Below are 108,519 nucleotides of genomic sequence, written 5' to 3' on the forward strand. Positions count from 1 at the left end.
TCCCACCCCCACGGAGCCCAGCAAGATAAGATCAAATGGCTTGAAATTCTTGCTGCCAGCACAGCAGTCTAATGTCGACCTGGGACACTTGAGCTTGGTGGGGGGAGGGGCATCCCCCATGGCTGAGGCTTGAGTAGGCAGTTTTACCCTCACAGTGTAAACAAAGCTGCCAGGAAGTTTGAACAGGGCAGAGCCCACCGCAGCTCAGCAAGGCCACTGTGGCCAGACTGCCTCTCTAGATTCCTACTCTCTGGGCAGGACATCTCTGAAAAAAAAGGCAGCAGCCCTAGTCAGAGGCTTACAGATAAAACCCCCATCTCCCTGGGACAGAGCACCAGAGGGAAGGGGTGGCTGTGGGTGCAGCTTCAGCAGACTAAAACGTCCCTTCCTGACGGCTCTGAAGAGAGCAGCAGATCTCCCAGCACAGCATTTGAACTCTGATAAGGGTCAGACTGTCTCCCCAAGTGGGTCCCTGACCTCCGTGTATCCTGACTGAGAGACACCTCCCAGTAGGAACTGACAGACACTTCATACAGGAGAGCTCTGGCTGGCATCTGGCAGGTGCCCCTCTAGGACGAAGATTCCAGAGGAAATAACAGGAAACAATAATTTCTGTTCTGCAGCTTCCGCTGATGACACCCAGACAAACAGAGTCTGGAGTGGACCTCCAGCAAACTCCAGCAGACCTGCAGCAGAGGGGCCTGACTGTTAGAAATACAACTAACCAACAGAAAGGAATAGCACATCCACACAGAGTCCCCATCTGAAGGTCACCAACATCAAAGACCAAAGGTAGATAAATACAAGAAGATGGTGAGAAACCAGTGCAAAAAGGCTGAAAATTTCAAAAACAAGAACGCCTCTTCTCCTCCAAAGGATCACAACTTTTCACCAGTAAGAGAACAAAACTGGATGGAGAATGAGTTTGACGAATTGACAGAAGTAGGATCCAGAAGGTGGGTAATAACAAACTCCTCCAGGCTAAAGGAGCATGTTCTAACCCAATGCAAGGAAGCTAAGAAACTAGATAAAAGGTTACAGGAACTACTAACTAGATTAAACTGTTTAGAGAAGCATATAAATGACCTGATGGAGCTGAAAAAACAGCACAGGAACTTTATGAAGCATATAAAAGTGCCAATAGCCAAATAGATAAAGCAGAAGAAAAGATATCAGAGATTGAAGATCAACTCAATGAAATAAATCAAGAAGACAAGATCAGAGAATAAAGAGTAACAAGAAATGAACAAAGCCTCCAAGAAATATGAGGCTATGTGAAAAGACCAAATCTACATTGGATTGGTGTACCTGAAAGTGATGGGGAGAATGGAACCAAGTTTGAAGACACTCTTCAGGATATCATCCAAGAGAACTTCCTCAACCTAGCAAGGCGGGCCCACATTCATCCCTTTACCACAATGGTAAAGGGATCAATGCAACAAGAAGGGCTAACTATCCTAAACATATATGCAGAAATACAGAAGCACTCAGATTCATAAAGCAAGTTCTTACCGACTTACAAAGAGACTTAGACTCCCACACAATAATAGTGGGAGACTTTTACAGCCCACTGTCAATATTAGACAGATAAATGAGACAGAAAATTAACAAGGATATTCAAAACTTGAACTCAGCTCTGGACCAAGTGGACCTAATAGACATCTACAGAACTCTCCACTCCAAATCAACAGAATATACATTCTTCTAAGCACCATATCACACTTATTCTAAAATTGACCACATAATTGGAAGTAAACCACTCCTCAGCAAATGCAAAAGAATGGAAATAGTAACAGTCTTTCAGACCACAGTGCAATCAAATTACAACTAATTACAACTCAAGATTAAGAAACTCACTCAAAACTGGACAACAACATGGAAACTGAAAAACCGGTTCCTGCATGACTACTGGGTAAATAACAAAATTAATGCAGAAATAAAAATATTCTTGAACCAGTGAGAGCAAAGAGACAAGGTACCAAAATCTCTGGGACATATTTAAAGGAGTGTAAAGAGGGGAATTGATAGCACTAGATGCCCACAAGCAAAAACAGGAAAAATCTAAAATCAGCACCCTAACATCAAAATTAAAAGAACTACTGAAGCCAGAGTAAACAAATTCAAAAGCCAGCAGAAGACAAAAAAAAACTAAGATCAGAGCAGAACTGAGGGAGATGGACACATGAAAAACCATTCAGTAAATCAATGAATGCAGGACCTGATTTTCTGAAAAGGTGAAAAACCATTCAATAAATCAATGAATCCAGGACCTGGCTTCTGAAAAGGTAGAGAAGAATCAAAAAGATGCAATAAAATTGATAGAAGGGATATCACCAGTGATCTCACAGAAATACAAACTACCGTCAGAGAATACTATAAACCCCCTACACAAATAAACTTGAAAATCTAGAAGAAATTGATAAATTCTCAGAAATACACACCCTCCCAAGTCTAAACCAGGAAGACATCAAATCACTGAATAGACCAATAAGAAGTTCTGAAACTGAGGAAGTAATTAATAGCCTACCAACCAAAAAAAGTCCAAGAACAGACACATTCACAGCAGAATTCTAGATGAGGTACAAAGAGGAGCTGGAATCATTTCTTCTAAAACCATTCCAAACAATAGAAAAAGAAGGAATCCTCCCTAACTCATTTCATAAGGCCAGCAATATCCTGATATCAAAACCTGGAAGAGACACAATAAAAAAAGAAAATTTCAGGCTAATATCCCTGATGAACATCAATGTGAAAATCCACAGTGAAATAGTGACAAACCAAATCCAGCAGCACATCAAAAATCTTATCCACCAGTATCAAGTTGGCTTCATCCCTGGGATGCAAAGCTGGTTCGACATATACAAATCGATAAATGTAATCCATCACATAAACAGAACCAATGAAAAAAACCACTTGATTATCTTAATAGATGCAGAAAAGGCCTTCAACAAAATTCAACAGCCTTCATGCTAAAAATTCTCAATAAACTAGATATTGATGGAACGTATCTCAAAATAATAAGAGCTATTTATGACAAACCCACAGCCAATATCATACTGAATGGGAAAAAACTGGAAGCATTTCCTTTAAAAACTGGCACAAGACAAGGAGGCCCTGTCTCACCACTCCTATTCAACATAGTATTGGAAGTTCTGGCCAGGGCAATCAGGCAAGAGAAAGAAAGGGTTTTCAAATAGGAAGAGAGAAAGTCAAATTGTCTCTGTTGCAGATGACATGATTTTACATTTAGAAAACCCCATCATCATTTTTTATGGCTGCACAGTATTCCATGGTGTATATGTGCCACATTTTCTTAATCCAGTCTATCGTTGTTGGACATTTGCGTTGGTTCCAAGTCTTTGCTATGGTGCAGCACACCAACATGGCACATGTATACATATGTAACAAACCTGCACATTGTGCACACGTATCCTAAAACTTAAAGTATAATAATAATAATAAATAAATAAATAAATAAAAAGAAAACCCCGTCATCTCAGCCCAAAATCTCCTTAAGCTGATAAGCAACTTCAGCAAAGTCTCAGGATACAAAATCAATGTGCAAAAATCACAAGCATTCCTATACACCAATAATAGATAAACAGAGAGCCAAACCATGAGTGAACTCTCATTCACAATTGCTACTAAGAGAATAAAATACCTAGAAATCCAACTTACAAGGGATGTGAAGGACCTCTTCAAGGAGAACTACAAACCACTGCTCAAGGAAATAAAAGGGGACACAACCAAATGAAAGAACATTCCATACTCATGGATAGAAAGAATCAATATAGTAAAAATGGCCTTACTGCCCAAAGTAATTTATAGATTCAATGCTATCCCCACTGAGCTACCAATGACTTTCTTCACAGATTTGGAAAAAATACATTAAACTTCATATGGAATGAAAAAACAGCTCCCATAGCCAAGACAATTCTAAGCAAAAAGAACAAAGCTGGAGGCATCACACTACCTGAATTCACACTGCACTACAAGGCTACAGTAACCAAAACAGCATGGTACCAAAACAGATATATAGACCAAGGGAACAGAATGGAGGCCTCAGAAATAACACCACACGTCTACAACCATCTGATCTTTGACAAATCTGAGAAAAACTAGCAATGGGGAAAGGATTTCCTATTTAATAAACAGTGTTGGGAAAACTGGCTAGCCATATGCAGAAAACTGAAACTGGACCCTTTCCTTACACTTTATACAAAAATTAACTCAAGATGGATTAAAGACTTAAACATAAGACCTAAAACCATAAAAATCCTAGAAGAAAACCTAGGCAATACCATTCAGGACATAGGCATGGGCAAAGACTTACATCTAAAACACCAAAAGGTATGGCAACAAAAGCCAAAATTGACAAATGGGATCTAATTAAATGAAAAAGCTTCTACACAGCAAAAGAAACTATCATCAGAGTGAACAGGCAACCTATAGAATGGGAGAACGTTTTTGCAATCCATCCATCTGACAAAAGGGCTAATATCCAGAATATACAAAGATCTTAAACAAATTTACAAGAAAAATCAAACTATGCCATCAAATAGTGGGCAAAGGATATGAACAGACACTTCTCAAAAGAAGACATTTATGCAACAAACAAACATATGAAAAAAAGCTCATCATCACTGGTCATTAGAGAAATGCAAATGAAAACCACAATGAGATACCATCTTACACCAGTTGGAATGGTGATCATTAAAAAGTCAGAAAACAACAGATACTAGAGAAGATGTGGAGAAATAGGAATGCTTTTACACTGTTGGTGGGAGTGTCAATTAGTTCAGCCATTGTGGAAGACAGTGTGGCAATTCCTCAAGGATCTAGATCCAGAAATACATTTGACCCAGCAATCCAAATACTGGGTATATTCCCAAAGGATTATAAATCATTTTACTATAAAGACATGCACACGTATGCTGATTGTGGCACTATTCACAATAGCAAAGACTTGGAACCAACCCAAATGCCCATCGATGATAGACTGGATAAAGAAAATGCGGCACATATGTGCCATGGAATACTCTGCAGCCATAAAAAAGGATGAGTTCATGTCCTTTGCAGGGACATGGATGAAACTGGAAACCATAATTCTCAGCAAACTAAAACAAGAGCAGAAAACCAAACACCACATTTTCTCACTTATAAATGGGAGTTGAACAATGAAAACACATGGATACAGGGAGGGGAACATCACACATTGGGCCCTTTCGGGGTGTGGGGGGCTAGGAAAGGGATAGAATTAGGAGAAATACCTAATGTAGGTGACGGGTTGATGGGTGCAGCAAACCACCATGGCATGTGTATACCTATGTAACAAAACTGCACATTCTGCACATGTACCCCAGAACTTAAAGTATAATTTTAAAAAATAACTATTTAATAATTACTTAATTGATCACTTAATTTAATCCTTATTAACAGTCTGTTACCATTATTCTTTCATTTTACTGCATAATAACTTTATTGGTCACTTAATTTAATCCTGACTAAGTCTATGACTACTATTGTCCCATTTTACTGCATAACAGTCTACTAAAAGTAGTATTTTTTAAAATTAATCATCAGATAATTATTTCATGATTGTATTGCATTATCTATATTAAAGTCTCTCTCTGGGAGTTTCCTCAAGTATGATCTTCATACCTTTGATACCTTTTCTCTTTTAATAACACCTCATCTAAATTTTAGACTCACATACCTAATAAAACAGCTTGTAGTTTTTCCTTCCCTACATTGCTCGCTCCTATTTCTTGAGCTGTCATTGCTCTTAAAGCCTATACCACACAGATACAGTCTCTGCTGTTTTTTAACTCTTTCATTTATGCAAGTTCTCGAATTATGGGCTGAATAAATTCATATTTAAAGTGAAAAAGACGGCCAATTATGAGTGACTTGGAAATACCCAAACACCCTTGGTTTAATGGAGAAGAAGAAATTGACAGGATTAGGGAGATTAAAATACTAGAGTAGATTTGTCTTTTAAGGCTTAGTCATCAACACTGGAAGAGTCTAGAAAGTGTAACTTTCACCAGTGCTTTGGGAAATAGATTTGTGAGGGGATCCCCAGCATCCTTGAAGAGCTCCATGATTGCTTTTCTCTGTAGGACAGATCTTATGGTGAAACCTGCAATCACTCAATTGGAAAACTTAAATGCAATAGGTATAATTGGATCTTGAGATAGCAAGGGTGCAGTTGTGGCACACAATCATTAAAAGAAAGGTGAGTATAATTACTGTAATGGACAGCAGTGTAAAAGCCCCAATCAGAATAATCTGACTCACACAGAACTATGGTGTTGGCTAGTTAATTGTTGTGTTTCCATAAGTGAAATAGATGAGAAAGCTACTAAATCTTTACTTGATCTGTATAAGCAGAAAATGTCCAGGTCAAATAAACAAAAGTCTAATTTGAATCATAAAAGCAAAAAAAAAAAAAAAAAACAAAACCACAACACTCAATTAATTTTCAGGCTTCATCCAGTTTACAAACCCAGAAACCCTTGAATGAAGGGGAGGCTCTCTACTCAGGGTAAAGGCTATGGAGGTCAGGTGATCAATGAAGTCTTTGCTGAGGTCTGTCTTGAGGTGAGTCCAGTAGGCCCCTGAACTCATTCTGTGGTTATTTCTCTAGTTGCAGAATGCATCATTAGAATAGAAATAATTAGCAGCTAGAAGAACCTCAACACTGGTTTTCTAACCAGAAGAGTGAAGGCTATTATAGTGAGAAAGGCCAAATAGAAGCAATTAGAGTTGTGTATACCAAGGAAAATAGTAAATCAAAAGCAATACTGCATCTCTGGAAGGATTGTAGACATTAACGCCACCATCAAAGACTTGAAAGATTCAAAGATGTTGATTCCTACCACATTCCCCATTCAACTCTTCTATTTTACCTGTGCAGAAGAGAGATGGGTCTTGGAAAATTACAGTGGAGTATCATAGAATTAAACAAGTGGTGATTCCAATGGAAGCTCCTCCACTACATGTGGATTCACTGCTTGAGCAAATGAACACATCTCCTAGTACCTGCTAGGCAGTTAATAATCTGGCAAACACCTTTTCTCCAAATTTGTCCATAATGTCCACCAGAAGCAGTTTTCTGTCAGTTGCAAAGACCAGTAATAATCTTTATTGTACTATTTCAAGAGTATCTTAACTCTCTAGCACTACATCATAATTTAGTTTAAAGGGATCTTGATTGCTTTTCTCTTCCACAAGATATTTCACAGACCAACTACATTGAAGACATTTACTAATTGGACTTAATGAGCAAAAAGTAACAAATACTTTACACTTATTGCTAAGACATCTGCATTTCAAAAGGTAGAAAATAAATCCAACTAAAATTCAGGAGACTTCAACTTCTTTAAAATTTCTAGGGGTTATGTGGTGTGGGGCATGCCAAGATGTCCTTCCTAAGGCAAATAAGTTGTTGCATCTGATTCCACTTGCAACCAAGAAAGCAGCAAATTGCCTGGTGGACCTATGTAATTGGTCCAAACTACCAAGGAGAAGGTGGACTACTGTACGCCAGTGGAGGTAAGAAAGAGTATTTATGGAATACAGAAGATCTTCTAGGGAGTCTGTTAATATTACCACACCCTATGATTAAGGGTCAATGGAAAACTACAATGACCCAGTCCAGGCAGAACAACAAATGGCCCAAACTCTTCAGGAATGAAGGTTTGGATCACAACAGCGGGTAAGGAACTACAATCGGCTGAGGTGCTTGCTGCAAGCAAAGAGAATAGAGAATGGGTTGTAGAAATAGGTTGTTCAAAATACCAGCTATGACCACATGACCAGTAAAGGAGAAAAAGACCATAATTGTCATGAGTATTTCTTTTCTATGTGTTAAAATTAAGATTATATATATGTGTATGCGTATTATGTATAATATACATATATTAAGCAAATATCTTTGTTTCATTTCCTTTCTTATTCCTTTATAATGTAACAAAAGACACATTGACTTTATATCAGTATGTAAGCTTTTTTTTATTATTATTCTACTTTAAGTTCTAGGGTACATGTGCACAATGTGCAGGTTTGTTACATATGTATACATGTGCCATGTTGGTTTGCTGCACCCATTAACTCATGATTTACATTAGATATTTCTCCTAATGCTATCCCTCCTCCATGCCCCCACCCCACAACAGGCCCTGGTGTGTGATGTTCCCCACCCTGTGTCCAAGTGTTCTCATTGTTCAATTCCCACCTATGAGGGAGAACATGCGGTTTTCTGTCCCTGTGATAGTTTGCTCAGAATGATGGTTTCCAGTTTCATCCATGTTGCTACAAAGGACATGAACTCATCCTTTTTTATGGCTGCATAGTATTCCATGGTGTGTATGTGCCACATTTTCTTAAGCACTCATCTAATAATTTTGCATTCTCTTTAACCTGCTTAATAGGGAAAGTGGGGTGTTTTCTGCTCAACAAACATATCTGACCTGTATGATAATGGAATTTCTCATTGTAAGTCAATAAACTTTTGTTCTCTTTCTGTGTCTTTCAGTCTTATGTAATCAGCGTGATTTACATTATAGTATATAAGTTAGAGGATATCAGAAGAAAAGTAAACACTCAGCAGTGAGTTTATCTCTCTTTATGGGGAAGGGATTAATATGTTTATATTTTCATATGTTTTTGTGTTAATAATTGGCATATATTTCTTTCAGATTGAAGAACTCCCTTTAGCATTTCTTGTAAGATAGATCTGGTGGTAATGAACTCCTTAAGCTTTGTTAATCTGAGAATGTCTTTATCTCTTCTTTATTTCCAAAGGACAGCTTTGCTGGTTAAAATATTCTTGGTTATGTTTTGTTTTTAGTACTTGGCATATATCTTCCCACTCTCTCCTGGCCTGTAAAGCCTCTGCTGAAAGATCCATTTCTAGCCTTATTGAAACTCCCTTCTGTGTTATTCATTTCTTCCTCTTGCTGCTTCCAACATCCTGTCTTTGTCCATAATTTGTAACAGATTGAATATAATATGAATTAGTCTTCTTTAGATTGAATCTCATTGGAGACTTTTCACCTTCTTGTTCTTGGATACTTATTTCTTTTCACAGACTTGAAAAGCTTTCACTATTATTTATTTAAATAAAATTTCTACTCCTTTGTCCTTCTCTGCTCCTTTAAATCATATCACATGAAGACTTCTTCTTTTGATGTTGCCCTATAAAATCTGTAATCTTTCTTAATTTCTTTTTATTTTTTTCTGACTGTATATTTTCAAATAACCTCTCATCTAAATTCCTAGATTCTTTCTTCTGCTTCATAAATTCTGCTGTTCATGCTCTTTATTGCATCTTTCACTTAATTCATTGTATTTTTCAGCCACAGAATTTGTGGGCTTTTAAAAATAATTTCAATCTCTCTGTTAAATTTCTCATTCTGATCATTTATCTTCTGATTTTATTGAATTATTTATCTGTAGTTTTTTGAAATGTGCTGAGCTTCCTTAAAATTAATTATTTTGAACTCTTTGTCATGCCGTTCACATATCTCTATTTTTTTTGTTTGTTTCAGCTAATGGGAGATTGTATTATTGTGGTGATGTTATGTCTCCCTGGCTTTTCCTATTTCTTACTGCCATATGTTTATTTCTACACATCTGAAGTAAGGGCTTATTCCAGTCCTTGCAGACTGGCTTTATCAGGTAAAACTCTTCAGCAGTCAGCCTATCCAGGGATTCTGAGTAGGCCATCTGGCAAGGTTTGAGGGTGAGCATGCTTGCAGAGTCCTCAGGCATGTAGGTCTGGTATCTGGGTCAGCAGGCAGCTGAGTACAGTGTCTGCATCTGTGGTATTGGGCCTGACACCTGGATCCAATGGAGTAGACTTCAACAAGGGTGAGGTTTTCAGGGATGAATCTGAAGCCTGGGTCCATGAGGGCAGGCCTAGAGCCTGTATCTATGATGGCCAACCTCAAGCCTAAGTCCACAGGGGCTGACCTGGAGCTAGGATGAGACTTGACCCTGAGTCTGCAGGAGCTAGCCAGGCACTTTGGCATCTGTTTCCACTAGGATGAGTCTGAAGTCTTAGTCCACAGAAACTGGACTGACACTGGGCCAGCCAGGAACCTAAGGATGCAGGAGTGGCTCTGGATCTTGGATCCACAGAAGCTGACCTGGATTTCTGGATTCTGAGTCTACAGGGGTGTTCCTGGAACTTCAGTCCAAGGGGTATGGTCTGACACCAGAGTATACAGGAATAAGCCTGAACACTGGGTCTGCTGAAACAGACCTGGACTCTGAGTTCTCTGAAGTGTAAGCCCACAGGGACCAGCCTGGAGCCTGAGGCTGGCCTACTGCTAAGTCTAGTGTGGAGCCTGGGTCTGCAGGGGCTAGTCTGGAGCCTGGAGTCCACTTGCTGGCCTGAAGCCTGGGAATATGGGGACAAGCTTGCAGTCGTGTTCACTGATGTCAGCCTTGAGGCTGAGTATACAGTTGCTGGCCTAGATTCTGAGACAACAAAGTCTGGCCTAGGTCCTGGGGCCTTGGATACTGGCCTGGTATATGGGTACACAGGGACAACTCTGGAGTCTAAGTCTATGAGGGCCTGCCCAGCACTGAGGTCTATTTGGGAGGGCCTAGACCCTGGGTTAGCTGAAAGGTGGGACCATGAGACCAGCCTGGCACTGGGAAGGCATTGAGCATATCTTCATGGGTCCCCACCTGGTGTTTGATGCCAGTGTGTTAATCTGGCACTGGGACAGGCCTGAAGTCTGGTGCTGGTACCAGTTTGAAGCCTGGGGCCACTGGAGCCAACCTGGTGCTGGGCAGTTTTGGAGTTCAAGTCTATTGTGCAGGCCTACAGCCTGGGTCTGCAGGATCCTACCTAGTGCTGGAACCTGGGGCTAAGGGGGCCTCTCTGGTGCAAGGTTTTACTGGAATGGGCCCAGTTTGGGGGTTTGAGGCAATCCAGTACTAAGTTTTTTCTTCTTCCCCTCATAGATGGGTATCTTTCTCCATGCTGTGCTACTTAGAGTTGGGGGAGGGGTGATGTGCATAATGTAAAACTGTCCTTTTTCCACTCTATTTTTTTCTCCTTTGGAAACAGAGTCTTGCTTTGTCGCTCAGGCTGGAGTGTGTGGCACAATCTTGGCTCACTGCAAACTCTGCCTCCCAGATTCAAGCAAATCTCCTGCCTCAGCCTCCCGAGTAGCTGGGATTACAAGTGCCTGCCACCACACCCGGATAATTTTTGTATTTTTAGTAGAAACAGGGTTTCGTCATGTTGGCCAGGCTGGTCCCAAACTCCTGACCTCAAATGATCTGCCCTTTCTCCACTCTTAAATGCATCTTTCTTTATTTGCTACACCCAGGTGCTATAATCTCTCACTTCGTTTCTTTAGGCCTTGTAAAGGTAATTTTGTGCATAAATAGTTGTTCAAATGGATACTTCTGCAAGGTTATGAGTGCTGAAGAGTTCCATTTTGCCATCTTGTGGCATAGAAATTTAATAAGTTGGGAGAGGCTGGCCGGGCGTGGTGGCTCACCCCTGTAATCCCAGCACTTTGAGAGACTGATGGGCGGGCGGATCACCTGAGGTCAGGAGTTTGAGACCAGCCTCAACATGGAGAAACCCTGTCTCTACTAAAAATACAAAATTAGCTGGGTGTGACGGTGCATGCCTGTAATCCCAGCTACTCGGGAGGCTGAGGCAGGAGAATTCCTTGAACCTGGGAGGCGGAGGTTACAGCGAGCCGAGATCGTGCCATTGCACTCCAGCCTGGGCAACAGCAGTGAAACTCTGTCTCAAAAAAATAAAATAAAATAAAATAAGTTTGGAGAGACTGCCTTGGGAGGTGCTAGCCAGACATCTATTGTTTTAAACAACTTGAGATATGCACATATAATACAATCCATGATTTAAAGCGTACAATTCAATGGTTTTGGATATTTATAGATAAGCATAGATATGTGTAAATGTCACTACAGTCAATTCTTATGCATTTTCATTAACCCTGAATAAAATCACACAGTCCTTAGACTTCTCAATCATAACTTAAGGGAAACTCCATCCTTAAGCAAATAACATTTTCTCTGAACCTATAGACTTGCCTCATGTGGACATTTTATTTATATGAAATTATATAAGGTATGGTACTGTGTGGCTGGCTTTTTTCACATAACATAATGCTTTTGCTTTTCCCGGACCACCAGGCAAGAATTATTTTCCTTTTTTTTTTGGCATAATGCTTTCAAGGTTTATTCTGGCAGTATTTATACTTATTTCCTGTATATGACCAAATTAATATTCCATTGTGTGAATATACATTTTGTTTTCCATTCACCAGTTGGTGGGCATTTGAGTTGTTTCCACATTTTCCTAGTACAAATATTTCTGCTGTAAACGGTCCTGTACAATTTTTGTTTGAACACCTGTTTTTTAGTTATTTTGGCTATTTATCAGGAGTAAAATTGCTGGGTAGCATGTTATTCCTTTTTTTTTTTCTTTTTTTTTGAGATGGAGTCTTGCTCTGTCATGCCCAGGCTGGAGTGCTGTGGCGCGATCTCGGTTCACTGCAACCTCTGCCTCCCAGGTTCAAGGGATTCTCCTGCCTCAGCCTTCTGAGTAGCTGGGCTAATTTTTTGTATTTTTTAAGAGATGGGGTTTCACCATGTTGGTCAGGCTGGTCTCAAATTCCTGACCTCAGGTGATCCATCCACCTCAGCCTCCCAAAGTGCTGGGATTACAGGTGTGAGCCACCATGCCGAGCCATTATTTCTATGTTTAACTTAGAGAGGAACCACAAAATTGTTTGCCCAGTGGCTGAACCATTTATCATTACCAGCAACAATGCTGCATGTTCCTGTTTTCCCACGTTCTCTCTAACATTTATTATTTTGCTATTTAAAAAAAATAATAGTAAGTATCCTACTGGGTATAAATTGGTATCTCTTTGTGATTTCGATTTGCATTTCCCTGATGACTAATAGTGTTGAGCATCTTCTCATGTGTAATTTGTGATTTGTATGTCTTTTTTACAGAAGAATCTATTCAGATCCTTTCATTATAAAATTGGTTTATTGTTTGTTTTATTATTCAGCTGTAATTACTGTTTATTTTATTTTATTATTTTATTTTATTTTTTGAGATGGCGTCTTGTCCTGTTGCCTAGGTTGGAGTGTGCATTGGTGCAATTTCGGCTCACTGCAACCTCTGCCTCCCGGGTTCAAGCGATCCTCCCACCTCAGCCTCCTGAGTAGCTAAGATTACAGGCATGCACCACTACACCCTGTTAATTTTTTTTTTTTTTTGTATTTTTAGTAAAGATGGGGTTTCAGCATGTTGGCCAGGCTGGTCTGAAACTTCTGACCTCAAGTGATCACCTGCTTTGGCCTCCCAAAGTGCTGGGATTACAGGATGAGCCACCATGCCCAGCCTTATATATTTTAGATAGAAGTAATTTATGAGACATATTATTTGCAAAAATATTCTTGCAATGTGGCTGTCTTTCAAATTTCTTGACTGTGTTCACTGAAGCAAAATTTTTTTTAATTTTAATTATGTCCAGTTTATCTGTTTTTTCCTTTATTAACTTGTGCTTTGGTGTAAGAATTAAAAATCCAATGCTTAATTCAAGGTCACAAAAATTTATTCTATATTTCCTCCCAAGAGTTTTATAGTGTAACCCTTATATTTGAATCTTTGGCCTATTTTGAGTTAATTTTTGTATTTTGCATGAGGTAGGGGTAGAAGTTTCTCTTTTTATTTTTTTTGCATGTAGATACCAAGTTGTCCCAGTACCATTTGTTGAAAATAGTTATTTCCCCTTTTGTCTTGCCTCCCTTGTCAGAAGTTAATTGGCTGCAAATTAGCTTTCATGAGGGCTTACGTCTGGACTTTGGATTCTATTTCATTGATCAATATTTATATCCTATGCCAGTACCACATAGACTTGTTTATTGTAGCTTTGTAATAAGTTTTAAAATTTGGAAATATGACTCTTCAAACTTTGTATACTTCAAGATTGTTTTGGCTGTTCTGGGTCCATTACATTTTCATATGAACTTTAGAATCAGGTTATAAATTCCTTCAAAGTAGGCAACCTTAATTTTGATAAGGGTTGCATTGACTATTTTGAAGAGTGTTGTCATCTTTATAATACTGTGCCTTCTGATGCATAAAATGCCTTTCACCAGATGTCATTTTAAAGAAGTCTGTGTTTACTGTTTGTGATGTTCAGGCTGGCTCAGAAGTTTTAAAACTCTAATGTGTGATTAGTAATATTATACAATCTTTAAAATAACTGTCTATAATTTTTTAGTGTGCATAACATAACTCTAGAATATACATAAATGTCACCTCCATTTGTGATTTTTCAGATTCTTTCATTCTGACACTAGGGACTAATTTCAGAGGATTGGGTAAAATACTCAGGTTTCACAATCTCTCTAAATATTCATTTTACAATGTCAGCTTTAATTACTTATTTGAACAAATTGTATTATTATTTTATATTTTAATTTATAAGCCAAGTTTATCTGACATTTTCAGATATAATATATGCTTTCAAATCTGTTTATCTTTTATTACAATTTGGAGGTAGAAGCTTTATTTTTTATATCCCTGGAAATTATTATAGTCTATAAATGTTTTTCTGTAACTAATTCCTGAAAAATTTATGAACTATATGAAATATTGAAAGCTGCTATCTAATGTTTTCCCATTTTACTTGTATTTTTTCACCATAATATTTATTACTGTTTTTAATTAGGATATTCTATTTGTTCAATACTAAGCATTTTAGAAGGAAAGTAGAAAATTACAAAAAACAAGCACATCAACCATTTTAGTCAGAAAAAAAAGTTAAGATGTAAAATAATATGATGAGGATTAGCATAAAAAGATGTAGATTCCATGCAAAAATTGACAGCAAAGTAAAGAAAGTGTATTGGAAACTTAATTCTTTTTTGGATTTAACCTTCCTCCCCTTTCCTTATATTTTTCACTAAAATAAATGAATAAATAGACATAAATAAATGAATAAATGTAAGAAGAAGGTCATATTTCAACACTAATTTTAGTAATGCTTTATATATGGAGTTCTTATAAAATATTTACTTAAAATTCACAATTTACTAGATGTAGTCATATAGATCTAACACAGCACTTAGAGACAAACTTTATTGGGGCCTTAATGGATTTATAGGAATATAAAGTTATACAACAAGAACTGGATGTCACCAAAAGAGCGCACTGGTTGGCTGCTGCAGGACCATCTCACAGGCATTATTTGCTTTGGTAAGTTCACCATGATCCAGGCCATGGCCTTAAATCTCAGAGGTCTTACAACCCGATCTTGCCCATGTCTTAGAATTCATCGAAATTCAGGAAGTGAAATCACGCTGATTACATCATAAGACTGAAAGATACAGAAAGAGAACAAAAGTTTATTGACTTATAATGAGAAATTCCATTATCATACAGGTCAGATATGTCTGTTGAGCAGAAAACACCCCACTTTCCCTATTAAGCAAGTTAAAGAGAATGCAAAATTATTAGATGAGTGCTTAATAAATATTAAATCAAAGGCATACAATGCTGATAACCTGCATCTTGTTGGTATCTAATGTATTTGAATGCAAAATAATTTATCTGTTAGGTGGACCAGATGTTTCTATTATCCTAGGCATGTTTCTCCCCCAAAAAGTACAGGGATGTCTACCGCTGTTACTCTTGTTTTATTAGGCTTCCAAAACTGATCAGTCTCATTGTTCCCTCATAGCCCCTTGACAAACTCCTGTATTCCTTGGAAATTTTATATTTATTTATTTATTTACACAAATAATACATGAATAAATACATGAAAAAATCTAACTGTATATAATTCAAACAACATAGACAGAATTCTTCTTACTGCTAAACTTTTACCATTCCTCAGTCTTTCTCCTATTTCCAGAAGAAAACATAGTTATCACATCTGTCTAGACCTTTTTATTTCTATTTAAATGTACACATACATAGTATTTATAATAATATAATAATTTAGATTTGGAGTTTATAATATAAATCAGATCATCCTAGCATACATTTTTGCAATTTGTTTTTATTCACTTATAAATGTCTTAATAATTTTTAATATAAAAATAGACCAGTCTCAATATTTCAATGGCTTCAAAATACTGCGTTGTATTACAGTATAATTTTAAAATCATTCTGTTGAAAGATATTTAATATGCTTACAACATTTTTACTGCAAACAAGCCAATTTGTTGATATGTAGAATTATTTCCATATATTCTACAAATAAAACACAAGTCAAAACTTGCAAACATTAAAATTATGATACAGATAAAATACTTTAGAAACATATAATTTTATAGACAGTAGATATTTAACCAAATCCTTTCTAAAACTGAGAATTCTGGAGACATTTTTGATTGTGGCAAATATGATGACCTAATATTAAAGTCAACTATATTTGTTATTATTATTGGCCATATATTTTTGTCTCCTATGATTCCTGGTCTTTGACTATATTTCTATCAGGCTTTCTATATTAATATAAAGAAATGTATTATATATTCTATGAATTAATGACATCCATTATCTATCTTTTAAATGGAACCACATTGTATATAAATACTCTTTAAGTTTACTTATGATGTTTTTCTTCATATAAAGTTTCCATGTTTTATAAAAGAATATTGTATTTAGAAATATAATACAAAGGCATTAAAATGAGGAAAACAATATAAAATGTATAAAAGAGAAGATTAACAATTTCTTCCAGAAAAACAATTCTAAATCTGTGGAGGTTAAAAGATGTTAAAAGTATGGAATAAATGCCTAATAATTTTTTCCATAACCAATCAAAGACACATATACTTACCAACATGTAACTCTTTCTCTTTGCTGTTACAAAAAATAAGTTTGTATTATACACATTACTCCAGACATGTTTTATTTATTTAATAATATCTCATAGTAACCACATAAACTTAAATATTTTAAAAATATCTGCACAAAATTCCAGCAAATGTGTCCACCAAAACATAGTAATTCTCAAAATGAACAGAACTGAGAGTTTCCAATTGTTTTCACAAATATGCAAATATATTCTCAGCTGGTATAATAAAAAAGCTAAATAATTTGTGGATTACCATTTCAAATGTTGCAGTAAACAATTCTCCAAACACCAATGTATGAGAGACAAGCTAATCACCTCAACAAGAAATACCTGTTATCATACTTTCAATTTCTATAAATGATAAAGAAAACATGGTATATGTTTGATTTATTGTACCTTAATAGAATTATAAAAGTGGACAACTTTTTAAGAATTTAGTAAACCAAAATTTCTTAGTCATGATAATCTCCTCATTCTGATGCAGAAAAATAAATTTTAATTTAAATGAATCTCTACAAAGGGTCATTGCATATGAATGATTTTAATCATCTTTGCAACATGGGTTTAAATCTCTTTACCAGATACCATACTATATTTTGGTTTAAAATTAAGTGTTTTTAGCATTTTTATTAAAATATTTTCATTATCAAAGAGTAAATAATTTATTGATGCCTTTCAAATTTTCCTGATTTCTCAGAAAGATCTATTTAAGCCAAGTCATATAGTCTATAAAATCATGAATTTATATTAAAATGAGTTGATTTATCACTACTTTAAGAATAAATTTCTCAATGTAGTAAAATTGTGTATAAGATATGACAGAAATGTAAAAAGCATTATAGAATGAGGTAAAGGTTAAATATATAATACAAAAATATATTTTCTATTAGCTATTAATGACACATAAAATATGACATTTCTTACTATCACATTTGATCAAATTAAAAAAAAAAGAAATACCTCAAAATATGATCAAGAGTCTAAGGTGAACAGCAAAAGAAAAGATGTGGTTCACCGGGTGCGGTGGCTTAGGCCTGTAATCCCAGCACTTTGGGAGGCCAAGGTGAGCAGATCACGAGGTCAAGAGATGGAGGCCATCCTGGCCAACATGGTGAAACCCCATCTCTACTAAAAGTACAAAAAAATCAGCTGGGCATGGTGGCATGCACCTGTAGTCCCAGCTGCTCAGGAGCCTGAGGCAGGAGAATCGGTTGAACCTGGGAGGTGGAGGTTGCAATGAGTTGAGGTCACACGACTGCACACCAGCCTAGGCAACACAGTGAGATTCCCTCTCAAAAAAAAAAAAAAATGTGGTTCATAACTTGGGTCACTGAAACAATAAGCAAAAGAAAATTAAAACATATGATGCAAAAGAGAAATGATCTTCCCAAAATAACAACTTAATAATCCCTAATTGATATATAATCAACTTTAATAAAACTTAGTTTCTTAAATGCCCTGATAAGCCACGAAAAAAAAGTTACAGAGTAAAATAAATGGAGAAAAAATATTTCATATAACACTCAATAAAGCCATTCAATAACCACTCAAAAACAACTCAATAAAAAAAGACTCAAAAATCATGAAATTAAAAGAAGATAAAATATCACTATGAATCCACCACTGGGAAGAAGAAAAATTCACCACCTAAAATGACTACCTTTGGTCCAGAAAAAATGACAGAAAGAAAATGCAAAAATCAATTACAATCTGAAAGTACTAAATAAAAAAGTAAAAGAACAAATTGAAAAACACAAAAGAAAAAACTGAAACTGATACCAATTATGTTAAAAATAATGTAAAGCAGTGAAAATAAAAAATGAAAAACAACAAAAAAAAAGACAAAAGAATCAGACTGAGAAGAAGCAATGACAATGAACAGGAGTGGCAAAGAGACACCAGTGACATCCCCGTGAAAAAACACACAACCAAGAAGCTTTGTGAGGATGGGATCCTTTCTGAATGTAAGTTTTTAAGCAGTTTGACCAAGGAAGCTTCAGTTTCACACCCACTGCTGGGGCCTATCTGATAACAGACTTCCTCCACTCATTCTCAGAGGAAGGCCCAAGTTACCCAATCAATGGCATGACGACCCAGGCCTGGAGACAGAAAAGCATGCCCATCGCAAGTGGTGATTCAGAGCCTGTATGGGAGAGTTTGTGGGCAGTGTTATGCCTGTGGGGGTGCGTGTGCGTGCATGTCTGTGTGGGGGAACACTTGAGCCCACACCCTTGTGCCCGTTTCAGGTTTCTTGTGTGTTTCTCTGCTTGTGGGTTTGTGATTACGTTTTGGGGTGTGGAGTCCCTTCTGAGTGTGTGTGTGGGTGTGTCTGTGTCTGCGGTCTGTGGGCATCTGCCTGTGTGAGTGAGAGTGAGCAAATGGGCAAGTGGCAGAGACAGCCTGCCTGTGCATACTGAAATGTGGATCGTTGTTGTGTTCACATGGCTGGGCTGGAAAGAAAGACAACAGGATACAACTTGCCAAGGCTCTCACTGGCTCAGGATTGGACATTTACAGAGTCCACAAAAAGAATGGGGACAAACAGCGAGCCAAGAGGTACTGAAAAATCCATGAATTCACGATGACATTTCACTTAAAAGTAACACCTGGGTGGCTTTTATATATATATATATATATATATACTTTAAGTTCTAGGGTACATGTGCACAATGTGCAGGTTTGTTACATATGCATACATGTGCCATGTTGGTGTTCTGCACCCATTAACTCGTCATTTACATTAGGTATATCTCTAATGCTATCCCTCCCCCCTCCCCCCACCCCAAGACAGGCCCCGGTGTGTGATGTTCCCCACCCTGTGTCCAAGTGTTCTCATTGCTCACCAGATAAACTGAACTGGTGACTTTCATCTCTGCTCCTTTAAAAATGAAAGTGAAGCCTCTCTCCAGGCCTGGTGCTGCAAGGAGACACACCCATCACCAAAGAGCAGAAGAAGAAGCAGTCTCGATAGAACATTTGTCCCGCAGAGAGCTGAAAGTGAAAGGAAAAAGGAAGAAGAAGAAGAAAGAAAGAGGAGAAAAAGAACAACAAGAAGTGGCAGCTTCATGCCACCCAAGCTGTCCTGAAGGATCTAGTTCAGGGGTGTATCACTGCGTGGTGACATACACAACAAGTGACAAAGAGGCACGAGTGACGTCCGGGTGAAAGGACACACCACTGAAAAGCTTCTCATTGATGGGGTCCTCTCTGAGTAGGATCAAGGGCTCTGATCCACAAGTAGCCCTGCAGGAGCAAAAGAGAACAAAGGTGCAGGCAAAATCTTGCCCTCTGAATACATCAGCACACTTCAAGGGGCCACCAAGTCCCTAGTACATAAGGCCAAGGGAGGGAAGGACCCTGGAAATGGGAGGAGAGATGAAAAATGGGGAGAAGCCGGACACCAAGAAAAAGAGGTAATCAGCCACCTATGGCAATAGGGAGGGCAGAAAGAGGAGGGGGATTCTGATTATGCACTTCAGGGGTCAGCCAGGGTCCATCTAATTTTCTTAGGAAAAGTAAGCATGTTCTCCCTAATGATGTGCCCGTGCCCACCCGACCCTCCCGAAACTACAAGTGGACTAAAAGTAAAGACAGTGAAGATAAAAAAAGTGGGAGGCTGGCAAGATGGCGGAATAGGAACAGCTCCAGTCTGCAGCTCCCAGCAAGATCGACGCAGAAGATGGGTGATTTCTGCATTTCAAACTAAGGTACCAGGTTCATCTCACTGGGACTGGTTGGACAGTGAGTGAGCCAAAGCATGGTAGGGGTGTCACCTCACCAAGGAAGTGCAAGGTGTCAGGGAACTCCCTCTCCTAGCCAAGGGAAGCCATTAGGGACTATACCATGCACTCCAGCACAGATACTGCACTTTTCCCATGGTCTTCACAACCCGCAGACCAGGAGATTCACTCCAGTGCCCATGCCACCAGGGCCCTGGGTTTCTAGCACAAAACTGGGTGACCATTTGGGCAGACACCAAGCTAGCCACAGAAGTTTTTTTTTTTTTTTTTTCATGCCCCAGTGGCACCCAAAAGTCCAGCCAGACAAAACCATTCACTCCCCTAGAAAGGAGGCTGAAGCCAGGGGGCCAACTGGTCTGGCTCGGTGGGTCCCAACCCCATGGAGCCCAGCAAGCTAAGATCTATTGGCTTGAAATTCTCCACCACTCTGAGCTTGACCTGGGACCCTGGAGCTTGGTGGGGGTGGGGCATCTGCCACTGCTGAGGCTTTAGTAGGCCGTTTTACCCTTACAGTGTAAACAAAGCTGCTGGAAAGTTCGAACTGGGTGGAGCCTACCGCAGCTCAGCAAGGCCACTGTGGCCAACCTGCCTCTCCAGATCCCCTCCTCTCTGCACAGGGCATCTCTGAAAAAAAGGCAGCAGTTCCAGACAGGGACTTATAGATAAAACCCCCACCTCCTTGTGACAGAGCACCTGGGGGAAGGGGCAGTTGGGGGGGCAGCTTCAGCAGATTTAAACGTCCCTGCCTGGTACCTCTGAATAGAGCAGCAGATCTCCCACCACAGCATTCAAACTCTGATAAGGGACAGACTGCCTCCTCAAATGAGTCCCTGACACTCATGTATCCTGACTGGGAGACACCTCCCAGTAGGAAGTGACAGATACCTCATACAGAAGAGCTCTGGCTGGCATCTGGCAGGTGTCCCTCTGGGACAAAGGTTCCAGAGGAAAGAACAGGCAGCAATCTTTGCTGGTCTGCAGCCTCCACTACTGATACCCAGGCAAACAGGGTCTGGAGTGGACCTCCAGCAGACCTACAGCAGAGGGGCCAGACTGTTAGAAGAAAAAATAACAAACAGAAAGGAATAGTATCAACATCAACAGAAAGGACATCCAATCAGAGACCTCAGCTGATGGTCACCAACTTCAAAGACCAAAGGTAGATAAATCCATGAAGATGGGGAGAAACCAGCACAAAAAGGCTGAAAATTCCAAAAACCAGAACACTTTTTCTCCTCCAAAGGATCACAACTCCTCGCCAGCAAAGGAACAAAACTGGACAGAGAATGAGTTGGAAAAATTAACAGAAGTAGGCTTGAAAAGGTGAGTAATAACAAACTCCTCCAAGCTAAAGGAACATGTTCTAACCTATGCAAGGAAGCTAAGAACCTTGAAAAAACGTTAGATGAATTGCTAACTAGAATAACCAGTTTAGAGACGAAGATAAATGACCTGATGGAGCTGAAAAACACAGCATGAGAACTTCGTGAAGCATACACAGGTATCAACAGCTGAATGGATCAAGCAGAAAAAGGATATCAGAGATTGAAGATCAACTCAATAAAATAAGGCAAGAAGACAAGATTAGAGAAAAAAAGAGTCAAAAGAAATGAGCAAAGCCTCCAAGAAATATGGGACTATGTGAAAAGACCAAAACTGCATTTGATTGGTGTACCTGAAAGTGACAGGGAGAATGGAAGCAAGTTGGAAAAGACTCTTCACGATATTATCCAGGAGAACTTCCCCAATCTAGCAAGGCAGGCCAACATTCAAATTCAGGAAAAACAGAAAACACCACAAAGATACTCCTTGAGAAGAGCAACCCCAAGACACACAATCGTCAGATTCACCAAGGTCGAAATGAAGGAAAAAATATTAAGGGAAGACAGAGAGAAAGGTTGGGTTACAAGGGAAGCCAATCAGACTAACAGCAGGTCTCTCGGGAGAAACCCTACAAGCCAGAAAAGAGTTGGGGCCAATATTCAACCTTCTTAAAGAAAAGAATCTTCAACCCAGAATTTCATATTCAGCCAAACTAAGTTTCATAAGTGAAGGAGAAATAAAATCCTTTACAGACAAGCAAATGCTGAGAGGTTTTGTCACCACCAGGCCTGCCTTATAAGAGCTCCTGAAGGAAGCACTAAACATGGAAGGATCAACCAGTACCAGCCACTGCAAAAACATACTAATTGTAAAGACTATCAACACAATGAAGAAACTGCATCAACTAACAGGCCAAAAAACCTGCTAGCATCATAATGACAGGATTAAATGCACACATAACAATATTAACCTTAAATGTAAATGGGCTAAATGCCCCAATTAAAAGACACAGACTGGCAAATTGGATAAAGAGTCAGGACCCGTTGGTGTGCTGTATTCAGGAGACCCATCCCACATGCAAAGACACACATAGGCTCAACAAAAGGGATGGAGGAATACTTACCAAACAAATGGAAAGCAAAAAAAAGCAGGGGTTGCAATCCTAGTCTCTGATAAAATAGAGTTTACATGAACAAAGATCAAAAGAGACAAAGAAGGACATTACATAATGGTAAATAAATCAATGCAACAAGAAGAGCTAACTATCCTCAATATACATGCACCCAATACAGGAGCATACAGATTCATAAAGCAAGTTCTTAGAGACCTACAAAGAGACTTACATTCCCACGCAAAAACAGTGGGAGACTTTAAAACCCCACTGTCAATATTAGATCAACGAGAAAGAAAATTAACAAGGATATCCAGGACTTGAACTCAGCTCTGGACCAAGTGAACCTAATAGACATCTACAGAACTCTCCACCCCAAATCAACAAAATACACATTCTTCTCAGCAACACATCACACTTATTCTAAAACTGACCAAATAATTGGAAGTAAAACACTCCTCAGCAAATGCAAAACAATGGAAATTATAACAAACAGTCTCTAAGACCACAGTGCAATCAAATTACAACTCAGGATTAAGAATCTCACTCAAAACTGCACAACTACATGAAAACTGAACAGCCTGCATCTGAATGACTACCGGGTAAATAACGAAATGAAGGCAGAAATAAATATATTCTTTGAATGAATGAGAAAAAAGACACAATGTAGCAGAATCTCAGGGACATGTTTAAAGCAGTGTGGAGAGGGAAATTTATAGCACCGAATGCCCACTAGAGAAAGCAGGAGAGATCTAAAATCAACAACCTAACATCACATTTAAAAGAAATAGAGAAGCAGAAGCAAACAAACTCAAAAATCTAGCAGAGGGCAAGAAATAACTAGAATCAGATCAGAACTGAAGAATACAGAGACAAGAAAAAACCATCAAAAAAATCAATGAGTCCAGGAGCTCGTTTTTTGGAAAGATCAACAAAACAGACAGACCGCTAGCCAGCCTAATAAAGAAGAAAAGAGAGAAGAATCAAATAGATGCGATGAAAAATGATAAAGGGGATATCACCACCGATCCCACAGAAATACAAACTACCATCAGAGAATACTATAAATACCTCTATGCAAATAAACTAGAAAATCTTGAAGAAATGGATAAGTTCCTGGACACGTACATTCTCCCAAGACAAAACCAGGAAGAAGTCAAATCCCTGAATAGACCAATAACAGGCTCTGAAACTGAGGCAACAATTAATAGCCTACTTACCAAAAAAGAGTACAGGACCAGACGGATTCACAGACGAATTCTACCAGAGGTACAAAGAGGAGCTGGTACCATTCCTTCTGAAACTATTCCAAACAATAGAAAAAGAGGGAGTCCTCCCTAACTCCCTAACTTTTATGAGGCTAGCATCATCCTGATACCAAAGGCTGGCAGAGACACAACAAAAAAAGAGGATTTTAGGCAGCATTTGAAAAAGCTTGTCCACCACGATCAGGTCGGCTTCATCCCTGGGATGCAAGGCTGGTTCAACATATGCAAATTAATAAACTTAATCCATCACATAAGCAGAACCAATGACAAAAACCACAGGCTTATCTCAACAGATGCAGAAAAGGCCTTTGACAAAATTCAACAGCCGTCATGCTAAAACCTTTCAATAGACTAGGTATTGATGGAATGTATCTCAAAACAGTAAGAGCTATTCATGACAAACCCACAGCCAATATCATACTGAATGGGAAAAACCTGGAAGTATTCCCTTTGAAAACTGGCACAAGACAAGAATGCCCTCTCTCACCACTCCTATTCAACACAGTATTGGAAGTTCTGGCCAGGGCAATCAGGCAAGAGAAAGAAATAAAGCGTATTCAATTAGAAAAAGAGGAAGTCAAATTGTCCCTGTTTGCAGATAACATGATTGTATATTTAGAAAACCCCATTGTCTCGGCCCAAAATCCCTTAGGCTGATAAGCTACTTCAGCAAAGTCTCAGGATACAAAGTCAATGTCCAAAAATCACAAGCATTCCTGTACACCAAGAACAAACACAGAGCCAAATCATGAGTGAACTCCCATTCACAATTACTACAAAGAGAATAAAATACCTAGGAATCCAACTTATAAGGGATGTGAAGGACCTCTTTGAGGATAACTAAAAACTACTGCTCAATGAAATAAAAGAGGACACAAACAAATGGAAGGACATTCCATGCTCATGGATGGGAAGAATCAATATCATGAAAATGGCCATACTGCCCAAGGTAATTTATAGATTCAATGCTATCCCCATCAAGCTACCCCTGACTCTCTTCACAGAATTAGAAAAAAACTACTTTAAAGTTCAAATGAAACCAAAAAAGAGCCCAAATAGCCAAGACAATCCTAAGCAAAAAGAACAAAGCTGGAGGCATCACGCTGCCTGGCTTCAAACTATACTACAAGGCTACTGTAACCAAAACAGCATGGTACTGCTACCAAAACAGATATATAAACCAATAGAACAGAATGGAGGCCTCCAAAATAACATCACACATCTACAGCATCTTTGACAAACCTGGCAATAACAAGCCATGGGGAAAAGATTTTCTATTTAATAAATGGTGCTGGGAAAACTGGCTAGCCATATGCAGAAAGCTGAAACTGGAACCCTTCCTTACACTTTATAAAAAATTAACTCAAGATGGATTAAAGACTTAAAACTAAGACCTAAAACCATAAAAACCCTAGAAGAAAACCTAGGCAATACCATTCAGAACATAGGCGTGGGCAAAGACTTCATGACTAAAACACCAACATCAGAGTGAAAAGGCAACCTACAGAATAGGAGCAACTCTTTGCAATCTACCCATCTGACAAAAGGCTAATATCCAGAATCTACAAAGAATTTAAACCAATTTACAAGAAAAAAACAAACAACCCCATCTAAAAGTGGGTGAAGGATATGAGTAGAGACTTCTCAAGAGAAGACATTTATGCAGCCAATGAACATATGAAAAAAGCTCATCATCACTGGGCATTAGAGAAATGCAAATCAAAACCACAATGAGATACCATTTCATGCCCGTTACAATGGTGATCTTTAAAAAGTCAGAAAATAATAGATGCTGAAGAGGATGTGGAGAAATAGGAATGCTTTTACACTGTTGGTGGGAGTGTCAATTAGTTCAACCATTCTGGAAGACAGTGTGGCAATTCCTCAAGCATCTAGAACTAGAAATACCATTTGACTCAGCAATCCTATTACTGGACATATACCCAAAGGATTATAAATCATTCTATGATAAAAACACTTGTACACGTATGTTTATTGTGGCACTGTTTACAATAGCAAAGAGTTGGAACCAACCCAAATGCCCATCAATGATAAGCTGGATAAAGATAATGTGGCCCATATATATCATGGAATACTATGCAGCCATAAAAAGGATGAGTTCATGTCCTTTGCAGAGACATGGATGAAGCTGGATACCATAATTCTCAGCAAACTAACAGAAAACCAAACACCACATGTTCTCACTCATAAGTGGGAGTTGAACAATGAGAACACATAGACACAGGGAGGGGAACATCACACACCAGGGCCTGTCATGGGGTGGGGAGCTAGGGGAGGGATAGCATTAAGAGAAATATCTAATGTAGGTGACGGGTTGATGGGTGCAGCAAACCACCATGGCACGTCTATATCTACGTAACAAACCTGCATGTTCTGCATGCAGAACTAGCACAGATAAAGACAGGAAAAAGGTGAGATGTAATGGGAGTTAAATGTTAAAAATGAGGACCTCTGACATTCAGACTCCCAATGCCACCCCGAAGAACTCTGTCCAGATCTTCCTGCATTCCTTTCTTCCTGCATTTTCCCTATGCAGGCACTGGAGGTGCCCCCATGGTGATTACTACACATGAGAAAAGGATCCACATTAGTTTGACAAGTGACAGAAAGGGAGTGATTCCTGTTCCATGGTAATGCTGTCCTTCTTCCTGGAATGCCCTGAGAGTGCAAGCCCATGCATGAAACTGACGTTCGTGAGAGTCGGTCATACACCTCTGAGTGTGGGAATCATAACCCATGGGGTGAATTTTCTCTCCTCTGAAGCTCTGCACATTCCCAGTGCGGCCTACACATCCAGGAAGACTTGTAACAAGCAAAGAAAGAAAACATTTGCAATATTCTGAGAGGGTCGTGTTCCATGCTGCTCTCCAGTCACTGAGAGGCATGGGTAAGACATGCAACCTTTAGAGCAATGAGGCCACAGCTTTGCATCTCAACAAGTGTTCTGTATGAAGGACCCATGCCCGGCTTTCCCATTTCTGCCTGGAGACCCAAAAGGGGTGGCACAATTTGTCCTCCACTGTCTCATCCATTTTCCAGGCTGAATAATCTGACAAGCAATAGAATTCAGCTTGAGGAGCCCAGAGAGCTCTGTATCAAACCAAGGAACAGCCACCTCCCCACCTGCAAAGGCACGCCAGCCTCAACCTTCACTTCCATGCCCAGCACAGGAACACAGAGGAGGCCCAGGCAAAAGTGAGCATGGCTGGGGCCTGGCTACCCATGTATTTGGCAGAATGACCAAGATGCCCGGGGAATTAACTGGTGAACCACCATATTCAGTGAGCACGCATGCTCCATCAGCTATGCCAAGTGGCTGTCTCTAGGAGAGCCGCCTGTGGAAGCCACCCAGAATACCCCTCCTACTCCTGGGCATGGATGAGTGCCTGGGCTCCAGTGAGAAAGGTAGCTGAAGGCCTGGGACAGGTGTCCAATCTGTCAAGTCTCATCCTGACAGATACCTGGCCCGACCTTCTTCTGCTAGAAGGGTCAACAATCTATGGACGCCTGTTGGATCTGGCTGCTTTTGAACCAAGCTTTTGTCCCTTCCCCAAGAAACAGTGTGTTGCCTATTTACGAGCATAGTGCGCACAAGCAGGCAGCCTGGTCTCCTTAGCAGGCTTGTGCAAATTCAGAGAAGTAATCAGCAGCGGCCCACAAGCAGGCCCACGCACTCACACACCCCTCCCCCTGTACCCCTTCACATTGCCCCCAGTGCAACCTATCCCCACCATGCCACAGCCCCAAGGGTGGGATTTTTTGAGGATAGGCTCCTCTGGCTCACTGGGACTCCTGCCCAGAGAGGAATCCAGAGGGAAGGAGGGAGGCAGAGAGACCTTCGATTGTTGTAGGTTTCCCCAAAGAGACCATGTAGGTGGGGAGTCCTGCTGTAGGTGAGGTGAGTGCTCCATGGCTGATTTCTTTTCTTTTTGTTTTGTTTTGTTTTATTGTTGTTTGTTTTGTTTTGTTGGAAGCAAAAGGAGAAAGAGAAAGGCAAGGGAAATAAGTGACTGCCATTTCTGGAGCCACACTGCCATCCAGCGGCAGTTGTTTCTGAACACGACAGGCTGCAGGGACACTTGCCTTCTGACAGGCACAGACTTCAGCGAGAATATGTCGGGCTGGGTGGACTCTGACTTAGCCAGGGTTTCCCCCATCGCGGTTTTAAGCCTTTGAAGGAAGTGTGCCTGCCATTTGGACCCCACGGAGAAGCAGCTAATCTAGAGGCCCAGGGACAGAGCAGCCAGGCAGCCCCAAAACCAGTCAGCCCAGAGGGCGGAGGTGCCCTGGCAGCCATCTTGAGGTGGGCTTAAGGGAAGCCACTGACTACTGACTGCAGAGACTGGGGTTGTTTACACTGGTCTCTTTTGTGGGGAGTTCTGGGGTGCCCTTGCCTGGAATCACGGTGGGGCTAGAGGTCCCCTATCCTCCCAGTGAACCAAGGAGCTTTGGGGTACTGTGGGCGGGACGACTCCTGCCCGGCAATTCGTGGAGATGGCCAGGGGAACCCATGGAAGGCTGCCCCTTCCTGCCCTTTTTTCGGAGAGGGCTGTGGAGCCCGGGTGCCATCCTGGTAATGAGCAAAGGCAAAGGGCCAGCCAGGAGTTCCTCTCTCGTTCAGCTTCAGCCTGGGGGCCCCACACCGCCACCATCTCTTTCGTGCTCCTGGGATTTCTCCAGCACTCGTGCCCAGCTGCTTCCAGTTTCCGGAAACAGATTCCGCTCGAGGGCACTATGGCTCTACAAACGCCAATTACAAGCTTAACCCTGCCCCTCCAATCCGACGGCTTCCACCCTTTCCAATGTGAAAAAAAAGAAAAGGGAAAGAGAAAGAAAAAAAGACAGGGAGGATAAAAAGGAACCAGCCACCTGGTCTCAGGTTGACCACCAAACTTAAGGGACCCTACGACCTAAGACCAGTAGGCGTAGGCGGGAGACACTGCGGAAATCCTCTTTATGCAGCCAGCCTTTGCTTTTCCTTTGGCCCTCTCCAGGTTTCATGGCTCATGCTCATGCAGAAAAATAGAAGACAAATGATACGTAATCATGGCCACTGGGAAACCACAGGAAGACTGGGATCATGGGGCTGCCGCCCCAGGACAAGGTGCTGGTCACCCAGCTGAATTACACAAGGTTTTGCTGCAGGACTGGTGGTTCTCCCAAAGCCTGGAGCTCCAGATAGAGTTTACCACCTTGGGCTGGCACATGGAGGTCACCAAAATGAGCGATCGGCTCAACAGGCAGTCACACGGCGTGTGGCAGGAGTCTCCCTCAGAGGGAATACTCAGCAACTGACTGAAGTCTGACCCTGTGCAGGCTGTCCTGGCTTTCACATGGGAAGTGGGGGGTGGGGGAGGGGTGACATGAGGGTGGCTTAGGGGAACTGGGGAAGGCCACCATGCAACAGAGATTCCCATGGCATCACAGAGGGCCAAGGGTCCCAAGGGGACTCTCTGCCTCTACCCAAAGTGTGGTCCCTTTTTAAGCAGGTTGACCCAGGAGGCTCCAGTTTCACACTGGCTGCTGGGGCTTATCTGATAACAGACTTCCCACATTCATTCTCAGGAGAAGGCCTTAGTTGTCCAATCAACAGCATAATGACCCAGGCCTGGAGCCAGGAATCCTCACCCATAGCCCATTGCCTGTGGCTGACTGAGAGCCTTTATGGGAGAGTTCGTGGGCAGTCTGGTGGCTGTGATGACGCATTGTGTGTGCGTCTGTGTGAGTGAATGCTTGGGCCCGCAACCCTGGGACCGTGTGAGGATTTGCGTGTGTGTGTGTGTGCGTGTGTGTGTCTATGAGCTTGTGCATGTGCATGTGTTAGTGTATGTGTTTGTGTCTGTGTGTGTGTATCTCCCTGTGCATGTGTGTTTGTGATTATATTTGTGGTTGTCGGGGTTTCCCTGTGAGTGCATGCAGTTGTGTCTGTGTCTGTGGTCTCTGGGTGCCTGCCTGTGTGAGTGAGAGTGGGCAAATGGACACGTGGGAGAGACAGCCTGCCTATACACACTGAAATCTGGATCGTTGTGTTCACATGGCTGGATTGAAAGAAAAGGCAAAGGGGGACAACTTGTCAAGGCTCTTACTGGCTCAGGATTACACATTTAGAGCATCCACAAAGAGAATGGGAAAGAACGGTGAGCCATGAGGAACAGGTTAAGGGATGGGTTCATGGTGACATTTCATGAAAAGTAACACATGGGCTCCTCTGTGGAGCACCAGAGGGACTGAAATGGTGACCTTCATATCTGCTCCTTTAAGAACAAATGAGGCCTTTCTCACTTTTGTTCTGCAAAGGGGCATCCTGCATCACCAGGAGCAGAGGAAGAAGCAGTCTCAGTGTAATGCTTGACCCGCCAAGAGCCAAAAGTGAAAGGAAAAAGAGAAGAAAGAGGAGAAAAATGAGAAGGAGAATGACAAAGAGAAGGAGAAGGAGAAGAAAAAGAAGAAGAAAAAAGAGGAGGAGGAGGAAGAGGAAGAAGAACCAGAAAGACAACGAGAACAAGAAGTGGCAGCTTCACGCCACAGCAGCTGTCCTGAAGGACCTAGTTCAGGGGTGCCTCACTGCATGGTGACATACACAACAAGTGGCAAGGAGAAACCAGTGATGTCCCGGTGAAAGGACACAACACCAAGAAGCTTCTTGTTGATGGGTTCTTTTCTGAGTGGTATCAAGGGCTTTGATCTACAAGTAGGCCTAGAGAAGCTACAGAGGACTGAGGTGCAGGCTGAGCCATGCCCTCCAGATGTCATCAGCGCACTGCAAGGGGCCATGAGCTTCTAATCTACAAGGCCTGGGCAGGGAAGTACCCCAGAAATGGGTGGCAGGAGAGATGTAAAACGAGGAGGAAATGTATACCAGAGAAAGGAGGTAATAAGCCACCTATGGCAATACTGAGAGAAGGCAGATAGGGGAGGGGGATGCTGCTTACACCCCCAGGGGTCAGCCAGGGTCCTTCTGATTTCCTTAGGAAAAGTAGGCATACTTTCTCTAAGGACATTCCTGTGCCCACCCGACCTGCTTCTGCAGGCTGATCCTGAACTCCCCAAACCAGAAATTGATGAAAAGTAAAGAGTGAAGAAGAAAAAAGTGAAGGAAGAAAAACTCCAAAGTACACAAAGAATCAGGGTGAGCAATGAGGATGAGAGTGAACTGAAATGCAGGATATCCCAGGTGGAAAGGTGGCTGCCCGAATGGCCTCTTGTGCCTTCGTACAAGAAGAGTCACCTGCCAGAAAAAAGCATCAGACCCTTAGGCCAGGGTTTGTACTGGCTCCACACAGAGGCCAGTGGAGCCAAGAGACTGCCCTGCTCCCCACTGTCCCCACCCCCACACCATCCCACACACTCCACCAGCAAATATTGGGAAGCCAGACAGAAAGGGAGAACAAAAATGAATAAGAGAAAACTGGGAAGCTGAAGAACCCTGCCCATTGAGAGTTACCTAGACGTGGGGATCTGAGTGTGAGTGGAGCCGCCTGGGCAGACACCTTTTAGTGAGTATTGGTGGGGATACATGTATGTGCCTGAGAACATATAGAAGCACAGATGAAGACAGGAAAAAAGTTAGATGAGATGGGAGTTAAATGTTACAAATGAGGATTTCTGACACTCAAAGTCACCTTGCCACCCCTAAGGACACAGTCCAGATCTTCCCGCATTCTTTTCTTCCTATGTTTTCCATAGGCAGGCACCGGTCTCCTTCTGAGGAGGCCTGTGCAGATTCATAGAAGAATCTGCAGTGGCCCACACAGAGGCCTAAACACCCACACCCCCCCCCCTTTACCCCCTCACACTGCCCCCAGTGCTACAAATCCACAGCAAAAGCATAGCATTTCTTGAGGATAGGCTCCTTTGGATTACTGGGACCCCCTGCCCAGAGAAGAATCCAGAGGGTAGGAGTGGCAGAGATCACTCCTACTGTTGCAAGTTTCCCCAAAGTAACCACATAGGTGGGGAGCCCTGCTGAAGATGAGGTGGGTGCTCCTTGGGCAGTTTCTTTGTTTCTTTGTTTTTTTGTGTTTCTTTTGTTTGGTTGGCAGCAAAAAGAAGAAGAGAAAGGCAAAGTGGAGGAAGGAAAAGGGGTGATTGCCATTTGTGGAGCCACAGTGCCATCCAGCTGAAGGTGTTTCTTAACATGACAACAGGCTTCAAGGACACTTGCCTTCTTCCAGGCACAGGTATCAGTGAGGATGTGCCAGGCTGGGTAGACTAGGCCCAAGCCAGGGTTTCCCCCACCGGGGTTCAGAGCCCTTAAGGAAGTGTACTTGCCATTGGAACTCTATGAAGAAGCAGCTAATCTAGAGGCCCGGGGACAGAACAGTCTGGCAGCCCCAAGACCAGTCAGCCCAGTGGGCAGAGCTTCCCCATCTTGAAATGGGTTTAAAAGAAACCACTGTTCACTGATGGCTGAGTCTGGGGCCATTTGCTCTGGTCTCTTGTGGAGAGTTCAGGGGTGCCCTTGGCTGGGGCCACACAGGGGCAGGGGCACCCTATCCTCCCTGGGAACAAAGAAGTTTTGGGATGCTGGGGTGGGGCAACTCATGCCAAGCAGTCTCTGGGGGCTGCCAGGGGAACCCATGGTGGGCCGCCTCTGCCTGTCCATTCTTACAAAGAGAGCTGTGGAGCCAGGGCGCTATCCTGGGAATGAGCATAGACCATGGGCCAGACAGGAGTTCCTCTCTCAGATTCAGCCTGGGGGCCCCACACCACCATCTGTCTAGTGCTCCTGAGCTTTCCTCAGCACATGAGCTCAGGTGCCTCCCATTTCCAGAAACAATTTCCACTTGATGGCAGTATGGCTCCACAAACGCCAACTACAGTTGTAACCCTGCTCCTCCACCCTGAGGGCCTCTGCCTTTTCCAATGTGAAAAAAGTAAATAGGAAGGAGAAAGAGAAAAAGACAGGAGGGAGAGAAAGGAACCAGCCAACTGGTCCCAGGTTGACCACCAAAACTCACAGGTCCCAATGACCAAGGACCAGTAGGCTGGAGACCCTGCAGGAATACCGTTTACGTAGCCAGTCTTTGCCCTTCCTTTGGCCTTCTCCCAGTTTCACGTCTCCTGCTCCTGCAGAAAGTAAAAGACAAATGACACATAATCATGGGCACTGGGACACAAGAGACTTGGGATTAAAGGGCTGCCGTTCCAGGACAAGGTGCTGGTCACTCGGCTGGCTTACACAAGGTTTTACTGCAGGACTAGGAGTCCTCTCAAAGGCTCCAGGTAGTTTACCGCCTTGGGCTGGCAGATGGAGGTCACCAGAACGGGCAGACTGCTCAACCGGGAGCCACACGACCTGAGGCAGGTGTATCCCTTAGAGAGCACACTCAGCAACTAGCGCAAGTCTCACTCTACACAGGCTGTCCTGGCTTTCACACAGGCAGGGGTGGGAGGATGGTGGCTTAGGGGGACTCAAATAGGCCACCACACGCCACAGATTCCCATGACATCACAAAGGGCTAAGGCTCCCAACAGGCCTCTCTCTGCCTCTATCTGAAAGGGGAGTCCGTTTTTAAGCAGGTTGACCCAGGAAGCTCCAGTTTCACATCCGCTGCTGTGGCCTTTCTGATAAAAGACTGCCCACATTCATTTTCGGGAGAAAGCCAAGTTGCCCAATCAATGGCATGAGGACCCAGGCCTGAAGCCAGGAATGCTTGCCCATAGCCCATTGCTTGTCAGCGATTGAGAGCCCGTATGAGCGAGTGTGGGCAGTCTCATGCCTGTGGCTTTGTGTGTTTGTTTACCTCTAAGTGTGGGAATGCTTGAGCCCCAATCCCTGTGCTCATGTGAGGTTACCTGTTTATTGGTCTGGTTGCGTATGTGTGACTTTATGTGTCAGTGTGCCTGTGTGTGTGTGCCTGCATGTGTGTTTGTGTCTGCATCTGCATGTATCTCCATGTGTGTATGGGTTTTGTAATTTCATTTCTAGTTGTGGGGTTTCTTGTGAGTGTGTGCATGTGTTCTGTGTCTGTGGTCTGTGGGTTCCTGCTTGTGTGAGTGAGAGTGGGCAAATTGGCACGTGGCAGAGACAGCCTGACTGTACACACTGAAATCCGTATCATTTTGTTCACCTGGCTTGACTAGAAGGAAAGGCAATAGGGGAACAACATAACATTGCTGAGGCTCCTACTGACTCAGGATTACACATTTAGAGAGTCCACAAGGGGAACAGGAAAGAATGGTGGGCTATAAGGTACTAGGTACAGGGTGTGTTTACCATGACATTTCACTTAAAAGTAACACGAGGACAGCTTTTTGGTGGAAAAGAAGGACTGAACTGGTGACCTTCATCGCTGTTCTTTTAAGAAGAAAAGTGAGGCATTTCTTGAGGCCTAGAGCTGCAGAGGGACATCCCCCATCACAAGGAGCAGAAGCAATCTGCTAGAACAGTTGCATGCAGAAATCCGAAAGTGAAAAAAAAAAAGAAAGAAAGAAGAACAAGTAGAAGAAGGAGAAGAAAAGTAGAAAAAAAGATGTAGAAGGAGAAATAGAAAGGAAGGAGAGAAAGAAAAAGAAGGCAAAAAAAGAAATCAAAGAAGAAAAGAAGAGAAGGAGGAGGAAAAGGAAACAAGAAGGAGAGAAGAAGAGGAAGAGGAAGAAGAAGGAGAAGGAGGAGAAGGAGAAGGAGAGGAAGGGGAAGGGGAAGAAGAGGAAGAAGAAGAAGAAAGAAGAAGAAGAGGGAAAGAAAAAGAAGAAGAAGGAGAGGGAGTTGGAGGAGGAGGAGGAGGAAAGGAGAAAAAGAACAATAAAGAAGAGGAGCAGGAGTAGGAAGAGGAAGAAGAACCAGAAGGAGAAAAAGAATAGGAAGTGGGAGGTCCATGCCATTGTAGCTCTCCTGAATGATCTAGTTCAGGGGGACCTGAATGTGTGATGACATACACAACAGGTGGCAGGGAGCCACCGGTCATGTCCCACTTAAAGGACACACAACTGAGAAGCTTCTTGTCAATGAGATCTTTCCCGAGTGGGATCTAAAGCTTTGATCCACAAATAGTCCTGCAGGAGCTACAGAAGACACAGGTGCAGGCTGAACAGTGCCCTGAGGATGTCATCAGCAGACTGCAAGGAACCACTGAGCCCCAAGCCTACAAGGCCAAGGCAGGGAAGGACCCCCAAAAAGAGAGGAAGATGAAAAACAGGGAGGAAATGTATATCAGGGAAAAGAGATAATCAGCCACAAATGGCAATATGGAGAGAAGGCAGAAAGGAGAGGGAAATGCCAATCACTCCTTGCAGGGATCAGCTGGGGTCCTTCTAATTTCCTTAGGAAAAATAAGTTTGTTTTCCCTAAGGGTGTTCCCTAGCCCAGTTGACCCAGAGTTCCAGGCTGATCCTGACCTCCCCAAACAAAAGTGGATGAAAAGTAAAGGGAGTAAAGAAGAAAAAAGTAAAGGGAGAAAACCTCCAAAAGTGCACAAAGAATCAGAGTGAGCAATGAAGTTGAGAGTGAACTGGAATGTAGAGTGCTCCAGGTGGACACCTGGCAGCCCAAGTGGCCTCCTGTGGGCTCACAGAGAGGGAGCCATCAGCCAGGAAAAAGAGTCAGTCCCATAATCCCAGATCTCCACCGCGTCCGCACAGAGGCCTGTTAGGCCAGGGGGCTGCCCTGTTCCCCGCTGCCCCTATCCCAACCCCATCCGAAACATTATGCCAACAAATACTGGGAAGTCAGACAGAAAGGGACAAGAAAGATGAAGAGGGAACCGGAAACCTGAAAAATCCCACTGAGAGCAGCCTAGACGACCAGACACAGGTGTGAATGAAGGTGTCTGGGCAGACACTTGTGAGTATGGGTGGGGATACATGGATGTGCCTGAGGACCTATGCAAGCACAGATGAAGACAGGAAAAAGTTGAGATGTGATGAGGGTTAAAAGTTAAAAACGAGAATCTCTGAAACTCAGAGTCGCAATGCCACCCCTAAAGACACAGTCCAGATCTTCCTGCATTCTTTTATACTCTCATTTTCCCTAGGCAGAGCCGGAGGTGCCCCGTGGTGGATGCTACCTACATATGAAAAAAGGACCCGCATTTGTTGACAATTAAAAGAAACAGGGTGACGCCTGTTCCATGGTCATGTGGGTCTTCTCCATGGAATGCCCAGAGAGTGCAGGCCCACACACGAGATTGACGTTCCTCTTGTGAGAGTGGTTCATGCACCCCTGACTGTGGGAATCATTACCTGTGGGGTAAATTTTCTGTCCTGTGAAACTCTGCCTGTTCCCAGTGCAGCCTACACATCCAGAAAGACTTGTAACAAGCAAAGACAGAGAACAGTTGCAATATTCAGAGAGCATTGTGTTCCAAGCTGCTGCCCAGGCACTGAACAGCATGGGTAGCATATATAACCTTTAGAGCAACACGGTCACGGCTTCGCATCCCAACATGGGCTTTGTATGATGGCCCACATCAGGCTTTCTTATGTCTGCCTGGAGACGCTAAAGGGCCGGCATAATTTGTCCTCGACCGTCTCATTCATTTTCCGGGATGAATATCCAGCAAGCACCAGAGTTTACCTTGAGGAGCCCAGAGAGCTCTGTATCAAACCAAGGCACAATCGCCCAACCACAAATTAAAACACTCCACATAAAATCTCTCCTTCCACACGCAGCACAGCAACACAGACAGGGCCCAGGTGAAAGCGAGCTACCCATGCACTTTGGCAGAATGACCAAGATGCCGGAACAACTAACTGGTGAACCACCACATTCCAGTAAGCATGCATGCTCTATCAGACATGCCAAGTGGCTCTCTCTCCAGAAGAGCCAACTGTGAAATTCACCCTGAAATACCCCTCCCACTTCTGGGCACGAATGAGTGCCTGGGCTCCAGTGAGAGAGGTCGCTGAAGGTCTCAGACAAGAGTCCGTCCATCCAGTCCCATCGCAAGAAATATCTGGCCCGAATCCCTGTGGTTGGATGGGTCAACAATGTACGGATACCTGTTTGAACTGGCTGCTTTCCATCCAAGCTTTTATCCCTTCCACAAGAGAAAGACCGCTGCCTAGAGACAAGTGTGCTGCGCACCAGCATTCGGCCTGGTCTCTTCGTAGCAGACCTGTGCAGATTCGTAGAGGAATTGGCAGGGGCCCACACGCAGGCCCACTCACTCACACACCCCTCCCCCTGTACCCCCTCACACTGCCCCCAGTGCGACCTACCCCCACCATGCCACCGCCTAAGGGTGGGATGTATTGAGGATAGGATCCTCTAATTCACTGGGACCCCTGCCCAGAGAAGAATCTAGAGGGAAGGGGGGAGGCAGAGAACCCTCCTACTGTTGCAGGTTTCTGCAAAGTGACCTTGTAGGTGGGGAGACCTGCTGTAGGTGAGGTGGGTACTCCTTGGACAGTTTCTTTCTTTGTTTCTTCGCTTTTGGTTTTCTGTGTTGGTTTTGTTCAGTTGGCAGGAAATGGAGAAAGATGAAAGCAAGGTGGGGGAAGAAGAAGACATGACTGCCATTTGTGGAGCCACAGTGCCATCCAGCAGAAGGTGTTTCTGAACATGACAACAGGCTGCAGAAACACTTGCCTTCTGCTAGGCACCAAGATCAGCGAAAATGTGCGGGGCTGGGTGGACTCTGCCTAAGCCAGGGTTTCCCTGATCGAGGTTTAGAGCCCTAGAACAAAGTGTACCTGCCGTTGGGACCCCTTGGAGAAGCAGCTACCCTAGAGGCCCAGAGACAGAGCAGCCAGGCAACCTGCAGACCAGTCAGCCCACAGGGTGGAGCTGCTCCAGCAGCCATTTTGAGATGTGCATAAGGGAAGCCACTGGCAACTGACGGATGAGAATGGGGCTGTTTACCCTGGTCTCTTTTGTGGGCAGCTCCGAGGTGCCCTTGGGGGGCCACAGGGGGGATAGGGAGCCCCTACCCTCCCGGGAGGAAAAGGAGCTTCAGGATGCTGAGTGTGGGGTGATTCACGCCTGGCAGTTCCTGAAGACTGCCGGGGAAGCCATTTTCTGTCCTATGAAGCTCTGCTTGCTCACAGCCTACCTGACTGCCCTTTCTTAAAGACAGCTGTGGAGCCAGGGTGCCATCCTAAGAATGAGCCCAGGCGAAGGGCCAGCGAGGGGTTCCTCTCTCGTCCGGCTTCAGTCTGGGGACCAAACGCCACCATCTCTTTTGTGCCCCTGGGATATCCCCAACACTTGTGCCCAGCTGCCTCTTGTTTCCAGAACTAGTTTCCGCTTGATGGCAGTATGGCTTCACAAATGCCAACTACGACCGTAACTGCCCCTCCAAGCCAAGGCCCTCCATGCTTTCCCATGTGAAAAAAAGTAAAGAGGAAGGAGAAAAAAAAGACAAGGAGAAGACAAAGGAACCAGCCACCTGGTCCCAGGTTGACCACCAAATTTAGGGGACCCTAGGACCAAGGACCTGTAGGCTGGAGACCCTGCAGAATGCTGTTGAGGCAGCCAGCCTTTGCCCTTCCTTTGGTTCTCTCCAGGTATTATGGCTCCCACCAGTGCAGGATGTAAAAGACAAAAGACATATAATCATGGCCTCTGGGAAACCACAGGAAGACTGGGATCATAGGGCTGCCGCCCCAGGACAAGGCACTGGCCACTCAGCTGGATTACAAAAGAATTTTCCCCAGAACTGAGGGTCCTCCAAAGCCTGGAGCTGCAGGTAGAGTTTACCACCTTGGGATGGCACATGGAGGTCACCAGAATGGGATGGCTCCACAGGTAGCCACAGGGCCTGAGGCCGGAGTCTCCCTCACAGGGGACACTCAGCAACTCACTCAAGTCTGACTCTGCTCAGGCTGTCTTGGCTTTCACACAGGCGGGGTGGGAGGATGGTGGCTCAGGGAGGCTGGGGAAGGCCACCACGTGCCACAGATTCTCATGGCATTCCATAGGGACAAGGCTCCCAAGGGGACTTTCTCTGCCCTTACCCTGGTTGCAGGGTCCCTTTTTAAGCAGCTTGCCCCAGGATGCTCCAGTTTCACACCTGCCACTTGGGCCTATCTGATAACAGACTTCCCACATTCATTCTCAGGAGAAGGCCCTAGTTGCCCAATAAATGGCATGATGACCCAGGCCTGGAGCCAGGAATGCTCGCCTATCTCCCGTTCTGCTTTGCACATTTAGAGCCAGTGTGGAAGAGATTGTGGGCAGTTTGGGGCCTGTGGTGGGGTGTGTGTGTCTGTGTCCAATAATGCTTGCGCTCACACCCCTTTGCTAGTGTGAGCTAACGTGTGTGTGTGTGTATGTCTGTGTGTGTGTGTGTGTGTGTATGTCTGGGCATGTTTGACACGAGTGTTTGTGTCTGCATGAGCATGTGTCTCTGTGTGTGCATGTGTTTGTGATTTTACTTCTGGTTGCAGGGTCCCTTGTGAGTGAGTGCATTGTGTCTGTGGTTTGTGGGTGCCTGCCTGTGTGAGTGAGAGTGGGCAAATGAACATGTGGCAGAGACACTCTGCCTGCACACCCTGATATCCAGATCAATGTGTTCACACGGCTTGACTGGAAAAAAAGGAGACAGAGGACAAGTTGCCAAAGCTCCTAATGGCTCAGGATTACACACTTCCAACATCCTTAAGGAGAATGGGAAATAATGGCGGCCCATAGGGTACGAGGTAAGGGTGCATTCACCATGACATTTTACTTAAATATAACACGTGGGCAGCTTTTTGATGGACCAGAGGGACTAAACTGATGACCTTCATCTGTGCTCCTTTAAGAAAGAAAGTGAAGCTTTCTCCAGGCCTAGTGCTGCAGACGGACATCCAGCACAACCAAGGGGCAAAAGAAGAAGCAGTATCCTAGAACACTTGCCCGCCCAAATCCAAAAGTGAAGTGAAAAGGAAAAGCATAAGTAGAGGCAAAAGCAAAGAAAAAAAAGAGAGACAGAGGAGGAGGAGGATGAAGAAGGAGAAGGAGAAGGAGAAAGAAAGGAAGAGGAAGAAGAAGAACAACAACAACAAGAAGAAGAAGGAGGAGGAGGAAAAATAGGAGTAGAAGAAGATGGAGGAGAAGAGGAAGTTGGAAGAGGAGAGGCAAGAGGATAAAAAAAGGAGAATAATTTAAGAAGAACAGTAGGAGGAGGAAGAGGAAGAAGAATCAGAAGGAGAACAAGAACAGAAAGGTCCATGCCACCGTAGTAGTCCTGAAGTATCCAGTTCAGGAAGACGTCAATGCATGGTGACATACATAATGAGGAACAAGGAGCCACTGGTCACGTTCCGCTTAAAGGATAAATAATCAGGAAGCTTCTTTTCGATGGGATCTTTCCTGAGTGGAATCAAAACTTTGATCCACAAATAGGCCTACAGAAGCTACAGAGGACACAGGTGCAGGTTGAACATTGCCCTGAGAATGTCATCAGCCGACAGCAAGGAGCTACCCGGCCCCAAGTCTACAAGGCCAAGGCAGGGAAGGACCCCCCAAAAAAGAGGAAGTTAATAAACGGGGATGAATTGGACACCAGGGAAAAGAGGTAATCACCCACCAATGGCAATACGGAGACAGAGCAGAAATGGGAGGGAAATGCCAATTTCTCCTCGCAGGGGTCAGCTAGAGTTATCCTAATTTCCTTAAGAAAAGTAAGCCTGTTTTCCCTAAGGGTGTCCCCTCCCCCGGTCGATCATGACTTCCAGGCTGCTCCTGACCTTGCCAAACAAAAGTGGACAAAACCTAAAGACAGTGAAGAAGAAAAAAGTGGAGGGAGGAAAACTCCAAATGTACACGAAGAAACAGAGTGAGCAATGAGGTTGAGAGCAAACGGGAATGCAGAGTGCCCCAGATGGACAGCTGGCAGCCTTGTGAGTGGCCTCCTGTGGCTTCACAAAAGAAGAGCTACCAGCCAGGAGAAAGCATCAGCCCCTTAAGACTGGGTTCGCACTGCATCTGCACAGAGGCCTGTTGGGCCAGGAGGCTGCCGTGCTCCACACTGCACCCACCCCAACCCCACCTGCACACTCTGCCAGCAAATATTGGGAAACCAGGCAGAAAGCAACAAGAAAGGTGAACAAGAGGGAACCTGAAAGCTGAGAAACTGCCCCTTGAGAGTTGCCTAGACAACCAGATCAGGGAGTGAATGGTGTCTGGGCAGGTGCTTTTTAGTATGCATGGTGAGATGTGTATGTGCCTAAGGACCTATGGAAGCACAGATGAAGACAGGAAAATGTTGAGATGTAATGGGAGTTAAAAGTTAAAAACGAGGACCTCTGAAACTCAGAGTTGCCCTGTCACTCCTAAAGACACAGTCAGATCTTCCTGCAGTCTTTTCTTCTCCCATTGTCCCTAGGCAGGGCCGGAGGTGCCCATGGTGCCTGCTACCTACTTATGAGAAAAGAATCTGCATTTGTTGACAAGTGACTGAAAGGGTGTGACTCCTGTTCCATAGTCATGTCGGTCTTCTTCCCAGAATGCCCTGAGAGTAGAGGCCCACATACGAGATTGACATTCCTCTTGTGATGTGAGAGTGGTTCACACACCTGAGTGTGGGAATCAATACCAATGGGGTGAATTTTCTGTCCTATGAAGCTCTGCTTGTTCACACTGCAGTCTACACATCCAGGAAGATTTGTAACAAGTAAAGAAAGAAAACATTTGCAATATTCGAAGAGCTGTGTGTTCCATACTGCTGCCCAGGCACCAAGAGGCATGGGTAGCATATGTAACCTTTAGAGGAACGCGGTCATGGCTTCGCATCCCAAAATGGGCTCTATATGATGGCCCAAGTGAGGCTTTCTTATGTCTTCCTGGAGATCCTAAAGGGGCAGCATAATTTGTCCTCGAATGTCTCATTCATTTTTCTGGATGCATATCCTGCAAGCACCAGAGTTTAGCTTGAGGACCCCAGAGAGCTCTGTAACAAACAAAGGCACAGACACGCCACTACACCCCCCACTCACACACTCCAGACTCAACCTCCATTTCGACACGCAGAACAAGAAAAAAGATAGGGCCCAGGAGAAGGCAAGCACTGTCTGGACCCTGGCGACCCATGCACATGGGAAGAATGGCCAAGAGGCCAAGGCAAATAGCTGGTGAACCACAACATTCCAGTGAGCACACAGGCTCAGTCATACCTGCCAAGTGGCTCTCTCTCCAGGAGAGCCACCTGTGAAAAAACCTGGAAAATACCTCCAACCCCTGGACCCCTATGAGTGCCTGGGTTCGAGACAGAGAGGTAGCTGAAGGCCTCAGACAGGAAGGAGTCCGTCCGGTCCAGTCCCATCATCCCAAGAAACATCCGGCCCGACTCCCTGCAGCTCCATGGGTCAACAAGGTGCGGATGCCTGCTGGACCTGGCTGCTTTCCATCCAACGTTGATCCCTTCCCCGAGAGGAAGACTGCTACCTAAGGGTGGAATTTCTTGACGTTCTCTGGTTCACTGGGAACCCTGCCCAGAGAAGAATCCAGAGGGAAGGAGGGAGGCAGAGAACCCCCCACCGTTGCAGGTTTCCCCAAAGTGACCACGTAGGTGGGGAGCCCTGCTGTAGGTGAGGTGGGTGCTCCTTGGCCGGTTTCTTTCGTTGTTTCTTTGCTTTTTGTTTTTGGCGTTTGTTTTATTCTGTTGGCAGCAGATGGAGAAAGACGAAGGCAAGGTGGGGGAAGGAAAAGACGTGACCGCCATTTGCGGAGCCACAGTGCCATCCAGCGGAATGTGTTTCTGAACATGACAACAGGCTGCAGGGACAGGGACACTTGCCTTCTGCCAGGCACGGAGAAGAGTGAGGATGGGCGGGGCGGGGTGGACTCTGCCTAAGCCAGGGTTTCCCCGACCGGGGCGTAGAGCCCTAGAACAAAGCGGACCTGCCATTGGGACCCCTTGGAGAAGCAGCTACTCTAGAGGCCCCGAGACAGATCAGCCAGGCATCCCGAAGACCAGTCAGCCCACAGGGTGCAGCTGCCCCGGCAGCCATTTTGAGATGCGCATAAGGGAAGCCACTGGCCACTGACAGCCAGACAATGGGGCCGTTTACTGTGGTCTCTTTTGTGGGCAGTTCCGCGATGCCCTTGGCTGGGGCCACAGTGGGGCCAGAAAGCCTCTATCTTGCCGGGAAATAAAAAGGTTTCGGAGTGCTGAGTGTGGGGCGACCCATGCCTGGCAGTTCCTGGAGACTGCCAGGGGAAGCCATGGCGGGCCGCCCCGCCTGCCCTTTCTTACATACAGCTGTGGAGCCAGGGCGCCATCCTGGGAATGAGCCCAGGCCAAGGGCCAGCGAGGAGTTCCTCTCTCGTCTCGCTTCAGTCTGGGGTCCCACACCACCCTCCCTTTTGCGCTCCTGGTCTTTCCCCAGTACTTGTGCCCTACAGCCTCCGGTTTCCAGAAACAGTTTCCGCTTGATGGCAGTATGGCACCACAAATGCCGAGTACAACCATAACCCTGCCCCCTCCAATCCGAGGGCCTCCGCCCTTTCTCGTGTGAAAAAAGGAAAGAGGAAGGAGAAAACATCATAATAAAAGAAAGACACGGAGAAGACGAAGGAACCAGCCACCTGGTCCCAGGTTGACCACCAAACTTAGGGGACCCTAGGGCCAACGACCAGCAGGCTGCAGAACCTGCGGGAATGCTGTGGAGGCAGCCAACCTCTGCCTTGCCTTTGGCCCTCTTCGGGGATTTTGGCTCCCGCTGGTGCAGAAAGTAAAAGACAAAGGACACATAATCGTGGCCTCTGGGAAACCACAGGAGGACTGGGATCATAGGGCTTCCGCCCCAGGACAAGGCACTGGCCACCCAGCTGGCTTACACAAGGATTGGCCCCAGGACTGGGGATCCTCCCAAGGCCTGGAGCTGCAGGTAGTGTTTACCACCTTGGCATGGCACACGGAGGTCGCTAGAACGGGGCCGAAGCCTCAACAGGCAGCCACAGGGCTGAGGCAGGAGTCTCCCTCACAGGAGACACTCAGCAACACGCTCAAGTCTGACTCGGCTCAGGCTGTCCTGGCTTTCACACAGGAGAGGGTGGGAGGAGGGCGGCTCAGGGAGGCCTGGGAAGGCCACCCCGCGCCACAGATACTCATAGCATACACACAGAGCCAAGACTCCAATGGGGACTTTCTCTGCCCCTCCTCCAAAGTGGGGTCCCTTTTTAAGCAGCGTAACCCAGGATGATCCAGTTTCATACCTGCTGCTTGGGCCTATCTGATGACAGACTTCCCGCATTCATTCTCAGGAGAAGACCCTCGTTGCCCAGTAAACGGCATGACGGCCCAGGACTGGAGCCAGGAATGCTCGCCTGTCTCCCGTTCTGCCTGGCACATTTAGAGCCAGTGTGGAAGAGGTTGTGGGCACTTTCGAGGCAGTGGCGGTGTCTGTGAGTCTGTGTCCCATAATGCTTGAGCTCACGCCCCTTTGCTAGTGTGAGCTTACGTGTGTGCGCAAGTGCGTGTGTTTGTGTATGTATGTGTGTGTCTACTTGGGCGTGTTTAACGTGTGTGTGTGTGTCTGCGTGTGCATGTGTCTCTGTGTGCGCGTGTATTTCAGTGTGGGTTGCGGGATCCCTTATGATTGCGTGCATGTGTATCTGGCTCTGTGGGTGCCTGCCTGTGTGAGTGACAGTGGGCAAATGAACACGTAGCAGAGACACCCTGCCTGCACACATCTGGATCGATGTGTTCACATGGCTTGACTGGAAAAACAGGAGACAGGGGACAACTTGCCAAAGCTCCTAATGGCTCAGAAAGGCACACTTAGAGCATCCACAAGGACAACGGCGAATAACGGTGAGACATGAGGTACTGGGTGAACGGTGGGTTCACCACGACATTTCACTTAACAGTAACACGTGGGCAGCTTTTTGCTGGACCAGAGGGACTAAACTGGTGACCTTCATCAGTGCTCCTTTGAGAACAAAAGTGACGCTTCCTCTAGGCCTAGTGCTGCAGAGGGACATGTCGAATCACCAAAAAGCAAAAGAAGAAGCAGTCTCCTAGAACACTTGCCCGAACAGATCTGAATGCGAAGGGAAAAAGGGAAGCAAAAGCAGAAGCAAACCCAGAAAAAGAAGAAGAGGAAAAGGAGGTGGAGGAGGAGGAGGTGGAGGAGGAGGAGGTGGAGGAGGAGGAGGTGGAGGAGGAGGAGGTGGAGGAGGAGGAGGAGGAGGTGGAGGAGGAGGAGGGAGGAGGAGGAGGAGGAGGAGGAGGAGGAGGAGGAGGAGGCAGAAAAAGATTAAGAAGAAGAAGAAAAATGAGAAGAAAAGGAAGAAGAAGGAGAAGGGGAAGAAGGAGGAGGAGGTGCAGGAGGAGGAGGGGCAGGAGGAGGGGGAGTAGGAAGACAAAAAGGAGGAGCATGAGGAGGAGGAGAGGAAGTTGGAGGAGGAAGAGCAAGAGGTAAAATAGAGGAGAAAGGGAAGAATAAAAGTAGAGGAGAAGAAGGAGGAAGAGGAAGAAGAATCAGAAGGAGAACAAGAAAGAGAGAGGTCCATGCCACTGTAGCTGTCCTGGAGGACCTGGTTCAGGAGGACCTCAATGCGTGGTGACATACACAACGAGGGACAAGGAACCACCAGTCACGTCCCGCTTAAAGGGCAAACAACCAGGAAGCTTCTGGTCGATGGGATCTTTCCTGAGTGGGATCGCAACTTTGATCCACAAATAGGCCTACAGAAGCTACAGAGGACACAGGGGCAGGCTGAACCTCGCCCTGAGGATGTCATCAGCCGACTGCAGGGGTCACCGAGCCCCAAGTCTACAAGGCCAAGGCAGGAAAGAACCCCCCCAAAAAGAGGAAGGTAATAAACGGGGAGGAGTCAGACACCAGGGAAAAGAGGTAAACGGCCACCCACGGCAATATAGAGACAGGGCAGAGAGGGGAGGGAAATGCCACTTTCTCCTCGCAGGGGTCAGCTAGAGTCCTCCAAATTCCCTTAGGAATAGTAAGCCTGTTTTCCCTAAGGGTGTGCCCGCGCCCGGTCGACCCTGCCTTCCAGGCTGCTTCTCACCTCCCCAAACAGAAGTGGACGAAAAGTAAAGAAACTGAAGAAGAAAAAAGCGAGGGGAGGAAAACTCGGAAAGTACACAAAGAATCAGAGTGAGCAACGAGGTTGAGAGCCAAGCGGAATGCAGAGTGCCCCAGGTGGACAGCCGGCAGCGCTGTGAGTGGCCTGACAGAAAAATGAGCCACCAGCAAAGAGAACGCGTCAGCCCCTTAAGCCCGGGTCTGCACCGCGTCCGCCCAGAGGCCTGTTGGGCCAGGAGGCTGCTCTGCACCGTGCTGCCCACACCGCAACCCCATCCCGCACACTCCGTCAGCAAATATTGGGAAGCCAGGCAGAAAGGGACAAGAAAGGCGAACAAGAGGGAACACGACAGCTGAAAAGCTGTCCCCCTGAGAGTTGCCTAGATGACCGGCCCCGGGTGTGAATGAAGGTGTCTGGACAGACACTTGTGAGTATGGGTGGGGATACGTGTATGTGCCTGCCTGAGGACCTATGGAAGCACAGATGAAGACAGGAAACAGTTGAGACGTGATGGGAGTTAAAAGTTAAAACCGAGGACCTCTGACACTCACAGTCCCAGTGCCAACCCTAAAGACGCAGTCCAGATCTTCCTGCATTCTTTTCTTCTCGCGTTCTCCCTAGGCACCGCCAGAGGCGCACCCTGGTGCATGCTATCTACATATGAGGAAAAAAAAAAAAATCCGCATTTGTTGACAAGTGACAGAAAGGGGGTGACTCCTGTTCCATGGTCATGTGGGTCTTCTTCCCGGAATGCCGTGAGAGTGCAGGCCCACTCACGAGATTGACATTCCTCTTGTGAGAGTGGTTCACACACCCCTGAGTGTGGGAATCACTACCGGTGGGATGAATTTTCTGTCCTGTGAAGGGCTGCTGGTTCCCACTGTGGCCTACACATCCAGGAAGATTTGGAACAAGCCAAGACAGAAAACATGTGCAATATTCGGAGAGCGTTGTGTTCCATACTGCTGCCCAGGCACACAGCGGCATGGGTAGCATATGTAACCTTTAGAGGAACGCGGTCGCGGCTTCGCATCCCAGCATAGGCGCTGTATGATGTCCCGCGTCAGGCTTTCTTACGTCTGCCTGGAGACCCTAAAGGGGCGGCATAATTCGTCCTTGACGGTCTCATGCATTTTCCGGGCTGAATATCCGGCAGGCACCAGACTTTAGCTTGAGAGCCCAGTGAGCCCTCTATCAAACCAAAACACAGCCCCCCACCGACCAGCCCCCTCTCCCCCAAAATACGCAAGGCTCAACCTCCACCTCCACAGGCAGCACAGGAAATCAGACGGGGCCCAGGCGAAAGGGGGCAGTCTGGGCCCTGGCTACCCACGCACTGGGGTAGAATGACCAAGATGCCTGGCAACTAAGTGGTGAACCACCACGTTCCACTGAGCACGCATGCCCTGTCAGACATGCCAAGAGGCTCTCTCTCCAGGAGAGCCACCCGTGAAACCCACCCGGAATGCTCCTCCCACCACTGTGCACGGATGAGTGCCTGGGCTCCAGAGAGAGAGGCAGCTGAAGGCCTCAGACAGGAAGGAGTCCGTCCGGTCCAGTCCCATCATCCCAAGAAACATCCGGCCCGACTCCCTGCAGCTCCATGGGTCAACAAGGTGCGGATGCCTGCTGGACCTGGCTGCTTTCCATCCAACGTTGATCCCTTCCCCGAGAGGAAGACTGCTACCTAAGGGTGGAATTTCTTGACGTTCTCTGGTTCACTGGGAACCCTGCCCAGAGAAGAATCCAGAGGGAAGGAGGGAGGCAGAGAACCCCCCACCGTTGCAGGTTTCCCCAAAGTGACCACGTAGGTGGGGAGCCCTGCTGTAGGTGAGGTGGGTGCTCCTTGGCCGGTTTCTTTCGTTGTTTCTTTGCTTTTTGTTTTTGGCGTTTGTTTTATTCTGTTGGCAGCAGATGGAGAAAGACGAAGGCAAGGTGGGGGAAGGAAAAGACGTGACCGCCATTTGCGGAGCCACAGTGCCATCCAGCGGAATGTGTTTCTGAACATGACAACAGGCTGCAGGGACAGGGACACTTGCCTTCTGCCAGGCACGGAGAAGAGTGAGGATGGGCGGGGCGGGGTGGACTCTGCCTAAGCCAGGGTTTCCCCGACCGGGGCGTAGAGCCCTAGAACAAAGCGGACCTGCCATTGGGACCCCTTGGAGAAGCAGCTACTCTAGAGGCCCCGAGACAGATCAGCCAGGCATCCTGAAGACCAGTCAGCCCACAGGGTGCAGCTGCCCCGGCAGCCATTTTGAGATGCGCATAAGGGAAGCCACTGGCCACTGACAGCCAGACAATGGGGCCGTTTACTGTGGTCTCTTTTGTGGGCAGTTCCGCGATGCCCTTGGCTGGGGCCACAGTGGGGCCAGAAAGCCTCTATCTTGCCGGGAAATAAAAAGGTTTCGGAGTGCTGAGTGTGGGGCGACCCATGCCTGGCAGTTCCTGGAGACTGCCAGGGGAAGCCATGGCGGGCCGCCCCGCCTGCCCTTTCTTACATACAGCTGTGGAGCCAGGGCGCCATCCTGGGAATGAGCCCAGGCCAAGGGCCAGCGAGGAGTTCCTCTCTCGTCTCGCTTCAGTCTGGGGTCCCACACCACCCTCCCTTTTGCGCTCCTGGTCTTTCCCCAGTACTTGTGCCCTACAGCCTCCGGTTTCCAGAAACAGTTTCCGCTTGATGGCAGTATGGCACCACAAATGCCGAGTACAACCATAACCCTGCCCCCTCCAATCCGAGGGCCTCCGCCCTTTCTCGCGTGAAAAAAGGAAAGAGGAAGGAGAAAACATCATAATAAAAGAAAGACACGGAGAAGAGGAAGGAACCAGCCACCTGGTCCCAGGTTGACCACCAAACTTAGGGGACCCTAGGGCCAACGACCAGCAGGCTGCAGAACCTGCGGGAATGCTGTGGAGGCAGCCAACCTCTGCCTTGCCTTTGGCCCTCTTCGGGGATTTTGGCTCCCGCTGGTGCAGAAAGTAAAAGACAAAGGACACATAATCGTGGCCTCTGGGAAACCACAGGAGGACTGGGATCATAGGGCTTCCGCCCCAGGACAAGGCACTGGCCACCCAGCTGGCTTACACAAGGATTGGCCCCAGGACTGGGGATCCTCCCAAGGCCTGGAGCTGCAGGTAGTGTTTACCACCTTGGCATGGCACACGGAGGTCGCTAGAACGGGGCCGAAGCCTCAACAGGCAGCCACAGGGCTGAGGCAGGAGTCTCCCTCACAGGAGACACTCAGCAACACGCTCAAGTCTGACTCGGCTCAGGCTGTCCTGGCTTTCACACAGGAGAGGGTGGGAGGAGGGCGGCTCAGGGAGGCCTGGGAAGGCCACCCCGCGCCACAGATACTCATAGCATACACACAGAGCCAAGACTCCAATGGGGACTTTCTCTGCCCCTCCTCCAAAGTGGGGTCCCTTTTTAAGCAGCGTAACCCAGGATGATCCAGTTTCATACCTGCTGCTTGGGCCTATCTGATGACAGACTTCCCGCATTCATTCTCAGGAGAAGACCCTCGTTGCCCAGTAAACGGCATGACGGCCCAGGACTGGAGCCAGGAATGCTCGCCTGTCTCCCGTTCTGCCTGGCACATTTAGAGCCAGTGTGGAAGAGGTTGTGGGCACTTTCGAGGCAGTGGCGGTGTCTGTGAGTCTGTGTCCCATAATGCTTGAGCTCACGCCCCTTTGCTAGTGTGAGCTTACGTGTGTGCGCAAGTGCGTGTGTTTGTGTATGTATGTGTGTGTCTACTTGGGCGTGTTTAACGTGTGTGTGTGTGTCTGCGTGTGCATGTGTCTCTGTGTGCGCGTGTATTTCAGTGTGGGTTGCGGGATCCCTTATGATTGCGTGCATGTGTATCTGGCTCTGTGGGTGCCTGCCTGTGTGAGTGACAGTGGGCAAATGAACACGTAGCAGAGACACCCTGCCTGCACACATCTGGATCGATGTGTTCACATGGCTTGACTGGAAAAACAGGAGACAGGGGACAACTTGCCAAAGCTCCTAATGGCTCAGAAAGGCACACTTAGAGCATCCACAAGGACAACGGCGAATAACGGTGAGACATGAGGTACTGGGTGAACGGTGGGTTCACCACGACATTTCACTTAACAGTAACACGTGGGCAGCTTTTTGCTGGACCAGAGGGACTAAACTGGTGACCTTCATCAGTGCTCCTTTGAGAACAAAAGTGACGCTTCCTCTAGGCCTAGTGCTGCAGAGGGACATGTCGAATCACCAAAAAGCAAAAGAAGAAGCAGTCTCCTAGAACACTTGCCCGAACAGATCTGAATGCGAAGGGAAAAAGGGAAGCAAAAGCAGAAGCAAACCCAGAAAAAGAAGAAGAGGAAAAGGAGGTGGAGGAGGAGGAGGTGGAGGAGGAGGAGGTGGAGGAGGAGGAGGTGGAGGAGGAGGAGGAGGAGGTGGAGGAGGAGGAGGAGGAGGAGGAGGAGGAGGAGGGGAGGAGGAGGAGGAGGAGGAGGAGGAGGCAGAAAAAGATTAAGAAGAAGAAGAAAAATGAGAAGAAAAGGAAGAAGAAGGAGAAGGGGAAGAAGGAGGAGGAGGTGCAGGAGGAGGAGGGGCAGGAGGAGGGGGAGTAGGAAGACAAAAAGGAGGAGCATGAGGAGGAGGAGAGGAAGTTGGAGGAGGAAGAGCAAGAGGTAAAATAGAGGAGAAAGGGAAGAATAAAAGTAGAGGAGAAGAAGGAGGAAGAGGAAGAAGAATCAGAAGGAGAACAAGAAAGAGAGAGGTCCATGCCACTGTAGCTGTCCTGGAGGACCTGGTTCAGGAGGACCTCAATGCGTGGTGACATACACAACGAGGGACAAGGAACCACCAGTCACGTCCCGCTTAAAGGGCAAACAACCAGGAAGCTTCTGGTCGATGGGATCTTTCCTGAGTGGGATCGCAACTTTGATCCACAAATAGGCCTACAGAAGCTACAGAGGACACAGGGGCAGGCTGAACCTCGCCCTGAGGATGTCATCAGCCGACTGCAGGGGTCACCGAGCCCCAAGTCTACAAGGCCAAGGCAGGAAAGAACCCCCCCAAAAAGAGGAAGGTAATAAACGGGGAGGAGTCAGACACCAGGGAAAAGAGGTAAACGGCCACCCACGGCAATATAGAGACAGGGCAGAGAGGGGAGGGAAATGCCACTTTCTCCTCGCAGGGGTCAGCTAGAGTCCTCCAAATTCCCTTAGGAATAGTAAGCCTGTTTTCCCTAAGGGTGTGCCCGCGCCCGGTCGACCCTGCCTTCCAGGCTGCTTCTCACCTCCCCAAACAGAAGTGGACGAAAAGTAAAGAAACTGAAGAAGAAAAAAGCGAGGGGAGGAAAACTCGGAAAGTACACAAAGAATCAGAGTGAGCAACGAGGTTGAGAGCCAAGCGGAATGCAGAGTGCCCCAGGTGGACAGCCGGCAGCGCTGTGAGTGGCCTGACAGAAAAATGAGCCACCAGCAAAGAGAACGCGTCAGCCCCTTAAGCCCGGGTCTGCACCGCGTCCGCCCAGAGGCCTGTTGGGCCAGGAGGCTGCTCTGCACCGTGCTGCCCACACCGCAACCCCATCCCGCACACTCCGTCAGCAAATATTGGGAAGCCAGGCAGAAAGGGACAAGAAAGGCGAACAAGAGGGAACACGACAGCTGAAAAGCTGTCCCCCTGAGAGTTGCCTAGATGACCGGCCCCGGGTGTGAATGAAGGTGTCTGGACAGACACTTGTGAGTATGGGTGGGGATACGTGTATGTGCCTGCCTGAGGACCTATGGAAGCACAGATGAAGACAGGAAACAGTTGAGACGTGATGGGAGTTAAAAGTTAAAACCGAGGACCTCTGACACTCACAGTCCCAGTGCCAACCCTAAAGACGCAGTCCAGATCTTCCTGCATTCTTTTCTTCTCGCGTTCTCCCTAGGCACCGCCAGAGGCGCACCCTGGTGCATGCTATCTACATATGAGGAAAAAAAAAAAAATCCGCATTTGTTGACAAGTGACAGAAAGGGGGTGACTCCTGTTCCATGGTCATGTGGGTCTTCTTCCCGGAATGCCGTGAGAGTGCAGGCCCACTCACGAGATTGACATTCCTCTTGTGAGAGTGGTTCACACACCCCTGAGTGTGGGAATCACTACCGGTGGGATGAATTTTCTGTCCTGTGAAGGGCTGCTGGTTCCCACTGTGGCCTACACATCCAGGAAGATTTGGAACAAGCCAAGACAGAAAACATGTGCAATATTCGGAGAGCGTTGTGTTCCATACTGCTGCCCAGGCACACAGCGGCATGGGTAGCATATGTAACCTTTAGAGGAACGCGGTCGCGGCTTCGCATCCCAGCATAGGCGCTGTATGATGTCCCGCGTCAGGCTTTCTTACGTCTGCCTGGAGACCCTAAAGGGGCGGCATAATTCGTCCTTGACGGTCTCATGCATTTTCCGGGCTGAATATCCGGCAGGCACCAGACTTTAGCTTGAGAGCCCAGTGAGCCCTCTATCAAACCAAAACACAGCCCCCCACCGACCAGCCCCCTCTCCCCCAAAATACGCAAGGCTCAACCTCCACCTCCACAGGCAGCACAGGAAATCAGACGGGGCCCAGGCGAAAGGGGGCAGTCTGGGCCCTGGCTACCCACGCACTGGGGTAGAATGACCAAGATGCCTGGCAACTAAGTGGTGAACCACCACGTTCCACTGAGCACGCATGCCCTGTCAGACATGCCAAGAGGCTCTCTCTCCAGGAGAGCCACCCGTGAAACCCACCCGGAATGCTCCTCCCACCACTGTGCACGGATGAGTGCCTGGGCTCCAGAGAGAGAGGCAGCTGAAGGCCTCAGACAGGAAGGAGTCCGTCCGGTCCAGTCCCATCATCCCAAGAAACATCCGGCCCGACTCCCTGCAGCTCCATGGGTCAACAAGGTGCGGATGCCTGCTGGACCTGGCTGCTTTCCATCCAACGTTGATCCCTTCCCCGAGAGGAAGACTGCTACCTAAGGGTGGAATTTCTTGACGTTCTCTGGTTCACTGGGAACCCTGCCCAGAGAAGAATCCAGAGGGAAGGAGGGAGGCAGAGAACCCCCCACCGTTGCAGGTTTCCCCAAAGTGACCACGTAGGTGGGGAGCCCTGCTGTAGGTGAGGTGGGTGCTCCTTGGCCGGTTTCTTTCGTTGTTTCTTTGCTTTTTGTTTTTGGCGTTTGTTTTATTCTGTTGGCAGCAGATGGAGAAAGACGAAGGCAAGGTGGGGGAAGGAAAAGACGTGACCGCCATTTGCGGAGCCACAGTGCCATCCAGCGGAATGTGTTTCTGAACATGACAACAGGCTGCAGGGACAGGGACACTTGCCTTCTGCCAGGCACGGAGAAGAGTGAGGATGGGCGGGGCGGGGTGGACTCTGCCTAAGCCAGGGTTTCCCCGACCGGGGCGTAGAGCCCTAGAACAAAGCGGACCTGCCATTGGGACCCCTTGGAGAAGCAGCTACTCTAGAGGCCCCGAGACAGATCAGCCAGGCATCCTGAAGACCAGTCAGCCCACAGGGTGCAGCTGCCCCGGCAGCCATTTTGAGATGCGCATAAGGGAAGCCACTGGCCACTGACAGCCAGACAATGGGGCCGTTTACTGTGGTCTCTTTTGTGGGCAGTTCCGCGATGCCCTTGGCTGGGGCCACAGTGGGGCCAGAAAGCCTCTATCTTGCCGGGAAATAAAAAGGTTTCGGAGTGCTGAGTGTGGGGCGACCCATGCCTGGCAGTTCCTGGAGACTGCCAGGGGAAGCCATGGCGGGCCGCCCCGCCTGCCCTTTCTTACATACAGCTGTGGAGCCAGGGCGCCATCCTGGGAATGAGCCCAGGCCAAGGGCCAGCGAGGAGTTCCTCTCTCGTCTCGCTTCAGTCTGGGGTCCCACACCACCCTCCCTTTTGCGCTCCTGGTCTTTCCCCAGTACTTGTGCCCTACAGCCTCCGGTTTCCAGAAACAGTTTCCGCTTGATGGCAGTATGGCACCACAAATGCCGAGTACAACCATAACCCTGCCCCCTCCAATCCGAGGGCCTCCGCCCTTTCTCGCGTGAAAAAAGGAAAGAGGAAGGAGAAAACATCATAATAAAAGAAAGACACGGAGAAGAGGAAGGAACCAGCCACCTGGTCCCAGGTTGACCACCAAACTTAGGGGACCCTAGGGCCAACGACCAGCAGGCTGCAGAACCTGCGGGAATGCTGTGGAGGCAGCCAACCTCTGCCTTGCCTTTGGCCCTCTTCGGGGATTTTGGCTCCCGCTGGTGCAGAAAGTAAAAGACAAAGGACACATAATCGTGGCCTCTGGGAAACCACAGGAGGACTGGGATCATAGGGCTTCCGCCCCAGGACAAGGCACTGGCCACCCAGCTGGCTTACACAAGGATTGGCCCCAGGACTGGGGATCCTCCCAAGGCCTGGAGCTGCAGGTAGTGTTTACCACCTTGGCATGGCACACGGAGGTCGCTAGAACGGGGCCGAAGCCTCAACAGGCAGCCACAGGGCTGAGGCAGGAGTCTCCCTCACAGGAGACACTCAGCAACACGCTCAAGTCTGACTCGGCTCAGGCTGTCCTGGCTTTCACACAGGAGAGGGTGGGAGGAGGGCGGCTCAGGGAGGCCTGGGAAGGCCACCCCGCGCCACAGATACTCATAGCATACACACAGAGCCAAGACTCCAATGGGGACTTTCTCTGCCCCTCCTCCAAAGTGGGGTCCCTTTTTAAGCAGCGTAACCCAGGATGATCCAGTTTCATACCTGCTGCTTGGGCCTATCTGATGACAGACTTCCCGCATTCATTCTCAGGAGAAGACCCTCGTTGCCCAGTAAACGGCATGACGGCCCAGGACTGGAGCCAGGAATGCTCGCCTGTCTCCCGTTCTGCCTGGCACATTTAGAGCCAGTGTGGAAGAGGTTGTGGGCACTTTCGAGGCAGTGGCGGTGTCTGTGAGTCTGTGTCCCATAATGCTTGAGCTCACGCCCCTTTGCTAGTGTGAGCTTACGTGTGTGCGCAAGTGCGTGTGTTTGTGTATGTATGTGTGTGTCTACTTGGGCGTGTTTAACGTGTGTGTGTGTGTCTGCGTGTGCATGTGTCTCTGTGTGCGCGTGTATTTCAGTGTGGGTTGCGGGATCCCTTATGATTGCGTGCATGTGTATCTGGCTCTGTGGGTGCCTGCCTGTGTGAGTGACAGTGGGCAAATGAACACGTAGCAGAGACACCCTGCCTGCACACATCTGGATCGATGTGTTCACATGGCTTGACTGGAAAAACAGGAGACAGGGGACAACTTGCCAAAGCTCCTAATGGCTCAGAAAGGCACACTTAGAGCATCCACAAGGACAACGGCGAATAACGGTGAGACATGAGGTACTGGGTGAACGGTGGGTTCACCACGACATTTCACTTAACAGTAACACGTGGGCAGCTTTTTGCTGGACCAGAGGGACTAAACTGGTGACCTTCATCAGTGCTCCTTTGAGAACAAAAGTGACGCTTCCTCTAGGCCTAGTGCTGCAGAGGGACATGTCGAATCACCAAAAAGCAAAAGAAGAAGCAGTCTCCTAGAACACTTGCCCGAACAGATCTGAATGCGAAGGGAAAAAGGGAAGCAAAAGCAGAAGCAAACCCAGAAAAAGAAGAAGAGGAAAAGGAGGTGGAGGAGGAGGAGGAGGAGGTGGAGGAGGAGGAGGTGGAGGAGGAGGAGGTGGAGGAGGAGGAGGGGGAGGAGGAGGAGGTGGAGGAGGAGGAGGGAGGAGGAGGAGGAGGAGGAGGAGGAGGAGGGAGGAGGAGGGAGGAGGAGGAGGAGGAGGAGGAGGCAGAAAAAGATTAAGAAGAAGAAGAAAAATGAGAAGAAAAGGAAGAAGGAGAAGGGGAAGAAGGAGGAGGAGGTGCAGGAGGAGGAGGGGCAGGAGGAGGGGGAGTAGGAAGACAAAAAGGAGGAGCATGAGGAGGAGGAGAGGAAGTTGGAGGAGGAAGAGCAAGAGGTAAAATAGAGGAGAAAGGGAAGAATAAAAGTAGAGGAGAAGAAGGAGGAAGAGGAAGAAGAATCAGAAGGAGAACAAGAAAGAGAGAGGTCCATGCCACTGTAGCTGTCCTGGAGGACCTGGTTCAGCAGGACCTCAATGCGTGGTGACATACACAACGAGGGACAAGGAGCCACCAGTCACGTCCCGCTTAAAGGGCAAACAACCAGGAAGCTTCTGGTCGATGGGATCTTTCCTGAGTGGGATCGAAACTTTGATCCACAAATAGGCCTACAGAAGCTACAGAGGACACAGGGGCAGGCTGAACCTCGCCCTGAGGATGTCATCAGCTGACTGCAGGGGTCACCGAGCCCCAAGTCTACAAGGCCAAGACAGGAAAGAACTCCCCCAAAAGAGGAAGGTAATAAACGGGGAGGAGTCAGACACCAGGGAAAAGAGGTAAACGGCCACCCACGGCAATATAGAGACAGGGCAGAGAGGGGAGGGAAATGCCAATTTCTCCTCGCAGGGGTCAGCTAGAGTCCTCCTAATTGCCTTAGGAAAAGTAAACCTGTTTTCCCTAAGGGTGTCCCCGCGCCCAGCCGACCCTGCATTCCAGCCTGCTCATGACCTCCTCAAAGAGAAGTGGAGAGAAATTAAACAGAATGAAGAAGAAAAAAGTGAAGGGAGGAAAACTCCAAAAGTACATAAAGCATCAGTGAGCAATGAGATTGACAGTGAACTGCAATGCAGAGTGCCTCAGATGGACAGCTGGCATCGGTATGAGTGGCGTCTTGTGGCCTCACAGAAGGAAGAACCACCAGCCAGGAGAAAGCATCAGCCCCTTAATCCTGGGTCTGCACCGCGTCGGCACAGAGGCCTATTGGGCCAGGAAGCTGATCTGTTCCCTGCGGCCCCCACCCCACCCCATCCTTCTGTTGCCGGTTCCCCCAAAGTGACCACATGGATGGGAAGCCCTGCTATAGGTGAGATGGGTGCTCCTAGGCCAGTTTCTTTTTTTTCTTGTTTTTTTTTTTTTTTTTTTTAGTGTTTGTTTTGGTTTTTGGCACCAGAAAAAGAATGAGGGAAAGGTGGGGGAAGGGAAAGACAAGACTGCTGTTTGTGGAGCCACATTGCCATCTAGCGGAAGTTGTTTCTGAACATGACAGGATGCAGGGACACCTGTTTCTGCCAGGAAGAGAGAGATCAGTGAGGATGTGCTTAGACTATGTCTAAGCCTGGGTTTCCCCCGCCGGGGTTCTGAGCCCTTGAAGGAAGTCTACCTGGCATTGGGACGCCTTGGAGAAGCAACTACTCTAGAGGCCCCGGGACAGAGCAGCCAGGCAGACCTAAACCAGTCAGCCCAGAGGGCAGAGCTGGCCCGGCAGCCATGTTGAGGTGGAGATAAACGAAGCCACTGGCCGAGACGGGGGCTCTTTACTCTGGTGTCTTTTGTGGGGACTTTGGGGTTTCCTTGGCTGGGGCCACGTGTTGGCAAGGGGGCCCCTATCCTCCCGGGGAACAAAGGAGCTTCAGGATGCTGGGGACGTGGCAACCCAGGACCAGCAGTACCTGGAGATGGCCAGGGGAACCCATGGCGGGTCGCCCCTGCCTGCGTTTTTTTTTCAGAGAAAGGTGTGGAAGCAGGGAGGCCTCCTGGGAATGAGCACAGGCCAAGGGCCAGCTTGGAGTTCCTCTTTTGTCCTGCTTCAGCCTGGGGGCTCCGTGCCGCCATCTCTTTTGCGCTCGTGGGCTTTCCCGAGCACTTGTGCCCAGCTGCCTCTGGTTTCTAGATACAGTTTCCGCTTGATGGCAGTATGGCTCCACAAACGCCAACTACAACTGTAACCCTGCCCCTCCAACTCCAGGGCCTCTGCCTTTTCCCGTGTGAAAAAAGGTAAAGAGGAAGGAGAAACAAACAAAAAAAAAAGACAGAGGAATGAAAGGAATCAGTCACCTGGTCCCAGATTGATCACCAAACTCATAGGACCCCGTGACCAAGGACCAGGACCAGTAGGCTGGACATCCTGTGGGAATCCTGTTTAGGGAGCCAGCCTTTGCCCTTCCTTTGGCTCTCTGCAGCTTTCATGGGTCTTGCCCGTGCAGAAAGTAAACAACAAAAAAAACATATGATCATCACTGGGACACCACAGGAGGACTGGGATCATAGGGCTGCTGCCCCAGGACAAGGTGCTGGTCACCCAGCTGGCTTACACAAGGTTCTGCTGCAGGACTGGGGGTCCTACGAAAGCCTGGAGCTCCAGGTAGAGTTTACCGCCTTGGGCTGGCACATGGAGGTCGTCAAAATGGGTGGACTGCTCAACTGGAAACCACAGGGCCTGAAGCAGGAGTATCTCTCAGAGAGGACACTCAGCAACTCGCTCAAGTCTGACTCTGCTCAGGCTGTCCTGGGTTCACACAGATGGGGGTGGGAGGAGGGTGGCTCAGGGGTGCTGGGGAAGGCCACCACACACCACAGATTCTCATGGCATCACACAGGGCCAAGGCTTCCAAGGGAACTCTCTCTGTCTCTAACACAAAGTGAGGTTCCTTTTTAAGCAGCTTGACCCAGTATGCTCCAGTTTTACACCAGCTGCTGGATCCTATCTGGTAACAGACTTCCCATATTGATTCTCAGGAGAAGGCCAGAGTTGCCCATCAATCAATGGCATGATGGCCCAGGCCTGGAGTCAGGAATGCTCCCCTATCTCCTGTTCCCTTTGCACATTTAGAACCTGTGTGGGAGAGATTGTAGGCAGTCTCATGCCTGTGGTGGTGTGTATGTGTCTGTGTGGGAGAATGCTTGGGCCTACACCCCTGTGCCCCTGTGAGGTTTCTTGTTTGTGTGTCTATGTGTGTGGTGGTGTTTATGTGTCTGTGTGGGAGAATGCTTGGGCCTGCACCCCTGTGCCCCTGTGAGGTTTCTTGTTTGTGTGTCTGTGTGTGTGTTTGTGTGTGCATGTGTCTCTGTGTGCAGGTATGTTTGTGATTTCATTTCTGGGGTCCCTAGTGAGTGCGTGTATGTGTATCTGTGTCTATGGTCTATGGGTGCCTTCCTGTGTGAGAGTGGGTAAACTGGCACATGGCAGAGACAGCCTGCCTGTATACACTGAGATCCAGATAGTTGTATTCACATGGCTTGAATGGAAGGAGAGGAAATGGGGGAAAACTTGCTGAGGCTCCTACTGGCCAAGATTACATTATTAGATCGTCCTCAAGGAGAACAAGGTAGAAGGATGAATCATGAGGTACTGGTAGGAAGTGCATTCAGAATGACATTTCACTTAAAAGTAACACATGGGTGGCTTTTTTAGAGGACCAGAGGGACTGAACAGGTGACCTTCATTTCTGCTCCTTTCAGAACAAAAGTGGAGCTTTCTCCTTGCCTAGCACTGCAGAGGGACATCCCCCATTACCAAGGAGCAGAAGAAGAAGCAGTCTCCATAGAACATTTGTCTCGCCAAGATCTGAAAGTGAAAGGAAAAAGAGGAGGAGGAGGAGGAAAGAAGAAAAGAAGAAGAAAAAGGAGGAGGAGGTGGAAAGAAAGAAAGAAAAGAAAAAAGAAAGAAAGAGGAAGAGGAGGAAGAGGAAGAAGAACCAGATGGAGAAAAAGAACAAGAAATGGCAGCTTCATGCCACCTCAGCTGTCCTGAAGGATAGAGTTCATGGGTGCCTCAATGCGTGGTGACATACATAACGAGTGACAAAGAGACAACAGTGACGTCCTGGTGAAAGGACACACCATCAAGAAGCTTCTTGTTGATGGGATCCCTTGTGAGTTGGATCAAAAGCTTTGATCCACAAATAGGTCTGCAGGGGCTGCAGAGGACAAAGATGCAGGCTAAACCATACCCTCTGGATGTCATCTGCAAACCACAAGGGGCCATGAGCCCCTAGTCTACAAGGCCAATGAAGGGTAGGACCCCAGAAATGGGAGGAGAGAGGAAAAACGGAGAGGAAAAGAACACCAGGGAAAAGAGGTAATCAGCCACCTATGGCACTAGGGAGAGAGGGCAGAAAGGAGAGGGGCACTCCGATTACATCTGGCAGGAGTCAACTGAGGTCTTTCTAATTTCCTTAGGAAAAGAAGGCGTGTTCTCCCTAAAGATGTTCGCTCGCCAACAGGACCCTACCTTCCAGGTGAATCGTGACCTCCCCAAACCAGAAGTGGATGAGAAGTAAAGACAGTGAAGAAGAAAAAAGTGAAGGAAGAAAAACTCCTAAAGTATACTAAGAATCAACGTAAGCAATGAGGATGACAGCGAACTAGAATGCAGAATGTCCCAGATGGACAGGTGGCAATCCGAGTGACCTTCTTTGGCTTCACAGAGGAAGAGCCACCAACCATCCAGGAGAAAGTGTCAGCCCCTTATGCCCAGGTCTGCACCGCATGTGCACAGAGGCCTGTTGGGCCAGGAGGCTGCCCTTCTCCCTGCTGTCCCCACCCCCACCACATCCCGCACCATCCGCCAGCAAATATTGGGCAGCCAGACAACAAGGGATGAGGAAGATGAACAACAGGGAACCGGGAAGCTGAAGAACCCTGCCCTCTGAGAGTTGCTGCACAACAGGACCCGGGTATGAGTAGAGGTGCCTGTGCAGACGGCTGTGAGTGAGTATGAGTAGGGATACATATATGTGCCTGAGGACATTTGGAAGCACAGGTGAAGACAGGAAAAAGTTGAGACGTGATGGGAGTTAAACGTTAAAAACGGAGACCTCTGACAATCAGAGTCACAATGCCATCCCTAAGGATGAAGTCCAGATCTTCCTGCATTCTTATCTTCCTGCTTTTTCTCTAGGCACGTGCCAGTCTCCTTCTTAGGAGGCCCATGCAGATTCATAGAGAAATCTGGAGTGGCTTGCACGCAGACCTACACACCCACACACCTGCCCCCCTGTAGCCCCTCACACCTTCCCCAGTGCAACCTCCCCACATCATGCCACAGCCCCAAGGGTGGGATTTCTTGAGGATAGGCTGGTTCATTGGGACCCCCTGCACAAAGAAGAATCCAGAGGGAAGGAGGAAGGCAAGTTTCCCCAAAGTGACCATGTAGGTGAGGAGCATTGCTGAAGATGAGGTGGGTGCTCTTTGGCCTGTTTGTTTGTTTTTGTTTTGTTTTGTTTGTTTGTTTTTTGAGACAGGGTTTCACTCATATTGCCCAGGCTGGAGTGCAATGGTGCAATCTCGGCTCACCACAACCTCCGCCTCCCAGGTTCAAGCGATTCTCCTGCCTCAGCCTCCCCAGTAGTCGGGATTACAGGCCTGCGCCACCACGCCCAGCTAATTTTGTATTTTTAATAGAGACAGGGTTTCTCCATGTTGGTCAAGCTGGTCTCGAGCTCCCGATCTCAAGTGATCTGCCTGCCTCGGCTTCCCAAAGTGCTGGGATTACAGGCATGAGCCACCGCGCCCAGCCCCAGTTTCTGTTTTCTGGTCTTTGTTTTGGTTGCCAGCAAAAGGAGGGAGAGGAAGGCAAAGTGGGGGAAGGAAAAGGGGTGACTGCCATTTGTGGAGCCACAGTGACATGCAGTGGAAGGTGTTTCTGAACTACAGGCTGCAAGGAAACTTGCCTTCTTCTGGGCAGACAACAGTGAGGATGTGCCAGGCTGGGTAGACTCAGCCCAAGGCAGGGTTTCCCCCCACCGGGGTTCAAAGCCCTTGAAGGAAGTGTACCTGCCATTGGGACCCCATGGAGAAGCAGCAACTCTAGAGGCCCTGGGACAGAACAGCCCGGCAGCCTCAAGACCAGTCTACCCAGTGGGCAGAGATGCCCTGTCTTGTGATGGGTATAAGGGAAGCCACTGGGCACTGATGGTCGAGACTGGGGCTGTTTACTCTGGTCTCTTTTGTGGGGAGTTCCAAGGTGCCATTGGCTGGGTCCAAGCTGGGGCCAAGGGGTTCTTAATCTCCCTGGGAACAAAGGAACTTCGGGGTGCTGGGGGCAGGGTGACTCATGCTTGGAAGTCCCTGGAGACTGCCAGGGGAGCCCATGGTGGGGTACCCCTGCCTGCCCTTTCTTTCGGAGAGAGCTGTGGAGCCAAGGCGCCATCCTGGGAATAAGCACAGGCCAAGGGCCAGTCAGGAGTTCCTCTCTCCTCCTGCTTCAGCCTGTGGACTGCTTGTCGCCAACTGTTTAGCGCTCCTGGGCCTTCCCCAGCACTGGTGCTCAGCTGCATCCCATTGCCAGAAACTGTTTCCGCTTGATGGCAGTATGGCTCCACAAACACTAACTATAACTGTAACCCTGCTCCTCCACCCCGAGGGCCTCCACCTTTTCCTATGTGAAAAAAAAATAGGAAGGAGAAAGAGAAAAAGTGGGGAGAAAAATAAACAGCCACCAGGTCCCAGGTTGACCACCAAACTCAGGGGTCCCAATGACCAAGGCCTGGTAGGCTGGAGACCCTGTGGGAATCCTGTTTAGGCATCCAGCCTTTACCCTTCCTTTGGCCCTCTCCAGGTTTTGTGGCTGCTTCTAGTGCAGAAAGTAATGACAAAGGACACATAATCAGGGCCACTGGGACACCACAGGTGGACTGGGATCATAGGGCTGCCATTCCAGGAGAAAGTGGGAGCCACCCAGCTGGCTTACACAAGGATTTACCCAAGGACTGGGGGCCTATGTAAACCTGGAGCTCCGGGTTGAGATTACCACATTGTCCTGGCACATGGAGGTCACCAGAACAGGGCAATGGCTCAATAGGCAGCCACAGGGCCTGAGGCAGGAGTATCCCTCAGTGGAGACACAGAAAACATTTGCAATATTCTGAGAGCGTTGTGTTCCATGCTGCTCTCCAGGTACCAAGCGGTATGGGTAGGACATGCAACCTTTAGAGCAATGCGGTCATGGCTTTGCATCCCAACATGGGCTCTGTATGAAGGCCCTGCACCAGGCTTTTGCATGTCTGCCTGGAGACCCTAAAGGGGCGGAATAATTTGTCCTCCACCGTCTCATTCATTATCTGGGCTGAATATCTGGCAAGCACCAGAGTTTAGCTTGAGGAGCCCAGAGAGCTCTGTATCAAATCAAGGCACAGCTGCCCCACCACTCTCAAAGACACTGTAGCCTCAACCTCCACTTCCACACCCACCACGGGAACACAGAGGGGCCCAGAAGAAACCGAGCACTGCCAGGGGCCTGGCTACCCATGCACTTCAGCACAATGACCAAGATGCTGGGGGTACTAACTAGTGAGCCTGCATGCTCCATCATCAAATATGCCAAATGGGTCTCTCTAGGAGAGCCACCGTGGAACCCATCTGGAATATCCCACCCATTCCTGGGCACATATGAGTGCCTGGGTTCCAGTCAGAGAGGTAGCTGAAGGCCTCAGACAATAGTCTGTCTTGTCCTGTCCTGCCCCATCCCAACAGATGCCTTTCTCGACCCTGTTCTGCTGGATGGGTAACAATGTGCAGATGCCTGTGGACCTGGCTGCCTTTCTTTTATTCTTTCTTATTTTTTTTTTTTTTTCCGAGACAGGGTCTCACTCTGTCGCACAGGCTGGAGTGCAGTGACACAATCTCGGCTCCCTGCAACCTCTGTCTCCTGAGTTCAAGCAATTCTCTTGCCTTAGCCTCCCAAGGTAGCTGAGATTACATGCTAATTTTTGTAAGTTTAGTAGAGATAGGGTTTCACCATATTTGCCAGGCTGGTCTCAAACTCCTGGCCTCAAGCGATCTGCCCACCTTGGCCTCCCAAAGTGCTGAGATTACAGGCATGGGCCACCATGCCTAGCGGACCTGGCTGCTTTTAATCCAAACTTTGATCTCTTTCCCAGGAGGGAGTGTGCTGCCTAGGGACAAGTATGGTGCACACAAGCAAGTGGCCTGTTTTCCTGTTTATGAGACCTGAGCAGGTTCATAGAGGATTCTGTAGCCACCCTCCTCCAATACCCACACACACCTCTCCTGTTTCCCTGCAATACAAGCTCCCCGCACCATACTACAGCCCCAGTGGTTGGATTTTTTGAAGACAAACCTTCCCTTCCCCCCTCCCTTTCTCCTCCCCTCCCCTCCCCTCCCCTTCCCTTCTCTTTCTCTTCTCTTCTCTTCTTTTTCCATTTCCGAGAGAATAATCTAGAGGGAATGATGGAAGCAGAGAATCCTCCTACTTTTGCAGGTTTCCCCAATGTGGTCAAGTGGTGGGAGCCCTGCTGAAGTGAGAAGGGTGTTCCTTAGTTGGTTCCTCATTTTTTTAGGGTTTCTTTAGTTTTTCAGATGTCAAGTGCTCACTGCAAAGGGCCACTGAATTGATGGTGCACGAAGTGAAGGAAGGGATGCCCAGAATTAGAGTTTGTTTAGTGGTTACAATTTTTGTTGTTTATGAAACCACAATGAATAGTTATATATAGTTGCTGTGAAATCAATGCTGCCTTCTTATTTAATCAACATGAATTTTAAAATTATTCCAATTAACTCTGAGTTCATTTGTCATCCTATTCCTCTGCAGAGTACAAGATGCACTTCTACAAACCTTCAGAAAAACCTAATATAAGGAAATATATTAATGTATTATGAAGTAGAACATGTCTCTTGTGGACACTGAATTCTCATAATTAGAATTTTCAATTAACACCTTCCTAAAGTTCTTTAGCAATATATTCTAATTCTGATCATATTTGAGAATTATACTTGTCAAAAGCCAGTCTCATTTTTATTATCGTTGCTATTACAGTTTAATCAGTACCATTGTGTTAAATAATTTACATTATGTAATTACTAAAAGTATCTAGGGTCATTTTTCTTTTCTTTTCTTTTCTTTTCCTTTCTTTTTTTCAGAGAGCGTCTCACTTTGTCACCCATGGTGGAGTGCAGTGGCACAATCTCGGCTCACTACAACCTCCGCCTCCTGGTTCAAGTGATTCTCATGCCTCAGCCTCCAGATTCGCCGGGATTATGGGCATGCACCAGCAAGCCCACTAACTTTTTGTAGAGACAGGGTTTCACCATGTTGGACAGCCTGGTCTCGAACTCCTGACCTCAAGTGATCCGCCCAGCTTGCCCTCCCAAAACATTGAGATTACAGGAGTGAGCAACTGTGCCTGGCCATTTTAGTTTTCCTATATTTATTTACTAAATCTTACATATTTTTTTCCTATTCGTCTGTTGCCTTCCTTAATGCACTTCACTAATATGTTATTCTTTTTATTCATTGACAGAGGCAATGTTTTTACATACATTATACACTAACTCTTTTTTTATAACCTGATCTTGGTCTGTTTATGTTTTCTTTCAGTATAAGTATTTTCTTTATTTAGGTTGTCAATTGTGTTACTTTTTTTTTCTTTTTTAGCTTTTGTCTCATGTATCAGGCTTACTTTAATAGGGTGTATCCTTTTCCAAATGGATCTTTTAATTGTTTTTTATTTAGCTGTGGATAAATTAATATATTATAAATTTAACCATTTTAAAGTGAACATTTCAGTAGTATTTAGTGCATTAACAATGTTGTGGAGCCACCACCTGTAGGTAGTTCAAAGGCATTTCATTTATCACTCCAAAAGGAAACCCTGTATTCTTTAAGGAGTCTCTAACGTTTCCATACTGTGCCGCAGCCCCTAGCAACCACTTATCTAATTTCTGTCTGTATGGGCTTACCTATTTTGAATATTTCATAGCAACAGGGGCTTACCTAATTTGAATATTTCATAGCAACAGAATCACACAATATGTAACCCTTTTCGTCTTTTTTCAAGTAGCATAATGTTTTCAAGGTTAATCCACAGCACAGCATGTATTTCATTTCTCTTTTGGCTGGATATTAGAAGAACTAACTTTATGTACACACCTCAATTTTTGAATCAATTAATCCATTTCTCTGGGCTGCTTCGACATTTTGGCTATCGTGAACAGTGCTCCTATGAAGAGTAGTCTACAAGTATTTGAGTCCCTGTTTTGAATTCTTTGGAGTATGTACCTAGGAGTGAAATGGTTGGATCATGTGGTAATTCTGTGATAACTCTTTAAGGAACCATCAAACTCTTCCATTGCATCTACACCATTTTACATTCTCACCAGTGATGTATCAGAATTCCACTTTCTCCATATCCTCGCCATCACTCATCTCTTGTTATTTTTGATTATAGTAATCTTAGTGGGTTTGTGGGGTTTGCATTTAAATTTGCATTTCCCTAATGATTAATGATGCCCAAAATGTTTTCATCTTTTTGTCGGTCACTGTTATGCTTTTTTTTTTTCTTTCTTTTGACAGTTTCACTCTTGTCATCCAGGCTGGAGTGCAGTGGTGCAATCTCGGCTCACTGCAACCTCCACCTCCCGAGTTCAAGTGATTCTCCTGCCTCAGCCTCCCAAGTAGCTGGGATTACAGGTGCTTGCCATCATGCCCGGCTAGTTTTTGTATTTTTAGTAGAGATGGGGTTTCACCATGTTGGCCAGGCTGGTCTTAAACTCCTGACCTCAGGTGATTCACCCACCTCGACCTCCCAAAAGTGTTGTGATTACAGGCGTGAGCCACTGCAGCCGGCCTGTTATGCATTCTTTAGAAAAATACTTGTTCATGTTCTCTACCCTTAATTGGACGTTTTGCCTTTTGTTTTTGAATTGCGTATCAGATATGGACCTTTATCATACATATAATTTGCATGCATTTCATCTCAGTTTTCACTTTCTTGATAATATCATTTAGTACACAAAAGTTAATTCAATGAAGTCAAGTTTATCTATATTTTTCTTTTGTTGCTTGTGTTTTTGGGGTCGTATTCAAACATCATTGCAAATATTTACAGCTGTGATGTATTTAAGCTTTATGGTTCTGGGTCTTGTAATTAGGCCATTAATCCACTTTGAATTGATTTTTTCGTAGCGTGAAGTAAAGGTCTAACTTCATTCTCTTTCATGTGAATATCCAGTTTTCTCAATACCATCTGTTCAAGAGACTGTCCTTTACCTATTGAGTGGTCTTGATACCCTCATTAAAGATAATTTGACCAAATATGCAAGGGTTTATTTCTACACTTTCTATTCGATTCCATTGTCTATTTGTCTGTTTTTTTAACAGTACCACACTGTTTTGATCATTGTAGCTTTGTAATGTGTCTTGAAATCAGGAAATGTGAGTCCTCCATTTTTGTTCTTCTTTTCCAAAATTGTTCTGGCAATTGTGGGTCTTTTGAGGTTCCATATGTGTTTTAGGATAAATTTTCCTATTTCTGCATAAAAAATGCCATTGGGATTTTGACAGAGATTGTGATGACTCTACACATCACTTTGCATAGTGTGGACTTCTTAATAATATTGTCTTCCAATCCATGTACACAAACTTTCTTTGCATTTATTTGCATCTTTCCTTTCAGCAATGTTTTGTAGTTTTCACTGTACAAGTCTTAGGCCTTCTTGGTTAAGTTTATTTCTAAGTATTTTATTCTTTTTGATGTTACTGTAAATGGAATTATTTTCTTTTATTTATTTATTTATTTATTTATTTATTATTTATTTTTATTATTATTATACTTTAAGTTCCAGGGTACCTGTGCACGATGTGCAGGTTTGTTACATATGTACACATGTGCCATGTTGGTGTGCTGCACCCATTAACTCGTCATGTAAATGGAATTATTTTCTTAATTCCCTTTTTCAGATTGTTAGTGTACAGAAATGCAGGTGGTTTTTGCATGCTGATTTTCTACACTGTAATTTTGCTGAATTCATTTATTAACTACAGTGTATTTTTTGTGAGTCTTTTGGTATTATATATATATATATAAGATCATGTTATCTGTGAATAAAGATAGTTTTGCTTCTTTTCCATTTCGGAAACCTTTTATTTCTCTTTTCTTCGTAATTGCCCTGTCTAGAATTTCAAGTGCAAGCAGTGGTGAAAACAAGCATTCTTTCTTTGTTTGTGATCTTCTGAAGAATGCTTCAAGCCAGTCAACATTAAGGATGATTTAGTTGTTTGTTGCTCATAAATGCTCTTAATTATGATGAGAAAGTTCTCTCTTTTCCTACTTTTCTGAGTTTTTAAAAAATAATGAAATGGTGTTGAATTTTGTCAAATACTTTTTTTTGAATTTATATGGGGCATTACATTGATTGATTTTCATATGTTGAGTCACCCTTTCATTCCTGACATAAATCCTACTTGGTCATAATGTATAATCCATGTATACATATTCACATATAATATGCTGTTGAATTCTATTTGCCCATATTTTAATATTTATATTTATATTCATAAGGAATATTTATCTGTAGTTTCCTTTTCTTGTGGTGTCTTTGTCTGGCTTTGGAAATGTTCCCTCCTGTTCTGTTTTGTGGAAGAATCTGAGAATTACTAGTGTTAATTATTCTTTAAATGTTTGATAGAATTCACCAGTGAAGCCATCTGTTCCCAGGCGTTTCTTTGTTGGTAGGTTCTGATTCGATTACATTTCTAATAAGTCTGTTCAGATTTTCTGTTTCTTCTTGAGTCAGTTTCAGTAATTTTTGTACATCTAAGAAGTTGTCCTTTTCATCTAGGTTATCTAAGCTGTTCGTGTGCAATTGTTCACACTCTTCTAATTTATTGCTGTAAGGTAATCACATCTCCATTCTCATTTCTTTAATTTATTATTAAACTTTAAATTTTAGGGTACATGTGCACAATCTGCAGGTTTGTTACATATGTATCCATGTGCCATGTTGGTGTGCTGCACCCAGTAACTCGTCATTTAACGTTAGGTATATCTCCAAATGCTATCCCTACCCCCTCCCCCACCCCACAACAGGCCCCAGTGTGTGATGTTCCCCTTCCTATGTCCATGTGTTCTCACTGTTCAATTCCCACCTATGAGTGAGAACATGCAGTGTTTGTTTTTTGTCCTTGCGATAGTTTGCTGAGAATGATGGTTTCCAGTTTCATCCATGTCCCTACAAAGGACATGAACTCATCATTTTTTATGGCTGCATAGTATTCCATGGTGCATATGTGCCACATTTTCTTAATCCAGTCTATTGTTGTTGGACATTTGGGTTGGTTCCAAGTCTTTGCTATTGTGAATAGCGCCACAATAAACATACCTGTGCATGTGTCTTTATAGCAGCATGATTTATAGTCCCTTGGGTATATACCCAGTAATAGGATGGCTGGGTCAAACGGTATTTCTAGTTCTATATCCCTGAGGAATCGCCACACTGACTTCCACAATGGTTGAACTAGTTTCCAGTCCCACTAACACTGTAAAAGTGTTCCTATTTCTCCACATCCTCTCCAGCACCTGTTGTTTCCTGACTTCTTACTGATCGCCATTTTAGCTGTTGTGAGATGGTATCTCATTGTGGTTTTGATTTTCATTTCTCTAATGGCCAGTGATGATGAGCATTTTTTCATGTGTCATTTGGCTGCATAAATGCCTTCTTTTTTTTTTTTATTATTATTATACTTTAAGTTTTAGGGTACATGTGCACAATGTGCAGGTTTGTTACATATGTATCCATGTGCCACGTTGGTGTGCTGCACCCATTAACTCGTCATTTAATATTAGGTATATCTCCTAATGCTGTCCCTCCCCGCTCCCTCCACCACACAACAGTCCCCGGAGTGTGATGTTCCCCTTTCTATGTCCATGTGTTCTCATTGTTCAATTCCCACCTATGAGTGAGAACATGTGGTGTTTGGTTTTTTGTCCTTGTGATAGTTTACTGAGAATGATGGTTTCCAGTTTCATCCATGTCCCTACAAAGGACATGAACTCATCATTTTTTATGGCTGCATAGTATTCCATGGTGTATATGTGCCACATTTTCTTAATCCAGTCTATCGTTGTTGGACATTTGGGTTGGTTCCAAGTCTTTGCTATTGTGAATAGTTCCACAATAAACATACGTGTGCATGTGTCTTCATAACAGCATGATTTACAGTCCTTTAGGTATATACCCAGTAATGGAATGGCTGGGTCAAATGGTATTTCTAGTTCTAGATCCCTGAGGAATCGCCACACTGACTTCCACAATGGTTGAACTAGTTTACAGTCCCACCAACAGTGTAAAAGTGTACCTATTTCTCCACATCCTCTCCAGCACCTGTTGTTTCCTGACTTTTTAATGATGGCCATTCTAACTGGTGTGATATGGTATCTCATTGTGCTTTTGATTTGCATTTCTCTAATGGCCAGTGATGAGCATTTTTTTATGTGTGTTTTGGCTGCATAAATGTCTTCTTTTGAGAAGTGTCTGCTCATGTCCTTCACCCACTTTTTGATGGGGTTGTTTGTTTTTTTCTTGTAAATTTGTTTGAGTTCATTGTAGATTCTGGATATTAGCCCTTTGTCAGATGAGTAGGTTGTGAAAATTTTCTCCCATTCTGTAGGTTGCCTGTTCACTCTGATGGTAGTTTCTTTTGCTGTGCAGAAGCTCTTGAGTTTAATTAGATCCCATTTGTCAATTCTGGCTTTTGTTGCCATTTCTTTTGGTGTTTTAGACATGAAGTCCTTGCCCGTGCCTATGTCCTGAATGGTATTGCCTAGGTTTTCTTCTAGGGTTTTTATGGTTTTAGGTCTAACCTGTAAGTCTTTAATCCATCTTGAATTAATTTTTGTATAAGGTGTAAGGAAGGGATCCAGTTTCAGCTTTCTACATATGGCTAGCCAGTTTTCCCAGCACCATTTGTTAAATAGGGAATCCTTATCCCATTACTTGTTTTTGTCAGGTTTCTCAAAGATCAGATAGTTGTAGATATGCGGCATTATTTCTGAGGGCTCTGTTCTGTTCCATTGATCTATGTCTCTGTTGTGGTACCAGTACCAGGCTGCTTTGGTTACTGTAGCCTTGCAGTATAGTTTGAAGTCAGGTAGCATGATGCCTCCAGCTTTGTTCTTTTGGCTCAGGGTTGACTTGGCGATGCGGGCTCTTTTTTGGTTCCATATGAACTTTAAAGTAGTTTTTTCCAATTCTGTGAAGAAAGTCATTGGTAGCTTGATGGGGATGGCATTGAATCTGTAAATTACCTTGGGCAGTATGGCCATTTTCACGATATTGATTCTTCCAACCCATGAGCATGGAATGTTCTTCCATTTGTTTGTATCCTCTTTTATTTCATTGAGCACTGGTTTGTAGTTCTCCTTGAAGAGGTCCTTCACATCCCTTATCAGTTGGATTCCTAGGTATTTTATTCTCTTTGAAGCAATTGTGAATGGGAGTTCACTCATGATTTGGCTCTCTGTTTGTCTGTGATTGGTGTACAAGAATGCTTGTAATTTTTGTACATTGATTTTGTATCCTGAGACTTTGCTGAAGTTGCTAATCAGCTTAAGGGGATTTTGGGCTGAGACAATGGGGTTTTCTAGATATACAATCATGCCATCTGCAAACAGGGACAATTTGACTTCCTCTTTTCCTAATTGAATACCCTTTATTTCCTTCTCCTGCCTGATTGCCCTGGCCAGAACTTCCAGCACTATGTTGAATAGGAGTGGTGAGAGAGGGCATCCCTGTCTTATGCCAGTTTTCAAAGGGAATGCTTCCAGTTTTTGCCCATTCAGTATGATATTGGCTGTGGGTTTGTCATAGATAGCTCTTATTATTTCAAGATACGTCCCATCAATACCTAATTTATTGAGAGTTTTTAGCATGAAGGGCTGTTGAATTTTGTCAAAGGCCTTTTCTGCATCTGTTGAGATAATCATGTGGTTTTTGTCTGTGGTTCTTTTTATATGCTGGATTACATGTATTGATTTCCGTATGTTGAACTAGCCTTGCATCCCAGGGATGAATCCCACTTGATCATGGTGTATAAGCTTTTTGAGGTGCTGCTGGATTCGGTTTGCCAGTATTTTATTGAGGATTTTTGCATCAATGTTCATCAAGGATATTGGTCGGAAATTCCCTTTTTTGGTTGTGTCTCTGCCAGGCTTTGGTATCAGGATGATGCTGGCCTCATAAAATGTGTTAGGGAGGATTCCCTCTTTTTCTATTGATTGGAATAGTTTCAGAAGGAATGGTACCAGTTCCTCATTTTACCTCTGGTAGAATTTGGCTGTGAATCCATCAGGTCCGGAACTCTTTTTGATTGGTAAGCTATTGATTATTGCCACAATTTCAGAGCCGGTTATTGGTCTATTCAAAGATTCAACTTCTTCCTGGTTTAGTCTTGGGAGGGTGTATTTGTCGAGAAATTTATCCATTTCTTCTAGATTTTCTAGTTTATTTGCTTATAGGTGTTTGTAGTATTCTCTGATGGTAGATTGTATTTCTGTGGGATCGGTGGTGATATCCCCTTTATCATTTTTTATTATGTCTATTTGATTCTTCTCTCTTTTCTTCTTTATTAGTGATGCTAGTGATCTATCAATTTTGTTGATCTTTTCAAAAACCAGCTCCTGGTTTCATTAATTTTTTGAAGAGTTTTTTGTGTCTCTATTTCCTTCAGTTCTGCTCTGATTTTAGTTATTTCTTGCCTTCTGCTAGCTTTTGAATGTGTTTGCTCTTGCTTTTCTAGTTCTTTTAATTGTGATGTTAGGGTGTCAATTTTGGATCTTTCCTGCTTTCTCTTGTGGGCATTTAGTGCTATAAATTTCCCTCTACACACTGCTTTGAATGTGTCCCAGAGATTCTGATATGTTGTGTCTTTGTTTTCATTGGTTTCAAAGAACATCTTTATTTCTGCTTTCATTTTGTTATGTAACCAGTACTCATTCAGGAGCAGGTTGTTCAGTTTCCATGTAGTTGAGCAGTTTTGAATGAGTTTCTTAATCCTGAGTTCTAGTTTGATTGCATTGTGGTCTGAGAGACAGTTTTTTATAATTTCTGTTCTTTTACATTTGCTGAGAAGAGCTTTACTTCCAACTATGTGGTCAATTTTGGAATAGGTGTGGTGTGGTGCTGAAAAAAATGTATATTCTGTTGATTTGGTGTGGAGAGTTCTGTAGATGTCTATTAGGTCCACTTTGTGCAGAGCTGAGTTCAATTCCTGGGTATCCTTGTTAACTTTCTGTCTCGTTGATCTGTCTAATGTTGATAGTGGGGTGTTAAAGTCTTCCATTATTATTGTGTGGGAGTCTAAGTCTCTTTGTAGGTCACTCAGGACTTGCTTTATGAATCTGGGTGCTCCTGTATTGGGTGCATATATATTTAGGATAGTTAGCTCTTCTTGTTGAATTGATCCCTTTACCATTATGTAATGGCCTTCTTTGTCTCTTTTGATCTTTGTTGGTTTAAAGTCTATTTTATCAGAGACTAGGATTGCAACCCCTGCCTTTTTTTGTTTTCCATTTGCTTGGTAGATCTTCCTCCATCCCTTTATTTTGAGCCTATGTGTGTCTCTGCACGTGAGATGGGTTTCCTGAATATAGCACACTGATGGGTCTTGACTCTTTATCCAATTTGCCAGTCTGTGTCTTTTAATTGGAGCATTTAGCCCGTTTACATTTAAGGTTAATATTGTTATGTGTGAATTTGATCCTGTCATTATGATGTTAGCTGGTTATTTTGCTCGTTAGTTGATGCAGTTTCTTCCTAGCCTCGATGGTCTTTACAATTTGGTATGTTTTTGCAGTGGCTTGTACCGGTTGTTCTTTTCCATGTTTAGTCCTTCCTTCAGGAGCTCTTTTAGGGCAGGCCTGGTGGTGACAAAATCTCTCAGTATTTGCTTGTCTGTAAAGTATTTTATTTCTCCTTCACTTATGAAGCTTAGTTTGGCTGGATATGAAATTCTGGGTTGAAAATTATTTTATTTAAGAATGTTGAATATTGGCCCCCACTCTCTTCTGTCTTGTAGAGTTTCTGCTGAGAGATCAGCTGTTAGACTGATGGGCTTCCCTTTGTGGGTAACCCGACCTTTCTCTCTGGCCGCCCTTAACATTTTTTCCTTCATTTCAACTTTGGTGAATCTGACTATTATGTGTCTTGGGGTTGCTCTTCTCAAGGAGTATCTTTGTGGCGTTCTCTGTATTTCCTGAATCTGAGTGTTGGCCTGCCTTCCTAGATTGGGGAAGTTCTCCTGGATAATATTTTGCAGAGTGTTTTTCAACTTGGTTCCATTCTCCCTGTCACTTTCAAGTACACCAATCAGATGTAGGTTTGGTCTTTTCACATAGTTCCATGTTTCTTGGAGGCTTTGTTCATTTATTTTTATTCTTTTTTCTCTAATCTTCCCTTCTCGCTTCATTTCATTCATTTCATCTTCCATCACTGATATCCTTTCTTCCAGTTGATCACATCAGCTACTGAGGCTTCTGTATTCTTCACGTAGTTCTTGAAACTTGGCTTTCAGCTCCATCAGCTCCTTTAAGCACCTCTCTGCATTGGTCATTTTAGTTATACATTTGTTTATTTTTTTTTCAAAGAAGTTTTTAACTTCTTTGCCATTGGTTTGAATTTCCTCCTGTAGCTCGGAGTAGTTTGATCGTCTGAAGCCTTCTTCTCTGAACTCGTCAAAGTCATTCTCCATCCAGCTTTGTTCCATTGCTGATGGAGAGGCCCTCTGCTTTTTAGAGTTTCCAGTTTTTCTGCTGTTTTCTCCCCATCTTTGTAGTTTTTTCTACTTTTGGTCTTTGATGATGGTGATGGTGATGTACAGATGGGTTTTTGGTGTGGGTGTCCTTTCTGTTTGTTAGTTCTCCTTCTAACAGACAGGATCCTCGGCTGCTGGTCTGTTGGAGTTTGCTTGAGGTCCACTCCAGACCTGTTTGGCTGGGTGTGAGCAGTGGTGGCTGTAGAACAGCGGATTTTCGTGAACCGCAAATTCAGGTGTTTGATCGTTCCTCTGGAAGTTTTGTCTCAGAGGAGTACCTGGCCGAGTGAGGTGTCAGTCTGTCCCTACTAGGGGGTGCCTCCCAGTTAGGCTGCTCGGGGATCAGGGTCCCACTTTAGGAGGCAGTCTGCCCATTCTCAGATCTCCAGCTGCATGCTGGGAGAACCACTGCTCTCTTCAAAGCTGTCAGACAGGGACATTTAAGTCTGCAGAAATTACTGCTGACTTTTTTTTGTCTGTGCCCTGCCCCCAGAGGTAGAGCCTGCAGAGGCAGGCAGGCCTTCTTGAGCTGTGGTGGGCTCCACGCAGTTCGAGCTTCCTGGCTGCTTTGTTTACCTAAGCAAGCCTGGACAATGGCGAGCGCCCCTCCCCCAGCCTCACTGCCACCTTGCAGTTTGATCTCAGACTGCTGTGCTAGCAATCAGTGAGACTCCGTGGGCGTAGGACCCTCTGAGCCAGGTGCGGGACATAATCTCCTGGTGTGCCATTTTCCAAGCCCTTTGGAAAAGCACAGTATTAGGGTGGGAGTGACCCAATTTTCTAGGTGCTGTCTGTCACCCCTTTCTTTGACTAGGAAAGGGAACTCCCTGACCCCTTGTGCTTCCTGAGTCAGTGTCTTCTTTTGAGAAGTGTCTGTTCATATCCTTCGCCCACTTTTTGATGGGGTTGTTTGTTTTTTCCTTATAAATTTATTGGAGTTCATTGTAGATTCTGGATATTAGCCCATTGTCAGATGAGTATATTGCAAAAATTTTCTTCCATTCTGTACGTTTCCTGTTCACTCTGATGGTAGTTTCTTTTGCTCTGCAGAAGCTCTTTAGTTTAATTATATCCCATTTGTCAATTTTGGCTTTTTTTGCCATTGCTTTTGGTGTTTTAGACATGAAGTCCTTGCCCATGCCTATGTCCTGAATGCTATTGCCTAGGTTTTCTTCTAGAGTTTTTATGGTTTTAGGTCTAACATTTAAGTCTTCCATCCAGCTTGAATTAATTTTTGTACAAGGTGTAAGGAAGGGTTCCAGTTTCACCTTTCTACATATGGCTAACCAGTTTTCCCAACACCATTTATTAAATAGGGAATCCTTTCCCCATTGCTTGTTTTTGTCAGGTTTGTGAAAGATCAGATGGTTTTAGATATGCGGCTCTATTCTCATTTCTGATTTACTTATTATTTTAGGTATTTGGTAACGTTTTGTCAATTTTTTTGATATTTTCAAAAAAATCAACTTTTGGTTTGTTTTTCCCTTTATTGTTTTTCTATTCTCTATTTTGTTTATCTCCACTCTAATCTTTATTATTTCCTTCCTTCTTGTAGTTTTGGGTTTGTTTTGCTATTATTTTTCTTGTTCCTCTAGGTGTAGAGTCAGGTTTCAAGATCTTTCTGCTTCTCTAATGTTGACATTTACAGCTACAAATTTCCCTCTGAGCACTGATCTTACTGTGTCCCTTAAGTTCTGGCATATTTTCATTTTCTTTTATTTCACAATTTTATCTAATTTCCCTTAAGATTTCTTCTTTGATCCATTTATTAAAAATGTGTTATATGATTTTCCAGTTTTCCTCTGTTATTGATTTTTAGATTCATTCCATTGTGGTTGTAGAAGATATTGTATGACTTTAATCTTTCTAAATTTATTGAAGCTTGTTCTGTGGCCTAACATATGGCCTATCCTGGAGAATGTTCCATGGCACTTGAGAAAAATGTGTATATTCCTGTTGTTAGATGAAGTGTTCTATACATGTCTGTTAGGTCTATGGGACAGTGCTGTTAGGTCTATACAGTCTGTTAGATCTACTGGTTTACAGTGCTGTTCAAGTCCACTGTTGCTTTATTGATCTTCTGTCTACATGTCCTATCCATTATTGAAAGTAAGGTATTTAAGTCTCCAACTATTATTGTGGAACTGTTTAGTTCTCCCTTCAGTTCTCCTCCTCTCCTAAGGCATACTCTTCCACCTCTGCACTGGATCCTATATAATCTCACTTCCTTCAAACTATTCATTATACTCACTTTTTCCTCTCTCTTCAGCTATTCCTCTTTATTTGATCTTTCCCACTGACATTTAAACAAGTTTAAGTCTTTTCCATCTTAAAAGATGGTTCCTTTAACCTTGTTCCCCTCCCATTATAACTCTCTTCCCCTTTTGCTACTCATCACAGCTCAAATTCCTGGAAGCAATGTCTTCCCTATCTTCACCCACTTCCTCACACTCCTCCACGCACTCTTCAATCCACTACAATCTTTTTTCTGTCCCTTCTATGCCAATAAATCTTCTCTTACCAAAGTCACTAATAAAGGACCTCCTTTGATAGACTCAGTGTTTTTTTTTTTTTCTTCCCTTCTGTCCCCATCACCAATGGATGCTTTTAAATCCTTCTCTTACAAAAATATTTGACACTGTTAACCACATCCTCTTTCTTGAGATAGTCTCTTCCCTTAGGTTTCAGGACACCTCATTTTCTGCTTACCTTTTTTTACTTTTTATTTGCATTTCAGTTTCCTTTCCAGGACCACTTCCTCTCCCAGTCATTTCAGTGTTTGTGTTCTTCAAAATTTTCTTCTTGACCACTTTTTCTTCTCACAATATACACTTTCCCATGGCTTCAACTCTCATCTATATGATGACAACTCTCACCTATATGCTGATTACCATTCAAGTCTGCATTCTTTGCCTATATTTCTGACATTCTAGTGGACATCTTCACTTGAATGTTTCACAGGTACCTCAAATTCACATGACTGAAAACTAAATACCTTGCCAACTTTCTTCACCTGAATGCCTCCTATTTATAATGTAAGTTTAATTCAAGCACTATATCTTTCAAGAAGCCTTCTCTGTCTGGGATCACTATCCATCCTTTGTGCTTCCTAGCTTTAGCTTCTTCCTTACAGAAAGATCTTGTCTCCAGCATTAGACTGAGTGGTCTTCAAGAACAGGTGCATGGTTTAGTAATCTGGGTGTCCCCTTTGTCTCATATAGTGCCTGACACAGCAAGTTTTCAATAAGTGTTGACTGAGTAGAACCGAGTTAATTTCAAATTAACACGCTTTCTTTCTTGGAAACGTTTAAGATCTCTTCTTCCACAGTCTCTTCAAATTTCTGGATATTTCATTTTGTCTTCAAGTAGATAACACATTAGACAAACATTCTATTTCACTGTGAGGACACCCATCCAAATAATCATAGGCTTTCTGATTTTTATGATTCAAGAGTTGTTGGCCAGGTACAGTGGCTCATGCCTGTAATCCTAGCACTTTGGGAGGCCGAGGCAGGTGGATCACTTGAGGTCAGGAGTTCGAAACCAGCTTGGCCATCATGGTGAAACCCCCGTCTCTACTAAAAATACAATAAATTATCTGGGCATAGTGGTGTGTGCCTGTAATCCCAGCTACTCTGAGGCTGAGGCAGGAGAATCACTTGAACCTGGGAGGTGGAGGTTGCAGTGAGCCGAGATCTTGCCACTGCACTCCAGAGTGGGCAACAGATGGCAACTCCATCTCGAAAAAATAAATAAATAAAATAAAAATAAAAAGAGTTGTTGAAGCCTTGCCTTCCTCTTGGAGCATCTCCTCAAGAGCTGTTTCAATATCTCTTTCCTCACAGATATCATTAGGGTGCAGCAGAGTTCTAAGGTACTGATAAGGCTTCAAATAAAAACCTATCTGACAAAAGAGTACAGTCTTGTGAACTGCAAATCAAAACCACAATAAAAAAAACTCACACCAATCAGGATGGCTACTATAAACAGTCAAAAAACAATAGCTACTGGTGAGGCTGTGGAGGAATGGGAACACGTACACATTGCTGGTGTGAATGTAAATTAGTTCAGCCACTGTGGAAAGCAGTTTAGATTTCTCAAAGAAATTTTTAAAACAGAGCTACCAATTGATCCAGCAATCCCATTACTGTATACATAACTGATAATAAATAGGTCATTATACCAAAAAGACACAAGCACTCATATGTTCACTACTGTACTATTCACAATAGCAAAGACATTAAATCAACCTAGGTGCCCATTAGTGGTAGACTGGACAAAGAAAATGTGTTTCATGTACACCATGGAATACTATGCAGCCACAGAAAACAATGAAATCATGTCCTTTGCAGCAATATGGATGGAGCTAGAATCCATAATCCTAAATGAATTAATGCAGAAACAGAAAACCTAATACCACATGTTCTCACTTATAAGTGGGATCTAAACATTGAACACATATGTATATAAACATGGGAGCAATAAACACACAGATTACTAGAGGCAGGAGGGAATGGATGTCGGTACAATATATCCATGTAATAAACCTGCGTATGTAGCCCCTACAAGTAAAATAATAGTTAAAATTTTAAAAACAGTACATATTCTGTGATTCCACTTATATAAAGTTCAAGAATATGCGAAACTAATCAAAGGTGACAGATGTTAGAATAGTGGTTACTTTTTGTGGATGTTAACTTGAAAAGGACACAAATGTGCTTTCTAGGGTATTGGAAGTGTTCTATATTTTGATCTAGGTGTTGATTACACTAGTATATAAGTATATGTACAAATTCATTGAGCTATATACTTAAGATTTATGTACTTTACTATGACTCATACCACAATAAAAAGCAAAAACCTAAAAACAAACGAAGTAACTTCTGTTGTGCACTGTAATTCTTTTTAAAATTCCTAATCAACCAGATGGAAAGGTACTACACTGAGAATTCAATGTACATTCACCAAGTGATTGTTTGTCAAGTGCAATAATAGACAAATACCAGGCACAGAAATAGTAAAGAGGAAGCAATTATTTTTAGAGGCTGAAGACACGGGATGAGGAAAAAAAATATTGAGGCTATGACAAATGAGCAGGAATTTGAAGAATGAAGTTCACTAGGTAAACAAGGGTGTAAAGATGTTAGAGGGAGTCAAATGTACAAAGAAATCTGCATGAAATAATAGTATGTTCAAGAAAACCCTAGTGGCACATAAAATACAAAAAAAAAAAAAAGGACTTGTGTGAGTTTGGGATGAGGTGTAGGAATTGGTGGCAACAGATAAGGCTTGATTAAGAGGTATGCCATACAGAATCTTTTAGGCCATGCTAAGACTTTAGAAGTTATCATAGAAAGCAAGAAATCATTAAATGATTTTCACAGAAAGCAAATAATCATTAAACGATTTTAAGCAGGGGAGCAATGTGATCAGATATTTATTTTAGAGGCTATTCTAAAGGCTGTGCCAAGAGTCAGTACGCAGTACTGGAAGCAGGAGATCAGTTAGAAAACTATTATTGTCATTCAGGAGAAAAATGTTGAGGGTCCAAACCGGGAAATGGGACTAGAGTTTTGGAAATGAAAAATAGAAGAAAAAATCATGGAATATTTTGAAGAAATAACCATTATGACTTGGTGAAATATTAAAAAGTGGAGGTAAGAGAGAGAAGAAACATGACATATACCCTAGTTTTTGCCTTAGAAGTACTAGTACAAACAATAAGGAATAAAGAGGTTTGTGGTGCTGCTGGTGGGGTGATGAAGAGTTCAGTTTTGGTCACATTCAGTCTAAGGTGATAAGGCAGTCACACAGAAAGAGTTAGCAGGCAGATGGCTACATGAGTTTGAGCCTGGCATAAAGCTTGTGCTAGAAATACAGATGTGGAAGTCGTCTGCATATATCTTTTTTATTTAACCCAGGACAGTGGGTGAGATTGCCAAGAAGAAGTGAGGATTGAAATAGGAAGATTCAGGAACCACTCAATTTAAGGATCTAGGCTGAGGAGGTACTCAGAAAAAAGTAGTTAGAAACAATGACCAAATATGTAAAAGGAAAACTAGAAGAGAAGAATGTTGTAGAATGGAAGAAAGCAGAGAATTTTAAACGTTGCAGAAGGATCAAGATAAAACCTGAAATCCAGTCATTGGATTTGGGAATTAGAACTATGGTAACCTCTTCCACAAAGCATAATGCATTAGCCATTCTCACAAATCTCTTCATTGTTGTTTAAAACATCAGCATTTTCACTCATTCTTATCTTATTTCTCCTGTGCCAATGGTTTTCAATTCTATCTGGCTCCCTTTCTTAAATATTTTAATGCTTACTTTATTATATTAAGATAAAAATTTCAAAAAAAATCTATAATATGAAATAGAAATAACAAGAAACTAATTTATAATAAAATATAATGTATTTTAAGACATAAATGTGCAGCCAGGCACAGAGGTTCATGCCTGTAATCCTAGCACTTTGGGAGGCTGAATCGGGCAATCACTTAAGCTCAGGAGTTTGAGACCAGCCTGGGTAACATGGCAAAACCCCGTTTCTACCAACAATGCAAAAATTAGCTGGGCATGACGGCATATGCCTGTGGTCCCAGCTACTTGGGGGGTTGAGGCAGGAGGATCACTTGAACCCAGGAGGTCGAGGCTGCAGTGAGATAGGACTGCGACACTGTACTCGAGCCTGGGTGTCAGAGTGAGACCCTGTCTCAAAAAAAAAAAAAAGGATGTAAATGTGGGGACATGACAACACTAGAAGACAATGAAGTATGCAAAAAATATACAGAGAATGCCTGTAAATGTGGCAGCTATAATTACTGACTGATGCACGTATGTTGTTATCTGGATTTCAAATATCCAAGAGCAGCATTTTTGTAGGTATCATGATTTTCCAAAATGATAAACATTCTTCATAAGATTCTGAACAAAACAAAGGTTTTTACCTTGGATTACATGGTAGTTACATTCTTGGAAAAGTTAGTGTGTATTAAAAACTTGCTTATTTATATACAGAATGGAGTTCAATTCAAGGTCTAGATTAACAAAAATAAGTGTTCAATCCAATGATATATTCAAAAGTTGTATGGGATATAGAAAATTTCATTGTGCAGGCTGTCTTGCATATTGCAGGTTATTTAGCAATACTGACCCTGCCCACCATATGTCAGGAAGCACTTCAATAATGATTATCTTAAATGCCTTTCACAAACTTTCCAATCACCCTCTCAGGAATATACTACCTCCATTGAGTACCAATACCCTAGTCTTATCCAAAGAATAAAACAAGTCCTTCTCCTGGCACTGCACCCTCTCTAACAACCAGGCCTATTTCTTTTCTTTCTCAGTAACTTTGAATTTTCTTATGTCCTATATCTTCAGTCTCTACCCCTTTCTTGTTACTTTAAGTCAATAAAACTGCAAGTTCCTACCATTATTTTTTAATACTCCCTTGGCTCTTAATCTTCTTACAGTTATCATTTAATTATAAAATATTGTCCAATTTTTATCCTCTATTCTCATCCCATCTCGTATGCCACCTACCCTCAACTTGGCACTTCCTAGTAACTCTTCAACCCACTGTAATCTGGCCTCTGCTCTCACAACACGGAAACCGTTAATGCTAAATTCACCAATAAACTTAATTTACAAATTAATAAGTATTTTTCAGTACTGAGCCCTCTAATGTATATTATGTTGCTGTTCACTACATTTTTCTTAATTGGCATCAAACTTTTTCAGGTTTTCCCCTCATCCTATTACTCCTTTATCTGTTCTTCTTTCTCTAGATAATCCTTAAATGTTAGTGGTCCCCAGAATTTCCTTCTCAATCCATAACTTTTCTCTATATATAACTTCTTCTAGATTATTTAATTTACTCTCCTGGTTTTATCTATCACCTTTATGCTGATAGTTTTCTAAGTATACTTATATGGACAACACCTCTCTTGCAATCTCAGATCTTTACCTGCTTGCCAGGAACCTCCATCTAGGTATCTTACTGGAAATGTTGAAAACCTGCTCCTTTTCTTGTATTCTATAACTCAGTTAGTGATTTCATGTAATACTCAAGCTACATACTTGAGAACTACCCTCTATTATTCTGTTTCCCTTGACATCCCATCTGTGATTGTCTTTTGATGTATCAATTTGGCTAGGCTAGAGTCCCCAGTTATTCAATTTAACTAGGTTTTGCTGTGAAGCTGTTTTGTAGATGTGATTACTGTCTATAATCAGTTAACTTTAAGTAAAGGAGATTATCCTAAATAATTTGGGCAGACCTGATTCAATCAGCTGATAGACCTTAAGACCAGAGCTAAGGCCTCCCTGAATAAATTTAACCTGGGGACATCAGCTTCAGCCCATGTCCAAGAGTTCCAGTCTGTCCTTCCTGAAAGCCCACTCCACAGACTTCAGGCTTGCCTACACAGCCCCCACAAGCCAATTCTTTATAATACATTTCTTAATATATATCTCCTACTGGTTCTATTTCTCTGGTTGAACCCTGATTAATACACCATCTAATCAATAATACTTCATAAAACTTTCTCAAATCCACTGATCTGTGCTCCATCCCAACTACCATTGGCTGAGTTCAAGCCTTCATCACTTTTTGTCGGGATTTTCATACAAGCATCTTAAATGATCTTCTTACCCCAATCCTGCTCTACTATACTATCCTCCACATGGCCACTAGTATGACCTATATAAAATATAAATGTGAACACAGCACTCTCTTTCAAGATTGTCAGTCACTTCCCATTTCCTACAGATCTATCTTGAGCCTTTGTAGCGCACAAAGTCTTCATGTTTATGCTTCAGCTTGCTGATCTAGCTCCATCTCTCCACTCCAGGAAAACTACCTACCATACATCTCACCTCCTCCAAAAACCAGCCTACCTCAAGCTCTGTAACTTTGGTCATTATTTTCTCACTGCTTGAAGTTCTTTACCCATCTACAATCATCCATCCTTACTTAACACCTCATTTCATTTCAAAGACTGAGCTTAGATACTGATTAATACAGGAGGCCATTCCTGGCTCTTCTAGTCTTGCTCATGTGCCTTCTTGTATTTTCTTATAGAACTCTGTGCCAATCTCTATCTACAGAACTTACCAAACCAGTTTACGAACTCCTTGGTGAGTTAGATGTTATATTTTTGTAACCCTGGCACATAAAACAATGCCTGGAATTTAATACATGCTCAATTTAATAGGCATTCTTTAATATTTGTGTTGGTTGAATAAAAGAATGTATGAATCACATACTGGGTGTCAGGTTATGGCTTGCTGCTATAATAAAATCTGTGGTAGGCAAAATGATGGCCACCCAAAGATGTCCATACCACAATTCCAAGAATCCATGACTATGTTATTTTACAAGGCAAAAGGAACTTTACTGATGTGATTAAGTTAAGGATCTTGAGATGGGGGAGAATATTCTGAATTATTTGGGTGGGCATACTCTAATTGCATATATCTTTAAAAGCAGAGAACCTTTCCTCAGCTGAGTTAGTGAAAGATGCAATGACAAAAGAAAATGGAGAAATGCTAAGTATGAGAGGGACTCAATTTGCCATGGTTGGCTTTGAAGATGGAGAAAAGAGATGACAATTTAAGGAATTCAGGTGGCCTCTAGAAGCTGGGAACAGCTCTTAGCTCACAGCCAGCAAGAAAGGGATCTCAGATCTACATATCTACAGTGGCAAGGAACTGAGATCTACAGATCTCAGATCTACAGTGTCAAGGAACCGAATTCTGCCAATAACCAAATGAGCAGGACACATATCCCCGCTAGAGCCTCTAGAAAGGAATGCAGCCAGCCAACAGCTTGACTTCTCATCAGGTCTGATGAGATCCATAGCAGGCTTCTGGCCTCCAGAACTATAATAAATATGTGGTGTTAAATTTCTAAATTTGTGATCATTTTGTTATGGTAGAAATATAAAACTAATACAGAATCCATGCAATAAAATCTGGCTTATTTTCCCAAAGACACAGAAGACCCAGATGCTATGATAACATGCCAGGAGGTAAGAATAACAGGAGACGAACTCGATCATATCATATTTGCCTCTTAAAAATGATCAATATAGAGTAGCATGAGAAAGTCTTTATACAATGAGAGGGAGAAAAGTGACCAAGTCATAGGAAAAAGTACTTAAGGAGACTGCACGTGAAGCTTCTGAAAAAAAAAAAAAAACACTTTATTTCTATTGAGTTGATTGTGAAAGTTTGTGAACACACAGACAGACAACCAGCTGGACTAAGTAAATGCTCTGAGGTAGGAAAATGTGATGGCAGAATAGATATATAAACTCCTCTTAATGCTGAGCATTTCTGTAAACTGGTAACCTAAACATGGAATATGGTGCAAATTATAAACCATAATTTGACCTGTGTCTAGAAAAGTAACTTTCTTAATGGTGAAGTAAAAAATACCCACCTAGCTATTTGTAAAATCCCTAAAGGTATCTATGCTCTTGGGATAAACTGGCATTTTGTGCCTAAGAAGGACAGAATATCACCCATGTAGTCTTCTTGCTAAAAATGCTTAAACTAATCATGGGAAAACAATCAGACACATATCATACTGTGAGACATATAGAGGAAAACTACCTGGACTCATCAAAAATGCCAATGTCACAAAAAAAGGACAAGAAAAAAAGGGAAGGTACTATTCTAGATTTAAAAAGACTAAAAAGGAGCATGACAACTAAATACAATGCATGACCCTTGACTGGATCCTTGATCAAAACAAATAAAAAGCTATAAAGGATATTGTTAGGAAAACTGTGAGAACTTGATATGGATAGTATATTAGATAATAGTATTGTATCAATGTTAAATATCTCTGGGTGTAATAGTAATTTAATTGTTCTTTTTTTTATTTTTTATTATACTTTAGGGTTTTAGGGTACATGTGCACAATGTGCAGGTTTGTTACATATGTATCCATGTGCCATGTTGATTTCCTGCACCCATTAACTCGTCATTTAGCATTAGGTGTATCTCCTAATGCTGTCCCTCCCCCCTCCCCCCACCCCACAACAGTCCCCAGAGTGTGATGATCCCCTTCCTGTGTCCATGAGTTCTCATTGTTCAATTCCCACCTATGAGTGAGAACATGCGTTGTTTGGTTTTTTGTCTTTGCGATAGTTTACTGAGAATGATGTTTTCCAGTTTCATCCATGTCCCTACAAAGGACACGAACTCATCATTTTTTATGGCTGCATAGTATTCCATGGTGTATATGTGCCACATTTTCTTAATCCAGTCTATCGTTGTTGGACATTTGGGTTGGTTCCAACTCTTAAGAGATATATGATTTAGTGTTTAGGGTTGAAGTGTCATGATATCTGCAAGTTACTTCCCAACGGCTCAGCAAAAAAAATGTGTGCACGTATATATACATATATGTATATAGTATTTAGAAAGAGAGATAAGCCATATGTAGCCAAATTGATGCACTGATGAATCTAAAGTGGTCCCCCTCATCCACAGTTTCAGTTACCCATGATTAACTGCAGTCTGAAAATATTAAATGGAAAATTCCATAAACAATTCATAAGTTTTAAATTTCACACCACTGTGAGTAGTGTGATGAAATCTCATATTTGCTCCAGATGTGAATCATCCTTTTGTCTAGCACATCAATGCTGTATTCCATACCCGCCCATCAGTCACTTGCTAGCCATCTTGGTTATCCAATAAACTGTTGCAGTATCACAGTGCTTATGTTCATGTAATCCTTATTTTACTTAATAGTAACCCCAAAGTGCAAGAATGATAATGCTGGCAGTTCACACATGCTAAAGAGAAGCTGTAAAGTGCTTCCTTTAAGTGAAAAGGAGGAAGTTTTCAACTTGATAAGGGAAGAAAAAAAATCATATGCTGAAGTTGCTAAGACCTATGGTAAGAATGAGTCTTCTATCCATGAAACCATGAATATTGTAATAATTGTTCTATTTTATTATTGTTGTTGTTAATCTTGTATTGTGCCTAACATAAATTTAACTGTATCATACATATGTATGTATAGGAAAAAAACACAGTTTATATAGGATTAATTACTCTCCATGTTACCAGGCATCCACTGGGGATTTTGGAATGTATCCCCCTTGGATAAGAACAGCACTACAATACATGAAAGATATCTTTTGATTTTTCTGTAGAGTTTAAATTCTATAAAATAAAAAATTAGTAAAGAAAGATAATGCTTGGATATATAAAGCTTATCCTTAATACCAATTCTAAATTCTATTGGTACATTCAGAAACAAACAAATCAATGCATTGATTTTTTGGCAGAACATTTTATAAAAGATAAAAGAAAGAAAAAAGTGAGTAAGTAAAAGAATGGAAAAAGAAATACCACCAAAAAAGGAAAGGTGGAGTAGCTATGTTAACAGCAAGGAAACATTGGGCAGGTCTTCCGAACAGAAAATCAACAAAGAAACATCAAACTTAATCTGTACTGTAGACCAAATGGACCTAACAGATATTTACAGAACATTTCATCCAACGGCTGCAGAATATACATTCTTTTCCTCAGCACATGGATCACTCTAATGCCACTATGTTAGGTCACATGACCATATGTTAGGTCACAATACAAGTCTTAAAACATCAAAAAAATTGAAATAATATCAAGCATCTTTGACCACAATGGAATAAAAATAGAAATCAATAACAAGAAGAATTTTGGAAACTATACAAATACCTGGAAATTAAACAGTATGTTCCTAAATAAGCAGTGGGTCAATGAAGAAACTAAGAAGAAAATTGAAAAATTTCTTGAAACAAATGATAATGGAAACACAACATACAAAAACCTATGGGATACAGCAAAAGCAGTACTAAGAGGGAATTTTATAGCTATAAAGTTTAGTTATATATAAGTTTAGTTATTTAGTGCCTAAATAAAAAAAAGATAAAACTTAAAATAAAGAAACCAATAATGAATCTTAAACAACTAGAAAAGCAAGAGAAAACTAAACTCAAAATTAGAGGAAGAAAAGAAATAATAAACACCAGAGCAGAAATAAATGAAATTGGAATGAAGAAAACAATACAAAATAAATAAGTAAATAAAACAAAAAGTTGGTGTTTTGAAATGTTAAACAAAATTGACAAACTTTTACCCAGACTAAGAAAAAAAGAGGGAAGATCCAAATAAGTAAAACCAGAGATGAAAAAGGAGACATTACAACTGATACTGCAGAAATTCAAAGGATCATTAATGGCAACTATGAGCAACTATATGCCAATAAAGTGGAAAATCTAGACTAAATAGAGAAACTCCTCTACACATATGACATATCTAGACTGAACCATGAAGATAATCCAAAACCTGAAAAGACCAATAACAAGTAACAAGATTAAAGCCAGAATAAGAAGTCTCCCAGTAAAGAAAAGCCTGGGACCCGATGGCTTCACTGCTGAATTCTACCAAATATTTAAAGAAGAACTAATGTCAACCTACCTAAACTATTCTGAAAAATACAAGAGGAAGGGATACTTCCAAACTAATTCCATGAGGCCTGATACCAAAATCAGACAAAAACAAATAAAAAAAAAACAGGCCAACATCTCTGATAAATATTGATGCAAACATCTTCAACACACTACTAGCAAATCAAATTCAACAACACATTAAAAAGATTATTCATTATGACTAAGTGGGATTTATCCCTGGGATGGAAGGATGGTTCAACAATGGTGATACATAGTATCAACAGAATGGAGGACAAAAATCATATGGTCATTTCACTTGATGCCGAAAAAGCACTGGATAAAGTTCAACTGGCCATCATGATAAAAACCTTCAAAAATGGGTATAGAAGGAACATACCTCAACATAATAAAACCCATATATAACAGACCCACAGCTAGTATCATACCAAATGAGGAAAAACCAAAAGCTTTTCCTCTAAGATCTGAAACATGAAAAGGACGCCCATTGTCACCACTGTTATTCAACATAGTACTGCAAGTCCTAGTTAGAGCAATCAGACAAGAGAAAGAAATTAAGGGCATCCAAATTGGAAAGGAAGAAGTCAAATTACCCTTGTTTGCAGAGGATTTGATCTTGTGTCTGGAAAAGCATAAAGATTCCACAAAAACTATAAGAAATGATAAATTCAGTAAAGTTGCAGGATACAAAATCAACGTACAAAAATCAGCAGCATTTCCATATGCCAACATTGGGCAATCTGAAAAGAAATTTAAAAATAATTCCACTTACAATAGCCAAACATAAAATTCAATACCTAGCAATTAACTCAACCAAAGAAGTGGGAGACCTCTTTAATAAAAACTGTAGAACACTGATGAAAGAAATTGAAGAGGACACCAAAAAATGGAAAGATAGTCCATGTTCATGAATTGAAAGAATCAATATTGTTAAAACATCCATACCGCAAAAAGCAATCTACAGGTTCAATGCAATACTTATCAAAATACAAAAAACATTCTTCACAGAAATAGAAAAAAAATCCCAAAATTTATATGGAGCCACAAAAGACCCAGAATAACCAAAGCTATCCTAAGCAAAAAGAACAAAACTGGAGGAATCATATTACCTGACTTCAAATTATACTACAGAACTACAGTAATCAAAACAGCATGGTATTGTCACAAAAACAGACACATAGACCAATGGAAGATAACTGAGAACCCAGAAACAAATCCAAACACCTAAAGAACTCATTTTCCACAAAGGTGCCAAGAACATACACTGTGGAAAAGACAGTCTCTTCAATAATTGGTGCTGGGAAAACTGGATATCCATATGCAGAAGAATGAAACTAGATAGCTATCTTTTGCCATACACAAAAATCAAATCAAAATGTATTAAAGACTTAAGTCTAAGACCTCAAACTATGAAACTACAACAAGAAAATATCAGAAAAATCCCCAGGACATTGGTCTGGGCAAAAATTTCTTAATTAATACCCTACAAGCAAAGGCAATCAAAGCAAACATGAACAAATGGGATCACATCAAGTAAAAAGCTTCTGCACAGCAAAGCAAACAGTCTACAAAGTATAGGTGCAATGGGAGAAAATATTTGCAAACTACCCTTTTGACAGGAAATTAATAACCAAAATATATAAGGAGCTCAAACAACTCAACAGGAAAAAATCTAATAATTTGATCAAAATTGCGACAAAGATTTGAATAGACATTTCTCAAAAGAAGATATACAAATGGCAAACAGGCATGTGAAAAAGTACTCAACGTAGTTGATCACCAGGGAAATGCAAATCAAAACTACAATGGGATATTATCTCACTTCAATTAAAATGGCTTATATCCAAGTGACAGGCAATAACAAATGCTGGCGAGAATGTGCAGAAGAGGGAATGCTTGTACACTGTTGATGGAAATGTAAATTAATGCAACCACAATGGAGAACAATTTGGAGATTCCTCAAAAAACTAAAAATTGAGCTACCATATGACCCAGTAATCCCACTGCTGGGTATATACCCCAAACAAAGGAAATCAGTATTATCAAAGAGATATCTGCACTCCCATGTTTGTTGCAGCACTGTTTACAACAGCTAAGATTTAGAAGCAACCTAAGTGTTCATCAACAGATACATGAACGAAGAAAATGTGGTGCATATACATAGTGGAGTACTAATCAGTCATAAAAAAGAATGAGATCTAGTTATTTACAACAGCATGGATGGAACTGGAGATCATTATGTTAAGTGAAATGGGCCAGGCACAGAAAGAAAAACATCACATGTTCTCACTTATTTGTGGAATCTAAAAATCAAAACAATTGAACTCATGGAGATAGACAGTAGAAAGATGGTTACCAGAGGCTGGGAAGGGTAATGGGTGGTGGGGGAGAGTGGGGATGGTTAACGGGTACACAAAAAGAATGAATAAGACCTATTATTTGATAGGACAGCAGGGTGACTATAGTCAATAATAATATAACTGTATAATTAAATTGTTTGTAATACAAAGGATAAATGCTTGAAATGATGGATACCCCATTGTACATGATGTGATTATTACACTTTGCATGTATCAAAACATCTCATATACCCCATAAATGTATACAACTACTAGGTACCCAGAAAGATTTTACAAAGTTAAAAAGACCCAGCAAACAAAAAATTTTACATTCAAAAAGATAAAAAGAGTTCCTAAAATTGTAAAATATGTATCTATTCCAGACTTGTATGTACATACTAACAGTGCCTCAAGTATACAAAGCAAAAATTGTCAAAAGCGTAAGAATTTGACAAATACACAAATACAGTGGGAGATTTTAACTCTCTTGGTAACTGATAGGTCCAGCAAACAAAAAACTTAGGAATAGAGAAGATTTAAACAACACAATTAAATTTAATGAACAGAACACTACATGCAAAAATTAGATACACAATCTTTCTAGGCACACATAGAACACTAGTTGATCATGTTCTCTAGGACATAATTAGATACACAATCTTTCCAGGCATACATAAAACACTAGTTGATCATGTTCTCTAGGACATAAAGCAAGTTTCAACAAACAGTAAATAATCATTATCACATAAGCAATATTGTCTTTTAAATGGAAAACAATAACAAAATGTTAAGCTAAAAAACAGCTATATACAATGACTTAGTTTCTAAATACTGTCTCCATAAAAGATAACAGAGGTCTATCGAGAAATGATTAATGGGGTAGGAAGTACAAGACAAGCCTGAAAGTAAGGAAGTAAAAAAATTTTAAAGTAAGTAAAAAGTGTGTTTAAGAATGATGAGACATGTCAAAAGACAGGGGAGCCAACTTGAATGGGCAGCCAGTCACTAAATCTGAGACAATTTGGGTATTAAAATAAATAATAACAATAGGGTATTTTTAAAATAAAGTAAAAATCTATGTGTCCAAAGTAATTAATAAACAAATAAATGGAGAAAAAGCTCTACCTTGATGTAGAATATAAACTAATAAATGTAGTAAAAATGATGGAGTTTGAAAATTACCATTTTGCATTCATCATAACAATATCTGATTCAGTCAAGAATTTCAAGATTTGAAAACTAGTGGATGACAGTTTAATGAGGAACAGGATATTTACATAGTCTCAAAGTATCCCCAGCAAAATCATTAATTATAAAGAGGAAAATGATAACTGTAAAGTGGATTAATCTAGCAACTATTCACCGTGTTAACCAAGTAATCAAAGTTAACTTTACTACTGAAGGGTCAAACCAGCATCATGTACCACCAATATGATGCCCTGAGAACAACACATTACTTCTGTGGTGCTTTTGCTAATATGTGTACTCTAAATAATGGGGAAATGGCACACAAATTTAAATTAAAGGAAAATCTATGAAATAAGTGTCCTGTATTTACCCAAGTGTCAATTGTCGATGTGTGATATTGTGATATATATATTGGTTTTTGTCCATGGCTCCTGGCTCATAACTCCCAAATCTCTTGTTATTTCCTAAGTGACTAAAACAATAAGCATATCTCTTGTTAAAGTATTTGGTCTTTTGTCTTTGGTCCCTGAAGCAGCTTTGAAACAGCTTCAGAGAAATAAAAGTGAGAGACAGTCTCTCTCTCTCTCTCTCTCTCTATACATATATACACATACACATATATATATATATATATATATGTATAATATTGGGGCACTTTAGGCTTCACAAAACAGAATCTCTCTCTGACTTTCTCCTGCCCTCCTTTTACCTGCTTTTTTTTCTCCCAAAGGCAAGCCACAGAAACTAAAAATATACTCTAATCTTCACCCGGCTTTCTGGCTTGGAGCTGGTCATAAAGAAATTCTCTGATCTACCTAGTTTGACTGTGGGTCATAAGACTCCCATTTCAGAAAGAGTCCTGCCCCATACCCAGGAGGAAGGAATGCTGCACAGAGAAACCAAGAAGAATCTGAACAGACAAGCCTTGCTGGGTTTCTCCACCAAGTCTACTGGTATTAGATCATACCCTTTAGTCCAGTCACATTTCTACATGGTTGTTCATGCTTCATTAGTGCCTATCAGATGAAGTCTTCATAAAAAGCACAAGAGGACAAAGTACAGCTGAATTTGTGGAGGATTTTAGAAAGGTGACAAATATCCACATGCCGGGAGGGTGGCACACCCTAACTCCACAGGAATGGAAGCTCCTGTGCTCAGTAGCCTTCCAGACCTCACTCTATGTATCTCTTCATCTGGCTGTTCATTTGTAGCCTTTAAAATATCCTTTATGAATAAATGGGTAAATGTAAGTAAGTGTTTCCCTGAGTTCTGTGTGTTGTTCTAGCAAATTATTTGAGCCTAAAGAGAGAGGTTGTGGGAACCCTAACTTGAAGCTGGTCAGTTAAAAGTTCCAGAGGCCCAGATTTGAAACTGATGTCTAAAGTTGAGGCAGTCTTGTGGGACTAAGCCCTCAATCTGTGGGATCTGATACTTTCTGTAGGGAGATAGCTTCAGAATTGAGTTGGATTGGAGAACACCCAGCTGGTGTCCACTGCAGAATTGTTTACTTGCTTGTTGGTGAGAAAAAATCCCAATACATTTGGTTACAAGCTTTCTGTGTTGGTTGCTGTGGTACAAGAGCCAAAGAAAAACTGTTTTTTTTCCACACAATCAGTGTCAGAAGTGGGGTTGTGAGACTATAATGAGAGAAATTGAGTTTGTTTTTCTATAAACATAAAAGACAAAGAAAGGTCAAGGAATTGTTCCATATTAAAAACTGAAGAGACATGACAAGTAAATGTAATGCATCATCTTGGATTAGCACTTTGACCAAGGAAAGAAAATAACCACAAAAGACATTATTGGGACAACTGATAACATTGGAATATGGTGTAGATTATAATATTGAAACAATGTCAAATTTCTTGATTGTGACACATTTACTGAGGATGTATAAGAGGAAATCATCATTCTGAGGAAAGACACACTGACATATTAAGAGGTAAAGGAGAATGATATTTGCAAATTACTGTCAAATAGGAGAAGGAGAAGGAGAGGAAGAGAAAAACAGAATGATAAGGCAAACGTGATAAAATGTTAATTGGTGAATTTGGGTAAAGGGCATTATGGGAGTTCTTTGTAATAGTCCTGGTTTTTCAAGTGTGAAATTAAATAATAAAAATTTTAAAAACACAAATATAAAATTCAATAATAACTACATCAATAAATATCAATAACCATGCTTTTTCTATGTATTTAATGAAAGAAAATGTTTTATATTGCCAAATTCTGTTGGGATGAGCAGCCAATGTATAATTTTTGTATCTTGTTATAAGAAGGATTAAAAAAAATTAAAGCAGGTCAAAATGGCTGGCAAGCAGGCCATTTCAGCATCAGGCAAATGGCTGGATGGTATTCGAAAATGGTATTACAATACTGCAGGATTCAATGAACTGGGGTTAATGCGAGATGATACAATATATAAGGATGAAGACATAAAAGAAGCCATAAGAAGGCTTCCTGAGAACCTTTATAATGACAGGATGTGTCACATTAAGAGTGCATTGGGTGGCAATAATCAATAGCTTACCAACTAAAAAGAGTCCAGGCTAGCCATAAGTAGAAAGCTGAAACTGGATCCCTTCCTTACACCTTATACAAAAATTAATTCAAGATGGATTGAAGACATACATGTTAGACCTAAAACCATAAAAACCCTAGAAGAAAACCTAGGCAATACCATAACAGGACATAGGCGTGGGCAAGGACTTCATGTCTAAAACACCAAAAGCAATGGCAACAAAAGCCAAAATTGACAATGGGATCTAATTAAACTAAAGAGCTTCTGCACAGCAAAAGAAACTACCATCAGAGTGAACAGGCAACCTACAGAATGGGAGAAAATTTTTGCAACCTACTCATCTGACAAAGGGCTAATATCAAGAATCTACAATGAACTCAAACAAATTTACAAGAAAAAAACAACCCCATCAAAAAGTGGGCAAAGGACATGAACAGACACTTCTCAAAAGAAGATATTTATGCAGCCAAAAAACACATGAAAAAATGCTCATCATCACTGGCTATCAGAGAAATGAAAATCAAAACCACAATGAGATACCATCTCACACCAGTTAGAATGGCGATCATTAAAAAGTCAGGAAACAACAGGTGCTGGAGAGGATGTGGAGAAATAGGAACACTTTTACACCGTTGGTGGGACTGTAAACTAGTTCAACCATTGTGGAAGTCAGTGTGGAGATTCCTCAGGGATCTAGAACTAGAAATACCATTTGACCCAGCCATCCCATTACTGGGTATATACCCAAAGGACTATAAATCATGCTGCCATAAAGACATATGCACACGTATGTTTATTGCGGCACTATTCACAATAGCAAAGACTTGGAACCAACCCAAATGTCCAACAACGATAGACTGGATTAAGAAAATGTGGCACATATACACCATGGAATACTATGCAGCCATAAAAAATGATGAGTTCATGTCCTTTGTAGGGACATGGATGAAACTGGAAAACATCATTCTCAGTAAACTATCGCAAGGACAAAAAACCAAACACCGCATGTTCTCACTCATAGGTGGGAATTGAACAATAACTCATAGACACAGGAAGGGGAACATCACACTCCGGGGACTGTTGTGGGGTGGGGGGAGGGGGGAGGGACAGCATTAGGAGATATACCTAATGCTAAATGACGAGTTAATGGGTGCAGCAAACCAACACAGCACACGGATACATATGTAACAAACCTGCACATTGTGCACATGTACCCTAAAACCTAAAGTATAAAAAAAAAAAAAAAAAAAAAAAGAGTGCATTGGACCTGACCATGAAGCATCAGATCTTGCCGAAAGAGCAGTGGACTAAATATGAGGAGGAAAATTTCTACCTTGAACTGTATCTGCAAGAGGTTATTCGGGAAAGAAAAGAAAGAGAAGAATGGGAAAAGAAGTAGTCATGTAGTTGAAGTCTGTGGATGCAGCTGTTATGAAGATGGTTAAACTTGAAAAAAACAATTTTAAGAATTATTTGGTCTGCAGATGTTTTACTTTAAATAAATGTCTATTGTAATGGCTGGAGTTTTTGAATTCCAAACCTTATACTGAATAACTACTGAATCCATTTACGTTAAATTTTTTTCCAAACTTTCAAGATGTTTTTAGTCATGTTTAACTACTTCCTGGAGCTCAGAGGCCACTTTATCAGTTTTCCTCACTGGTTGGATAGCCTATCAGTTTATGTAACTGTAAGTTTACATAACTGTAAGTTTATGTAAGTTTATGTAACTTACAGAAGTTACATCCTTATGGAAGTTACATCCTTACGGAAGCTGCTAAATAAAAGAAGGGGGTATGCACCCCCTAGTTTGCCAGGATTGAGAAACAGCCTTTCACTGCTATCCAAATAGATTTGATTTTGCATACTATCATTTAAAAAGAAATTATGTATGCACTCCAACATAGGTATACTTAAATAATATATATACTCCTGTGCTAACATGTAGACTAGAAAACAAAAAGTAGACATTAGAAAAATAGAAGTACAAAGACAAATCATACTTGTCGCCATATCCCATTGACTTTTCCACTTTGCAAATGATTGTTATAAAGTTTAAGGGTTGGATGCTAATCAGTTAAGAGTTTTGAGATTATAACATAATTTTTAAAAATATAAATTAGAATCATTGGCCGGGGGCAGTGGCTCCCGCCTGTGGTCCCAGCGCTTCGGGAGGCCGAGGCGGGCAGATCTCCTGAGGTCAGGAATTCGAGACCAGCCTGACCAACATGGTGAAACCCCGTCTCTACTAGGGATGTGGAAAATTGGTCGGGTGCGGTGGTGGGCGCCTGTGGTCCCAGCTGTTTGGGAAGCTGCGGCAGGAGAATTGCTTGACCCCGGGGGGCGGAGGTTGCAGTGGGCCTAGATCGCGCCACTGCACTTTAGCCTGAGCGACAGTGGCTCCGTCTCAAAAAAAAGAAAAAATTAGAATTATTCAATGTTGTCATCATTTCCACTCCTGAATTCTGAAATGCTTTCTTTGGTGGAGGTGAGAGTGTGGAGTCACAGCTAGTAGAGAAGGAACAGTAGGACATGCAGCCTCCCTGGTTTTCCAGGACAAGTCATTGCTGTGTGCGGCAGGAATGCCTTACCTCAACTAACAAAACAGTGTGAAAAACAAATTTGTGTTACATTTAAAATTTGTAAAGCAACTGAGAAATGTGTGTATCATAAAGAGCATCTTTAAATTTTTGCTAAAATATTAAGTGTCAAATTCCCTAGGAACCACTCCCCCATTTTTTTTTTTTTTTTTTTTTGCTAGTCAGATTATTTTTCTAAACCTATCTTGAAATCATGTCAATTTTCTTTTGTCTGGTTCAAGACAACTAGATCACTTGATAATGGTTTTGCTCAGGTCACATTGTGACAAGGTTTTAGTGTAGTCCTACTTCGCAGAAGGAGGCGAGAAGACGGACTGTCTAGAACCCCCTTTAAAAGCATTTGTCTATTCAGAAAATTTTCCTGAGTAGATCTCTCCAAAGGCTCTTTTAATTGTGATTTCAAGATCACTTTTGCAGGACTCTGGTCTATTTGTTCAGACATCTGCTGTGCAGAATTACAAGGAGAGTAGAACTGAGGCACTGTCAAGGTGTGTAGGGAGCCGGGTGGGTGGAGGGAGGCTGGGCTCTGACCCTAGAAACCATGCTTATGAATGCTGTTAATGTTTAAATCAAGCCTAAGGGCACTGCTGAAGGACAGGGGAACAAATAGAACGGACCAAGATTGAGGTATAACAAGAGCCCCCAGGCTATCCACCTGCTCAAGGTAAAAAGTGTGGTATTACCTAGGGCAACCTCTGATTTTGTGAGAGTTCTTCCTAAAGCCAAAGTGTATGCCTATTCTATGTTTCCAGATTACTTCATTCTTCCAAATGAGACCAAGTGTGCAAAAGTTCTTTGAACACTATATCAATGTTTTTGTTTTGTTTTGTTTTTGTTCATTATAAATTATGGTTGTCATCCTGCTTGTTATGAAGACTAAGAAAGTAGATCTAGTACTTGGCTCACATAGGTGAATAGGTGAGAATTTGTTAATCCATCAGTGAAGTTCTTTCATTTGAAAGAGAGGATCTTTCTATTATCAAAAGCTGTCCTGTGTGAAAAATCACCATGAGAGTGCCTGAAACACACAGGCTTGTCGTCCTGGAGACAGAATGGTAGAGTGATTCAGAGCTAATTCTGGGTTAGACTACACAGGTCTGAATCTATTTGCTCACTGTGTAGTGCTTTAGGAATACAATTTAACCTCTCCGTGCTTCAGTTTCTTTGGCCCTAAGATAGAGCTAATGATAGAAACCAACTTTACACAGTTGTGAAAATTAACTGACTACATGTCAAGCACTAACAGTCTCTGGCACATAGTATGCATAATGTAAATTATGTGATGAGAAGCGAGAAGAAATAACTTGGGAAAACGCTGAATATCATCAAAGTTGAAAAGCTAACCAGTAGCTAAGGTCCAAGGTCCCCTCTCTTCCTTCTATGTGGCACTCTTGTTTTTGGTCCGTCCACTCCCCTTGGGTGTTACCTCCTTGAGTGAAGTACCTGCTGGAGATGAGAAGAGTGGAACTAGATCTGCATGACAGCTTTGATTAGGATGGAGCTAAGACTTGGTTATCTCCCTGTTTTGTGTTTTGGATGGGTGACATTTTAAAACTGCCAACATTAAAATCTTGCTAATTTGCTTTGTACAGTTTAAAATGTTTGATATCTTTTATTGTTTAAAGTCTGAGATTGCTTTTGAATATATGGTTTTCCTACAACTTGAAGAAGGATATGTTTGTTTACTCTGAAGTGGTCTATGTTCTGTTTTTCTATTTTACTATACTTTGCAAAAAACAGATGGCTGGCTTATGTTCACTGTTGTAGTGCACTACCTAGTATCACTCAGCCTTCCTGTTGTCAAGGTGTAGGAAGCAGCGTAAGGGATGTTGGGCCTTCAGACCCCCAATTGCCAACTCTGGTCCTAGTTCCAGATTGCATGGACATATTTGATAACATTCCTGCACTGAGTTATCATGGTCTGAAGATTTATGTGATGCTCTACGAGTGGTACCAAAATGTTAGTGATGGAATTTTCACTAATGGCACCTTTTCCTGTTTTTAAATTCTAGAATCTTAATAAATCCAAAGTGTACATTTTGGTAATGATTTCATTTAGCTATTTACTTTAAGGACTCCCTTTTATTTATTTATTTATTTTTTATTTTTTTATTTTTTATTTTTATTTTTTTTTGAGACGGAGTCTCGCTCTGTCGCCCAGGCTGGAGTGCAGTGGCGCAATCTCCGCTCACTGCAAGCTCCGCCTCCGGGGTTCACGCCATTCTCCTGCCTCAGCCTCTCCGAGTAGCTGGGACTACAGGCGCCCGCCACCACGCCCGGCTAATTTTTTGTATTTTTAGTAGAGACGGGGTTTCACCGTGGTCTCGATCTCCTGACCTGGTGATCCGCCCGCCTCGGCCTCCCAAAGTGCTGGGATTACAAGCGTGAGCCACCGCGCCCGGCCAGGACTCCCTTTTAAAGCATTAACTCTGCACTAACTTTAACTTATGAAAAGATTCAGCAGTAAGAATAAAAACTAGGCCAAAGCCCAAAGTAATAATCCTTCACAAATAGGATGGAGTTTTAAAAATATGCACATCCTGTGTGTGGCTTTGAAAATAACCAAAGTACTTGGAACTAAAAAGTTAGGTGAACATAAAAATTGTCATAACCAAATTCTTGACAGCTTGATGGATGAAAAGCAGATGGGTTTACACTGTATGGGAGGAGGCATGGATTTTAGGAAGGACAGCATCAGAGAGGGATGGTTAGAAAGTGAACAAGACACATTGCTCTTTGGAAAACAAGGAAAGTCCCTTTATTAGAACAAGGCATGAAATTCTGCCACTAGGTGGCGATGCCCTATAACTTTACAATTTAGGGTACATCACACCAGCACTATGGAAGGTTTCTCCATTCTGCACCCCACCAACTCCCTCCCCTCCTTCATTTTTCAGGATGACAACACCTTAGAGGTTTATGGCTATCAGGAGAATTTACTACTAAGCTATATACTGATGTAATGAAATCTATGTTGTGCAATGAATTATGAGTTATTTAGTTTCAGGATTTTATTACTTCAATCAGTTATGACCATATTTCCTTTTATATGATTGCTCACTCTTTAAACATACCAGATGACTGTATAAAGAACACCTAATAAAGTCTATAGATGTAAAAAAAAATTAAAGCAGAAAAATAAGATAAAGTTAAACTAGAACGGGAATAATGATTTCATAATATAATTTTTTTAAAAAGAATCCCATATGATTAGAAATTGAAAAAAAAAAAACCATGGGTCAAAAAAATCATAAGAGAAATTTAAAAATAATAAATATTGAATGATAAAAATACTATATATAAAAGCCTGTGAAATATTTCTAAAGTGGTAGAAGAAAATTTATAGTTCTACATTCTTATTTTACAGAAGAACATTGGAAATTAAGAAGCTAAAGATTCAACTCAATAAATTAGAAAAAGAACAACAAAAGGAAAGTAGAAGAAAGTTAAATATAAAAATAAAAGTCAAAATGATTAAAATAGGAAGCAAATATCCAATGATGAGGCTTGATGAAAGCAAAAGCAAGAAATACATTAGAAAATTGATTATTGTAATTTATCACATGGTCACACTGTGATATTAATGGTGAAGAAAGTATATGAACGTGGCAGGAAAAAACTTCATAATATTTGTAATAAAATCTCTCAGCAAACTAGGAATACAAAGAAAGTTCCTTAACTTGAGAAAGACAATCTACTAAAAAAGGTGAAACTTTTGTAGAATTTAGGAACAAAATAAGGAAATCCTCTACCAATGCTGTTGTTCCTCTTTGTACTGTGCACAGTAATACAAGCTAAAGAAATATTGTAAAGAAATTGTCATTATTCAAAATATAATTAACAGATAATCCAAGAACATCTATAAATTATTAGAATAAATAGAATTTAAGAACGCTCCAGCATATAAAATAAATATACAAAAATATCAATCATGTTCCCATTTACTAGAAGCAATTAGAAAATGTAGTTAAAAAGATGATATATTTCACAGTAATAATAGAAACTATAAGGTAAGTACAAGTGAATCTAACAAAACATTTCTTCAGATTACACTATTATTATGAATATGTTTTCATATAATGTAGAATATAGTTTCAGTTTTATCATTTGCTGCTATCTTTTTGTGTTTTGTTTGGCTATTTTTTAATGTGTCAAAACCAACTCTTTTTTTTTTCTCTTCCTCCTCTTAATAATTTTTGGTAAAGAGATTACCTTAAAAAGCACAACTTCCAGGTGCAGGACACCAGAAAAAGCAGGGTAGCATTGTAAATAATCTTCATTGTTTTCACCAGGTGAACTATTATATGAATGCACCAGGGAAATGGAGTCATACTGCAATCGCTCAAAGACTGAAAAATAGTAAAAAATATTGTGGCATCATTTTTTTCTGTTTTTGTCCATTTCTTTGTCCCCTGGTCTCCTCAAATCATTATCCTTCCCCTACCTCTATTTCAATGATATATGCCTATAAAACAGTTGTATACATAGTATTAGAAGGGATGTATTATATAGAAGTTTAGAGCATAAACTCTGGAATCAGATGTTCTGGGTTCAAAGCTCAGCTCAGCCACTTCTTGCTGTGTAACTTGTGGCAAGTCATACGACTTCCCTTGGCCTATACAAACTTCTCTAGTAGAGTTGTGATTAAATAAATTATAACATGCAAAGCCCTTTAGAAAATTGGCACATAAATCTTTAGTAAATATTGGCTACTATTACAATTATCAGTGATTCGAATCACTTGGAGGGGAAATTATGTAGCTACTGCACTTATTGTTTTGTTCTTTTGTTTTCTTTTTTTTCTTTTTATTTTTTAAAACTAATTATTTATTTTTTACACGGAGTCCCGCTCTGTCGCCGGGGCTGGAGTGCAGTGGTGCGATCTTGGCTCACTGCAATCTCTGCCTCCTGGGTTCAAGCGATTCTCCTGCCTCAGCATCCCGAGTAGCTGGGATTATAGGCACACAACACCATGACTGGCTAATTTTTTTTTTTTTTTTACTTTTAGTAGAGACGGGGTTTTGCCATATTGGCCAGGCTGGTCTCAAACTCCTGACCTTAGGTGATCTGCCCACCTCAGCGTCACAAAGTGCTGTGATTACAGGAGTGAGCCACTGCGCCCGGCTGCTCTTTTGTTTTCTACCTGAGCAATATTCTCCCTACTCCCTGCAACCCTCCACTCCACTACCCCTTTGAATAGAGGTAAACATGTGAGAAGTAAAGCTGTATGGAATGACAGGGAGATGCTTTCAAGTAAAATAGAGTTCTATTTTTTTTTCTATGCATTACCACCGAACCCAATATCTAAAACTTCTTTGGTCACCAATGTTGTCCCATCATTCATTGATTTATTTATTGAAATATCTGTTTCACTCCTATTATGTACTAGGCACTATGCCTTGGCCATCCATCCCCTACAGCTCTCAGAATAATTCCTACCCATTGCAAGGGCTTCATAAAGGTTTACTGCACGAATGAAGACAAGATGCTTCTCTCCTTTGAATTAAAAGGATCTATAAAACTTGGGTCAGATTCAGTTTTATAATTTGCATTCTATAAAGTTCATCTAAATATCAGAGATTCCTTTTCTGGTAGTAAGAATAGGAATCTTAAAATACAAATAGTAGCGCTTGATGGATATTGGAATGAAGTATATGCTCAGCACAACATTTAAGGCCCTGAAGCACTTTATCTTCACCTCCTAGTCCTTCTTGTAGATTCAAAATTAGAGCCAAGCTGTTTCCAGAAGGACTCTGCCTTTTCTCTGGAAACTCTCGGCCTGGAAAGCATTCCCTGCCCCTCCACATGGCAGATGTCACTCAACCCTTAAGGCCCACCCAAAGTTCCTCCTTCCTTTTTTTTTTTTTTTTTTTTTTTTTTTTGAGACGTAGGTTTTTGCTATTGTCGCCCAGGCTGGAGAGCAATGGGGCGATCTCGGCTCACTGCAACCTCTGCCTTCCAGGTTCAAGCGATTGTCCTGCCTTAGCCTCCCGAGTTGCTGAGATTACAGGCGTCCACCATCATGCCTGGCTAATTTTTGTAACTTTAGTAGAGACGGGGTTTCACCGTGTTGGCCAGGCTGGTCTCGAACTCCTGACCTGATCTGCTCGCCTCGGCATCCCAAAGTGCTAGGATAACAGGCGTGAGCCACCGCGTCCGCCCCCCTACTCCTCCTTTTTGATGGCTCATGATTACTACCAGGCAGTGACTTGGTCCATCCTCCACCCTTCCTGAATACCTTGAACAAGCAAACATTATGGCACTTGGATCTGACTATCACATTGCAGCTTTAAAAAAAAAGATTATTCAACTCTCCTGCCTTACACAGAGAAAGACATACACTTCTGAAGGCTGGCCTTCAACAGATGCTTTTTACTGGTCTTGAACCAGCCTTTTTTTTTTAAATAAAAAAATTTTCCAATGCACGCGAAAGTAGAGAGAATAATATAATAAATCCCCACATATACATCACCCACCTTTAAATTATCAACTCGTGAACATTTTTATTACACTTTCCCTCCACCTTGGCACCAATGACTTACTTTCAAGCAAATCAAAAGATGCAAGTCTATTTCTTAGAAAATATAACTACAATTATTTCATCTAAAATATTACAAATAATTATTTAATGTCGTTAAATACCCATCATTTCATTCAAGCATATTTTGTGAAAGAGCTGCTTAATCCTTGCATGTTATTTTTTCTGTTTTGAAATCATGGAAAGAACAGGGAAAACGGGAAGGAAATCTGTGAGAATGCATAAATAAGTTTCAAAGAGCCTAGATGTCCTAGATGAGAAAGAATCTGACCTGGTTTAAGGTGGGAGAAATTTATTTCTCTACTTCTCCGGAGGAGGAGGGTGCGACTTCAGGCCGGCTGATGCAGGAGGAGGTGCGGAGGGTAGAGTGGTACTACCTCCGTTGGGAGTTCCTTCCGGATAATCCCAACGCGGAGCGAGGAGGCAGCGCTTTTTTGGAGGCTTGGCTTCCCGTGCGTTTCCAGGTGGGAGAGTGGATCTCCCGGAGGCACAAGGTTGGTCTCCCATAAGGATTACAGAAACGGGTCGTCAGTTTTCTCCGGTGGGCCCTGGCAAAACCAAGAGACCTGAGATGGCGGCGGGTCCCCTCCAGGCACAGAGCTGGCTTCCTCCTGTTTCGCTCTTACCGTATTTCCTGTATCCTGAGACGCACATCCCTTCTCCGCCTCCACCCCTCCTCCCTACCCCATTCTATTTTAACGTTTCTATTAGGATGAGTGTTAAAAACCGATGTCGTTATTTAATATAGTGTTTTTCCATCGCGCCCCACCCCCACTTAATGTAAATAAATTTATTGAGAATTTAATATAATTTATGCAATTTTAAGATGAGAAGAAATTCAAGTTTACCTATAAGTGGTAAACTCTGAATGGCTTATATGTGTGGGAGGGACGCGGGGGTGGGCGGTAACCAAATAAATTATTGAAGAGCTTTACAAGCCAGCTGCAGATGCACATCACAGAGCTATGAAACTAGCGACAAACATTTAAAAAGCAATATGCAAACATGTAAGTTGACTAGAGTGCAGAATAGCACACTAGCACTAACCATGGAAACTGAATGTAGAAAATGAATTCACCGTATGTCACAGAATCTAAGATCATTTTTTCTTTATATTTTTTAAGCAAATTTGTAATTTTTGAAGGCTTATTATATTTTTCCCCAAATTTGAATATCTAAGAAATCTCTGCGACCTAACAATTGATGGTACACTATACTTTAGTTGGCAGCTTTTTTTTTCTTTCTTGTAGGTATGGAAAATAATGACCCATCTTACCAATGATGATATGTTATATTCTGTGATTTATGGTAACCAGAAGAAAGTACCACGTGTCTCAGAAGAAAAGGCTTCTGGAACTTCTTAGACCTTCATTTTTAAAATAGCCGACACAGCCATCTCCCTTTAGCTATGGACAAACTAGATCACACTTTTTCAGCTTTGTCCTCAGTATTTTTTGTTTGTTTGTTTTTTGTTTTTTTTTAAATGGAGAGAGCTTAGTCCTTAATGCCAGAGTAAGAAGTGCCTGTTAAACTCTCTGTTGTTTACAGGCTCTGAGCTCTTTAAGTAATTATTTAAATTCTTGGAACTTTGGTTTCCAGGCCATAATTTTTTCCTTGCAAAGGTGTTTCCATAATCAGGGATAATACATATAAAGCATTTACTACTATAACTATCTCTTCTCCACCCTTCTACCTTCCTCGAAGTAACCAGCATAGCCCTTTACACAAATTAGGTACTCAGTAAATATTTGGGAAATAAATGACCCTGTGGTTTTGTACCAAATGCTACTAATAAAGACAGAAAAGTCAGATGTAGCTGTAGCTTAATGAAAAGATGTGAGGGAGGCATTGAGAGAGGCAATATTTTAGAGCTAGAAGAGTAGTTGGAACTAGACATACTGATGTGGGAGACAGCAACATAGAGGTGATAGTTAAAGACAAGGGAATGGATTATATCCCCAAGAGAAAATCTAAAGAAAAGATAATTGAGCTAAAAACAGAATATTGAGTAATTAGAGACAGATAGAAGAAAAGAAGTCTGCTGCAAAGGCTGAGAAAGAGTGGTCAAAGTCAGCGAAGAAGATTCTAACCCAGAGTTTCTCAACCTCGGTGCTATTATTTGAGGCCAAATCAATCTTTGTAGTGGTGGCCAGAGTTTACCGTTTAGCAATGTCCTAAGCTAAGCCTCTACCAACTATATGCCAGTACCATTCCCTACTCCTCGAGTTGTGATAACCAAAAAGATTTCCAAGCATTGCCAGATGTCCCCTGGGGTACACAACTGTCCGCAGTTGAGAACCATTGGTCTATCCTTAATCCACCAAATTTGCTCCTTTCCTAGTTTTTTTTTTTCTTTCATCTCAGTGAAATGTTATGCCTTCCACTCAGATATACAAGTCAAACTTTGGAGTCTTTATTTTTAGAAACTGAAGAATATTTTATTATTTATTAAAGTAAATGAAGTAACAACTTCACAGTCTTTTTACATAGGTCTCTAAATCTTCAAGACTAAAGACATTAAGAGTTGCAATTAAGTCGTTCTATAGCTATAGTTTTAGCAAATTAAGAGAAATATGGGCCTAGTTAGTAAAGTAACAGGAATTAAAAATTTTATCAACTCCAGCTAGGTTTAATTTACGGTAAACATTTGACTTGAAGTGAAAACAGTCCCAACTTAGAGTTGCTTCTATCAACATTGACTATTTATACCACAATTAGATTTATTTATTTGTTTATTTGTTTATATGCTTTGTGGTAAAGCATACATAACATAAACTTTACCATCTTAACATTTTTTAACTGTACATTGTTGTACAACCAATCTCGAGAACTTTTCCATACCTATCAAACAACTCTCCATTTTACCCTCCTTCCAGCTGCTGGAAACCACCATTATACTTGCAACTGGAATTTTGTTTGTTTTCATTATATTAAAAAGGAGATCTAAAGCCTTTATTATTTCAGGTTTCAAAACAGGTTTTTTTTCCATCATCTTCACGTTAAACTTTTTTTTCAACATGAATGAACCAGCTGAATGTGAATCATGAAGCCAGAAGAGGGCACTGTTAGGTTGAAGGAACATAGAGGCCGATTTGAGAAGTGCTGTAGATCCAACTCTCTTTCATAATTTACAATGCTCAAAAGATGACAATAGAAAATAAAAGTAAACCCACCTCTGAGTTATAGTAAATGGTTTTCATTTAGTTTTTTAAATTGAGAAGTTGGGTGATTAATTTGATTTCTTTTGAAAATTAGCTTTTCTTTTTAAAATTTTTTAAATTTTTAAATATTTTTATTTCTATAGGTTTTTTGGGGAACAGGTGGTATTTAGCTACATGAGTAAGTTCTTTAGTGGTGATTTGTGAGTTTTTGGTGCACCCATCACCCGAGCAGTATACACTGAACCCAATTTGTAGTCTTTTATCCCTCACCCCTCTCCCACCCTTTCTAACTCTCTCTATATAACAATTACATATATATATAACAATTTGGTTATCCACTTGTGTGATGGGCATTTGGGCTGGTTCCATAGTTTTGCAATTGTGAATTGTGCTGCTATAAACATGCAAGTGCAAGTATCTTTTTCATATAATGACTTTTCCTCTGGGTAGATATGTAGTAGTGAGATTGTTGGATCGAACTGTAGTTCTAGTATTAGTTCTTTCAGGAATCCTCACACTGTTTTTCGTAGTGTTTATACTAGTTTACATTCCCTCTAGCATTGTAGAAGTGTTCCTTTTCAATGGCATCCACACCAACATCTATTATTTTTTTGATTTTTTGATTATGGCCATTCCTGCAGGAGTAAGGTGGTATCGCATTGTGGTTTTGATTTGCATTTCCCTGATCACTGGCGATGTTGAGCAGTTTTTTATATGTTTGTTGGCCATTTGTATATCTTCTTTCGAGAACTGTCTATTCGTGTCCTTAGCCCACTTTTTGATGGGATTTTTTGTTATTTCTTCTTACTGATTTGTTTGAGTTCGTTGTAGATTCTGGATATTAGTCCATTGTCAGATGCATAGGTTGTGAAGACTGCCTCCCACTCTGTGGGTTGTCTGTCTACTCTGTTCACTCTTCCTTTTGCTGTGCAGAGGCTCTTTAGTTTAATAGTCCCACCTATTATCTTGGTTTTTGTTTTAATAGTCCCACCTATTATCTCTGTATTTAGTCCAACCTATTTATCTTTGCTTTTGTCGCATTTGCTTTTGGATTCTTGGTCATGAATTCTTTGCCTAGGCCAAAGTATAGATGGATTTTATCGATGTTATCTTATATATATATATATATATATATATATATATAGAGAGAGAGAGAGAGAGAGAGAGAGAGAGAGAGATGGAGTTTTGCTCTTCTCGCCCAGGCTGGCGTGCAATGGCACGATCTCAGCTCACTGCAACCTCTGCCTCCCGGTTTCAAGCGATTCTCCTGCCTGAGACTCCCGAGTAGCTGGGATTACAGGTATGTGCCATCACCCTCGGCTAATTTTTTGTATTTTTAGTAGAGACGGGATTTCTCCATGTTGGTCAGGCTGGTCTCAAACTCCCGACCTCAGGTAATCCACCCACCTTGGCCTCCAAAGTGCTGGGATTACAGGCGTAAGCCACCGCACCCAGCCATCGTCTAGAATTTTTATAGTTTCAGGTCTTAGATTTAAGTCCTTGATTCATCTTAAGTGGATTTTTGTATAACCTGAGAGATGAGGATACAGTTCCACTTTCCTACATGTGGCTTGCCAATCATCCCAGCACCATTTGTTGATTAGGGTGTCCTTTTCCCACTTTATGTTTTTGTTTGCTTTGTCGAAGATCAGTTGGGTCTAAGTATTTGGGTTTATTTCTGGATTCTCTATTCTGTTCCATTGATCTATGTGCCTATTCTTATACCAGTACCATGCTGTTTTGGTGACTGTGGCATTATAGTATAGTTTGAAGTCAGGTAATGTGATGTCTCCGGATTTGTATTTTTTGCTTAGTCTTGTTTTGGCTATGTGGGCTCTTTTTTAGTTGCATACGAACTTTAGAATTGTTTTTTCTTTCTGTGAAGAATGTTGTTGTTATTTGGATGGGAATTGCATTGAATTTGTACTTGCTTTGGCAGTATGGCCATTTTCACAATATTGATTTTACCCATCCATGAGCCTGGGATGTGTTTCCATTTATTAGTATCATCTATGATTTCTTTCAGCAG

The 108,519-nt window shown here is 42.9% G+C and overlaps 1 protein-coding gene and 1 pseudogene across 4 annotated transcripts; one reads left to right on the plus strand and one right to left on the minus strand.

Moving 5' to 3' along the window:
• Positions 1-14,347: 14,347 nt before the first annotated feature.
• NBDY (negative regulator of P-body association) lies at positions 14,348-103,966 on the minus strand. 3 transcript variants are annotated; one of them, XM_030806678.1, is made up of 4 exons: positions 103,601-103,966; positions 101,004-101,140; positions 16,869-16,891; positions 14,348-15,398 (listed from the first exon to the last, which is right to left on the minus strand). In XM_030806678.1, the coding sequence occupies exon 1, from the start codon at positions 103,834-103,836 to the stop codon at positions 103,630-103,632; it is 207 nt and encodes a 68-aa protein (XP_030662538.1). In that variant the 5' UTR covers positions 103,837-103,966; the 3' UTR covers positions 14,348-15,398; positions 16,869-16,891; positions 101,004-101,140; positions 103,601-103,629. The 3 variants fall into 3 exon arrangements, with proteins under 3 accessions (XP_030662538.1, XP_030662537.1, XP_030662536.1); XM_030806677.1 differs by lacking the exon at positions 16,869-16,891 and adding an exon at positions 33,358-33,418; XM_030806676.1 differs by lacking the exon at positions 16,869-16,891 and having other exon boundaries at positions 15,038-15,398.
• On the plus strand, positions 93,908-95,709 carry LOC105738085 (annotated as a pseudogene). Its single transcript, XR_004028795.1, has 2 exons — positions 93,908-94,171; positions 95,447-95,709. The product of XR_004028795.1 is annotated as a cytochrome b-c1 complex subunit 7 pseudogene (transcript).
• Positions 103,967-108,519: the final 4,553 nt, after the last annotated feature.

This window comes from Nomascus leucogenys, chromosome X (assembly GCF_006542625.1).
Source record: "Nomascus leucogenys isolate Asia chromosome X, Asia_NLE_v1, whole genome shotgun sequence".
NCBI classification, from domain to species: Eukaryota; Metazoa; Chordata; class Mammalia; order Primates; family Hylobatidae; genus Nomascus; species Nomascus leucogenys.

Coding starts and splice junctions, on each gene's coding strand:
- NBDY (XM_030806678.1), bottom strand. CDS start 103,836: ATGGGAGACCAACCTTGTGCCTCCGGGAGATCCACTCTCCCACCTGGA.